General features: G+C 37.3%; 1 pseudogene; it reads left to right on the forward strand.

Annotated features, from left to right (window-relative positions):
• The first annotated feature begins 16,864 nt into the window (after positions 1 to 16,864).
• Positions 16,865 to 75,051, forward strand: LOC122437822 (annotated as a pseudogene).
• Positions 75,052 to 144,179: the final 69,128 nt, after the last annotated feature.

Genomic DNA, 144,179 nt, shown 5'->3' on the forward strand with positions numbered 1-144,179 from the left:
TACATGGGTCATATGGCAGTTCTATTTCCAGCTTTTTAAGGAATCTCCACATTGTTCTCCATAGTGGCTGTACCAGTTTGCATTCCCACCAACAGTATAAGAGGGTTCCAACACTCTCTGCATAATTTATTGTTTGTAGACTTTTTGATGTCATGAGATGATAACTTATTGTGGTTTTGATTTGTATTTCTCTAATAATGAGTGATGTTGAGCATCTTTTCATGTGTTTATTGGCCATCTGTATGTCTTTGGAGAAATGTTTGTTTAATTCTTTTGCCCACTTTTTGATTGGGTTGCTTTTTTTTTTCTTCTGGTATTGAGACGCATGAGCTGCTTATATATTTTGGAGATTAATACTTTGTAAGTTGTTTCATTTGCTGTTATTTTCTCCCATTCTGAAGGCTGCCTTTTCACCTTGCTTATAGTCTCCTTCATTGTGCAAAAACTTTTAAGTTTAATTAGGTCCCATTTATTTATTTTTGTTTTTATTTCCTTTAGTCTGGAAGGTGAGTCATAGAGGATCTTTCTGTGATTTATGTCAGAGAGTGTTCTGCCTATGTTTTTCTCTAAGAATTTTATAGTTTCTCGTTTTACATTTAGATCTTTAATCCGCTTTGAGGTTATTTTTGTGTATGGTGTTAGAAAGTGTTCTAGTTTCATTCTGCTACACATGGTTGACCAGTTTTTCAGGCACCATTCATTAAAGAGATTGTCTTTTCTCCATTGTATATTCTTGCCTCATTTGTCAAATATAAGGTGTCCATAGGTGTATTTGTCTCTGAACTTTCTACTTTGTTCCATTGATCTATATTTCTGTCTTTGTGCCAGTACCATACTGTCTTGATGGCTATAGCTTTGTAGTATAGTCTGAAGTCAGGAAGGTTGATTCCTCCAGTTCCATTCTTCTTTCTCAAGATTGCTCTGACTATTCAAAGCTTTTGTGTTTCCATACAAATGTGAAATTATTTGTTCTTGTTCTGTGAAAAATACCATTGGTAGCTTGATAGGGATTGCATTGAATCTATAGATTCCTTTGGGTAGTATACTTATTTTAACCATATTGATTCTTGCCATCCATGAACATGGTATATTTTTCTATCTATCTGTGTAATCTTTGATTTTTTTCCATCAATGTTTTATAGTTTTCTATATATAGGTCTTTTGTTTCTTTAGGTAAATTTTTTCCTAAGAATTTTTTTTTTTTTTTTGCTGCAATAGTGAATGGGATTGTTCCTTAATTTCTCTTTCTGTATTTTCATTGTTAGTGTATAGGAATGCAAGGGATTTCTATGCATTAATTTTATATCCTACAACTTAACTATATTCACTGATTAGCTCTAATAATTTTCTGGTGGTATCTTTAGGGTTTTCTATGTAGAGGATCATGTTGTCTGTGGACAGTGAGAGTTTTACTTCTTCTTTTCTAATCTAGATTCCTTTTATTTCTTTTTCTTCTCTCATTGCTGTGGCTAGGACTTCCAAAACTATGTTGAATAGTAGGGATGAGAGTGGTCACCCTTGTCTTGTTCCTGATTTTAGAGGAAATGCTTTCAATTTTTCACCATTGAGGATAATGTTTGCTGTGGCTTTGTTGTATATGGCTTTTATTATGTTGAGGTATGTTCTTTCTATGCCTACTTCCTGGAAAGTTTTTATCATAAATGGGTGTTGAATTTTGTCAAAGGCTTTCTCTGCATTTATTGAGATAATAATATGGTTTTTATCTTTCAATCTGTTAGTATGGTGTATCACATTGATTGATTTGTGAATATTGAAGAATCCTTGCATCCCTGGAATAAAGCCTACTTGGTCATGATGTACAATCTTTTTAATACATTGTTGGATTCTGTTTTCTAGAATTTTGTTGATGATTTTTGCATCTATCTTTATCAGTGATACTGGCATGTAGTTTTCCTTTTTTGTGGCATCCTTGTTCAGGAAGCTTTAGAGCTTTAACTTACGTTTAATTTTATGACTCACCCCCCAGTTGATTTTTCTATATGATGTGAAATAGTCATTGAGGCCCCCCTTTTTTTCTATATGAATATTCAATTATGCCAGAATCATTTTCTGAAAAGACATTCCTTTACCCAATTTAATTACTTTGGCACCTTTGTTGAAAATCAACTGAATGTTATTTCTGCTTCTGCCCAGCATATATAAAACTGAAAAGAGTCTTATCCATTCTAGCAACTATTCATGGCTAAATAAACTTTAAAATCATAACTTCTTGAGACTATTAAAGAACTGAAGCAGCAGAACAAATATGTAACATGGAATACAAAGCAGAAATGGCTCTTCTTGGGAGTAACAACATACACAGTGGCTTATTTGTGGCAGAGCATGGGAGAAATTGGTGCAACTACACAAGCACATAAGATGAATCAGTTAAAAATTTAACATATTGTTGGAGGCCAAGTGTTGGCTGGGATGTGAGATTATCATATTCCCCAGCAGCCATTTTCTACTAAACCTTATGGAGTTTTATCCTGGGAAAAAGTATACTAGCAAAGCTTAGTATAGTTTTAATAGTGATGGAGAGCTACAGAATTTCTGTAGCTCTTCTTCACCTGTAGTATTCTGTCTTACAGAGTCTAGCCAGCTTAGCAGCTTGGAACCCTGATCCTTACCTTCACAGTTCAGCAGGATCCCTGTGCTCTGTTTGGGTTCCAACTCTCTGCACCACAATCTGGAAAGTGTCCCCAGGAACAAAGCCAGGGTGATTGCTCAGCTTACCTATGTATTTCCCTACTTGTGTTTTATTCCCTGCCTGCTGTCCTCTGAAAACAGTTGCCATATATATTTTATAATTTTTTTCAGCTGTTTTTGACCACAGCTAATCTGGCACCAGTAATATTTTCATCTTCAGAGTATGTTATTTTCAAGACCCGTGCTTGTTAGTAAAAAAGAAAAAGGCCACAGATGTACAACTACAATATAAACACATAGAAAAGTTAACAAAAAGTTTAATAATTTCAATTTTTATTAATAAGTCACATAAAAGATGAATTTGGAATTTGTGAAGTTTATCTTCAAAATGTTCTTCTGTATGTTTCACTTTGTCCCTTTATTTCTTGTCTGTGGTCTCATTTTTAAGTATTTTAAATTACATAGTAATATCTGTCAAATTCCAGCAATAGAGATGGCTATTCTGGGGCATCCCCTAGGGTGTGTTGGGCCCCAGTCTACACAAACAACTAGAGTAAAAAAAAATGTTGCAAAATTCACAGGCCCTTGTGAGGTATAGTAATTTATTGATGATGAATTAGAATTATGGTTAGAGATGTCTTTAGGGATTTGTTGATTACTCATTATACAAGAACTTTCTTCATAGGTTCTAGGCACTGTCCCCTCCAGTTCAACTCCAGAACATTTTTTAAGTTTTTATTTTCCAAAGTAAATTCATGCACAGTTTCATATCTTCTGGCATAGCATAATAATAAAGCTAACAATGCTGTTAACTGTCCCTGTCTGGCAAAGCTTAAGACTGATCCAGGAGATTATAACATTACTACATTGATCAGAAAAAGACCAGTCAGACGGATAGGTCTTGTGAGCAAGTCTAAAGCTTCGTGGACTTTAATGCCTGTCAAGTGGCACAAAGCCTGCTTGGGGCGGGGGTAGGGGGTGGGCAGTGCTGACCTCTCCAGGTGTCAGCAGCAGGGGCATAAATGGTCAAAGTCACCTGCCATCAAGCTGGCACCATTGTGTGCCAAAGACTAGAAGTGGCACTACAGTTGAATTGAGAACAAGAGCTAATGCATAGGTCCACACATTCAACTCATGTCAGCAAGGGTTAGTGCTGGTCCATAGTAGCCTAGAACTCTGAATTCACTCTGTGTCCAACGTGAGTGAAAGTCACCCCAGTCAATGTGTCTTCATCATAATGGTAGCTTAATTTTGTGAAGTCCTACAAAATAAACAATAAGGAGTTCATGATCTGAGCCACTAGACAATTCAGGTATGACCTAAGTCAAAGCCCTTATGACTATACAGTGGAAGTGAGAAATAGATTTAAGGGACTAGATCTGATAGACAGAGTGCCTGATCAACTATGGACAGAGGTTTGTGACATTGTATGGGAGACAGGGATCAAGACCATCCCCATGGAAAAGAAATGCAAAAAGGCAAAATCACTGTCTGAGGCGGAATTACAAATATCTGTGAAAAGAAGAGAAACGAAAAGCAAAGGAGAAAAGGAAAGATATTCCCATTTGGATGCAGAGTTCCAAAGAATAGCCAGGAGAGATAAGAAAGCCTTCCTCAGTGATCAATGCAAAGAAATAGAGGAAAACAACAGAATGGGAAAGACTAGAGATCTCTTCAAGAAAATTAGAGATACCAAGGGAACATTTCATGCAAAGATGGGTTCAATAAAGGACAGAAATGGTATGGACCTAACAGAAGCAGAAGATATTAAGAAGAGTTGGCAAGAATACACAGAAGAACTGTACAAAAAAGATCTTCATGACCCAGATAATCACAATGGTGTGATCACTCACCTAGAGCCAGACATCCTGGAAAGTGAAATCAAGTGGGCCTTAGAAAGCATCTACGAACAAAGCTAGTGGAGGGGATGGAATTCCCATTGAGCTATTTCAAATCCTGAAAGATGATGCTGTGAAAGTGCTGCACTCAATATGCCAACAAATTTGGAAAACTCAGCAGTGGCCACAGGACTGGAAAAGGTCAGTTTTTATTCCATTCCCAAAGAAAGGCAATGCAAAAGAATGCTCAAACTACCACACAATTGGACTCATCTCACATGCTAGTAAAGTAATGCTCAAAATTCTCCAAGCCAGGCCTCAGCAATACGTGAACCATGAACTTTTAAACTAGTTTTAAACTTTGAACTTTTAAAGTAGTAGATTGGGATAATTTTGTTAAATGGAGATAATTCAAGCTGAGTTAATGAAGTATTAATAATAATTTTAAATGTTCAATGTTACTGTGTTTACATACTGATAATAATTTAAGAATTAACAAAGCTGCACATATATACATACACATTGACACATTTACTTGAAGCTTTGTAAATTAGTGACATCACCTGAAGGGAAGGCAAGAAAAAAACCCAAGTGATGTTATTTGCAAAGAAATTTTTTCCCAGCGTGTTAGCCACAAAAGTTGTATGGTATGAAGTAGTATATTCATTTATTTGCCCTAAATAAATCCCCTTAAGCTTGAGAGAATAGGAAAAAAATGCTAGTATTCTTGAATATGTTCAGGAAGTATGTGATTATACTCTCTATGAGTTCTATACTTTCAGAAGTTTTAAGGAGCTGCAATCATTTGGAACTGTATATAACTCTCTACACTGTACCTACATGTCTGTATATACTTGTATAACTATTTTTAATGTTAATGAAATAATTTTATAAAACTCTTAATTTTTTAAAGTATTTCCTTAATTGCTGCAGTGTAAGAGAAAATTTTCCCATAATTTTTATTCATGGCTAAAATATAATTTTCTAATCTAAAATTTTCAATTTTAGAAAGATGGAGGAATCTGAAATCTTTTTATTCTGAAGTAGAGGGTTTCTTGGGTTTGTAGTTTGTAGTTAGTATTTGTAGTTAGTTTCTTGGGTTTGTAGTTAGGGTTTATAGTTAGTTTGTAGTTAGTATATAATCTGAAATCACATTAATGAGGCATTTATATAATGCCTAAACAAACTGGCAAAAATGAAAATTTCAGCTCATCCAATGATATAGTGTCAACAGATCAAACCAACATAAGAGAAGCAAAAATATAGCTAGTCACCAATAGATATTGCAAAGAAGTTAAAATTCCTTACCCTACTTCTAAGCGAATAAATTGAATGAAATTGGTGGTGTATTTGGCCATAGATTAAGATGAACTGAAATTTTCAAGGTGACTAACTCCTCAGTCTAAATGCATTTGATGCTTGTCAGAAGTTGTTAAGAAAATCTGATTCATTCTGGTGGTCTCTTGAAACCTGAGAAGATATTGCAAATACTATCCAATATCCCTGAACCATGCAATATAAATTTCTATGGAGAATGCAAGCAAATAATTTATAGTGATTATGAATTAGAAAATGCAAAAAAACAAAAAACATTTCAAGAAAGGGAACTACCCCATTAAATAATTCCTGAGCTCAAGAAAGGAGCAGAATTCCTGGGTCTATACATATTAATTATGTATCCAGATAGCCGACTCATCAGGATATTTTCTTTTAAATATATCTTTATTAGAAGAATTTAAGTTTCCTAATAATTAGGTGATAACCCAAAAGATGGGAAAATATATCTGAATGAATTCATTTACCCTACTGCAATGATATATCAGTTTTAGTATGTAATTATTTATTTTACCTAGCTCAAACCTTTTGGAATAAATCTCCAACTCTTAGCTAAAGCACATGAAAATAAATAAAAACCAAAAAGTCTAAGTAAAGGAGAAATAAAATTACTATTAAAAGTCATTGAAAATGCAGGTGAACAAAAACTAAACAATAAAACTAATATTTATTGAGTATTTATTACATGTCACAAATATTCATAAATGTCTAAAATACTAGACTATTACTTGGGCTATTGGTATTAATAATAATAGTAAATTGAACATTTAAGTCCCCTGAAGGAGGAGTTGGCAACTCACTCCAGTATTCTTGCCTGGAGAATCCCATGACTGAGCAACTGAGCATGAATATTTAAATAGACTTGCTTGAGATCTAAACATGATGGAAGAATAAGACTTTAAAACAAACATCTAGGCTTAAGGTAGAGAAAAATAAATAGGAATGATTTTCCTTGTTTTGCTTTTAAATAAAATTTAAAATTAAGAACTCTATTTCAGGTTGTTCCACTAATTGAGAAATGGAATAAATTAAAACACTCGACAAAATGGGAACTATTCATTTCATATCCAACACCCTTTCAGTCCCTTCACACATTTTTATTCAGTTCTTTTCAATACCATTTCTCATACATTAAGCTTTCATAAAAATTTTAGGAAGCATTAAGAACTGGGGCGAGGGGGAAGATATTATAACCAGGATTTCTCAACCTTAGTACCAATGAAATTTAAGGCCAGATAAGTCATTGTTATGGGGCTGTCCTGTCCATTGTGGGATAATTAACAGGATCTGTAGATGCTTCTACTCATTAAATGCCAGTAGCATATCCATTCCCCTATTATGACAACCAAAAATGCCCAAAGATATTACCAAATGTCTCTGAGGGGGCAAAATGACTCTCATTGTGACCTGGAGCAATAAGGTAAAATTATACACATTTTAAAATTTCCTTGTTGATAAGAGGAAACTGTCGAGTTTCCCTGCTTCCCTGTAAAAAACAAACTTTTTAATAGGTGGGACAAGACAAAGAGTGATATAGTTGTATACATTCTGCTGGTTATGTCTGTATAAGCACAAAAGTAAGAAACAAGACTGAATATATCAACAAATGTATATTGTTTAATTCAACAAGTATGATCCTGTATACTGTATGTTGTTTGTTTCTTATTAAATTTGAATTGGTTGCCAGCATTTAAAATTGAAACATTTCATTGAATTACCTTCATTATGAGTTGTAAAAAATCAAGTTCTACCAAAACTATGTCTCACTTCCCAAAAGAATAATTCACTGGATGCTGCCTTCTCTAGATAGGATATGTGCTCTCTATTTTATCACAGTTGACCTATTTTTTTTTTTTTTTTTTTACTTACATTACATTACGTATCTAGTCTCAATAATCATTTTAATTTGAAAACCCAGTACATAAGTAAATTTTATGTTTAGTCCAAAGCTCAGTTAACTTTAAGGAATGAATTCAAAGCTCTAAATATTAGGAAGAAAGAGAATCATTAGTGGAGAAAGGCATTTGGTGAGAGGAAAAGAGAAAGAATGACTTATTATTTTCTTCAATGCAATGGACTTGGGTATTAGGTATTATTATAACTTATTATATTATTACTCTTTAGCATGTTAATTAGGAAGTCCTTTGAGTTTTTCAATAGCTCTTGTTTTTAAACTCATATAGGAGTAGCCAAGACAGTATCCAGGGATTATTTCTGGGCTGTAATCATAATATTGAAAAGATCTGATGAATTAAGATGTCGTCAAGAGACACATCTCAGAGGGTCTTCATCTTTATCAAATAAATGAAAACTATTAGTCAGCTTTTGTATATTACTCAAGGAAAATGTGTTTTTCCCTGAAAAACATGGCATTCCAAACTGTAAAGTACACTGAGAAATTATTTATATTTAGAAACCTTTACAGTTACAATCAAACAAGGAGGTTGGGAATACTGGCCACAATCTATGCCAAAATAATAAATTTAATTTGACCATGGAATTTTATGTCAATGGAATTGAAGAATCAAGATTTTAAAGAAGTAAAATTTCCCTAATAGACACTAGTGAACATTCCAACAGGTTTTTCTGGAGGAAAGTAACAGGCTATTTCTAATGTTTTTATGGAAAATCAAAAGCTGTGAATAAACAGGGTAATCTTGAACAAGAACAAAGCTGGGAGATGTGTTCTTCCAGATACAAACCTTATCTGGAAGTAAAGGTAAAGTTTATTTTATCAGATACAAACTTTATTACTTAACCATAGTAGCTAAGATCAAAATGTTAACAAAAGAATGCAAGAATAGAACCATGAAACAATGGTTTTCAGAAAACAATCACGCATATGATCTCCTGATTTATAACAGAGGTGACACAGCAGTGTGGAGGGAAAAGGATGGTCATTTAAACACAGAATGCTAGGTTAAAAAGCTAGCTATAAATGAAAATAAACTATAAGTCCTATCTTCTACTATACACAAAAATACCAGCTCAAAAGCTAAAACAATAAAGCTTTTGGAAACTTGTAGAATCAATCTCTCTCTCTCACCTTTAAGAAGTACCTAAATATTGAAGTCTCCACCCATTTTGTTAGGAGAACCTAAATTTTGTCTCTTGGGATTATAACATTAGTTGATTGTGTTATGAGAGTTGGATAGGTCTGAGAGAAATGAGTCTCTAAAATCAATATATTGATCACATGTAGAGAAGTTGCCTGCTACCTTTATACTTTTACTCCCATTTCATGTCCAGGGTATTACACAGAGGGTGATTTTATAGAAGTTTTGTGACCCTAGGTGGGACAGATGTCTGAAATTGGTCAGGTTTGTTTAAGTCATCTAAGAGTTTATAATTGGTTGCTTAATCTAAGAAATATGCTGAAAGAAAACATTCTCATTTATTTTGGGCCACTGCGTTTCATGATCAGGATACAAACGTATAGTTTGTTTTTTAGGTTCATGTTTTGCTAGAGCTTTTTAAAGCAAACATTAATGCATGATAATTTATCTGTGCAATAATATTTTCTGCTTCAGTTCAGTTCAGTCACTCAGTTGTGTCCGACTCTTTGTGACCCCATGAACCACAGCATACCAGGCCTCCCAGTCCATCATCAACTCCCAGAGGTCACCCAAACTCATGTCTATTGAGTCGGTGATGCCATCCAACCATCTCATCCTCTGTTGTCCCCTTCTCCTCCTGCCTTCAATCTTTCCCAACATCAGGGTCTTTTCAAATGAGTCAGCTCTTCACATCAGGTGGCCAAATTTTTGGAGTTTCAGCATCAACATCAGTCCTTCCAATGAACACCCAGGACTGATCTCCTTTAGGATGGACTTGTTGGATCTCCTTGCAGTCCAAGGGGCTCTCAAGAGTCTTCCCCAACACCACAGTTCAAAAGCATCAATTCTTCAGTGCTCAGCTTTCTTTATAGCCCAGCTCTCACATCCATACATGACTACTGGAAAAACCATAGCCTTGACTAGATGGACCTTTGTCGGCAAAGTAATGTCTCTGCTTTTTAATATGCTACCTAGGTTGGTCATAACTTTCCTTCCAAGGAGTAAGCGTCTTTTAATTTCATGGCTGCAATCACCATCTGCAGTGATTTTGGAGCCCCCCAAAATAAAGTCAGTCACTGTTCCCACTGTTTCCCCATCTATTTGCCATGAAGTGATGGGACCAGATATCATGATCTTAGTTTTCTGAATGTTGAGCTTTAAGCCAACTTTTTCACTCTCCTCTTTCACTTTCATCAAGAGGCTCTTTAGTTCCTCTTCACTTTCTGCCATAAGGGTGGTGTCATCTGCATATCTGAGGTTATTGCTATTTCTCCCAGCAATCTTGATTCCCACTTGTGCTTCATCCAGCCCAGCATTTCTCATGATGTACTCTGCATATAAGATAAATAAGCAGGGTGACAGTATACAGCTTTGACATACTCCTTTTCCTATTTGTAATCAGTCTGTTGTTCCATGTCCAGTTCTAACTGTTTCTTCCTGACCTGCATATAGGTTTCTCAAGAGGCAGGTCAGGTGGTCTGGTATGCTCATCTCTTTCAGAATTTTCCACAGTTTATTGTGATCCACACTAAATATAAAAATAACTGAGCCTTCTTCAGGGTTCCTGAGACAGACAAGTGACTATATATTATAGGATGGGAAGTCATGAGTACTGCCATTGCAGTGAAAGTGAAAGTCGCTCAGTTGTGTCCGACTCTTTGTGACCCCATGGACTATACAGTCCATGGAATTCTCCAGGCCAGAACACTGGAGTCGGTAGCCTGTCCCTTCTGGGGAACTTTCTGACCCAGGAATTGAACTGGGGTCTCCTGAATTGCATTTACTAACTGTGCTCTCAGGGAAGCCTGCCATTGCAGTGGTATGGCTAAAATGGGAGTTTAGGGACAGCAAAGGATTCCTTCCAGCTGAACCATCAGAGGTGATTTTGTAAGAAACTGACATTTTACTAAGGGGAAGGTAGTTGGGATTTGGAATCACAGAAATGTAGTATGAGGCGTTCCTGGCAATGGAAAGACCATGAACAGAGATGAGGCATGAAGTAGATATATGTTCCAATTGTGAGTTATAATTTAAATAATTCAGTAAAGTAATTAGAATTATTATATAGGAAGCCTATAGATTATAGTAACAAAATTAATTACAGAAACAAATGGGAAGGTTACTTTTTATAAAAGGGAAAGAATAAACTATCTACAACCAGACAGATGCTAATTTGGTATTTCTGTGATGAAACTGACAAAGAGAAATAAAGATTCACCTCATTCACAATTGTTAAAACATGACAAACTACTTAGAAATCATTCTTTCGCATTATGCCTTTTAAATATATCTCCAATGCAACAAAATGCGGCACTTAAATATCACAATAAAAATTATACACGTTCTTTTTATAGCATGTGTATTTAAATGAGTGTGACTGTATACTCTAGTTTCTCTAGTAAGAAATCATTCAGGGAAGCTTGAAGCAAAAGTAGGTTACATAGGATGAATAGTCATTTCATATTGCCTGACACTTCTCTCTTGCAGTAACTTGATTTTATTTTATATGAAGTAGGTCACTTTGTACAGATATAAACTTTCTGTTGGGCACTGTTCTCCCTTGACATCCATGTCATATTGGCTTTTTGTTGTAATATTTTTTCCTCTAATCCTAATAGCAGCTTGCCTATCATCTCAATTTGTAAAATCAAGGAGTTTTGCCTCTCTCATGTATTACAGATTGGTCCCAGCAATGATTACCTATTACCTCTAATTGTCTACTTTTTATACTCAAAGACATCAAAAGAAATTTTCCTTCCTATATTTCATTCAGAGCATATTAAAACCACACATTTATTTGTAGCATTATTTCAACCTCATTTTATGTGAAGCTTTATGAAGTAGGTCAAACAGGAAAGAAAAACAGCTTGATAAAGAGTATGAACATGATATTAGTTTAGCAAAGGATAAATTGTATGAAATTGACTTGAGTCTCATCTGTCTCATTGCTGACAGTGTTTTAAAAGATTTCCCCATCATTTTTAGATAAATATAATGAAGATAAAAGGATTCTGATATTGAATCTTATACACATGTCAGATAGGTGCAGTTTATTAGGCTATGTGGAAAAATAGAGTTTGTGAAAAGTTTATTTGAAGGCAGAGTCTAGCTTAGAATGAGATGCTGTTGGAGTTTAAGATTTTGTATGTTGTCTTTTAGTCCTCTTCTGTTGGAGAAGGGCTTCCTTGGTGGCTCAGATGGTAAAGAATCTGCCTGCAATTCAGGAGACCTGGGTTCAATCCCTGGGTCAGGAAGATCCCCTGGAGAAGGGAATGGCAACCCACTCCAGTATTCTTGCCTGAAGAATTCCATGGACAGAGGAATCTGGTGGACTACAATCCATGGGGTGGCAAAGAATCGGACATGACTGAGTGACTAACACTATTGGAGAAGCTATCCACATGTCAGAAGTAGAGGTCTAGTTAAGAAGTTGGATGAGGGCGGCAAGTAGGTAGAATTTATGTAGGTAGGAGTAAATCACATCAGAGCTCCTGAATTGTTGCATTCCTACATAGATTTTTGCTTTCCTTGAGTTCAATAATTGCCTTTTTTTTTTTTGAATAATTTGCAATGTGAGTATCACATAGTTATCTTTGAATTCTTTCCCAGAACTACAATTTCTCCTAAATGTTTAAATTTTTAGGTTATGTCCTTGAAGCTATCCTTTCTTATCATCCTGGGGTTTTGAGTTCTCTCTCATGTGGTGTACTGGATCTGTTTTTTTTTTTTTTTTGGTTTACTTAAGGAAAGTAAATCTGAAAGTATGAGAAATCCATGGTTAAAAATGTATATTTTCTACCTTCACACTAGATTGAGAGGATGTATCAGCATAGAATTCTTAGCTGAAAATTATTTTCTTTAAATGATTGAAAGCATCCTCCATTGTCTTGCTTCTGGTGTGACATTTCTCTCTTGAGCTTTCATAACAATATGCTTTGCCATGAATCGTTTTTCATCTCCTTTATTGGGCACTTGGTGAGTTTTCTAATAAAAAAAAGTTCATATCCTTCTAGAATCTTTCTGAAATTGTTTTCTTAATAATGTACTCCTCTATTTTTTCTATTCCCTCTTTCTGAAACTATACTTGCTCAGATGTCGCATGTCCTGAACTGACCCACTTGTCATTCTGTGTACCATCTTTCTTTCCCTCTAGTTTTTCAAAGGTTTCCTAACTGTATCTCAACTCTACTTTTTGAATATCATTTTTCTTTAATCATGACTTTTAAAATTATTTGGGGATACTATACTGTAAAAAAAACCTTTTTGTTTTAATTTGTTTGTTTAAGACTTTTGCTTTTGACCATTCCGACACCAAAAATAGGACCGATTATTAAATTGTGGTGTAGTCATACAGCTGAGCACTGTACAATAATAAAATGAGTGAAAAACAGCCACACAGCCATCATGTGACGATTTTGAGATTTTAACCTGGACCTATCCCGTATATTTCTTATATAAAAGCTATATTCACATAAGAATGCATGTAGTATAATTTAATGTATATAAACTTCAAGAAAGGACAAAGGTTAAGTAATGCGTTAGTTAAAAAATTATTCTAAAGTGTTTTAACCAAAAATGAATAGGAATCACAGGTACAAACGTAGAGGTGGCATGCTTCTGAGGCAATGTGTTGGGAACAGGTACACACTGGGCTTTAAATTTATGTTAACATGGAGGCTGAGTACATGGGTATTCATCATATTATTCTTAATGAACAGAAATGGTTTAGTTATTATTATTATTTTATATGTATTTTCTTCAAACTGAAATAAAACAGAGAAACTGATGGGCTCTGGATGTTGGATGTTTTATGTATAAGAGGTGAGATGTAAGGGAATGAGTCTGGGTTGTGGTAGAGGATCATAAATAAGGTAAAGAAATGAGAAGGAAACTTTCAGAAGGAATGAGCCATAAAGCAGTAAAGGCTTTATATGCATAGCCTGCACAGTTACATTGAAAGCAAGACCATTGACCCCATTATTTGATACAAAATGAAAAAGAATAGAGATCCATTTGGAAAGTTTCCTTTTATGATTGGCAGCTGAAACCTGACAAAAACCAACCAATTTTTGTTAACATTAGCTTGTTGAAAGAAAAATTTTATCTGGAACTGCTGAGAAGAAGAGGTGACAGGAGTCTATTTCCACTCTCTTAATATGTTATGAGAAAGCAAGTAGGATTTCTTCCACGCTAAGGCAGAAAGACTGAAGGCATAAGGAGAAGGGGACGACAGAGGATGAGATGGCTGGATGGCATCACTGACTCGATGGACATGAATTTGAGTAAACTGCAGGATTGGTGATGGACAGGGAAGCCTGGCGTGCTACAGTCCATGGGGTCACAGAGAGCTGGATAGGACTGAGCAACTGAACTGAAGGCAGTGCAACTAAAATACTGAACCTGTCAGTTTAAGCTAAGCAGGAACAGACTGGGTCAGTATTTGGTGATGTCTCTGAGGAACACATTCTATAGAATAGCTGTTTTAAGAAATAATTCAACAACAAGACTACCTTTGAGTCAATTCTGAATCAGCCTTCTGGCCAGATGTTCAGGGAGTGCTCTACCAGTGGAAATGCTGGCTTAGTGATGGTTCTTACTTTTGCTCAGTTATATTTGAAACCATCATTTATCATGGGAGACTTGGCTTTCCTGTGCAGGGTGATCATCACCTGCAGTCCTGGAATGAGTAATGTTCAAACTGAAACCTGTTGGGAGAATGCTGTTTACTATTCAGTTAGTAAGGCAGCATTTACACTTCATCCTCTTCCTCTGATCTTCCAGTGTGCAAGATGTTCTGAAAAAAGAAGGAAAGAAAGAATAGGCCACTTGCCTCATGCCAGAAGGGTAGGGATATCATATAAAAAACATAAACAAATGTGAAGCAAATGATGACAGGGAAAAAAAATTCCACTAAACTGAAATTTGATATCTCAAGGGAAAAAAAATAAAGTGAAAGAAAGCTTCATTATGAAAAGGGTGAATGGAACCATTTTCAAAGAGCCACACATTTAATAATACACTGTTAATGATCTTATACAAGTTGTATGAACTACTGTGAAAATATAAATAACTATTAGATTGAAGTGAAGGTGGCAAAATATATTAATAATATGTAAGTATTTAAAACTTTCATCCTCCTCACTCAGGAAGATTCTTCTGTATTTGCCAGTTTAGATAATAGCTAAGAGGAGATAACATTATATGTGGATCAGTACTGATGAGCAAATAAGGCAGGTGACCAAGTGATCCTTTCAAGGCGATGGGGGAGGGGGGAAGGCGAGGGGGTGGAGAAATGTTGACAAAAATTCCAAGCTGCAAAAGACTCCACTGATGGATACTAAGGAGAGATTCTCTGCAAGTTGATGCAGTGGACAGGAGTGGGGTGAGAATACATGCATGGATAGGGAAGAGTGAGAATACATGCATGGCCAGAAAGTTAGGGAGAGAGCAACATAAAGAAGTGGGAGCAGCTTGTCTTATGAGTAAATACTTTGAGAAATAGATGACTAGTAGCTCTGCTGTAGATTGAAGTTAAGATAACTTAAAAAAATTTCATTGGAGTATAGTTGCTTTGGGCTTCCCTGGTTGGTTAGATGGTAAAGAATCCACCTGCAATGCAGGCACCCGGTTTGATCCCTGGGTCAGGAAGATCCCCTGGAGAAGAAAATGGCTATCCACCCTAGTATTCTTACCTGGTGAATTCCATGGGATTGCAAAGAGACAGATTTCGACTGAGCTACTAACACACATAGTTGCTTTAGAGTGTTGTGTTAGTTTCCACTGTACAGCAAAGTAATTCAGCCATATGTATACATATATCCCCTCTTTTTTGAATTTCCTTCCCATTAGGTCACCACAGAACATTGTGTAGAGTTCCCTGTGCTGTACAGTAGGTTCCCATTAATTATCTATGAATTTTTAATGCATTTTGGTTGTCAGGCTGATGGTTTAAGCTTGTTTGTCTTTCTGTGTGTCTTTCTAAACCAACACTGTGCCCAGTTTAGCTTAGAGGAAGGACAGGTATATTCAGCAGTGATATTCAAAATAATGCACATTGGGCATAGGCCAATAATATGTTAACTGACCTGTAAGAATTGAGGCCGGCCATTATGCTGAACTGGTGTGTACCCTACAAGTCACCACCAGTCTTAGATTTTAAGTTACCATTAAGAACTATTAAGGTATCAGTATTTTGTTATTTGTTGCTTTAAACAGAGTCAAATAGAATAGTGAATATTTTAATTTTATAAATCACATCATAATATTATCATTTTTCATAATCATTAGGTATTTGAGGCTACAGAATTAAATGAAATGATAGTAAGCCTCAAGTGCTATAATGCTGCATTGTGCTCTTCATATAATTGAGAAAAAAGCTTGAAGAATCTGAGAACACAGATAATCAGGCTTGGATTTTTATAACCCTGATTATTTTTCCAAACATCAATGATGTAAAATATTGAAAAGGGAGTAATGTAACTAGAGACCGTTCAACAGCAAATGTAGATTTACTAACTTTTCTTTGCCATTTTAAATAAATTCTGGTAGTCTCTAAATAAGGAAAAAGTGTTTTTACTGGGCTTGATATAAAAGTTTATGAGAAAAGAATTTTCTGATTATCAATTAATAAATCAATCTAATAATTTTTAAAGCATGAATTATTCTGAATGAAAACTTCATGTGTGGTATTGCAATCGTTTTTCTTAATACTTAAAAATGCAGCATTAATAAAAGCATTTTTGAGAGGTAATGAGTAGCATTTTTCCTGGATGAGATCTGTGAAATTAATAGAATTGGAGTGACTAATAACTTAGTAAAAAACATTAAAAAATACACGATCATTCAGAACAAAAGTTTGTGTCTTTCTTAAAGACACTTAGTTTCCTGGATTTAAGTAAAGAACGTTTGGACTCAGCCTGCATGCCTGAGCAGCTGGTTGGCCGGCCTAAGCAGGTGGGAGGCGGATGTGAGTGGGGCTGGGCCAAAATGGCAGTGCCGGTGGTGCAGGCGGTGAGAGCAGGTCATCTGGAGGCTTTCGCAGTATGTCTCAATCACACTGTCAGCACAGAGAAGGAGGAGGTGATGGGGTTGTGCGTAGGGGCGTTGACTGGTGATTTAAATAGTGACTCCAAATTTACACATACTGGAACCGAAATCTGCACTGTTGCTGAAACCGTTGACATCAACATAAGTGATCGTGTTCATTTTGTCATCATCTAGCGATGTTCTGATAAGAAGAAGGATAGAGTGGAAACCTCCAAATAGGTGTCTGTGGCCTCAACAGAAGCAGAGAGGTTGGCTGAACTAACAGGTCATCCCATGAGAGTTGCAGGCTGGTATAATTCCCATCCCCATATAACTGTTTGGCCTTCACTTGTTGATTTTCACACCAAGCCATGTACCAGATGATGGATCAAGGCGTTGTCAGGCTTATATTTTCCTGTTTCACGGAAGATAAATGTACAAAGGCTGGACGGGTAATCTATACTTGCTTTCAATCCATACAGGCCTAAAAGAGCTCAGAATATGAGAGAATTGGAATCCCAATTTATATTGTACCTCATGTGACTACTGGAAAAAGGTCCATATGGACCTTTGTCAGCAAAGTAATGTCTCTATTTTTTAATATGCTAGGTTGGTCATAGCTTTTCTTCTAAGGAGCAAGCATCTTTTAATTTCATGGCTACAGTTACCATCTAAAGTGATTTTCTCAGCCAAGAAAATAAAATCTCTCACTGTTTCCATTGTTTTCCCATCTATTTGCCATGAAGTGATGGGACTGGATACCAAGATTTTCATGTTTTAAATGTTGAGTTTTAAGCCAGCGTTTTTTTTACTGTCCTCTTTCATCTAGAGGATCTTTAATTCCTCTTCACTTTCTTCCATAAGGGTGGTGTCATCTGCATATCTGAGGTTGTTGATATTTCTCCCAACAAACTTGACTCCAGCTTGTGCTTCATCTAGCCCAGCATTTTGCATGATGTACTCTGCATATAAGTTAAATAAGCAGGGTGGCAATATACAGCCTTGGTGTACTCCTTTCCCAATTTGGAACCACTCGATTTTCCCATGTTCAGTTCTAACTGTTGCTTCTTGACCTGCATACAGATATCTCAGGAGGCAGGTAAGGTGGTCTGCTATCCCCATCCCTTTAAGAATTTTCCACAGTTTGTTGTGATCCACAGAGTCAAAGGCTTTATCATAATCAATGAAGCAGAAGTAGATGTTTTTCTGGAACTCTCTTGCTTTTTTGATGATCAATGGATGTTGGAAATTTGATATCTGGTTCATCTGCCTTTTCTAAATCTAGCTTGAACATCTGAAATTTCTCAGTTCACATACTGCTGAAGCCTCACTTGGAGAATTTTGAGCATTACTTTGCTTGAGATGAGTACAACTGTGTGTTAGTTTGAACATTCTTTGGTATTGCCTTTCCTTTGGATTGGAATGAAAACTGACCTTTTCCAGTCCTGTGGCTACCGCTGAGTTTTTAAAATAGCTTGTATACTGAGAGAAGTTCTTTCACATCATCGTCTTTTTTAGAATTTGAAATATCTCAGCTGGAATTCCGTCAGCTCCACTAGCTTTGTTTAAAGTAATGTTTCTTATGGCCCACTTGACCTCCCACTCCAGGATGTCTAGCTTTAGGTGAGTGACCACACCATTGCGGTTATCTGGATCATTAAGACCTTTTTTGTATCGTTCTTGTATAGTTCTTCTGTGTATTCTTGCCACCTCTTCTTTATCTTCTGCTTCTGTTAGATCCATACCATTTCTGTGTGCCCATCTTTGCATGACATGTTCCCTTGGTGTCTCTAATATTCTTGAAGAGATCTCTAGTCTTTCCCATTCTATTGTTTTCCTCTATTTCTTTGCATTGATCACTTAGAAAGGTGTTCTTATTTCTCCTTGCTCTTCTTTGGAACTCTGCATTCAGATTGATTTATCTTTCCTTTTCTCCTTTGCTGTTTGCTTCTCTTCTTGTCTCAGCTACTTTTAAGGCCTCCTCAGACAAACATTTTGCCTTTCTGCATTTCCTTTTCTTGGGGGTGGTTTTGACTAGTGCCTCCTGTACAATTCTGTCTGTCAGATCTCATCCCTTGAATCTAGTTGTCACTTCTACTGTGTAATCAAACAGGATTTTATTTAGGTCATACCAGAATGGTCTAGTGGTTTTCCCTACTTTCTTCATTTTAAGTCTGAATCTTGCAATAAGGAGTTAATGATCTCAACTGCAGTCAGCTCCCAGTCTTGTTTGTGCTAACTGTATAGAGCTTCTCCATCTTTGGCTGCAAAGAATATAATCAATCTGATTTTGGTGTTGACCATCTGGTGATGTCCATGTGTAGAGTCTTCTTTTGTTTGTGGTAGAGGGAGTTTGCTATGACCAGTGCATTCTCTTGGCAAAACTCTGTTAGTCTTTGCCTTGCTTTATTTTGTGCTCCAAGGCCAAACTTGCCTGTTACTCCAGGTATCTCTTGACTTCCTACTTTTGCATTACAGTCCCTATGATGAAAAGGACATATTTTTTTTGGTGTTGTATATAGAAGGTCTTATAGGTCTTCATAGAACCATTCAACTTCAGCTTCTTCAGCATTAGTGTTTGGGGCATAGACTTGGATTACTGGGATATTGAGTGTGCTTTGGAAATAAACAGAGATTATTCTGTCCTTTTTGAGATTGCACACAAGTACTGCATTTTGGACTTTTGTTGACTATGAGGGCTACTTCATTTCTTCTAAGAGATTCTTGCCCAATGTAGTAGATGTAATGGGCATCTGAATTAAATTCTCCCATTCTGGTCCATTTTAGTTCCCTGATTCCTAAACTGTTGATGTTCACTCTTGCCATCTCCTGTTTGACCACTTCCAATTTACCTTAATTCAAGGATGTAACATTCCAGGTTCCTATGCAATATTATTCTTTACAGCATCTGACTTTGCTTCCATCACCAGTCATATCCACACTGGGTTTTGTTTTTGCTTTGACTCAGCCTCTTCATTCTTTCTCCACTCTTCTCCAGTAGCATACTGGGCATCTACTGACCTGGGGAGTTCATCTTTCATTGTCATATCTTTTTGTCTTTTCATACTGTTCATGGAGTTCTCAAAGCAAGAATACTGAAGTGGTTTGCCATCCACTTCTGCAGTGGGCTATGTTTTCTCAGAACTCTCCACCATGATCCGTCTGTCTTGGGTGGCCCTACATGGCATGATTCATTGTTTCACTGAGTTAGACAAGGCTCTGAGCCAAGTGATCAGTTTGGTTAGTTTTCTGTAATTGTGGTTTCCATTCTTTCTGAATGGAATGTAAAATGGTAAGCCACTCTAAAAAAAAGAGTTTAGAGAATTCTACCAAAGTTAAATATACACATAATTTATTACCCAGCAGTTATTTTCCTGTACATTTATCTCAAAGAAATGAAAACCTATTTTGGCACAAACATTTCTGTACAGAAGTTCTTAGCACTTTCACTTGTAATAGCCCCAAATGAAACAACCCAGGTCCTGCAGCTGAGTGTGTGGTTAAAGCAACTATGCACATGTGATACCAGCCTGCAGTGTAAGGGAACAGCCTATTGATACGCACAACTTGGATGGACTTCAAGCATATTAGGATGAGTGAAAAAGCCAGTCTTGAAAGGTCACCTATTGAAGAACAAGATGGTAGAGGAGTAGGTGGATGTGGAGTACATCTCTCTCTATGGATACATCAGAAATACACTTTCAGACACAGAAGTGCATGCACAACACCAGCTGAGAGCGGACAGGAGGACTTGACCAGTGGAAAAGAATATATAGAACCATGCAAAACTTGGTACGATGAAGGAACTAGGGGAAAAAATGAGTATTAATAGCACTGGACCCTCAGCGGGTGGGGGAAGTGAAACAGGGTTCCGATCCCCATAGCGGGGCAATTGTCTGAGTCAGAGGAGAAACATTTACGGCTGAGGGTGAAACAGCTGATCTGTGGCAGCCTAAATGGAATGAGAATCAGGCAGTCCTTCCCCCAACCTTACATATGCCAGGCAGAAATGCGGGTCTCTTGGAAGGTGCAATGACTGGGAGCTGGAGATTAGGGATTGTGGAGCAATCCCAATGTGAGGGCTGCTATTGATTGTGGAGAGATAGATAGAGGGGACGTGAGGGAGAAGATTGTGGTGGGAAATGCCTGTGGAGGAAAGTCAAGCAGCCATGGAAGCAAGGTGATACTGCTGGGTCATGCATAGAGGGTAGAGCCATCACCATAGCCTCTCTCTCTCCACATGCCAGCATCAGCAGCTGAACAGTAGAGAGGCTGGCCCATCAAAAGCCTGACTCACTGAACTACAGTGTAGGAGCCCACCTAGGGTGCCCCTTTAAGTGCCTGATGCACAGATCTACAGAGTAGGACCCCAGTCAGGGGGGCCGTCTATGTGCCTGATGCACCAAACAGCAGAGAAGGACCCCAGGCAAGGGATCCCTCTAAGTGCCTGAATGGGTGGAGCTACGGAGAAAGACTGGCCAAAGAGGCCTTCTGATCACCAACTACAAGAGGCTTGAAGAAAGACTGATAGGGCCGTAACTCTTGCCATAGAGGCAGTTTGTGTCCCTGAACACTTGGCGCTTCCAGGGTCCCTACAAGCCGAGCAGCTGCTCCACCTTCACACTAAACTCTCACTGGGGCAGAGCTGCCACAGGCAAAAAAAAAAAAAAAAAAAAAAAAAAAAGGTCTTGTGTTTATGGGCACAGTGTCACTTTGGTCCTCTCCGACTGTTTGCGACCCTGTAGACTGTGGCCTGCCAGGCTTCTCTGTCAGAGAGTGGGTTCTCCAGGCAAGAATATTGGAGCACATTGGATAATACTAGTTGTCATGCCCTTCTGACAGTGAAGTTGCTCACTTGTGTCCGACTCTTCACAACCCCATGGACTATAGACTACCAGGTTCCTCCATCCATGGGATTTTCCAGGCAAGCATACTGGAGTGGGTTGCCATTCCCTTCTCCAGGGGACCTTCCCAACCCAGGGATTGAACCCAGGTCTCCCACATTGCAGGCAGACGCTTTAACCTCTGAGCCACCAGAAGCCCATAAATCTTCTTTATCTACCTCTATTTATCTTTGCACATCAATTCTTTCTTTCTTTTCTTTCTCTCCTTTCCTCTCAACATATTTGTTAGTTTTATTTTCATTGTTTTATTCCCCAGTTGGAGCCTTGCTTTAGTTTTGTTTTCCAGTTTGCGCTTTAATTAGTTTTGTCCTGGTAAGTATAATTATTATCTGGTAGATATAATTATTGGTTTCCTTTGTTCACTGTGTCAATCTTTTGTACTGAGTTTTTGTTGGACTGTTTTGATTTTGCTTATGGGCGTATATGTATATGTATATATTCAGTCATACTTTCTATTGTTGTTATAAACCTCTGCCTCTACATTGGGCTTTTGCAGTTCTGTGGAGTTTTCCCTTTTTTGCCCCGTTTTTTCTTTCTGTGTCTCTCTTTTTTTCTCTTTTCTCTTTTTTTTAATAGTTTTAATTTTTACTTTTTAAAAACCTATTATTTTTTTTACATTTAATCCTTCGTTTGCCTTTCCTGCCCTTCTTTTCCCCTTGCAGTTAATCTTTAATGTATATAAATCTTCTTCATCTACCTCTCTTTAGCTTTGCGTATCTATTCTTTCTTTCCTTTCCTCTCAACATATTTGTTACTTTTGTTTTCAATGCTTTATTCCCCACTAGGCACCTTGCTTTAGTTTTGTTTTCCAGTTTGTGCTTAAGTTAGTTTTCTTCTTAACTGGTAAGTATAATTTTTGATTTCCTTTGTTTGCCAGATCAATCTACTGTACTATATTTTGGTTGAACTGTATTCAGTTTGCTCAGGGTATATGTATATATGTGTGTACACTTCATTAATTATTATTTGCCTAATTTTGTAACTGAACTTTATCTGGGGTTCATCTTTGGTTTCTCGTTTTTGGATATTTGTTTTACTCTCCCTTAATACCATAACAAACTGTTTGTGAAATCCTCATTACTGACCAGATATCAAACCCTGAGCCTTTGGAGTGGAAGCAGACTGCAAGACCCTAGACTACTGGAGAACTAACCCTCAGTTCAGTTCAGTTCAGTTCATTCGCTCAGTTGTGTCTGACTCTTTGCTACCCCATGATTCATAGCACGCCAGGCCTCCCTGTCCATTACCAACTCCCAGAGTTTATTCAAACTCATGTCCATTGAGTCAGTGATGCCATCCACCCATCGCATCCTATGTTATCCCCTTCTCCTCCTGCCCCCAATCCCTCCCAGCTTCAGGGTCTTTTCCAACGAGTCAACTCTTCTCATCAGGTGGCCAAAGTATTGGAGTTTCAGCTTCAGCATCAGTCCTTCCAATGAACAACCAGGACTGATCTCCTTTAGGATGGACTGGTTGGGTCTCCTTGCAGTCTAAGAGACTCTCAAGAGTCTTCTCCAACACCACAGTACAAAAGCATCAATTCTTTGGCGCTCAGCTTTCTTCACAGTCCAACTCTCACATCCATACATGACCACTGGAAAAACCATAGCCTGACTAGACTGACATTTGTTGGCAAAGTAATGTCTCTGCTTTTTAATATGCTATCTAGGTTGGTCATAATTTTCCTTCCAAGGAGTAAGCATCTTTTAATTTCATGGCTGCAATCACCATCTGCAGTGATTTTGGAACCCAAAAAAATAAAGTCAGCTACTGTTTCAACTGTTTCCCCATCTATTACCCATAATGTGATGGGGCTAGATGCCATGATCTTAGTTTTCTGAATGTTGAGCTTTAAGCCAACTTTTTCACTCTCCTCTTTCACTTTCATCAAGAGGCTCTTTAGTTCCTCTTCACTTTCTGCAGTAAGGGTGGTGTCATCTGCATATCTGAGGTTATTGGTACTTCTCCCGGCAATCATGATTCCAGCTTATGCTTCTTCCAGCCCAGCGTTTCTCATGATGTACTCTGCATATAAGTTAAATAAGCAGGGTGACAATATACAGCCTTGAAGTACTCCTTTTCCTATTTGGAACCAGTCTATTGTTCCATGTCCAGTTCTAACTGTTGCTTCCTGACCTGTATGCAGGTTTCTCAAGGGACAGGTCAGGTGATCTGGCATTCCCATCTCTTTAAGAATTTCCACAGTTTATTGTGATCCACACAGTCAAAGGCTTTGGCATAGTCAATAAAGCAGAAATAGATGTTTTTCTGGAACTCTCTTGCTTTTACAATGATCCAGCAGATGTTGGCAATTTGATCTCTGGTTCCTCTGCCTTTTCTAAAACAAGCTTGAATGTCTGGAAGTTCACCATTCACGTATAGCTGAAGTCTGGCTTGGAGAATTTTGGGCATTACTTTTCTGGTGTGTGAGATGAGTCCAATTGTGCGGTAGTTTAAGCATTCCAAGATGTCTGGCTCTAGGTGAGTGATCACACCATCGTGATCACCTGGGTCGTGAAGATCTTTTTTGTACAGTTCTTCTGTGTATTCTTGCCACCTCTTCTTAACATCTTCTGCTTCTGTTAGGTCCATACCATTTCTGTTCTTTATCGAACTCATCTTTGCATAAAATGTTCCCTTGGTATCTCTAATTTTCTTGAAGAGATCTCTAGTTTTTCCCATTCTCTTGTTTTCCTCTATTTCTTTGCATTGACCTCTGAGGAAGGTTTTCTTATCTCTCCTTGCTATTCTTTGGAACTCTGCATTCAAACGGGAATATCTTTCCTTTCCTCCTTTGCTTTTCGCTTCTCTTCTTTTCACAGCTATTTGTAAGGCCTCCTCAGACAGCCATTTTGCTTTTCTGCATTTCTTTTCCATGGGAATGGTCTTAATCCCTGTCTCCTATACAATGTCAGGAACCTCCGTCCATAGTTCATCAGGCTCTCTGGCTATCAGATCTAGTCCCTTAAATCTATTTCTCACTTCCACTGTATAATCATAAGGGGTTTGATTTAGGTCATACCTGAATTATCTAGTGGTTTTCCCTAGTTTCTTCAATTTAAGTCTGAATTTGGCAATAAGGAGTTCATGATCTGAGCCACAGTCAGCTCCCGATCTTGTTTTTGCTGACTGTATAGAGCTTCTCCATCTTTGGCTGCAAAGAATATAATCAATCTGATTTTGGCGTTGACCATCTGGTGATGTCCATGTGTAGAGTCTTCTCTTGTGTTGTTCGAAGAGGGTGTTTGCTATGACCAGTGCATTCTCTTGGCAAAACTCTATTAGCCTTTGCCCTGCTTCATTCCGTTCTCCAAGGCCAAATTTGCCTGTTACTCCACGTGTTTCTTGACTTCCTACTTTTGCATTCCAGTCCCCTATAATGAGAAGGGCATCCTTTTTGGGTGTTAATTCTAAAAGGTCTTGTAGGTCTTCATAAAACCATTCAACTTCAGCTTCTTCAGCATTACTGGTTGGGGCATAGGCTTGAATTAGCATGATATTGAATGGTTTGCCTTGGAAATGAACAGAGATCATTCTGTCATTTTTGAGATTGCATCCAAGTACAGCATTTTGGACTCTTTTGTTGACCATGATGGCTACTCCATTTCTTCTAAGGGATTCCTGCCCACAGTAGTAGATATAATAGTCATCTGAGTTAAATTCACCCATTCCAGTCCATCTTAGTTCGCTGATTCCTAGAATGTTGACGTTCACTCTTGCCATCTGCTGTTTGACCACCTCCAATGTGCCTTGATTCATGGACCTGACATTCCAGGTTCCTATGCAATATTGCTCTTTACAGCATCGGACCTTGCTTCTATCACCAGTCACATCCACAACCGGGTATTGTTTTTGTAGCATATTGGACACCTACCAACCTGGGGACTTCCTCTTTCAGCATCCTATCATTTTGTCTTTTGGCATTGTTTTTGCCTTGGCTCCATCCCTTCATTCTTTCTGGAGTTATTTCTCCACTCATCTCCAGTAGCATATTGGACACCTACCAACCTGGGGAGTTCCTCTTTCAGCATCCTATCATTTTGTCTTTTCATACTGTTCATGGGGTTCTCAAGGCAAGAATACTGAAGTGGTTTGCTATTCCCTTCTCCAGTGTACCACAGTCTGTCAGACCTTCCACCATGACCCATCTGTCTTGGGTGGCCCCACACGGCATGCCTTAATTTCATTGAGTTAGACAAGGCTGTGGTCTGTGTGATCAGACTGGCTAGTTTTCTGTGATTATGGTTTCAGTGTGCCTGCCCTTTGATGCCCTCTCGCAACACCTACCGTCTTACTTGGGTTTCTCTTACCTTGGACGTGAGGTATCTCTTCACAGCTGCTGCTGCAAAATGCAGCCACTGCTCCTTACCTTGGATGTGGGGTATCTGCTCATGGCCGCCCCTCCTAACTAACCCTCAGTTAGTTCAGTTCAGTTCATTCGCTCAGTCTAGGGAGTAACAAATAGTAAGAACTCATAGAAATGAAACCACTTGAATACAAGCCCGCGCATCACCCAACCACCAATAGCACCCTGTGCAGGATGCCATATCAAAACAACAAACAAAACAAAAATACCAACCCATCATCAGCAGATAGGAGTATCACCTCACTCATCCTTGCCCATCAGAGGAAAAACAAACAAAACTCAGCACAAATCTCACCCTATACAAAGATCACACAAACCACTGGACCAACCTTAGGAGGGCAGAAACCAAAAGGAAGAAAGAATTCAACCTTTTTCAAGGAAAGAATTCAACTTTCCTTGAAGCCTGGGAAAAGGAGACCTCAAACACAATAACTTTAAAAAATAAAGAAAAAGCAGAGAAATACTGCACAAATGAAGGAACAAACTAGAAACACAGAAGTCCAAATAAATGAAGAGGAAACAGGAAAGTTACCTGAAAGACAATTCAGGATAGTGATAGTAAAGATGATAAAAACCTTAAAAACAAAATGGAGAAAATGCAAGAATCAACTAACAGAGACCTAGAAGAATTAAAGAATAAGCATACAGAGACAAACAACACAATTACTGAAATTAAAAATACTTTAGAAGGACTCAATAGCAGAATATCTGAAACAGAAGAATGAATCAGTGAGCTGGAAGATAAAATGATGGAAATAACTTCTGAAGAGCAGAATAAAGTAAAAAGAATTAAAAGAGCTAAGGACAGTCTCAGAGACCTTTGGGATCATGTCAAGTGCACCAACATTTGAATTATAGGGGTCCCAGAAGAAGAAGAGAAAAAGAAATGGTATGATAAATTTTTTGAAGGATTATAGTTGAAAATTTCCCCAATGTGGTGAAGGAAATAGCCAATGAAGTCCAAGAGGCACAGAGAGTTCCATACAAGATAAACCCAAGCAGAAACATGCCAAAACACATACTAATCAAACTAACAAAGACCAACACAAAGAAAGAATATTAAAAGCAGCCAGGGAGGAGCAACAAGTAACATACAAGGGAAACCCCATATGCTTAACAGTTGATCTTTCAGCAGAGGCTCTGCAGACCAGAAGAGAATGACAGGATATATTTAAAGTACTGAAAGGGAATAATCTACAAGCAAGATGACTGTACTCAGCAAGGATCTCATTCAAAATTGATGAAGAAATAAAAAACTTTTCAGACAAGCAAAAGTTAAGCAAATTCAGTACCACCAAACCAGCTTTAAAACAAATGTTAAACAGACTTATATAGTTAAGAAATACAACCGAAGATAAAAGATCTACAAAATCAACCCCAAACAATTAGAAAATGACAATAGGAACAAATATATCAATAATTGTTTTAAGTGTAAATGGATTAAATGCTCCAAACAAAATACACAGACTGAATGGATACAAAAACAAGACCCATATATATATACTGTCTACAAGAAACCCACTTCAGACCTCAAGACACATACAGACTGCAAATGGGAGGATGGAAAAATATATTCCATGCAAATGAGAAGCAAAAGAGCTGGAGTAGCAACCCTTATAGCAGACAAAATAGACCTTAAAATAAAGAAGATTACAAGAGGTAAGGAAGGACAGTACGTAACGATCAAGGGATCAGTCCAAGAGGAAGACAAAACAATTGTAAATATCTACGCACCCAACATGGGGAGCGCCTCAATACATAAGACAAACACTAGCAGACATAAAAGAAGAAATTGACAGTAACACAATAATAGTAGGAGACTTTAACACTCCACTCACACCAATGGACAGATAATCAAAACAGAAAATTAAGAAGGAAACACAAGTCTTAAATGATATATTAGATGAGATGGATCTCATTGATATCTTCAGGACATTCCTTCCAAATGCAAAAGAATATACTTTCTCAAGTGCACATGGAACATTCTCCAGGATAGACCACATCTTGGGTTACAAATCAAACCTCAGTAAATTTAAGAAAATTGAAACTATATCAAGCATCTTCTTCATAACAATGCTATGAGACTAGATATCAATTACAAGAAAAAAACTGTAAGAAAAGCAAACACATAGAGATCAAAACACGTTTCTAAATAACCAGCAGATTACTGAAGAAATCAAAAGGGAAATCAAAAAATTTCTAAAAACAAATAACAAAGTAAACATGACAACTCAAAACCTATGGGATGCTGCAAAAGCAGTTCTAAGAGTGAAGTTTATAGCAATACAATCCTGCCTCAAGAAACAAGAAAAACATGAAATAGACAACCTAACCTTACACCTAACGCAACTGGAAAAAGAAGAAGAAAAAAACCCCCAAAATTTGTAGAAGGAAAGTAATCATAAAGATCCAAGCAGAAGTAAATGAAAAAGAAATGAAAGACATAATAGTAAAGATTAATAAAACTGAAAGCTGGTTCTTTGAGAAGATAAAATTGACAAGCCCTTAGCCAGACTGAGGAGAGAAAAATCAAATCAACAAAATTAGAAATGAAAAAGCAGAGTTTACAACAGACAATGCAGAAATACAAAGGATTATACGACACTATTATGAACAACTGTATGGCAATAAAATAGATAACCTGGAAGAAACGGACAGATTCTTAGAAAAGTTCAGTCTTCCAAGACTGAACCAGGAAGAAATAGAAATTATGAACAACCCAATTACAAGCACTGAAATTGAAGCTGTGATAAAATCTGCCCCCCACCCCCACCCCCACCCCCTCCCACAGAAAAAACCCAGGACCAGATGGCTCCAGATGGCTTCACAGTAGAATTGTATCAAAAATTTAGAGAAGAGCTAATGCCTATCCTTCCAAAACACTTTCAAAACATTGCAGAGGAAGGAACACTTCCAAACTCATTCTACGAGGCCTGATACCAAAACCAGAAAGACAACACAAAAAAAGAAAACTAGAGTCCAATATCACTGATGAACCTAGATGCAAAAATCCTCAACAAAATTTTAGCAAGCAGATTTCAGCAACACATCAAAAAGGTCACACACCATGATATAGTTGGGTTTATTACAGGGATGCAAAGATTCTTCGATATATGGAAATCAATCAATGTGATACACCATATTAACAAACTGAAACATAAAAATGACATGGTCATCTAATAGAAGAAGAAAAGTCTTTGACAAAATTCAGCACCTATTAAAACTCTTCAAAAAATGGGCATAGAAGGAACCTGAAGAGGCCAAATATGATAAGCCTACAGCAAACATTATTCTCAATGGAGAAAAACTGAAAGCATTCCCCCTAAGATCAGGAACAAGACAAGGGTGTCCACTTTCACCACTATTATTCAACAAGTTCTAGAAGTCCTAGCTACAGCACTCAGAGAAGGAAAAGAAATAAAAGGAATCCATATCAGAAAAGAAGCAAAGCTCTCACTGTTTGCAGATGACATGATACTGTACATAGAAAACCCCAAAGATAGTATGTGAAAATTACTAGAGCTAATCAGTGAATTTAGCAAAGTTGCAGGATACAAAATCAATACACAAAAGTTGCTTGCATTTCTATATACTAAAAATGAAAAATCAGAAAAAGCAATCAAGGAATCAATCCCATTCACCATTGCAACAAAAAGAATTAAATATCTAGGAATAAACTTACATAACGAGACAAAACAACTGTACACAGAAAATTATAGGACACTAATGAAAGAAATCAAAGATGACATAAACAGATGGTGAGATATTCCATGTTCCTGGGTAGGAAGAATCAGTATTGTGAAAATGACTATACTACCAAATGCAATCTACAGATTTAATGCAATCCCTATAAAATTATCAATGGCATTTTTCACAGAACTAGAACAAAAAATTAATTTCACAATTCATATGGAAACACAAAAGACCTTGAATAGCCAAAGCAGTCTTGAGAAAGAAGAATGGAGCTGGAGGAGTCAACCTTCCTGACTTCAGATTATCCTACAAAGCTACAGTCATCAAGACAGTATGGTACTGGCACAAAAACAGAAATACAGACCAATGGAACAGATAGAAAGCCCAGAAATAAACCCATGCACCTGTGGATACCTTATTTTTGACAAAGGAGGCAAGAATATACAATGGGGCAAAGACAACCTCTTTAATAAATGGTTCTGGGAAAACTGGACAGCTACATGTAAAAGAATGAAATTCCTAATACCATACACAAAGATAAATCAAAATGGATTAACAACCTAAATGTAAGACCATAAACTATTAAACTCTTAGAGGAACACATAGGCAGAACACTCAATGATATAAATCAAAGCCAGATACTCTATGACCCACCTTCTAGAGTAACTGAAATAAAAACAAAAGTAAACAAGTGGGACCTGATTAAAGTTAAAAGCTTTTGCACAGCAAAGGAAACTATAAGCAAAGTGAAAAAACAACCCTCAGATTGGGAGAAAATAATAGCAAATGAAACAAATGACAAAGGATTAATTTCTAAAATATACAAGCAGCTCATACAACTCAATGCGAGAAAAACAAACAACCCAATCAAAAAGTGGAAAAAATCCCTAAAGAGACATTTCTCCAAAGATGGCTAACAAATACATGAAAAGATGCTCAACATGGCTCATTATTAGAGAAATGCAAATCAAAACTGCAATGAGATATCACCTCACACTGGTCAGAATGGCCCTCATGAAAAAATCTACAAACAATAAATGCTGGAAAGGGTGTGGAGAAAAGGGAGCGATCTTGCACTGTTGGTAGGAATGTAGATTGATACAGCCACTATGGAGATTCCTTAAAAAACCAAGAATAAAACCACCATATGACCCAGCAATCCCACTCCTAGTCATATACCCTGAGGAAATCAAAATTGAAAGAGACACATGTATCCCATTGTTTATTGCTGCCCTATTTACAATAGCTAGAACATGGAAGTAACCTAGATGTCCATCAACAGATGAATGGATAAAGAAGCTGTGGTATATATGTATAATGGAATATTACTCAGCCATAAAAAGGAACACATTTGAGTCACTTCTAATGAGTTGGATGAACCTAGAATGTATTATACAGAGTGAAGTGAGTCAGAAAGAGAAAGATAAATACCATATTCCAACACATATATATGGAATCTAGAAAAATGGTAGTGAAGAATTTACTTACAGGGCAGCAGTGGAGAAACAGACATAGAGAATACACTTATGGACATGGGGAGAGGGGAGGAGAGGGTGAGATGTATGGAAAGAGTAACATGGAAACTTACATTACCATATGTAAAATAGGTAGCCAGTGGGAATTTGCTGTCTGGCTCAGGAAACTCAAACAGGGGCTGTGTATCAACCTAGAGGGGTAGGTGGGGAGGGAGACGGGAGGGAGCTTCAAAAGGGAGGGGATATGTGTATACCTGTGGCTGATTCATGTTGAGGCTTGACAGAAAACAGCAAAATTCTGTAAAGCAATTATCCTTCAATAAAAAATAAATTAGTTTTTAAAAAAGGTCGCCTACTGTATGTTATTTCTCAGTTCTTGAAATGACAAAATTATAGAGGTGAAGAAGATTAATGGTTGCCAAGGGTAGGGACTGGAGTGTTGGTCCTTCAGTTGTTTCCTGCTTTTTGCAACCCTGTGAACTGTAGCTCACCACTCTCCTCTGGTCATGACTTCTCCAGGGAAGAATGCTGGAGTGGGTTACCATTTCCTGCTCCAGGGGATCTTCCCTACCTGGATATCGAACCTTGATCACCTGCATTGCAGGCAATTCTGTACAGTCTTAGTCACGAGGGTATGAGTTTATGAAGGGTAGCACAAGGAGTTCCTTTGGGCTGATGGAACACTTCTGTATCTTGATTGTTTTGTTGATTACATGACTGTATATCTGCACTAAAACTATATGGAGCTACACACACAAATAAATGCAAGTAAAATCTGATGAAACCAAATAAGGTCTATAATCTATTTAGCATTTTTGTACCATTGTTAATATGTTGGTTTTGAAGTTGGACTAGAGTTACGTGCAAGATCTTACCACTGGGAAAAACTGAAACTCCTTGTACTATTTTTGCAACTTCATGTTAATCTGTAATTATTGCAAAATAAAAAGTTGTAAGTATTAAATAAAAATAAAAAGAACATTTGAGACTGTATATTTTACCTTAAATCTTGCTAAAGTTTAATTTAGTTAGTATAAAACAATAATGTTAAAATTTAAAACTTTTTATAGGATGGTGGAAAACATTGCTAAGGAATGTTTCATTACAAGTTACAAATGGGAATGGGGCAGTTTTTAAAAAGGAGAAATGGAATTTTGAGGTAAGTTACTTAGTATCTTGGGATCTCTACTTCACTGTCTGGGTTCTAAAATTCTGTGGATATACATAATAGTCCTAAGTGCTAATTGATTACTGTAAACAGTTGGTAAACCAGGATAGGAAAACAATTTTTGTCATTTGCTGACATTTACTTAATTTTAATTATTTCACCAAATTTCACAATTTGTCTAATTTCAAGGATTATGTAACTGGAGGTTTGAACAAGTCACCACAGGATGTGTGTACAGAGTAGTGAAGTGTTAGATACTGTAGAGAGAACAGTGTTTCCACCAGGTCTCTTTATTAGGTTAAGATAAATTCATTTGTTAAATTCATTTGTTAAACTCTGAAATTTACAAATGAAGTAGTTCTAAAAGCAGATTTCCTATAGCAAAAGAATAAAAGTCAACACAATTTGTTCATTTGATGTTTGAATTTACCTTCTCTTATTTCTATGTATATAAACAATAATGAAAGCCAGTACAAAATTCTGATTAAATTCTAGATTTTTCTAAGCCATAGTGAATTTATTACTCTGTTAAATACTCATAGTAACTCACTGACTGTAAGCTTTAGGCAATAAGTTAAAGCTCAGTGGTATTGTGCCCTTACATTTAATTGCTAATTGTTCATTTTTAAGATCAAGACCAGAAATTAGGGGTACCATAATGAAAATAAAAGATCATGAAGTCACATTTCCATGGAAGATGGGCAATTTTTAAGAATTACATTAATCTGGGCTGTAATCAAGATATTAATAAAATAGATGTCAGAAATTTCTAATGGGTGTGACTTGCTCCATAAAGTCAGATTTCCAGGAATAATAATAATAGATCTAAATTTTTAAACTCATTTCTCTTCCATCTCAAATTAAATCCTAATTTTAAACCAAACCCTATTCTTATGATTTTATGAAATGACCAAAGTAACAAGGAGATCCCTTGATCATTAGTTCAAACTTAGCTTTGTGGGGGTGTGACTTGGAGACTTTTAATGAGACAGGAGTTTGGTAAAATAGGGACAGGGTCTGGTCATCCTAGGTGGGTCATGCAGAGAGCTCTGCCTACCCTTCCTAGGATATTCTTCCAACCTGTTAAAAATTTTCTTCACTCCCTTGTTCCTCATTACATTCCATGGGAAAACTTGGTTTCACTTATCTTTGGTTATAAGCTGCATGGTTTTTGATCCCTAAATGAGACGACATGGGTCTTGTCACTCTGACTCTTTCCTGCCTCTTTCAGTAAGAAATAATCATTAGAGACAAGGGCTCTGTTCTTTCCACTACCTTTCACACCATTTCCATCTTCTGAATACAACCTATATTAGAGAAATCCATTCTCACCTAATTCTTACATGTGACTAGAAGCAATAGAAGATTATTGCAGGAGTTAATCACTGGCCTTTCTTTTATAATATAGCTTGCAGATAAAGTTTTCTTACCAGAAAATGAACTAAGCTCACTTCTTACTGAGAAAACATTTTCAGTTCTTTCTTATAACTGATACAAATATGAAAAAAAAAATCCCTACTCTACAGTAAGCTGTAATCTTGTATAGATGATTAGTAATATTGTCACTAAACATACAAACAATATGGGAGACATGTGCATACATCCAGTAGTTTCTAAAAATGTGAAGGAATAGTGGTTTCCATTGAAAATAGAAGGGAGATTGGGATTGACACATACACACTATTGATACTTTGTATAAAATAGATAACTAATGAGAAGATTCTGTATAGCACAGAGAACTCTACTTCATCCTCAGTGGTGTCCTGATGGGAAGGAAATACAAAAGAGAGAGGATATATGTATGTGTACGGCTGATTCGTTTTGCTGTACAGTAGAAACTAACACATTGTAAAGCAACTATACTCCAATAAAATCAAATTTTAAAAAAAAAGGAAAATAGAACTTAGTGCACTAGAATAATGCCAGCTATATCATAAGCTGTACATCAAGCATCTAGGGAACTTGGTTAGGACAAAACATTGTTGAATATGGTGGTGGCAGTAGGGGTAGTTAGGAGAAGAGTCCAGGTCAAAAGTGAAAGAGAACAGCATGCGTGAGGATTGTACGGAGGGTAAGTGTGAAAAGAGAATCTACTGAGACTTCTGGAGCTGGAGCAAAGTATACTGTGGGCCTTCAAATATGTGAAGATGCTGTTTCTGGAAATCCTTGGATCAGTCTTTAAGTAGTTGCCATTGGAAAGAAGTGTTTTTCATATAAATATTTTTGCCAGGGTTAGCCCTCATTATTAACATTTTCATTTAAATACACTCATTCAATATTCAAATATATTCACTTAAAATATGTAGAGAAGATAATTTCACCTTGACCAAAAGTATGTATGCAATCATTAACATCATCATTGAAACATTACTCACACCAAGCTCTTTTACTTAGTTATACAGAACTTAACCTATTATATGCATGGCTAAATTAACTTTAGAGGTTACTACTTTGGATATGTCTTAGGCGAATTTTTATTGACTAAATGGACAGTATTTCTTGAAGAACATAATATTTTAGACAACAACAATAAAAAAAGAGTATTTCTTTTTCAAAGTCCCTAAGACAACATTGGGGTTCCCTGGTGGCTCAGATGGTAAAGAATCTGCATTCAGTATGGGAGACCTAGGTTCAATCCCTGGGTTGGGACGATCCCCTGGAGAAGGGAATGGCTACCCACTCCAGTATTCTTGCCTGGAGAATTCCATGGACAGAGGAGCTGGTGGGCTACAGTCCATAGGGTTGCAAAGAGTCGGACACTACTGAGTGACTAACACACACACACACACACATACACGGCAACATTAAGAGTGAAGTGTAAGAAATAGCATGAATAAAATTGGGTATTTGGAGAAGCTGGAAGCCAGAAGTGGCCTATATGACCCTCTTAGCAGTGGTGAAACATGTAAAATTCCATAATGTTGCCTGTGAGATCCTGCAGCTTTGAGCAGGAGAGCCAGAATATGTTTGGGTAGGACTAAGGAAAAATTAAAGGTAAAAGGACGAATGAAATGACCAGGGCAGGGAATGAGGGGAAGTAGCTACACTCTGTATCTATACTGGCTAAGTAAGAATTCTGCGTGAATACTTGTCAGTTAACCCCTTTTTTCTTCCTTATTCATTGCTTACTTCGTAGTTACAGCCATAGTAACCTTGGTGATGAATAGCAATTGACACCTACTCAATACTTAGTAATGACTTATATGAGAATAGAATCTAAAAAAGAATGGATATAGGTCTGTGTATGACTGATTCACTTTGCTGTGCAGCAGAAGCTAACAGAGCATTGTAAATCAACTATAGCCCAATAAAATTAATTTTATAATATTTTCTATAATATGCACCAAAGTTATTTCAGTATTATTGACTATACCCCTGTGTTATACATTGCATCCCTGTGACTTATTTATTTTATAATTGGTATTAAATAGTTTTCTTTCTTAATCTCTTTTACTTGTTTTATCCATCTTTCATCCCGCTCCCCTTTGGAAACCACTACTTTTTTTCTTGTATCTGTGAATCTGTTTTCTATTTTGTTATACTTATTCTTTTGTTGTTGTTAGATTCCACACACAGGTGAAAACATACTTTATTTATCTTTCTTTGTCTGACTTATTTCACTTAGCTCAATACCCTCTAAGTTCATTTATGTTACAAATGGCAAGATTTCATTCTTTTTATGTCTGAGTGATATTCTGTTGTATTTGTATATCACATCCTCTTCATCTATTCATCAATGGACACTTAGATTGCTTTCATATCTTGGCTATTATAAGTAATGCTGAAATGAGCATGGGGTGTAGTATCTTGTTGAATTACTGTTTTTGTTGCCTTTGGATGAATATCCAGGAGTGAAATTGCTGGATTGTATAGTAGCTCTATTTTTAATTTTTTGAGAAGCCTCCATACTATTTTCCATAGTGGCTGATCCAGTTTACATTCCAGTAACAGTGCCTGAGAGTTACCTTTCCTCTACATTCTCACTGATACTTTTTGTTTGTTGTCTCTTTGGGGATAGTCATTCTCACAGGTGTAAGGTGAGATCTCATTGTTACTTATATTTGCATTTTCCCAATGATTAGTGACGTTGAGCATCTTTCCATATTCCTGTTGAATATCTGTATTTCTTCTTTGGAAAACAGCCTATTCAAGTCCTCTCCCTATTTTTTAATTGGATTTTTTGTTGTTGTTGAATTGCATGAGTTGTCTGTATATTTTGGATATTAATGGTTTACCAGATGTTATCATCTGCAGATATTTTCTCCCAGTAGGTTGCTTTTTCATTTCGTTTGATGGTGTCCTTCATTGTGTGAAAGCTTTTCAGTTTGAATTTGAATATTAGTTATTGAATTTGAGCCAACTCCAGGACATAGTGGAGGACAGAGGAGCTTGGCATGCTGCAGTCCATGGGGTTGCAAAGATTTAGACATGACTTAGTGACTCAATAACAACAACTGGTCATGTATGCATGGGCTTATTTCTGGGCTGTCTATTCTGTACCACTAATCTATATGTTTTTTGTGCCAGTACCATACTGGTGATATCCAATGTGTTGTAATTTGCCAATAGAAGCACTCTCACAAAATTTGGAAATTGGAAGAGAAGGAGCATAAATAGGGGAAAACGTACCAACATCCTGGTTTGTCCCTGTTATTTATTTTCCCTTTATTTTCAGAAGCGTGCTGGCTGCGATGGACTGTGCAGAAATGTGGCTGTGAGGAGCTACACTTTGCCCAAGGTCAGGGGCAGAGACCGAGAGCGCCAAGCTGCGAAGTTGCAGGAGCAGGTGAGAGGAGCTACCCCACACCCGAGGAGCGGTGGCTGGGCCCCACAGGAGGGCCGAGAGGAGCCTCCACGTTCAAGGTCAGGAGGGGCGGCCGTGAGGAGATACTCCTTGTCCAAGGTAAGGAGCAGTGGCTGCGTTTTGCTACAGCAGCTGTGAAGAGATACCTCATGTCCAAGGTAAGAGAAACCCAAGTAAGACTGTAGGTGTTGCGAGAGGGCATCAAAGGGCAGGCACACTGAAACCATAATCACAGAAAACTAGACAATCTGATCATAGGACCACAGCCTTGTCTAACTCAGTGAAACAAAGCCATGCCATGTGGGGCCACCCAAGATGGTAGGGTCATGGTGGAGAGGTCTGACAGAATGTGGTCCACTGGAGAAGGGAATAGCAAACCACTTCAGTATTCTTGCCTTGAGAACCCCATGAACAGTATGAAAAGGCAAAATGAAAGGATACCGAAAAAGGAACTTCCCAGGTCGGTAGGTGCCCAATATGCTACTGGAGATGAGTGGAGAAATAACTCCAGAAAGAATGAAGGGATGGAGACAAAGCAAAAACAATACCCATTTGTGGATGGGACTGGTGATAGAAGCAAGGTCTGATGCTGGAAAGAGCAATATTGCATAGGAACGTGGAATGTTAGGTCCATGAATCAAGGCAAATTGGAAGTGGTCAAACAGGAGATGGCAAGAATGAATGTTGACATTCTAGGAATCAGTTAACAAAAATGGACTGAAATGTGTGAATTTAACTCAGATGACCATTATATCTACTAATGTGGGCAGGAATCATTTAGAAGAAATGGAGTAGCCATCATGGTCAACAAAACAGTCCGAAATGCAATACTTGGATGCAATCTCAAAAATGACAGAATGATCTCTGTTCATTTCCAAGGCAAACCATTCAATATCACGGTAATTCAAGCCTATGCCCCAACCAGTAATGCTGAAGAAGCTGAAGTTGAATGGTTTTATGAAGACCTACAAGACCTTTTAGAATTAACACCCAAAAAGGATGCCCTTCTCATTATAGGGGACTGGAATGCAAAAGTAGGAAGTCAAGAAACACGTGGAGTAACAGGCAAATGTGGCCTTGGAGTACAGAATGAAGCAGGGCAAAGGCTAACAGAGTTTTGCCAAGAGAACGCACTGGTCATAGCAAACACCCTCTTCGAACAACACAAGAGAAGATTCTACACATGGACATCACCAGATGGTCAACACCGAAATTAGACTGATTATATTCTTTGCAGCCAAAGATGGAGAAGCTCTATACAGTCAGCAAAAACAAGATCGGGAGCTGACTGTGGCTCAGATCATGAACTCCTTATTGCCAAATTCAGACTTAAATTGAAGAAAGTAGGGAAAACAACTAGACCATTCAGATATTACCTAAATCAAATCCCTTATGACTATACAATGGACGTGAGAAATAATAAGGACTAGATCTGATAGCCAGAGAGCCTGATGAACTACGGACGGAGGTTCGTGACATTGTACAGGAGACAGGGATTAAGACCATTCCCATGGAAAAGAAATGCAAAAAGGCAAAATCACTGTCTGAGGAGGCCTTAGAAATAGCTGTGAACAGAAGAGAAGCGAAAAGCAAAGGAGAAAAGGAAAGGTATTCCCATTGGAATGCAGAGCTCCAAACAATAGCAAGGAGAGATAAGAAAGCCTTCCTCAGTGATCAGTGCAAAGAAATAGAGGAAAACAACAGAATGGGAAAGACTAGAGATCTCTTCAAGAAAATTAGAGATACCAAGGGAACATTTCATGAAAAGATGAGTTCGATAAAGGGCAGAAATGGTATGGACCTAACAGAAGCAGAAGATATTAAGAAGAGGTGGCAAGAATACACAGAAGCACTGCACAAACAGGATCTTCACAACCCAGATGATCACGATGGTGTGATCACTCACCTAGAGCCAGACATCCTGGAATGTGAAGTCAGGTGGGACCTGAAGAGCATCACTGTGAACAAAGCTAGTGGAGGTGACAGAATTCCAGTTGAACTATTTCAAATCCTGAAAGATGATGCTGTTAAAGTGCTGAACTCAATATGCCAACAAATTTGGAAAACTCAGCAGTGGCCACAGGACTGGAAAAGTTGTTTTCATTCCAATCCCAAAGAAAGGCAATGCCAAAGAATGCTCAAACTACCGCACAATTGCACTCGTCTCATGCCAGTAAAGTAATGCTCAAAATTCTCCAAGCCAGGCTTCAGGAATACGTGAACCGCGAACTTCCAGATGTTCAAGGTGGTTTTAGAAAAGGCAGAGGAACCAGAGATCAAATTGCCATTTGGATCATCGAAAAAGCAAGAGAGTTCCAGAAAAACATCTATTTCTGCTTCATTGACTACGCCAAAGCCTTCGATTGTGTGGATCACAATAAACTGCGGAAAATTCTGAAAGAGATGGGTATACCAGACCACCAGACCTGCCTCTTGAGAAATCTGTATTTAGATCAGGAAGCAACAGTTAGAACTGGACATGGAACAACAGACTGGTTCCAAATACGAAAAGGAATACGTCAAGGCTGTATATTGTCACCCTGCTTATATCAGAGTACATCATGAGAAACACTGGGCTGGAAGAAGCACAAGCTGAAATCAAGACTGCGAGGAGAAATATCAATAATCTCAGATATGCAGATGACACCACCCTTATGGCAGAAAGTGAAGAAGAACTAAAAAGCCTCTTGATGAAAGTGAAAGAGGAGAGTGAAAAAGTTGGCTTAAAGCTCAACATTCAGAAAACTAAGATCATGGCCATCTGGTCCCATCACTTCATGGCAGATAGATGGGGAAACAGTGGAAACAGTGTCAGACTTTATTTTTTTGGGCTCCAAAATCACTGCAGATGGTGATCGCAGCCATGAAATTAAAAGACGCTTACTCCTTGGAAGGAAAGTTATGACCAACCTAGACAGCATATTAAAAAGCAGAGACATTACTTTGCCAACAATGGTCTGTCTAGTCAAGGCTATGGTTTTTCCAGTGGTCATGTATGGATGTGAGAGTGGACTGTGAAGAAAGCTGAGTGCAGAAGAATTGATGCTTTTGAACTGTGGTGTTGGAGAAGACTCTTGAGAGTCCCTTGGACTTCAAGGAGATCCAACCAGTCCATTCTAAAGGAGATCAGTCCTGGTTGTTCATTGGAAGGACTGATGCTGAAGCTTAAACTCGAATACTTTGGCTACCTCATGCGAATAATTGACTCATTGGAGAAGACCCTGATCATGGGGGGTATTGGGGGCAGGAGGAGAAGGGGACGACAGAGGATGAGATGGCTGGATGGCATCACTGACTCGATGGACATGAGTTTGAGTAAACTCCAGGAGTTGGTGATGGAAAGGGAGGTCTGGCGTGCTGCGATTCATGGCATCGCAAAGAGTCAGACACGACTGAGCAACTGAACTGAACTTATTTTCACAGTCCAAATTTGAACTCCTTAGTCAGTAACAGTGAATCCATGTTGGGAAATTCTCTGAAATATATAGTGTAAATGACTGTTGTTGTTGTTCAGTTGCTAAGTCATGTCCAACCCCTTGTGATCCTGTGGACTGTAGCCCACCAGGCTCCTATGTCTATGGTATTTCCCAGGCTAGAACCCTGGCATGGTTTGCCATTTCCTTCTTTAGAGGATCTTCCTGATCTAGGGAACAGATTTCATCTTCTGCATGAGCAGGTGGGTTCTTTACCATATGAAAATATCATAAAGGAAAAAAAAAAGTCTTGCTCACTGTATTTGTTGCATTTAAAAACCTAAAAGGAAAGGTGAATATGTTTGAATACATAGGACATTCTTATGTTCAATGGGAAATATATGGTTTTACATGAGTGTTTGAAACAAGTTCAATTTTTATTAAATGAATATTGTGCTTCAACAACTAAAAGTAATGTTAATAAGGTGGGGAATGTTAACTGTTCATGAGGATACGGATTTTAATTAGGGAGAAAGTCCCAAGTAAGAATTTTCTGCAGACCATTTTTTTGTTGTTTTTATTCCATGACGTTCAGTCATCTCTTGGATCACCTGTAGATAAGGAATTGTGGAGAAAGTCAGTGACTGTGACTAAAAAGTAAGGACCCTATTTTCAGGAAGCAACATCAAAGACAACTTTGAAAGTGTTGTCTTTTTATTTTGTTCCTTGGTCTAAGATTTTGGAGTGACCATTGGATATTTACATCCAAAAATTATTCTTAAACACTCTTAGGAGACAACTCTGCCGTATACTGTCCTCTGTAGTTTATTTAATCTTTCCCCTCTCAACATCACAGGATGCAATTAAAAACAACAACAACAACAACAACAGAACTCCAGACATATATGAGAGGTGAAAGTGTGAGAGTGTTAGTTGCTCAATGGTGTGTCCAACTCTTTGACACGCCATGGACTGTAGCCCATCGGCTCCTCTGTCCATGGGATTTCCCAGGCAAGCACACTGGAGTGGGTAGCATTCCCTTCTCCAGGAGATCTTCCCGACCCAGGGGTCGTCTCCTGCATTGTAGGCAGATTCTGAGCCACCGCGGGAGCCCACATCTCATTATCTGTTGCTGTTCAGAGCCGCAAGATTTAGAAGGATTTTGAAAAGAATGGATTAGTACATAGGATTAGCCTATATAGTTTACTACCTACCACCCAAAAGTACATTGAAGTGTTCAGGAAAGAGTTGTTTTATTTAACTTCTTGTTAAGGATCGTTTCCCCAAAACAAAGATTGTTTTAACTTGTAAGATGATGATAAATTTTATCTTCTGGGCAACTTTATTTTTTTTAATTTAAATTTACTTATTTATTTTAATTGGAGGTTAACTACTTTACAATATTATAGTGGTTTTTGCCAGACATTGACATGAATCAGCCATGGGTGTACATGTGACCCCCATCCTGAACCCCCCTCCCACCCCCCTCCCCATCCCATCCCTCAGGGTTGTCCCAGGGCACCGGCTTTGAGTGCCCTGTTTCATGCATCGAACTTGGACTGGTGATCTGTTTCACATATAGTAATATACATGTCTCAATGCTATTCTCTGAGATCATCCCACCCTCACCTTCTCCTACAGAGTCCAAAAGTCTGTTCTTTACTTCTGTGTCTCTTTTGCTATCTCACATATAGGGTCATTGTTACCATCTTTCTAAATTCCATATATATGTGTTAATATACTGTATTGGTGTTTTTCTTTCTGACTTACTTCACTCTATATGATGGGCAACTTTGTTTATAAAGTAGATAAATAACAAGTTTAAGAATTTGTAAATATAGATTCTCTTCAAATGTGATGAAGTTAACAATGAACTGTGATTAAACGGTTATCACAGTACAGGTATGCTACTTTTTAGATATCTAGGCATAATATTTATTTTAAACATTTGACGATTAGTAATTTTTAGCCATAAAATACTTTATTTCAGAATAATTGGCATCCTAAGCATGCATGTATCATTTTTCTTTTTTTCTGCTGTTTCTTTTTTCCTGTCCCCTATGGACAGAAACACAAGACATGAGTTGATCTATGTTTAAAAGCTTAAAGTAATACCTAAATAGGTGCTAATAAGTAGATCTTGCTTTATAAACAAGAAAGTATTTGTTTTAACTCAACCTGAATATTTTCAGACTGTTGAGTTGTTCACTAGGCTAGATCTTCATGCTCTAGTTGATCTGACATTTCAGGTGAGCCCCTCAAGGGAAGCATGCTCTCCAGAAGAGCTAGATTTATGTAAGTGCACTGCAATATGAGATGTATAAATGAAGCTTAGAAGCCCACGTGTGAATGCCATTCATTTGAGTTAAACAGTTTTATGCCATAAAAATGTTTACTGTCTTTTGAATGCAAAACCAGACACGTTTGAGTCAAGTGGAATGTCATCCTTCTGCACACCATAAGCACAGTTTGAAGCCACATGGTATAACAAGTCTAAGTAAAACTGAATGGAGTTTCAGGGTGAAAGAAAGAAAGTGAAGTCGCTTAGTCTTGTACGACTCCTTGAGACCCAGTGGATTGTATAGTCCATGTAATTCTCTACACAGTCCATGGAATTCTCCAGGCCAGAATACTGGAGTGGGTAGCCTTTCCCTTCTCCAGGGGATCTTCCCAACACAGGGATCAAATCCAGGCCTCCCGCACTGCAGGCGAATTCTTTACCAGCTGAGCCACAAGGAAAGCCCAAGCATACTGGAGTGGGTAGCCTATCCCTTCTCCAGTGGATCTTCCCGACCCAGGAATCAAACTGGGGTCTCCTGCATTGCAGGCAGATTCTTTACCAACTAGAGGAGTCTAATTAACAAAACTGTTTATTTTTTAGTAAGCAATGAATATATTATTTAAAGGTAGCATTTAAGTTTATTCCATTGTTTGCTTAATAAAGTTTTAAATATTTTTACAATATAGTCTACCTCTTTCAAAGTAGTCAACTAAATTAATGCAACTGCTTCTGCTGCTAAGTCACTTCAATCATTTCTGCTTCTTTGCGACCCTGTGGACTGTAGACCATCAGGCTCCCCAGTCCATGGGATTCTCCAGGCAAGAAAACCGGAGTGGGTTGCCATGACCTCTCCCAAGGGATCTTTCCAAACCAGGAATTGAACCCACGTCTCCTGCATTGGCAGGCTTCTCTTATGTTTCTTACATTGGCAGTTGGGTTCTTTACCACTAATGCCACCTGGGAAGAAATATATTGCAGACATTGATTTAAATAAATTTTAAAACTTAAGAATGATTTATATGTATCAATATATGCTCAAACTTGGCAGTTTAATATATTCAAATAATTAGCTAATTCAGTTATCAATCAGTCAAAGAGACTAATTAATGCCAGACACAAACTTACTCATAAGTATACTTTTAAACATGTATAAAGTTGAAATTCATCAATGAATTATGTGACATTAAATTTTCCCAGAGTTCCCATATGAATTTCTAAACCCTAAACTGATGGGTAAGAGTGTTATACCATGTTTGGGATAATTAGCAATATAAAACAGAATAGATGTTATAGTTTGATTAAAAGAGCTTAGCTATAAAGGTTATGGAAACAAGAAATGTGTGACTGCTTTTTAGTATACACGTGTCTGAGGATTCTCAGCAGGGTTTATGCCTTGGTAAAACATCATTTAAAAGTATGTCAGCAGAATAACAGAAGAGTGAATGGAATCATAATCTATATTTTAGGAATAAAGTAGCTACACCATTTCATTGCATTGTTTTACTGTGCTGCTTATCATAGAAAAAAATTTGAATTTTGACTGGTTTCATGTCCATTCTTCCCTGAAACAAAGACTCTGTATTATTTAATGGATTCTTATTACACTGGACAAACAAGCACAGGATAATCTAGAATGGTATAAACTCTGGTCACATATCAAGTCCTCAGAAGACGGTAGCCATGAGTAATATCACTAAACAATGCAGTTTTCTTTAGCATAAGTGATCATGGAACAGCTTAGGAATAGAATGAAAGGATAAAAATTAAGAACTAGAAAAATGTATGTGTGCTGCTCTGAGATACAGAGTACAGGAAAGAGCTGAATTTATTTTCCAATATCTCAGCTTCTCCTGACAAAACCATCTAACCTGGGAAGGAGAAATAGAGGGAGGAAAGGATGATTCATTGTATTATTCTCTTCACCCAGGAGCAGTCAAAGTGAATATAGCGAATTTAGCCTCATAAGTTTGAATAGTGTACTGGTAGACTTTCTTTTCCTCTGTGTGATAAATATTCTCTGTGTGTACTAGAATTTGAATAGTTTCATTAGAAAAAACATTGAAGATAGACCATATAAATTACATACTGTTATTATTCCGTATTTATGCTAATAGTGTTGTCATTTATTGTGTTTTTTTTCCTTTTTTGGCCCTTGACTGTATTCGTAGATGATTTCTTTCTTTTTGACAGGAGGCCAAGGACAATTCGATGCCACCATTTCTTTTGGATCAGTTACCATTAGTGACCTATAAATATCGTGAAATAAGTTACTATTACCCTGAGGCAGGAAAGATTTTATGACTCAGACTCCTTCTTTCTGCCCTTCGTCCTATCTCACCTGAGTGGAACGGAATGCCTCAGTACATTTTGTGACAACTTATATAGCTTGATGGGTTAGTTTTCTCACTGAGTACTACAGTTGCAATAACTCATACTTCATATTGTCCTACAAACGTCCTGGCCCTGGGCTCCACTACACATATACTTTTTCACATGAACTTCCAAAAGCCAAATCTATCTTCAGGTATTCAAAAGCAATCCTGACCAAAAATGATTAAACAAATATACATTTGGGATAAGAGGGTACTCAGGAGTCTACCTTTTCAGAGAAAAACATTGTCTTAACTGTGATTACAGTCAAGTTGCTACCCAGTCAGTGCCAGCTGTCACAATGAAAAGATTTTGTTTTGGACCTGGATCATTTCCATTCAAATAAATAAATCAGCAAACACATTTTGGTGATTCCATTTTTTTTTTTAACTGATCATGCCATAATAGTACCAAGGTTGCTTAGCAACCATAGAATAGTGAGATAGCAGGATTGAAAAGCCCAATAGAATAAGCAGCTATATTTACAGTCTTAACAGTGAGAAGAATCATGCTGGTTTGGACAGCCTATAGACCTATGAAATTTATAGCATTCATTGTTAAAATTGTGGACAAGTTTTACAACAGTATCCTTAGTCATCATGTCCAGTTGTATTACAGCTCTGAGGAATACCATCTGCTGACTTCCTCCATAGTCATTCATTATATTACCTCTCAGGCTTTTTAAAGATTTCAATGAGCAGTTTAATGTTAAATAGATAGCACATAAGAAAGATTCAAGTAGATTTCCCATATCCTTTTCAGACAGTTACCATTCTATGACCAGAATTTGGTTTGTAATTTTTTTTTGGTTTTTGTTTGTTTCATGAATTCTTTCTCAGTGGATTTAAGTGGAAAACAATGCATATGTTTTAACAGATACAGTTGAAGTTTGTGTTTATGTAAAATCAAGAAATAAAATATCCAAGCTCAGTTGAAGTAACAACTGTTAAACTAAGTATTAAAATAATTTAATAGATAATATGTTTAATTATTTTTGATCAGAAAATGATCCCTTATTTACATTTAGGAATACACATTTGGGGCTTTATAAGAACAGAATCTAAATGCTCTATGTGGGTTTGCATTGTGGTTAGCTAATAAATTCACTAATTTGTTCATTCATTAAATAATTATTGTATGCTATTATATACTGAACTGGATACTAGTGGAAGAAAAATAAATTAGACCTTTGCCATCCAGAAACTCACAACATATTTAGAGTTCTAATTTTAATATATTAAAGGGATACTAATGTAGAGATATACCCAAGAGTTTGAAAATACAGAGAAAGTAATAGCCTTTGGAGACATCTGGATACACCTCTTGGAGAAGCTGTCATTTGTTCTGGATGTTAGACAGAAACCAGATTTCACAGGAAGAGAAAGAAGAAAGAATCTGTCACTGAGTGTGTTTGGATAGACAGTGTGGAGGTGTACACAGAAACAGGCATTTTTAGGGATAGCCAGTGTGACCTGTAAAGAGTAAATCCATTCCAGCTGGTCTTGTAAAGAAATTTATTCTGAAAAAAATTAAATAAAATGAAATAATCAATGTCAATAATAGGTCTAAAGGGTTTGACTTTTCCCAAAGCTTTTATACAACTGGTAGGCATTCCTGACAAACCTTATTTGTCCCTCACTAACTTCACCAAATACTCGAAACACACAAAATGATTCATACAATATGCAGTTTCTGAAATTTCATTAGCAAAATTGCAGCTCTCCAATAAGGAATATTCCTAAAATCTGTCAATATCCGCATCCCACATTTCTATCTTTATGCTTATTGTGAGTAGTTCAAGAAGTATATAGTAAACAGCATGGTAGAATATGGGAAGATTTGGAAATCTTATTAATGTCATCCATATTCTATGAAGTGATGCCAGAAAACAATGTGTTTAGTTTTTTTGGATGTCAGTTATGTCTCAGCAGGAAATGATAGCACAATCAAATTGGAGAAAGCTGAAGTGAATATTATAAAGGGCTACTACAAAATTGAACATTTTGTAGGGAAATACATGTCTGAAGAAACCTTACAAATAGCTGTGAAAAGAAGAGAAGTGAAAAGCAAAGGAGAAAAGGAAAGGTATTCCCATTTGAATGCAGAGTTCCAAAGAATAGCAAGGAGAGATAAGAAAGCCTTCCTCAGCAATCAATGCAAAGAAATAGAGGAAAACAACAGAATGGGAAAGACTAGAGATCTCTTCAAGAAAATTAGAGATACCAAGGGAATATTTCATGAAAAGATGGGTTCGATAAAGGACAGAAATGGTATGGACCTAACAGAAGCAGAAGATGTTAGGAAGAGGTGGCAAGAATACACAGAAGAACTGTACAAAAAAGATCTTCATGACCCAGATAATCACAATGGTGTGATCACTCACCTAGAGCCAGACATCCTGGAATGTGAAGCAAGTGGGCCTTAGAAAGCATCACTAAGAACAAAGCTAGTGGAGGTGATGGAATTCCAGTTGAACTATTTCAAACCCTGAAAGATGATGCTGTGAAAGTGCTGAACTCAATATGCCAGCAAATTTGGAAAACTCAGCAGTGGCCACAGGACTGGAAAAAGTCAGTTTTCATTCCAATACCAAAGAAAGGCAATGCCAAAGAATGCTCAAACTACCGCACAATTACACTCATCTCACATGCTAGTAAAATAATGCTCAAAATCCTCCAAGCCAGGCTTCAGCAATACATGAACCATGAACTTCCAGATGTTCAAGCTGGTTTTAGAAAAGGCAGAGGAACCAGAGATCAAATTGCCAACATCTGCTGGATCATTGTAAAAGCAAGAGAGTTCCAGAAAAACATCTATTTCTGCTTCATTGATTATGCCAAAGCCTTCGATTGTGTGGATCACAATAAACTGTGGAAGATTCTGAAAGAGATGGGAACACCAGACCACCTGACCTGCCTCTTGAGAACCTATATGCAGGTCAGGAAACAACAGTTAGAACTGGGCATGGAACAACAGACTGGTTCCAAATAGGGAAAGGAGTACTTCAAGGCTGTATATTGTCACCCTGCTTATTTAACTTATATGCAGAGTACATCATGAGAAACGCTGGGCTGGAAGAAACACAAGCTGAAATCAAGATTGGCGGGAGAAATATCAATGACCTCAGATATGCAGATGACACCACCCTTATGGCAGAAAGTGAAGAGGAACTAAAAAGCCTCTTGATGAAAGTGAAAGAGGAGAGTGAAAAAGTTGGCTTAAAGCTCAACATTCAGAAAAATAAGATCATGGCATCTGGTCCTGTCACTTCATGGCAAATAGATGGGGAAACAGTGGAAACAGTGTCAGACTTTATTTGGGCTCCAAAATCACTGCAGATGGTGATCGCAGCCATGAAATTAAAAGACGGTTACTCCTTGGAAGGAAAGTTATGACCAACCTAGACAGCATATTAAAAAGCAGAGACATTACTTTGCCGACAAAGGTCCATCTAGTCAAGGCTATGGTTTTTCCAGTGGTCATGTATGGATGTGAGAGTTGGACTTGAAGAAAGTTGAGCACTGAAGAATTGATGCTTTTGAACTGTGGTGTTGGAGAAGACTCTCAAGAGTCCCTTGGACTGCGAGCAGATCCAACCAGTCCATCCTAAAGGAGATCAGTCCTGGATGTTCATTGGAAGGACTGATGTTGAAACTGAAACTCATACTTAGGCCACCTCATGTGAATAATTGACTCATTGGAAAATACCCTGATCCTGGGAGGGATTGGGGACAGGAGGAGAAGGAGACAACAGAGGATGAGATGGCTAGATGGTATCACCGACTCGATGGACATGAGTTTGAGTAAACTCCAGGAGTTAGTGATGGACAGGGAGGCCTGGCATGCTGCAATTTATGGGGTCTCAAAGAGTCAGACACGACTGAGTGATGGAACTGACTGACATGAATAGTTTGGTTCTCTGGAATTGGAATAGAATGTCTGCCAACCCCTCTCTGAAGTGGAGAGGTGAGAGGAACTAATAAGAAGAGAAGTCCAGGTTGGATGCATGAGACAAGTGTTCAGGGCTGGTACGCTGGGATGACCCAGAGGGATGGGATGGGGAGGGAGGTGGGAGGGGCGTTCAGGATTGGGAACACATGTAAATCCATGGCTGATTCATGTCAGTGTATGGCAAAAACTACTACAATATTGTAAAGCAATTAGCCTCCAACTAATAAAAATGAATAAAAAAAAAAAAAAAGTTCCTGTCAGAAGAAGGAACACTGTTACCACTGGCCTACAGTGACCACAGTGAGGGGACTCAGGAAGTAAACTCCAGCTATATTTCCTCCTTTCTTCCCTTCTTCTGCCAACAAAAGACTAGCGTGCAAAGGAGTCAGGAATGTGGACCAGGGACAGCAGCCATCCAGGGCACAGAACGATGAAGGGAGAGTTGTTTATTTTCCCAGGAACAGATGGGAGATGTTCAGTAGAGTTTGTTTGTTTAATTAGTTTAGCTTCTATTAATTCAAATTATCATTGCAACACTAAAACGGCAATCGAAGACCATTGGAGGGGATGGGAGACGTAACTAATGACATGCTCCTCTACTGACTTCTGGAGAGCTGGACCTGAAATACTGCACAATTAAAAAAACCAAACAAACAAACAAAAAAAAACCCACAAAAACTAAAGGTGTGTGAAGTAGGAAACAAGTTAAGACAGAAGTGGTGATTAACTGCCCTAATGGTTTTGGATTTGGAGTTTTATGTGATGAGATCCTAGCCTGCCATCAGTTCAGTTCACCTCAGTCACTCAGACTCTTTGCGACCCCATGAACTGAAGCACACCAGGTCTCCCTGTCCATCACCGACTCCTGGGGCTTGCTCAAACTCATGTCCATTGAGTCAGTGATGACATCCAACAATCTCATCCTCTATTGTCCCCTTCTCCTCCTGCCTTCAATCTTTCCCAGCATCAGGGTGTTTCTCAATGAGTCAGTTCTTTGCATCAGGTGGCCAAAGTATTGGAGTTTCAGCTTCAGCATCAATCCTTCCAATGAATATTCAGGACTGATTCCCTTAGGATGGACTGGTTTGATCTCCTTGCAGTCCAAGGACTCTCAAGAGTCTCCTCCAACACCACAGTTCAAAATAGACCTCAAAATTTTACATTTCTGTAGTTATAGGCTTTAATCAAAATAGAAATCATAGAACTCTAGTCACTAAAGGAATTACCATTCTTACATAAATAGAGATTTAAAAAATTGCTTGTATTTTTTTTAAATTTTGTTTTTCACTAAGTCATATATAGTGATTTTATCACTCTTCATTCATACTTACTAGAATTATCTAATATCTATTATCTAGCCTCTTTTCCAGTCTGTTTAATTTTTCCTGTATAAGTGTCCAAACCTCTTTCATACTGACATTGCCAGGATTATTGTATGCATTAATTTCTTAAAACTTGTTCTGTTATAAAATGGCAACCCACTCCAGTATTCTTGCTTGGAAATCTCATGGAGAGAGGAGCCTGGCAGACTACAGTTCATAGAGTGGCCATGAGTCAGATGGAACTGAGCACTAAATGTTTGTGATGATTGTAAATATAATATAGCACATCTTGCACTGTGTACATCATTGTCACTTTGTATTGAACTCTGATACTTGTTATTCCATTAGCATGACTTACAATCACTTCCCTCCAAGATCTTTTTGCAATCCTAAATTAAACTCTAAATTTCACTATTTTTAGTGAGAATTTCATTCAGTATAATCCACCCTCATGAAACCCTTGTGTCCATTCTTTAGAAGAATAGATGGTCATTTCAAAAAAACAAAATAGTGAATAAATATGTCATTTTGACAGTGTGGGGAAACAGATCTGATTCAGTGGTTTAAATGGTCAATTATTTACAGTCATTGATGTATAGAACCTGATACCAAAATAATAGGAACTTGGAAGGCACACCGGGGTAGGGAACACACTTGAGGAGAATCCTGCCTGCAGATAATATAGTCGGGTGGGTACTATACAGTGTCAGTTGACAGATTCTATCCAGGCAAGAGATTCCTTTCAGCAAGTACCCAGGAAAGGGAGGTGGAGATCTCCCCTGGACGTTAGGTAAGCAGCCAAGCCTGAGAATGTTTAAGCATGGATAAAAAAGAGCAAGGGACTGAAGTTGTAGGGTAAGACTTTGCGTGGGGGAAATGGATGAAGACTTAACAGGAAGAAAGGAAGGTCCTGAGCTCAGAATGCTGTTCGCTGAGAAGATGCCTAAGGAAAGGGATCTAAGCTGTGGAAATATGGTTGGAAAAATAGAATCTTTGGAATTTAAACTTTCTTGGGACTATCTGCCAATTCCGTCAATACTCCAGTATTTTTTTTTTTCCCCAGTGGGTTTTGTCATACATTGATATGAATCAGCCATAGATTTACACGTATTCCCCATCCCGATCCCCCCTCCCACCTCCCTCTCCACCCGATTCCTCTGGGTCTCCCCAGTGCACCAGGCCCGAGCACTTGTCTCATGCATCCCACCTGGGCTGGTGATCTGTTTCACCATAGATAGTATACATGCTGTTCTTTTGAAATATCCCACCCTCACCTTCTCCCACAAAGTTCAAAAGTCTGTTCTGTATTTCTGTGTCTCTTTTTCTGTTTTGCATATAGGGTTATCGTTACCATCTTTCTAAATTCCATATATATGTGTTAGTATGCTGTAATGTTCTTTATCTTTCTGGCTTACTTCACTCTGTATAAGGGGCTCCAGTTTCATCCATCTCATTAGGACTGGTTCAAATGAATTCTTTTTAACGGCTGAGTAATATTCCATGGTGTATATGTACCACAGCTTCCTTATCCATTCATCTGCTGATGGGCATCTAGGTTGCTTCCATGTCCTGGCTATTATAAACAGTGCTGCGATGAACATTGGGTCCAGTATTTATTTATAAGTCCCATCTCTAGTCACACTCCTTCTTTAAAAATGTCTCTACTACATTTTGATATTTTTGGTTGCTGTTGTCTCAAGAGTGCTTTTCTTATTAAATATATTTTTATTTTCTCTTACATTGTTATGTGTGACTTACACATTTTCCCATGATGAGATGCATTTTTTCCAACCAAAACGCGAGCTGTTTAAAGTCAAGGGTCCCTGTCTTTGGTATTTCCAGTATCATACACATTCTGATGTTTAGAATAGCATTAGACTCATACAGTAAAGATTCCATGAAAATTTTAAAAATTATGTAAGTATGGTAATATTTGACATTTATCATTGAAAAGCTAGTTATTGATAAAATGTTTTCTAAAATTGTTAGATTAGAGATCATATTATGTATTTCTTTAATGCTAATTGATTTCCTACTTCTTGATGTCATGTGCCTCTGTCCCAATCAAGCTGGTGTCTTCCTACCAGAAGTTGCTTTGGGATTCTTTACAATGACATACATCAATGGGTACATATATAGCACTCTACAAATATTTGTTTGATTTTTATTTTTTAAAATGTGTTTGAGTGCCTTGAAAGAGCCACCATTTGGGGAGCCATTTCACCTATATATACAGTCCAGCTTGAAAAGTTATATTTAGTTATTTGAGTTTCTTGCTTGAGTATTTCACATGATCCAATAAAGTTTTGAAGCAGGATCACTGGGCACTGAAGCTGTATTCTGAGTGACTTAGCTCTACCAAGCTGAACATATGAAAAATCAAATAGAAAAGATTCCTGTAAGATAGAAGGGTTGTCTAAAAGCTACTGACATGGCAAAGTAAAGAAAGGCAACTGTAAGTAATTGAGCAGAATAAAATCATGAAATACGTCACTACCTGTTTCTGGGTGACATTGTGATATATTTCTTGGAAGTGACAAAAACAGTAGATCATGCGGTCCTCCAAACAAATACATTATGAAGTCAAAGAGTCAGAAAAAGAGTCCTAAACAGTAGAAGAGCAGGCCACACATGGGGTATTTTCACTTCACTCCTGTATCATGAAAGCTCTTTACCATCAGCAGTAATTCTGTAAATTTGAAAGCAAAGATCAGAAATATGAAATGGGAAGCTCCTGATGAGTTATTCTAAAAGAAGAAGTTTAGGAAGAAATCATGGATTCCCAGGTGGCTCAGTTCAGTTCAGTTCAGTCACTCAGTCATGTTTGACTCTTTGTGACCCCATGGACTGAAGCATGCCAGGCCACCCTGTCTATCACCAATTCCCAGAGTCTACTCAAACACATGTCCATTGAGTCAGTGATGCCATCCAACCATCTCATCCTCTGTCGTCCCCTTCTCCTCCTGCCTTCAATCTTTCCCAGCATCAGGGTCTTTTCAAATGAGTCAGTTCTTGACATCAGGTGGCCAAAGTATTGGAGTTTCAGCTTCAGCATCAGTCCTTCCAGGTGGCTCAGTGGTAAAGAATTTGCCTGCCAGTGCAGCAGATGTGGGTTTGATCCCTGCCTCAGGAAGATCCCCTAGAGAAGAAAATGGCAACCCACTCTAGTATTCTTGCCTGGATAATCCCATAGACAGAGGAGCCTGGCGAGCTGCAGTCATGAAGTCACAAAGAGTCGGGACACAGCTGAGAGACTGAGCATGCATGCATAGGAAGAAATCAGCTGGCTCTGTAAATGAGTCTGAGTATTCATATTTCTTAGTTTGACTCAAACTAAGGTGTCTATTCCCTCATATGTTTACTTTTTTATTAAACTCTTTTATTTGAAATAATCACTAATTAACATGCAGCAGTTAGAAATAATGAAAAGGTCCCCTTACTCTTTACCCTGTTTCCCCCAGTGGTATCCTCTTGCAGAGCTGTAGTACAGTATCACAGTCAGGACATTGACATCGATAAAGTCAAGACAGAGAACACTCTGTCACCACAGGAGTCCTTCAGTTGTCTTTTTATAGCCAGATCCATTTCCCTGCTGCTCCTCTCATCACCTTAACCCTTGATAACCACTACTCTGTTTTCTATTTTCATAATTTTACCATTTCATTAATGTTATATAATTAAAAGCATGGAGTATATGTGTAATTTCCACTCAGCATAATCATCTAGAGATTCATTTAGAGGTGGTTGCACATCTAAATTGTTTTGTGATATCAGTGTGCCATAATTTGTTTAAACATTCACTTATTGAAATACATCTGGGTTGTTTCAGGTTTTGAACCACTATGAATACAGTATAAACATTCATGTACAGTTTGGTGTCTTCATTTTAAGCCTCATTTCTCTGGGGTAAATCCTCAGGAGTGAAATTGCTGGGTCAGATGGTAGTTGAATGTTTAGTTTTATTAAGAAACTACCAAACGATTTTCCAGAGTGGCTGTACCATTTTACATTTTCAGCAGAAAAGTATTTGTAATGCATTTCCTCCACATTCTTATCAGCGTTTAGAGTTATCTTTATTTTTTTACTTCAGCCATTCTGACTGGCGTATAGTGATATTTTAGGAAAAGATTTTGAACATTTTTTTCATATATTTATTTGCACTTGTATATCTATCTTCTTTGGTGAAGTGTCTGTCTGTATCTTTGTGTCTATTCTCTAATGGATTATTGTTTTCTTTTTTATTTTCTTTCTTAATACTGAGTTTTGAGAGTTCTTTATCTTTCTAGATGCTAGTTGTAATTTGATGTTTTCTCTCACTGTAGCTTGTGTCTTTATCCTCTTAACATGGTCTTTCACAGAGTAAAATCTTATTTATTTTGGTGAAGTATAGTCTATCAATATCTCCTTTTATGGGTTGTAGTTTTGACGTCAAGTTTAAGAACTGTTTGCCTCATAGTTCTTGAAGATAATATGTTTTTCTATAAGGTTTTTGCTTGTTTGTTTTGTCTATGAGTGTCCAAAACCCCAATTGCTCTAGCAGCCTTATTTATAAGACTCCACTGAATTTTATATGAACTTTGTCCAAAATCACTTGGGCCTGTTTCTATGGGTTGATTCATGGGTTGTGAGTCTGATATCCATTGATCCATGTGTCTTATCTATCAATGAATTTCTTTTCTTTCATTTTATTAGAAGTTTGTCAATTTTATTTGCATTTTTGAAAAATCAGCACTTTGTCCCTGTGATTTTTATCTACTCTTCTGTTTTCAATTTCATTCATTTCTATTCTATATTATTTCCTTCCTTTCATTTGCTTGGGGTTATTTTGCTCTTCTTTTTCTAGATTCTTGAAGCAGGAAGTGAGATAACTCAGTTCAGACTTTATTTTTTCCCAATAAGTGCATTTAATGCTGTGAATTTCCTCTTGAATATGTAGTGTTAATCACTCAGTCATGTCTGACTCTGCGACCCCATGGACTGTAGCTTGCCAGCCTCCCCTAGCCGTGGGAATCTCCAGGCAAGAATATTGGACTGGGTTGCCATTCCCTTCTCCAGGGGATCTTCCAACCCAGGGATTGAACCCGGGTTTCCTGAGTTGCAGGCAGATTCTTTTCTGTCTGAGCCATCAGGGAAAAATTTCCTCTTAGAACTGCTTTAATTGTATCACACACATTATGATATGTTGTATTTTTATTTTAATTCAGTTTAGTGTATAGGTCTGTGTTTAGATTATTATTAACATTATTTTTTGGCATGTGGATGTCCACTTGTTCCTGCACCATTTGTTGCAAAAAAATATGCTCCACTGTATTGCCTTTGCTCATTTGTTGAAGATCAGTTGTTTATATTTGTGTGGGTCTATTTCTGACTCTCTGTTCTGTTCCTTTGATCTCTTCGTCTATTCTTTCACCAGTTCCACACTGTCACCAATACTATATTGTACATTTATAGTAAATCTTGTTAGTCTGTTTTCATTGTTTTTTTTTAATTATTTAACATTGTGTTGGCTGTTTTAGATGTTTTCCCTTTTAATACTTTAGAATTAGTTAGTCAATATCCACAAAGTTGCTAAACCTTCTTTTTTAGACTACTTTTTTCTGAACATAATTCTCTATCTTATTACATTCTGGTGGGTGTAGAAGTCCAGGCTTGTCATTAGGATTTTAACACCTGCAGTTTGTCCTCCTCATTATTGCTATTTGTGGGTGAGAGTTTTGCTCCCCAGTTGGTCTTACCAGCATCATTATGGTATGAGGCTTTGTTATTGCTGGGTGGTGCTGAACATCCTGCCTTTCAACTTGGCCTCCTCTTAACATCATTCTGGCAAGAATGCTGAGGTGCCTTATTATAGCTTCAAATTTTGCAGTCTAATTTCTTCATTCAGCCTTTGCTGGCATGGGGGCAAAGTGGGGTCACAACTTTCCCTCTGACATTTGGTGGGGGTAGTGCAGTTATTATCTAAACATTTTCTGCTTTCGTAGATTGATCTTTTGAATAAGGCTTTTCTTGGAGATATTTTTTGCTTATGATTATAGGTGCTTTCAGGTTTCTGGGTTCTTCAGTTCTAAATCTGGTTTACATGAGGCCAAAAGAAACCCAGAGGTCTCACCACCACATTGTTCCTGAGTCCTGAGGTTGCTAGCTATTCTACTTTCTTCTTTCAATCTTTAACAGTCTTATTATATTTGTTTTATACATCATTTCCAGAGCTTTTAGTCATACTTAAAGGGAAGAATAAGGAAGTGTATATCGATTCAATGATCTCCTGTGTTTAAAACCCTACCTGTTCATTGGTTGGGAGACAAAGATGACCTAGATTAGGAAGACTTTGTATGTCAATAACTTTCATCTAAATTAATAATCAATATAATTCCATTGTAGAATTGGGAAGGGAGAACTGATGTGATCAAGTAGTATTTTATAAGTTTTTTTGCTTGATTACAGTATACCGTGAATTCTTAGTTGCTCAGTCAGGTCCAGCTCTTTGCAACTCCATGGCCTATAACCCACCAAGCTCCACTGTTCATGGGATTCTCCAGGCAAGAATACTGGAGTGGGTAGCCATTCCCTTCTCCAGGGGGTCTATATGATACTTACAAGGAGACCTACTGGGAGCTAGGAGGTCAGTGACGGAGCTGTCATAGTAACTAGCTTATGAGACCTTAGATTTAGGTAGTAAATGTAGTAAAAATAGAAGAGTGAATTAAAGTTATGCCTTTTTATCATTAAAGGCATCAACAAACATGTATTGTGCACCTGTTATAAATAAGGTAATGGCAGAGATAATGGACATAAAAAGATGGAGAAGATATGGAGTCTTTTCTTCAAAGAGTTTTTTTAAACTAGCAGAGAAAATACATACATAAGAATAATGGATAACTTGGTGATAGATCAATAGACTGACTGAATTGTGAGGTGACAGGAGAAGTGATGCCATGGTAAAATGAGAATCTTGGGGAGAGAGTAGCTTTTAAAAGGGAAATCAAGTTTTGGGGGGGGGGTGTTGGGTTTGATGTCATGTGAAATATCAAAATGGAAGTATTCTAAAAGCAGCTCCTTGATAGAAGACTGAAATTTAAGTTAGAAGTAATTATTAGAATTAAAGTATAGTTTTAATAGAAGATTTTTTTTCTCAAAGGCCATTTTGTAGAAACTCTCGATCTTAGAATTTTAAAATAGAATAGATATGCACCCTGATTTATTGAACTTTGAACAGAAATCATCAAGGGTTAGAAAAAACATGGACTTTGGAATCAACTGATTTTAGACCCCAGCTATCTTGCTTACTAAAATTTCATCTTACAGCCTAAATTTCACGTTTCAAATAAGATCCTAATACTAATTAATGTTACTATGTGGTTTATATAACAATGTATTAATATGCCTAACACATAAAAAAAAACTTATAAATACTGATTCTCTCTCCATTATTCACTTTAGGTTCATAATGGAAGTAAGTACCTAACTCAAAATTTGTCATGTACTTTTGTTTTTTTTAGAACTTACCTGGCGGCTCAGATGGTAGAGCGTCTGCCTACAATGTGGGAGATCCTGGTTCAATCCCTGGGTCGGGAAGATCCTCTGGAGAAGGAAATGGCAACCACTCCAGTACTCTTGCCTGGGATATCCCATGGACAGAGGAGCGTGGTAGCCTACAGTCCATGGGGTCTCAAAGAGTTGGACACAACTGAGCAACTTCACTTTACTTCACTTCAGTTTGTTTTCTTTGATGCAGTTCCTATTTGTGTGTGTGTGTGGGGGGGGGGGTCCATTAATCATAAAAAGTTAGAAGGAAAAAAAAATTACTGTCCTTGTCCTATGAATGCTCATTATGTAACAGTTCCAAACTATATAATTGTATCAGGTATTTTTTGCCAGTTATTTTCAAAAATTTTATCATTGGCTCATGACAGAGCAAAAGTTTTATTAAGACTATTATTCAGATGTTGGTTGGTAATTCAAAGTGTTAAGTACAAACGAGAGCAGAGAAATGGACTGGTAGCTTGAGGAGGAGGTAGCGTCAAGGAAGGCTTTTATGAGATGGAGAGTATTTGTATTGTCCTTATTCTTTCTTTCTAATTTGTCATCTCTCATCCTGTCTTCAGTGCAGTAATTTAGGTTACTATCCCAAGTAGACACTGTGCTCACCAGATACTCATGTTCTCTTCTATATTTCCCAGTTTTCTTTGCCATGTAACTGGATTTTGGATAATGTGAATGGAAGTTATGTAAACATTTTTCAGGCCAGATTTTAAAAAAAATATACCATGCTGTCTTTCTTCTGCTGCTGTGACAAACGTAAAAGCCATTTGTTTAAAGTGGCATTATACAAGATGAATGAAGACCACGAACTGGAAAGGAGGTCAGTGATTGACCTCAGGACATCGCCTGTTTGGCAAGGAATACTTTATTGAGTTTAACCACTGATATTTGAGGGTTTGTTTGTTATAAAAAATATTCTAACCTTCTTTCATTAATATTAATACATATCCTCACAAATCCACCAGTGCAGCTCTTGTCAAAATCATTGCTGCTCTGTCCTTGTCTTTCTTGATTTCTCAGTATTCAGCACAGCTATCTACTCCCTTTTTCTTGAATCATTTCCTCTTGACTCTGATAACACCATCCTTCTCCAGTGTTTCTCCTATTTCACTGATATTCCTTCTCAGCTTGCTTTTCTCTGTCTTTTTTGTGTGTGAGTGATAGACTTGGGGATGTTGGAATATCCCTAGTCTGGTACAGCCAACTTCTTACATGTAATCTCTACTTAAATGTCTAAGAGACATCTTAAAGTTAATATTGACAAAGGAAATCTCTGACTTCTATTTCCAACACATTTTTTTTTTCTTCTTAGTTTTTTCCATGCCAGGCAATGGCTCACAGCCCATCCATTTACTCAGGCAAAAAACTTAGATATGGTTTATTGATTGATTTCTTTACTTCCCCACATGTCCATGTGCAGGTCTCTGTGAATTTCCATGCTTCTGACCATGTCTACTGCTATTACTCTATTATAGCAACTATCATTTCTACCTGTTTCTGTTGCTTGTCTATAATCCATTTTCCATTCTCTTGCCAAATATTCTTTTTTAAGTATAAATCAAATCAAGCCAATCCCCTGCTTTTGATTCTACAATTATGTCCCACTGGATTTAATATCTGGATTCCTTATGATCTTCAAGTCTCTGACCATTTTTATCCTACTTACCTCTCTAACCTTATCTCCTGTTTAATCTCTTTACCTTCTGAACTCCAATCATACAGACTCTGTTTTTCTCAAATACACTGACTACAGTTTCCTCTACTTGAATTTATTTCATTCACCATCTTCTTGTATCATGCTGCTTGTGAGTACTCATATTTCAGGCTCAGATATCACCTTCTCAGAAACTGCTCCTAGACTCTTCCATTCTCTCTCTCCCTCTTATTATTTTTTATAGTCGTCATAAGACTTACAACTATGTGAAATTCTCTTGCCCATTTAGTTATCAATACTTTTGTATTATCTATTTCATTATCCTTATACTCCAAGAATACAGAAGCTACTTTGGGGGTCGGAAGTTTTTTTCACTGATATATTCCAGTCCCTGGAATAATGCTGACTGCAGATAAACTACTCAGTAAATTGATGAACTAATGAATAAATTAATGAAAGTTTGAATGAATGAGTGAATGTCATTGTTCTTTGCTGAAAGGGGTTAGCATATTAGCCTTTATGGTTCTGTGGGCTATATTTGGAGACTTCAGTTTTTTGAAATGTCTCAAAAGTAATTGTTTCTCATTGATTCATGGAATATTAATTGTTGTGGCAGGAACACTATATCAGGTTCCAAATAGCCTGCTATCCTATGGACAAAAATAAGTACTTTGCTTCTTTATGCTTTCTTTAATTTTAGGACTGTGATATCACAAGTTTTCTGATATTAAAATCTCAGAAAATCTTTTCTCTTAGCTCCTTACCTAGCAGGAACTATCTGTCAATGTACCCCAAAGGCTGATGCTCTGTAAGAGCCATAAGAACTTAGCGTTCTCATCAGGAGACCAATTCCTGAATTAGGCATAAGAGAGTGTTAAATCATCCTAAAGTAGCATGGTTTACCTAGGAATATGTGTGCCCACAGTTACTGAAGCTTCTCTTTTAAAGGCTTCTCTATCTATGTGATTTTTATTCAGTGTTTACATATACTAAAATGAAAATCAAATGAAAACAAAAACAACTGTGCTTGGAAAGTGAAAACAAGAAATCTGAATGGTTTTCCCTTTTTCATTAAAAAAAAAAAAAAAAAAAAAAGGTCTTTATCATTTTGCCATGTCTTCACTGGGAACTTTTTTGCTTTGAAAATGAAATACTCAGTAAGAGATGAAAAAGCTTAATAAAAGTTGAAAAATGGAAGTAAAACATTTTCTGGGATTAGTGACTTTATAGCTTTAATGCATAACAATTTTTAGAAGAATTTATATATTCTACTTCTCTGGATGGAGAGTGCAAAAGTGTGACTCATCTTTTTTCTCTAACAAAATCTCTGTCTCTAACAAATGGCTTTGTTTGTTTGTTTGATGACCTTTGCTGAGAGCCTTTGATAATAAGGTTGCAAATTAAGACATCACCAGACACTGGTACACAGATGGGCTTCAGCTGATACTTTAGAAAAATAATATCTTCATCCTCCAGCGATTTCCCCGTAAATCCAGCCACCTTACCATTTCAGTGAAAAAGCTACTTTTAAAAACTACTATGTTTTGCCATGATTAAAAATTCCCTACCATTTCTTTCCTCCAAGTAATTGTATAAATAAAAAGCATAAAGTAGAAGTAACTGAAATCTCATAAAAAGGGCAGTACTTTTCCCACATCAAACATGCTGACTTTTTCAAGGGTCATGGTAAGTTTCTGGATGGCTTCTTTACACTCTACTGTTATAGGTCTGAAATGAATGAGTGCCTGCAGGAAATTAAGTTTCTGTGTTTATGCAATCTTTGGGATTTGAGCAATAGGTTTCATTTTAGTTAGAAGGAAACTATACTACCAAAAATGAGGTTCTCCCTCTCGTTTTTTTCCCAGAGGTATTTCAGGTGATAAAACATAAGTAATAAACCAGGAAAGAAAATACAACTACTTCAATTGCTCAAAGCTTAAAGAAATTAGAGGAATCTCAGAAAACTGGTCAGTGGGACTGAAAACAAATGTTTGAATCCTGTCCACTCCCAATTTTGTCTGTGTATGGACATGTGTGTGTGTGAGTGTGTGTGTGTGTGTGTGTGGTTGTATGCATGCGTGTGCCAATCAGGGAAGCACTATGAATAACCTGTATCATATACATAAATATGGTTTCCTGAAATGGCAGAATAAATGATGATCTTTATGATTGAATTTAGAAGTCCTAGGTAAGACACTCCTAAGGCCCTTTTCCAAATTTCCTCCACCTGCTTACATTCTGAGTTCTGACACATTTTTCACATGTGGCAAGGCTTTTAATTTTGCCCTTAAATTTCAAGATTAAAATGTAAAGTCATATTGACTTAGGTTCAGTAAAGGGGATAAAATAGCCAATATTCAAAGAGCACCAAAAGATAATGGATTTCACATATGTTTAATGATGATTTTATAACAGACATGTTCCCATTCATTATCTCCCTTAATATGTAAAATGATTGTAAATTATATATTTTTATCTTGTTTTGTTCTGTTGATATTATGATGAGAAGATAGGTAACTTTTCTAAGATCATAGAGAGTCAGAACTAGTAGAACAGGCACTCGAAGCTGGGTCTACCTGACTACAGTGGCCTGGACACTGGACCTATTGCACTGCTGAGCATGGTTAGAAAATGTGGACCAGCTACTGGAGGGGAAAGAAAAACGATTTCTGAATTAAAAGTAAGCTTGGTATGCTTCATAATGTTAAATACATTTTATAGTGAGTGAAGTTGTAGGCAATGTGGGGCTATTTTAAAATCTCAAAAACTGTGGGTATGTGTCATATTGAGAGATAAAGTTTATAAATTGTAATTCAACCCTCAGAATTATTGAAAAATTTTACACAAGTTGTTTGCAAACATATTTGAGTATTTATTTCTCTAAGGGTCTTTGTTGTTCAGTCACTCAATCAAGCCTGACATTTTGCAACCCCATGGACTGTAGCATGACAGACTTCCCTGTCCTTCACCATCTCCCTGAGTTTGCTTAAACTCATGTCCATATACTCCATGACACCATCCGACTATATCATCCTCTGTTACCCCTTCTTCTCTTGCCCTCAATTTTTAGTAGCATCAGGGTCTTTTCCAATGAGTTGGCTCTTTGTACCAGGAGCTTCAGCTTTAGCATTAGTCATTCCAATGAATTTTCAGGGTTGATTTCCTTTAGAATTGACTGATTTGATCTCCTTGCAATGCAAAGGGCTCTCAACAGTCTTCTCCAACATCATAATTCAAAAGCATCAATTCTTCAATGCTCAGCCTTCTTTATGGTCCAGCTCTCACAACCATACATGACTACTGCAAAAACCATAACTTTGACTATACAGACCTTTGTCAGCAAAGTAATGTCTCTCCTTTTAAATATGCTGTCTAGGTTTGGCATAACTTTTCTTCCAAGGAGCAAGCATCTGTAATTTCAGGACTGGAGTCACCTTAGAAGCCCAAGAAAATAAAATCTGTCACTGTTCCCATTCTTTCCTCATCAATTTGCCATGAAGTGATGGGACTGAATGCCATGATCTTAGCTTTTTGAATGTTGAGTTTTAAGCCAGCTTTTTCACTCTCCTCTCTCACTTTCATCAAGAGGCTCCTCAGTTCCTCTTCACTTTCTGGCAGAAGGGTGGTGTTATCTACATATCTGAGGTTATGGATATTTCTCCTAGCAGTCTCAATTCCAGCTTGTGGTTTGTCCAGCCTGGCATTTCACATGATGACCTCTGCATATATGTAAAATAAGCAGGATGACAGTGTACAGTCTTGACGTACTCCTTTCCCAATTTCGAACCAGTCCATTGTCCCATGTCTGGTTCTAACTGTTGCTTCTTGACCTGCATACAGTTTTTCAGGAGTCAGGTCACGTGGTCTGGTATTCTCATCCCTTTTAGAATTTTCCACAGCTTGTTGTGATCCACACAGTCAAAGGTTTAGCATAGTCAATGAAAAAGAAGTAGATGTTTTTCTGGAACTCTCTTACTTTTTCTATGATCCAATGTTGGCAATTTGATCTCTGGTTCCTCTGCCTTTTCTAAATCCAACTTGAACATCTGGAAGTTCTTGGTTCATGTGCTGGTGAAGCCTACTTTGGAGAATTTTGAGTGTTACTTTGCTAACGTGAGAAATGAGTGCAATTATGTGTTAGTTTGATCATTCTTTGGCATTGCCTTTCTTTGGGATTAGAATGAAAACTCACCTTTTCCAGTCCTGTGACCACTACTGAGTTTTTCAATTTTGCTGGCATATTAAGTGCAGCACTTTCACGGCATCACCTTTTAGGATTTGAAATAACTCAGCTGGAATTCCATCACCTCCACTAGTTCATAGTAATGCTTCCTAAGGCCCACTTGATCTCACACTCCAGGATGTCTGGCTCCAGGTGAGTGATCATACCATTGTGGTTATCTGGGTCATTGAGATTTTTAATTTTTTTTTGTACAGTTCTGTGTTTTCTTGCCACCTCTTCTTAATATATTCTGCTTCTGTTAGGTCTGTACCATTTCTGTCCTTAATTGTGTCCATCTTTGCATGAAATGTTCTATTGTTATCTCTAATTTTGCTGAAGAGATCTCTAGTTTATCCCATTCTATTGTTTGCCTCTGTTTCTCTGCATTGATCACTTAGGAAGGCTTTCTTATCTCTCCATGCTATTCTTTGGAACTTTGCATTCAGATGGATATAGATATATCTTTCCTTTTCTCCTTTGCCTTTAGCTTTTCTTCTTTTCTCAGCTATTATTAAGGCCTCCTCAGACCAACATTTTGCCTTTTTGCATTTCATTTTCTTGGGGATAGTTTTGATCACCACCTCCTGTACAATGTTACCAACCTCTGTCCATAGTTATACATATGCTTTATTAGATCTAATCTCTTGAATCTATTTGTCATTTCCACTGTATAGTCATAAGGGATTTGATTTAGGTCATACCTGAATGGTCTAGTGGTTTTCCCTACTTTCTTCAATTTAAGTCTGAATTTTGAAATACAGAATTTGTGATCTTAGCCACAGTCAGACTTTGGTCTTGGCTTTTCTGACTGTATAGAGCTTCTCCATCTTTGGCTGCAAAGAATATAATCAGTCTGATTTCAGTATTGACCATCTGGTGATGTCCATGTGTAGAGTCATCTCTTATGTTGTTAGAATAGGGTGTTTGATATGACCAGTATGTTCTCTTGGCAAAACTCTGTTAGCCTTTGCCTGGCTTCATTTTGTACTCCAAGGCCAAACTCGCCTATTACTCCAGGTATCTCTTGACTTCCTACTTCATACAGTCCTCTATGATGAAAAAGACATCTTTTTTTTTTTTTTTTTTTGGTGTTAGTTCTAGATCTTGTAGGTCTTCATAGAACCATTCAACTTCAGCTTCTGTGGCATTAGTGGTTGGGGCAGAGACCTGGATTACTGTGGTATTGAATGGTTTGCCTTGGAAATGAACAGAGATCATTCTGTTGTTTTTGATATTGCACCCAAGTACTACATTTCAGACTCTTCTGTTGACTCTGAGGACTACTCCATTTCTTCTAAGGGATTCTTGCCCACAATAGTAGATGTAATGGTCATCTGAATTAAATTCACCCATTCTGGTCCATTTTAGTTCACTGATTCCAAAAATGTCGATGTTCACTCTTGCCATCTCCTGTTTGACCACTTCCAATTTACTTTGATTCATGGACATAACATCCCAGGTTCCTATGCAATATTTTTCTTTACAGCATGGGACTTTACTTCCATCACCAGTCACATCCACAGCTTGGCATTGTTTTCACTTTGACTCAGCCTCTTCCTTCTTTATGGAGCTATTTCTCCACTCTTCTCCAGTAATACATTGGGCATGACTACTGGAAAAACCATAGCTTTGACTATCCAGATCTTTGTTAACAAAGCAATGTCTCTGCTTCTTAGTACTCTGTTTAGGTTTGTCATAGCTTTTCTTCCAAGGAGCAAGCATCTTTTAATTTCATGGCTGCAGTCACTGTCTTCAGTGATTTTGCAGCCCAGGAAAATAAATTCTGTCACTGTTTCCAATTTTTACCCATCTAGTTCCCATGAAGTTGAGAGAGTCATTTCCTAGGCAGGTTGATAAGAAGTCTAGGGGTCCCCAAGGAGAGAGAGGTCTGGGATATTCAAGGAGGAAGAAAGAACAAACTTTTTTATTTTCTTTCCTCTACATTCCTTAGGATTATAACAATAATGTATCCTGCCTGAGGACAGTCTTTGGATTAAACCCTCTGGCTAATTCTGTTATCTTAAAACATAAATTATGGGAGTAGGTCTGGTCTTTACAAGGATGTATCCTGCCTGAGGACAATCTTTGGATTAAACCTTTTGGCCAACTCTGTTATCTTAAAATGTAAATTATGGGAGTGGGTCTGGTGAGGTCTTTGCAGCCTCCAGACATTCTTTGGATTCATTGGAGAGTATATAACTCCATTGCTAATACTAGCAAAGGGGTACTCTTTTGCCCGCTTCTGATGCCTATGTCAGAAGCTTTCTCTATCTCCTCTATACTTTAATAAAACTTTATTACACAAAAGCTCTGAGTGATCCAGCCTCGTCTCTGGCCCCGGATTGAATTCATCTCCTCCGGAGGCCAAGAATCCCGCGTCTTATTTTTCAGCAACAACCTTTCAAAGTGATGGGACCAGTTGCCTTGATCTTCATTTTTTGAATGTTGAGTTTTAATCCAGCTTTTTCACTCTTCTCTTTCACCTTCCTCTTTGCTTTGTGCCATTAGGGTGGTGTCCTCTGCATATCTGAGGTTATTGGTATTTCTCCCAGCAATCTTGATTCTAGCTTGTGCTTCATCCAGTCTGGCATTTTGCATGACGTACTCTGCATAATAAGCAGGGTTACAGCATATTGCCTTTCCCAATTTGGAACCAGCTCATTGTTCCATGTCCGGTTCTAACTGTTGCTTCTTGACCTTCTTACAGGTTTCTCAGGAGGCAGGTAAGATGGTCTGGTATTCCCATCTCTCTGAGAATTCTCCACAGTTTGCCATGATCCACACAATCAAAGGCTTTAGTATAGTCAATAAAGCAGAAGTAGATGTTTTTCTTGAATTCTCTTGTTTTTTCTGTGATCTAACAGATGTTGGCAATATGATCTCTGGTTCCCCTGCCTTTTCTAAGTCCAGCTTGTACAGATGGAAGCTCTCAGTTCACTTACAGTTGAAGCCTAGATTGAAGGATTTTCAGTATTGCCTTGCTAGCATGTGAAATGATTGCAATTGTGTGTTAGTTCACGGTTTTGAACATTTTAAGTGCTCAATAGTTCACTTAAGTTTTGGAGGTATGAACCACCACCCTCACACACATACATTTGCATATATTATTTTCATAATTTATTTAAATATATATATGTATATTTCTATTCTTCGAGCAGTCAAATACAACTCTGCCGTTTCTCCACTGGCATGTCCATCTCTGGTCTCAGTGGCTGGGTTACACCCCTGCGCTCTGGGCCTCGATATTCACTTACATGTGCCCTTTGTGACCATTATCACACTTGTTATTACTGATTTAAATCCTCCCTCTCTGTAAAAATGCAATTTCCGTGAAAGCAAGTCCATGACTATCTTCACTGACATATCATCAACCCCTAACAAAATGTGTAGTATATAGGAATAGCTTAAGAAGCCTTCAATGAATTTAATCAAAATTGAAATTCAGTATTCTCTTTGCAAAAGGCAACTGTCCCTGAGATGAACAGCCCACTAAGCCATGTTAAACTAGACCTGTGTATTTCCAGATAGGAAATATCTTAGAAGCCATTGTTGATCAATAAATTTATATATAAATTGTATATGCTGCTGCTGCTAAGTCACTTAGGTCGTGTCTGACTCTGTGTGATCCCATAGACGGCAGCCCACCAGGCTTCCCTGACCCCGGGATTCTCCAGGCAAGAACACTGGAGTGGGTTGCCATTTCCTTCTCCAATGTGTGAAAATGAAAAGTGAAAGTGAAGTCGCTCAGTCGTGTCCGACTCTTAGTGACCCCATGGACCGCAGCCTACCAGGCTTCTTCTCCATGCATGGGATTTTCCAGGCAAGAGTACTGGAGTGGGGTGCCATTGCCTTTTCTGATAAATTGTATATATATGCTTCAAAAAAGTAATGTGCTAAAATCTCAATTTTGCTTAGGAGTATCTCATATTGGTTATATTATTCCTTCTATTGGAAATGTTTTGGTAGACATTCTATTGGATGTTAAGGATTAAAAGATCAATAAAGTAGATTAATTAAGTAAATTGCATCTTCAGAAAATCAGAAGGCCTTTATGAAATGCATATGCTTAGACTAGGGGTCTTCAAATTTTTGTTTATGTACTCCTAAGGATTATTTTGAAATTAAATATAGACTCCTTTGTACATTTGAAAATGAAAAAATTCATTATTTTTTTTGATTGAGGTATAGTTGATTTACAATATTATATTTGGCATACACAAAGTGATTCAGCTATATATATATATATTCTTTTAAAATATTATTTTTATTAAAAAATTCATGTGATTTTATTCATAAAATTATATAAATCTTACATAAAGTTTCCATAGAATTTAAGTACCATAACAGTTTAATGAGTTGGCTCTTTGCATCAAGTGGCCAAAGTACTGAAGCTTCAGCCTCAGCATCAATCCTTCCAATGAATATTCAGGGTTGATTTCCTTTAGGATTGACTTTAATATCCACAACCAGCTATTTAATAATTACATTAGAAAACTTTTCTTAATTATTAAAATTTTTATCATGTTTTTTAATCTTCGACCTGATTTACATTTTATTTGCTCTGGAGAATTTTATACTAAATTAATATATTTATAGACTCATGTCTCTTATTAGTTAAATATTAAATAAAGTACTCATACTTCTCTGTGAGCAAACTGTATTTATAAATTAAACATTTTTATTTTCCATTAATTTAAGATTCTAAATATTAAAAATTTTCTCCTGGACTAGATTATGATGTAATTAGTACAGGGTTGATCAAAGCAACATATGTATATAAGATATTTGACAAGTGATTGCTAAACATAAAGAAAAGATTTTATTGTAAATGTCCCTATTAATGAAAAAAGAGACTATTTTTCACATAGTTCACATGTCCAAAATTGCTGGGAGAAATAGAAATAAACTCAGATATGCAGGTGACACCACACTTATGGCAGAAAGCAAAGAACTAAAAAGCTTCTCGATGAAAGTCAAAGAGGAGAGTGAAAAAGTTGGCATAAAACTCAACATTCAGAAAACTAAGATCATGACATCTGGTCCCTTCACTTCATGGCAAAGAGATGGGGAAACAATGGAAAGAGTTGAGAGACTTTATTTTTTTGGGGGGGGGGGTGTCTAAAATCACTGCAAAAATGGCAACCCACTCCAGTGTTCTTGCCTGGAGAATCCCAGAGACGGGGGAGCCTGGTGGGCTGCCGTCTATGGGGGTCACACAGAGTTGGACAAGACTGAAGTGACTTAGCAGCAGCAGCAAAATCACTGCAGATGGTGACTGCAGCCATGAAATTAAAAGACACTTGCTCCTTGGAAGAAAAGTTATGACCATCCTAGATAGCATATTACAAAGCAGAGACATTACTTTGCCAACAAAGGTCCATGTAGTCAAAGCTGTGGTTTTTACAGAAGTTATGTATGGGTGTGAGAGTTGGCCTATAAAGAAATCTAGGCACTGAAGAATTGATGCTTTTGAACTGTGGTGTTGGAGTGCTGGGGTCCTTTAATGGACCGGAATCTGGAGGTACGGAGTCGACGATAAGAAAGTGAAAGAGAGAAAGAGGCCGATGTCCCTTGGTTTATGCAGAGGACCAATAAAGTCCTTGACACAGGACTTGCATCGCTCACGAAGGCACCAGGCGCCCTCTCGAGGGGGTCTTAGAAGCCCGGGCAGAAAAGTGAGCACGACGGGTCTCCACGCTCCAGAGAGTCAGCCAGAAAAGGAGAGAGAGAGAGAGAGAGAGAGAGACAAAGAAGACCCGGGGACCCAAGCTCTGATGGAGCAAAGGTGCTTTAATGATTTTTCTATGAGTATATATAGGCTGCAGTACAAGAAACTTCTTTCGGGAATGATAGAGATCAGAAAACCAAATGTACAGCAAACGTTACCAAGGAAACATGGGCTAAAGTTAGTCACAAGGTCAGAAGACAGTCCCTATCTCAAGAAAGGGGAAGGAGACTAAGCTGTTTTGTCCTAAGGAGAATGTTTACTAAAGGAGACTCATGCTTGCCTCACACAATGACCTCAGTCCCTGGGAGCAGCATGCTGTTCCGCTTGAAGAGGGACAAAGGACTCATGAGAGACAGCACGTAGGAATCCTCCCATCAAACATTCCCTGACATTGGAGAAGACTCTTGAGAGTCCCTTGGACTGCAAGGAGATCCAACCAGTCCATCCTAAAGGAGATCAGTCCTGGGTGTTCATTGGAAGGACTGATGCTGAAGCTGAAACTCCAATACTTTGGCCACCTGATGTGAAGAGCTGACTCATTTGAAAAATTCCTGATGCTGGGAAAGATTGAAGGCGGGCGGAGAAGGGGACTACAGAGGATGAGATGGTTGGATGGCATCACCGGCTCAATGGACATGAGTTTGGGTAAACTCTGGGAGTTGGTGATGGACAGGGAGGCCTGATGTGCTTTAGTCCATGCAGTTGCAAAGAGTCGTACATGACTGAGCAACTGAACTGAACTGATATGTCCAAAAATGATTCTCTTATTGTAACACAGGGTTTAAGATCACTTCTACTATTTCTTTTGATGATAATAGTGAAAATATTTTCTAATAATACATATTGGGAATTTTATTAATGTCATGTCACACATTTTCTTAAACTTTTAAATTTAAAGCTGAGGATTATTGTACTTTATCATTACTTTTGATGCTCTATCAGTTTCTGATTCATTTATATCTTATATATTTGAAGAAAACAAAGACTAGAAGACCATCTGACTTCCAAATGACAGTCTATTAAATAAAATCATCTATTTCTTCAGTTTCTGGAGAGTATCTCAAAATAATTCACTAACATGCATCAGTCCCTTAATTAAATTATTAATATTTTAAAAATTGAAGTATATTCAACTTACAACATTGTGTTAGTTTCTGGTATACAACAAAGTAATTCAGTTATATATATACACACACACACACATATATATATATACACATATTCTTTTTCATATTATTTTCAATTATGGTTTACTATAAGATATTAAATATATTTCCCTGTGCTGTACAGCAGCACCTTGTTGTTTATCTGTTTCACACATAGTATTTTGTATTTGCTGATCCCAAACTCCTAATTTATGCCACCCCATGCCTTTTTTCCTTTGATAACTGTAAGTTCGTTGTCTGTGTCTTGTGAGTCTGTTTCTGTTTTGTCAATAAGCTTCTTTGTGTCACATGTTAGATTTCACAGACAAATGATGCCATATTGTATTTGTCTTTTTTTTCTGACTTACTTCATTTAGTATGATAATCTCTAGGTGCATCCATGTTGCTGCAAACACCATTATTACATTACCTTTTGTGGCTGAACAGTATTGCTTTGTGTTTAAGTACCACATCTTCTTTATCCATGCATCTGTCAGTGGACATCTAGATCACTTTCTCATCTTGACTATTGCAAACAGTACTGCTGTAACCATCTTAATTTAAGTTTTACTCAGAGGCACCCTATTTAACCAGATATACTCAGAAAAGTTGCACTTGCTGATTTAACTCATTCAATTTATGGGAAATATCCATAATAAAGGGGAAAACAATCCTCATTGTCAAAATAATCAAACAAATTGTAATAGAATTATTTGTTACAGGAAAACATCTGACTTCACTTTTTAATAACTTTTAAATTCTTATTCTAAGACAAATGAATAGAAAAGACCCCAAATTTGTCTTGGGTAGAAGATAAAAGCCTCTGTTGCTGTTAACATTTCCTACCAACACTCCACTTATTTCTCATACACAGGGTTGTCCCTCCGGAGAAATGCATGTGAAAGGTTGTTGGTGGTGGTTTCATCGCTAAGTCAAGTCTGACTCTTGAGACCCCATGGACTGTATCCTGCTAGGCTCCTCTGTCCATGGGATTCTCCAGGCAAGAATACTGGAGTGGGTTGCCAATTCCTTCTCCAATGTAAAAGGTTAGATAGGAGAAATTGCATGATGTCCTATTTTCTCAGGCAGATCAGTTTTAGAAAAGAAAGCATGAACTGGGCAATCTGAAGATTAATTATCCTAAACCTATTATAACCTTTTACTCCTTGGAGATATTTCTCCTTATCAACAGACAAGTGTGATATTATTTGCACACTTCTACGTTGTGTGGCTTACATGCATGTTTGTGTGTTCAGTTGTTCTGTCATGTCCATTGTTTTTTACCCAGTGGACTGCAACCCACCAGGCTCCTCTGTCCATGAGATTTCCCAGGCAAGAATTTTGGAGTTGGTTGCCATTTCCTTCTCCAGGGGATCTTCCGACCCAGGGATCAAACCCACGTCTTCTGCATCTCCTGCATTGGCAGGTAGATTCTTTACCATTGAACCGCCTGGGAAGCTGTGTGACTTACATAAAGTCACCCAATTTATAAGTGAATAAGATTAGAATCTAGGTCTAACACAAAAGTTCAAGTACTTAACTGTTCTGGTATGTGTTATGTTTTGTGATATCATGGAAAGAAATGAATGGATATTTGTAGAAAAAGTTTGGATATAAGATAAGATGATACTCTCTCTCTCTCCCTGTGCTCTTTCTACCATTAGAAATGGAGGAAGGACCATTTAAAAGAGGAGTTAAAAAGTAGAAATGGCAGAAAGTCTAATTTCAGGGTTTTCTTTAGACATATTAATTTTAGGAAATATTTCTGTATTTTAATCACTTAAAATTTTTCATGGCTGTGTATAAGTCTTCATGCATTTCCAGGACTTTGCACAACTTAGATTAACTATCACTGACCTAAGACAAGAAATCATGCCTGAGACAAAGTAAGATGTCAGCCAAAGTCTTTCCTCTTTGGTTTAAGACATAATTATTTCTCAGAGAGTCCTGTTATCACTTTGGAGAGACTAATTCTGGGGCATAGTGGGGTAAATTTTGATAGAAGGAGAAGAAATAGTCATTGAGATGATGATGATTCAGTCACCTTGATGGTTGAAAGTATCAGGGGCACAGTCTGAAAAAGAAGGGATTAAATGGAATCCATAGAGGGTTTTGGAAACCAATACAGCTTTACTGAGCTAGGAAAATCTGTGCTACATCCTGCTAGGCAGTATGTGTGTAACACCAACCTCCAAATTGTCCAGCCTGTACAATACCCAGTGAAGTCTTCCTTAGTTACATTTTAATTGTAACTTTCTTGAAAATAACAAAAAGATGAAAAAAATGCAACTAAGGAAAAATGGAAATACAAGCATTATTAGTTTTACATCCGTTTTCTGCTCTTTGATCAATTTTCCACTCTTAATGCGGGCTGATTTCACCTCCCTGATTCTTGCTCATAGATTTATTCCAGGGCTCAACAGTCTGCTATAGTTACAAAGTATGTACCCTGTGTTATGTGCAGGCTACTATGCTTACTGCTGTTTGTCCTCTAAAGTATTGAAAAAAGAAAGAACGCCCTCTTATTTCTCAGCATGTGAGTGGACCAAGATGATCATCTTGCCTTCTTATTACATAAAACCTTAACTTCACCAGAAGCAATGAATTGAGACACTATACATATGCAACTTCTCAGACATATCACATAACCTATTATTTCAGGTCTTTGCCCAGAGTTGACCCTTTTCTGAATCACCTGTGAATGAAAATAACAATTGGTAACAAAAATTCTGTTACTTTCATTTATATGCTTTAACATTCTTAGGAAGTGAAAGTGTTAGTCGCTCAGTCATGTCTGGCTCTTTGCAACCCTATGAACGATAGCCCATCAGGTTCCTCTGCCCATGGACTTCTCCAGGCAAGAATACTGGAGTAGATCGCCATTTCCTTCTCCAGGGGCTCTTCCCCACCCAGGGACTGAACCTCTGACCTGTGGCTTCTGCATTCCAGGGGGATTCTTTACCATCTGAGCCACCAGGGAAGCCCTTAACATTGGTGGAGTTTTGATAAATATCTAAATGAAAAGATAGAGGCAGTGAAATTCACTCTGGTCAATATTCTGTAACAGTCTAACTGGGGAAATAATTTGAAAAAGTACAGATTCATGTACTAACTAACATGAAACTAACACAACATTGTTTATCAATTGTATGGTAATATATAATACAAATTTTTTAAAAAAGAAAATCTCATGCCCTTGGAACATGTGTCTTGGCCTGGCACTCTTATTTTACTTACAGATTTCTGAGCAAGGTGCAAGAATATCTTCTATTTCAGGTCTTCCTATTTGGGCAACTGGAAAAGAAGTTAACAAAAGAATCTGTCAGGACATGATTCTCAGTTTCACTTATTTAGAATTAAAGGTAAGTTGGGCAGTGGATTAGGAAAACAGCCTGTAATCAGATCAGTGACCCTGTGAGACCCTGTCATTAAAACTTTAGTGTTGAGCCTGCAAACCTCTGTTCCTCTGATTAGGCAATTTACTCTATTTCCACTCTTCTGTCTGCCAAAACATTCAGTTGCAGAATGTTTTCTAATTCTCTAGACTCATAAAATGTTGTTCTGAGGAAAAGGAAAGGAGAATGAATTACCTCATTTAGTGATCCATCATGATTCAATCAGAAAACAAGGAATTCATGGGTAATATTAAAAAGAGAAAAAGACAGCATAGTTTATCCAGATGAGCAGAAGGGCATGACCCCTACTGAGTCCGAAAAGCCCAGGTTACATGCCTTTTTTCCTCAGTGTGTGGATCCCAGTGATAGAGTATGTCAGTTAGCAACAAATGAGTTTTCACTAAGCTGAGCATTTTGAAGGTCACAAAATGACTCTGCAGTTCCTCAGTTTCCAGATCTGTGTGGTATGAATAATTACTCTGTCCACCTTGCAAGTTTGTTTTGATGCAGTAATTAATTGGTAGGTGTTTTGAAAATTCCTACATAAAATCAAAGGATGTTATTTAACTGATAAACTCTGACTTTGAATTTAATTCAAGTCTAGCCGTTTTAGTGCATTATTATTAAATATGGACATCATGTTTTTTACTGTTCTTCTTGTTTAAGGCTGATACCCATTAAGGAATTGCAGTACAACACTTCAGAGGACCATTGAGGTATTTATATTAAGATATTTTATGAAGATTCCTAGATTATTTATCCTGTTCCCATTAGAAATGATGGGAAACATCCAGTCATTGTATTTTCTAAACCAATATGGGAAATCACAAATAGAAACATCAAACTAGTATGTGCTACAGAATCTCAGATGTGTTTTCTTCTCATCTGATCTAGATGATCTAGAGGACTGACCAGAAGCTTGCTCATAGTTTGACCCCTAAGTGCAATAGATTTCCCATTCATTTGTCTTAATAATATGAGTGAAGCCCTCTAATATTGTGGTTATTAATCTGATTAGATGACAAGCCTTAGCTCTGCAGCGATGCCCCCTTGCCTGTGGAGCATGAGTAAAAGTAAAGGAGATGAGGTCAGCTTGTAGAACATACAAAACATAAGTAATGAGCAGGGGAGAAACACAGCTGAGAGATGACAAAGGTATTGTGTGAAACACAGCTTCCTTTCCTCACACTAAGGGCATTGTGAACTGTTTTATACAGGCCTTAACCTTTCCTGCAAGGGTGTCTGTAAAAATAAGTGTTTTGTGACCCTCATTCATGACAGTTCTATAAATCAAGAAAACACTTTCTGCAATAGAAATGTCACATCTGCTTATGAACCATGTTTAATGGAGTTTGTTTCCTGTGCTTTTTAAATCAAAGAATTTGTTCCTTCCTCACGTGGCTTTGGACACTATGAATATAACATTGCATTGTGAAATGTTAGGGAGATTATTAGGAGCAATTGTGTTATTTTTAGTAATATAATGAAATATTTAATGTTTCATGGCTGTCTCCTTCAGGTGAAATTTTAGCACAAAATAAAATGTAAACATATACTGTATTTTAAAACATATACTGTATTAGAACCGGCCCTTTAAAAGTGAAGTTTGTTTTAATAAAGTCATAAATTGTCCTGTCTGCCAACTGATTCACAAAAGCAATAAGGGTCAGTGGGGGTCAGAAGACACAAATGTATCCTTAACAGTTCACCTCGGGTGCTCTTGAATGCTGAGTAAGAAGAGCAGTTCCACCAGTGTCATTTTTTCTGTCTTTAAGGAGGAAACTACTTTATCTTTTGATGCATTATTTATACTATGGAAAAAGTGGTTAAGATGTGAATATAGATAACAAAATGATGACTTCCCTCTTTTATTTCCATTTACCTTTCTCAAATACTAATTAGCCTCTGCATTAACATGAGCTCAAATGTAGGTGAGAAGAAAATTATGAAAGATATTAAAGAAGAGTAAAAATGTGTCAGGAAGCATTTAACAAGAGGCGTCCTCTGTGCTGTTTTGGATCTGTCAGGAACCCTCTGGCCCTTATTGATTCCTGAATATTCAGGAATTAAGAGGAGAGGCACGCCTTTCCCAGGGCTGAGGAATCCAGGCATTTCTCATTACGGTGATAAGCACCCTCTTCCTTTTTATGAGTCATATGGTAAAAGGTGATTGTTTGCAACTCTCTCTTTGATAGCGATCATCTTATGTTTTGTAAGTCTGGAATTTTAATCTTTATCTTTGCTGAGAATAACTACAGTATGTATGCCCACACCATGTTGATTAAAACACCTTTGCTCCATCAGAGCTTTGGTCCCTGTGTCTTTCTTTCTTTCCTTCTTTCTTTCTATTCCTTCTGTCTTTCTCTCTCTCTATTTCTGGCTTATTCCTTGGAGCACAGAGTCCCGCTGAGCTCACTATCTTGCCCGGGCTTCTAAGACCCTCTCCAGAAGGCGCACTGCGCCTTCACCCACTCGAGAGGGCGCCTGGTGCCTACGTGCAGCAGATTGAGCCCTAAGAACAGGACTCTGTTGGCTTTCCGCATAAACCAGGGGATATCAGCCTCTTTCTCTCTCTTACTCTCCGGACCACCAGGTTCCGGTCCATTAAAGGACCAACAAAAATGAGATAGGGGTATGTTGATGTGGCAGCATTAAAATATATCCAGATAGATGAAGAAAAAACCAAGAGCTTTCTGAGTGAGATATATTAGCACTGGTATACATTTGACACACCCACGCCCAGTTAAGAAAAAAAAAAGCACAGGACTAGCCAAACAAAATTTTACAAACACATATTCAGTGTTCATGAAAATTATTTTATAATCCCAAGAGGCCTAAAAATTACCTGTCAGCCAACACCAAGTGCATTAAGTCACGTTTGGTGTTAATAACTGTGTGAGAGGAAGCAGTGGAAATGAAAGTAACTTTTGATGAACGTTATAGCAGGAAGACCTATGCATCTAACCAATAGCATGATATGCAGTCCAGAATCCCAGTTAGCATGGGAAGTTCAGAGGGCCAAATTCAGGAAGATAGACTGAGAAGGGAGTTCCAAGGTTACCATTCAGGAACAAACATAGAAGGACTACTAAAAAGTTTGTTATTATGGGTCACACTGGACAAGTGAATTCTCAGGCTGACCAGCTGATGCTCTTTCCCAGTACCAAGGCCTACAATGTGAAAATATTGCTGAGACTGGAAACTGACCTGAGAAGGAAGAGGAGAAAAGGAAGGAAAAAGTCAGGACCAGGTAACAAAGGAGTCAGATCCCCAAAATACTCAAAGACTATATTTTCTAATCTCCTACTGTGCCATTAGGAGAGTCCAAAATCACAAATATTAGAAAGCTATTCTGTCCCACTTATCTCTACTATTAATATAGAAAATCTATCTGGATAAAATATAAGTAATGTAAAGGGATTACAGAAAAATTGCAACAATAATTTTAAGAGATAACAACCATCAGAATAAAGATTTGTACAAATAATGACATGAATAATCTTTTAATATGAATGAAATATTTTAAGAAAATGAAATCTATAAAAGAATGAATCAGTCAGATTTAGATAAACACAGATGAGATAAAAGTGTTTAAAGAAAAGGAAGATTTCTAAAGTAACTTGAAATAAATCATAAAATACTTTAAAATAACATATAAAATCATTTGGGAAATAAGGTTGAAGTATAATTCAAAAAGTAGTATGTAAATACCTTGGATGATGTCTTAAGACAGATAACAATATGCAAACATTTAAAAATAACTGGGCATCTTTTCATGTGTTTATTAGCCATCTGTATGTCTTCTTTGGAGAAAGGTCTGTTTAGTTCTTTGGCCCATTCTTCGATTGGGTCATTTATTTTTCTGAAATTGAGCTGCAGGAGTTGCTTATATATTTTTGAGATTAATCCTTTGTCTGTTGCTTCATTTGCTATTATTTTCTCCCAATCTGAGGCCTGTCTTTTCACCTTGCTTATAGTTTCCTTTGTGGTGCAAAAGCTTTTAAGTTTAATTAGGTCCCATTTATTTATTTTTGCTTTTATTCCCAATATTCTGGGAGGTGGATCATAGAGGATCCTGCTGTGATTTATGTCGGAGAGTGTTTTGCCTATGTTCTCCTCTAGGAGTTTTATAGTTTCTGGTCTTACATTTAGATCTTTAATCCATTTTGAGTTTATTTTTGTGTATGGTGTTAGAAAGTGTTCTAGTTTCATTTTTTTACAAGTGGTTGGCCAGTTTTCCCAGCACCACTTGTTAAAGATGCTCAACATCACTCATTATCAGAGAAATGCAAATCAAAACCACAATGAGGTACCATTTCATGCCAGTCAGAATGACTGTTATCCAAAAGTCTACAAGCAATAAATGCTGGAGAGGGTGTGGAGAAAAGGGAACCCTCTTACACTGTTGGTGGGAATGCAAACTAGTACAGCCACAATGGAGAACAGTGTGGAGATTCCTTAAAAAACTGGAAATAGAACTGCCATATGACCCAGCAATCCCACTTCTGGGCATACACACCAAGGAAACCAGATCTGAAAGAGACACGTGCACCCCAATGTTCATCGCAGCACTGCTTATAATAGCCAGGACATGGAAGCAACCTAGATGCCCATCAGCAGAAGAATGGATAAGGAAGCTGTGGTACATATGGAATATTACTCAGCCATTAAAAAGAATTCATTTGAATCAGTTCTAATGAGATGGATGAAACTGGAGCCCATTATACAGAGTAAAGTAAGCCAGAAAGATAAAGACCATTACAGCATACTAACACATATATATGGAATTTAGAAAGATGGTAACGATAACCCTATATGCAAAACAGAAAAGAGACACAGATGTACAGAACAGACTTTTGGACTCTGTGGGAGAAGGTGAGGGTGGGATGTTTCGAGAGAACAGCATCAAAACGTGTATATTATCTATGGTGAAACAGATCACCAGCCCAGGTGGGATGCATGAGACAAGTGCTCAGACCTGGTGCACTGGGAAGACCCAGAGGGATTGGGTAGAGAGGGAGGTGGGAGGGGGGATCGGGATGGGGAATACATGTAAATCCATGGCTGATTCATGTCTATGTATGACAAAAACCACTACAATATTGTAAAGTAATTAGCCTCCAACTAATAAAAATAAATGGAAAAAATAAAAATAAAATAAACATAATTGGGCAAAAGATATTAATGAGTATAATCTATGGATAAAGAATAGAAGAACATAAGGCATATGTGTAAAATGATTCCTACTATATGAACCCAAGCAATAGGACAATACTAATCCTAAAACTTAAAATTCAATAAAAAATATTGGACTATCTTCAATTTCTTTCATCAGTGTTTTATATTTTTCAAAGTATAGGTCTTTCACCTCCTTGTAAGTTTATTCATAGGTATTTTGTTCTTTTTTGATGTGATTTTAAACAAGATTGGTTTTTTGCTTTCTCTTTCTGTTAGTTCATTATTAGTGCATAGAAAAACAACAGATTTTCATGTATTAATCTTGTATCCTGCAGCTTCATTGAATTCATTTATTAATTCTAATAATTTTTTCAGTGGATCCTTTTTGGTTTTATGCATATTGTATCATGTTATCTGCAAATAGTGACAGTTTTATTTCTTCCCATCCAATTTGGATGCCTCTCTATTTTGTTATCTGGTTGTTGTTACTAGGACTTCCAGTTCAGTTCAGCTCAGTTGCTCAGTCGTGCCTGACTCTTTGCAACCCCATGAACCACAGCACGCCAGGCCTCCCTGTCCATCACCAACTCCTGGAGTTTATCCAAACTCATGTCCATTGACTCAGTGATAGCATCCAACCATCTCATCCTCTGTCGTCCCCTTCTCCTCCTGCCCTCAATCTTTCCCAGCATCAGGGTCTTTTCAAATGAGTCACTTCTTCGCATCAGGTGGCCAAATATTGGAGTTTCAGCTTCAATATCAGCCCTTCCAATGAACACCCAGGACTGATCTCCTTTAGAATGGACTGGTTGGATCTCCTTGCTGTTCAAGGGACTCTCAAAAGTCTTCTCCAATAACCAGGACTTCAAGTACTACCTAAATAGCAGTGGTGAAAGTGAGCATCATTATCTTTTCCTGATTTTTAAAGGAAAAACTTTCAGCATTCACCATTGAGTATGATGTTAGCTATGGGTCTTTCATAAATGAACTTTATTGTTTGGGATGGCAGTGTACCCAGTAAATAACAACTGTAACTCACAGTTTCTCTTTCATAAATAGGGTCTGATGAGATGTAAGTAAAAGACCAATGACTTCCAGTTATAAGATAAACAAGTTTTAGTAATGTACTGTGAAGCTTGGTGACTAGTTAACAATACTGTATTGTATATTTCAAAATTGCTAAGGAGAGTAAATATTAAAAGGTTTTAACACAGGAAGAATGAACTTGTAACTATGTGAGGTGGTGGATATGGTAACTAAACATTGTGCTAGTCATTTCCCAATGTATATACATATATCAAATCATCATGCTGTATACCTAAACTTAACTCATCGCTATATGTTTATTATATCTGAAGAAAGCTGGGAAAAAAGCCTCATGGGTCATCTCAGAAATCTCCCTTTGTTTTTCTTCCTGCTTGGGCTGTGGATGTAATGGTTGAAGTTCCAAAACCATCTTGTTGCTATGAGGTAAACTTGAGGGTAGACACCAATGACAAAGAATGGAGACTTATTTTTTGCAAAAGAAAACTAGATACTATCATGTTTATGCCATTATATTGAGAGGCATATTTTACTGTCAGTTTATTATAGTTTTTGGCAAATACACACATCATATATTTAAAGATGTAACTCAGTAGTATATTTCTTTTCTTTCTTTTTTTTTTTTTGCATGTGCCCATGATCAGCAATAGTATATTTCTAAGAATCACTACTTTTAGTTCTTTAAATCTTAACTTTATCATAAATTTAATGACAGGCAGCATTACTAGGACTGTTCTCAGAACCTAGGCAAATTTCTTTTTTGAGAACTGCTATTTGTGGCATCTAGTCAAATCACTTTGTGGCAAATAGAGAGGAAAAAGTTGAAGCAGTGACAGATTTTAATTTCTTGGGCTCCAAAATCACTGCAGATGGTGACTGCAGCCGTGAAATAAAAAGATGCTTGCTCCTTGGAAGAAAAGCTATGACAAACCTAGACAGCATATTAAAAAGCAGAGACATCACTTTTCTAGCAAAGGTCCATATAGTCAAACCTATGGTTTTTTCAGTAGTCATGTGAGAGTTGGATGTGAGAGTTAGACCATAAAGAAGGCTGTGTGCCAAAGAATTGATGTTTTCGAATTGTGGTTCTGGAGAAGGCTCTTGAGAGTCCCTTGGATTGCAAGGAGATCAAACTAGTGAATCCTGAAGGAAATCAGCCCTGAATATTCATTGGAAGGACTGATGCTGAAGCTGAAGCTCCAATATTTTGGCTACCTGATGCAAAGAGCTGACTCACTGGAAAAGACCCTGATGCTGGGAAAGATTGAAGGCAAAAGGAGAAAGGGGCAGCAGAGTTTAAAATGGTTAGATAGCATGACTTGATTCAATGGACGTGAATTTAAGCAAACTGGGAGATAGTGAAGGACAGGAAGTCTGGCATGCTGCAGTTCATGGGGTCGCAAAGAGTCAGACACGACTTAGCAACTAGACAAAAACAACACTGTGTAGAAACATAAAAATACCAATAGTATCTAGTATAGGAAGAAATAAGTAAAACTGTGTGATGAGAATTTCTTTAATTATAATGATTGGAATAGAGATGTTATTTGCAATCCAGAAATATAAGAACATTGTGTAACCCTTAAAGACTGGGAGAAAAACTAATATGTTTTTAAGGTGGTGACATCAAAATTTCAGCAAACATATATTGAGTTTTGAGGACTGAATGGAAGCAGCATGAATTTGGCTAATGGTTATAAATATCTTTTTATTTCCTTTTAGTCTAAGAGATCAGAATTGTAGCCAAATGTTCCTTAATACCCCTTCTCACAGAGCATATAGAAAGATTTTTGCATGTGTAGATTTTATTATTGTTGTTGTAGTTTGAAATTAAACTAGTATAGATTTTTCTATACTGAAAAATGATAAAAGTGCACTCTGAAATTATATAATTTTGTTTTTCATTAAATGAGACTGACCAGCTCAGGGATTAGTTGGCATTTAAGAAATTTTATGAAATAATCTATTAGACTTTACACACAATATGAGAGAGAATATAAAACATAGAGAAGGGATATAGGGAAAGAAAAAAATTTTCTGTGCACTTGAGATAATAAATATACTTTCAGAAAAGAATAAAGTTTATCGGAGTAATACCTGTTCAAAATTAGATTTGGTTCTTTAGGTTCAAACTATTTTCATAGGGTCATTAAGGAGTCAATGAAATCTGCTAATTATTTTCATGTTTTTAGCAAGGATGACATGATTCTATTTCTATTAGTGGTCATGCCTTTGGATTTGTATGTTAAACATATTTTAATATCCCATTCGATGTAGGTCACTTTGGCTTCATTCTTTGAATTTGCAAGGCAGTTCTCAGAATAATCCTACTACACCTGCCCCAGCAAGTAGTTTTCTGAGAACTTTTGTTCTCCGATGGGCAATATTGATGACTTCAGCATTCCAATGAATGGAAATGTCTTTTATTTATCTGGAACTGTAGGTTTAAAATCTTTGGAAGGAAATAAAAAGAGTATAAAAATGAGATTTGAGGTCGACAAGTCGGCAGGGTTCAAGACTGCCTGCAAGCTACAAGGAGAGGGGTCTTCCTAAAGAACTCATATATATAGACTTGTTTGTTTTTTTGTTTTTTGGTTTTTTTTTTTTTGCAACTTTTGTTCCGTTTGCAACTGGAAATTTTTTGTTTTTTTTCAGTTGCAAAGAACTGTCGTATAAAGTCAAAGAATTATAGGTTGAAGTACACAGTTATAGTATTCAGTATTATTTTGAATGGTTTACATTTTGTAACACAGTTTATTTACTCCAAACTTGTTTACTTAAGTTTCCTTAAGTATTGTGTCATGAATGTTTACCACACGGAAGGGCATGGAGCAGAAGCTAACTTTCCTCAGATTTTTTGCACTCATTTTTCAATAGCTGTTATCAGCAATACAGCTTCTCAAATGCACATGAGTTTACAATTTGGGGTGAAAACAGGAAGAATTCTAAGATGTTTATCCTTAACATGATGGGTTAGTCATCCTTTGTATTCATGCTTAGTTGCTTAGTCTTGTCTGACTCTTTGTGAATGCTCCTCTGTCCATGGGATTTTTTCCAGACAAGAATACTGGAGTGGGTTGCCATTTCCTCCTCCAGGAGATCTTCCCAATGGAGGGATCAAACCCACGTCTTCTGGGTCTCCTGTACTGCAGGCAGATTCTTTACCACTGAGCCATCGGAGAAGACCTAGTTATGCTTACATAGAGTCAAATAAGGCTGAAAGTAATCACTAAGCATAAAATAATCCCTAGAATAGGCACAGTCCATCAAATAAGCTCAAATCATTTCTATCCATGTCTGTATCAATTAGTGGGAAAGTAGTGGGAAACTCTAGAAAGAATCTGTGTCATGGACTCAATTTCCAACTTTGCATCTTATTACCTCCCCAAACTTTTACTGTTGTTGTTCAGTCACTGAGTCGTGTCCAACTCTGTGACCCCATGGACTGCAGCATGCCAGGCTTCTTTGTCCTTCACTATCTCTCAGAGTTTGCTCAAACTCACATCCACTGAGTCAGTGATGTCATCCAACCATCTCATCCTGTCACCCCGTTATCCTCCTGCCCTCAATCTTTCCCAACATCAGGGTCTTTTCCAATGAATCTGCTCTCTATATCACGTGGCCAAAGTATTGGAGCTTCAGCTTCAGCATCAGCCCTAAACTTTAGAAAGCCATTTAAATTCTTCCTTGTTCATTTCTTCATTTGTGATAATTGTGAATGTGATAGCAACATCATTGAGCTGCAGTGAGAAAACTTACAATAACTTATTGCAGTTGTTGAATATTTTTTATGTGCAGGCGTTGTTTTAACTTTACATGCAGTATGTCAATTTGCTCAACAGCCCTTTGAAATACATACTGCAGTGATTTCCACTGCAAGGGAAGGAAGCTGTGACTAACAATTTAGATAACATTCCCAAGATCACAAAGATCACAAGTCCTAGAGTTGAAGTTTGTCCTTAGGAATTTGTCCATCTGTCTCCAGAACTCAGGCTTTTAACTTCAATGTCACACAGTAATCTGTCGGACTTTAAAGCCTACAGCAGGGTAAAATAGTAGCATTTTTATTATAAAACCTCGATCTGTGTAACTGCAAATCAGTTAGTTATTAAAACTGCTTGATAGAGGCAGGAATACCTTTGATTGGGAGGCCTTCTGGCTGTTCATCTCAGTTCCTGTTTTGCCCTTAGGAGGTCTGAGGCAAAAAGATTGGACTAGTACCTGTTCGACTTATTGATGATTTCACCCTAAAACATGTTCTTGAGAGTGTCTAGTGGAATGTGAAAGATATTTTTGATAAAGATGTTTGATCACAGTATGTGAGAAACTGCTTTTCTCAGCTTAGCTCCTGTCTGAAAGGGAAAGATAGAATAATTAGGTCAATAGCACACTTTCTATATCCTCCTTGTTCCAAAGACCATGAATATTTTGTCTGTATACCTCTATTAAGGATATTAAGTTGTGTAGAATACCAGCCTTAAAATTTCAAATTGCTTTCTGAGTTACACGTTAAGCTTAGGTTATGGATGCATTACCGTGGTCTGGTATCTATAAGCTAATTTTCTCATTAATTAGTATGCCCGTGGCATCTGGTACCATATGCTTCAGTGTTCCAAAAAAATTACCATAGCATAACTTTATTACTGCAAATCATAACATTGGTGACACATGATTTACTAAGCACAGTCATATTTGACAGAAGCTTCAAGCAGTTATTACAGCATATTTAGTATGCACTTCATCAAAACCTTAGAATAATCTCAGAGATGGTAACAAATACAGTTATACAAAAAACACATTAAACATAACAAATGGGATCAATCATTTCAGTGAATGAGTACTCTCTATGTGATTTTTTAAAATATTTGTCAGTGTTTTCACATAGTTTTGTCAAAATGATGCCCTCTGAAATATAAGATCATATATTTATATAAGATCACTCTCAGTCATAGAAATATTAATAAAGGACTTATACATTTCTCCAAATATTTAATTCCAATTTTGTACATATCCTTCAATTACTTAATATATATTTAAACATATTTTTTAAAACACTTTTGAATATTAAGTTCTTTTCTTCAAATACTTTTTAGACTTTTTCTACACATATGTGTTTCCATATGCCTCTAGGAGACTGCCACTTTTATCCTTATTTCTCAGGTGTGGATTTCTTCAGATTGATTGGATGTGGTTTCTATTTAGCAAGTTAAAAAGTTAAGAGGCAAGAGTAAATGGTGGCACTGTATTTCTAACCACCACCCACTGATAAATTGCTTCATTTTATTGTTTCAGTGACTTGAGCCTGTTCCCCAGCCAGAGTCACTTACCTCCTGACTGTCTGTATGTTGTAGCTTATGCACATCTTATTATTATTTTTTTTTTTTTGTTAGAATGGGAGCATTGTTCTTTGTATCTCTGTATCCTAGGGAAGAGTGAAACTACCTATTCAGCAGCTTCTACATGCAAAATAATTAAAACAAATTTTAAAATCCTTTTAAAAGAATAGAATTTTCTTTACAGAAGTAAGTCACCTTAGGAAATATGGAGCTGACCTTGTTATTTTATTGTTGAGAGAAATGAAATCCAGTGAGATTCAATGAGCTGTTGAGTTATATACCTCAGAATGACAAATTTGAGCCCCAAATCTGGACCTGGTGCATCGGATGTTGCTCTTTGGACTATGCTGAAGTTTTATTGTTCACTAAGGAAGGATTGGCAACAGATCAAGGTGATGAATATGAATATTTATCTTTTAACCAGAGAGTAAGGGAACCAAAGGGTCTGAGGTGATATCTCTTTTTGACACTTACTGCTTGTCATTGGGACTTGTCCTTTGAATAAGGTATGGGATGGCAATATAGAGTTTAAACTTTCTGCCTCTTTTTTCAGGCCGTTCAGATGTAGTCATCTGCCTTTCCTGCTGCACATTGGGTTTGATGGAAAAGCATGTAGGTTTAGTATGATATCAACCAAAATTCTACCAAAATGCTTATGAAAATTTACCATTGACTAAAATGTATATTAAAATTTTAAAAGAATAGCTAAGACCATCCTAAAATAGAATAGATTTGTGTTTCAATATTTATTTTTCAAACTAAATTGGTACAATGAGAGACAAGTAATCTAACAGAGTCAAGAGACGGGTATACACAGGTACAATGACTGTTGTTTTATGATAAAAAAGTATAACTAAAAAATAGTGAGGAAAAGATCATTTATCTCACTGAATAGTACTGGGTCAACTGTACATATAAAAAAGAGGGGGAAATTATTAATCACTGTTTGACACAATAGACAATACCCAATTCCTGATTATATGTCTAAGTATGAATGGTAAAGTTCTCGTATCATCCTTGAAGATCATAATGGAGATTTTTAATATTATAAATAGTATATAAATATCACTAAAATAAGCTATTAGTAATATTATTTCATTAAAATTAAGAAATTCTGTTTATCAAAAGACACTACTAAGAGAGTGAAAAGTCAAGCTATTGAGTAGGTGAATACATATTCAACATAAATAATGCTCAAAAGTATTTTGTCTAGTGTATATAAAAATCTTGCACATATTAATAAAAATGAGACAGATAATCCAACAGAAAAATTCATGAGATTGAGTAAGCTCTTCACAAAAGAAGATATCCAAATGGCCAATAAAAATAATGGAAGGTGCTCAACCTCATTATTCATCAGGAAATGCAACCTCAATATAACATCCTGTACATTGTAATAATGACCAAATATTAAAATAATGTTAATATCAAGATCTTACAATAATGTGGAACAATTCCAATTCTGATGTGACTATTAATTGTTAAATCATTTTTGAAAACTACTAAGTAGTGTCTTCTAAAGTTGGTATATATATATACTATAACCTATGAATTCCATTCCTGAGTGGGTTCTCAACAGAATTTTGTGTACATGTGTACCAAAGCGACAATTTTGTGTATGTGTGCACCAGGCATGTACAAAGCTGTTCAGAGCAACATTGTCTTTAATAGCCCCAAAGTGAAAATCTCCCAAATGCCCATTATTAGTAAAATGGATAAAGTGTGGTATATTCATATCTTAGGATACTATATATAAACATAAAATAATTATTGATGGAGTTATAGTGAATTCCACAAACCTAGTTTGAGTGAAAGAAACTAGCCAAAATATATGTATTGTATGCTTCAATTTATTTGAAGTTCAAAAATTAAAAAAATTCAGGGTCATAGTTATCTCTGGGAAAACATGAAGGGTAGCAATTGTAAAATAGTATGTGATGAACTTCTGATGTGGTATCAGTGGTATTTTTATTGGTTTTAGTGGTAATCATATTTGTATCTTGGTGATAGTTCTTTGAATTCTGTACATATGATGTAAATACAATTCTGCCTAGATGCTTTTAGTTTTAAAAATTATTTGAAAAATAAGGCTTATCAAGAAGAGGACTTGGTTACTATTTTCCTATACTGCTCATAAACTCTTAGGCTTAACATTTTCTCTTGTTTTATACAATTTTAAACCCAAACCTTGATTTCTCTGTACATTTGTTATAACTACACCTTAGATAAAATCAACTCTGTTGCTAATATCTTTTACTATCATCCAGTTCTTGGCATCTATTTGTAGCATACAGAAGAAAGTAGATTTTCAAGCATCCTTAGGAAAATTGTTGTTTAAATGCATTTGTGTTGCTTGGAGAAGAATATCATTTCTGTGCTGGATCATCTGCATGAGATAATTGAGATCCTAGAATGCAATTAAACCAGCTTGCTAGTTTTTTTTTAGTCACAAGAATCCAATATACTTGGAGATTTGAGAGCCTTATTTGTAGCCTTATTTCTAAAAGCTTTATTAATTATGAAGCTCATTCTTGTGGGGATGGCTGACTAAGTTGGTATTGGAAAAGTGGCTAAAGAAAATGGCTTTTATTTACTTCTGACCCATCTATCTCTGAAATGGAATTAAGATAATATTCTTTAGGGTATTTTATATCTCCAGGCCTCTGGAAATGATTTCTGAGAAGCAACACCCAGGCAAAAATCAAATAAATGGTCTTTAATTTTCCACCTCAAATAAATGATCCAAATGCACAAAGTTTATTGAGGGACTGTAAATACAGTATTTGTCATCAATTAATACACAGATAAATTTGAATACCTGAAGCAACTATTTCTAGGCAAAGTAAGAATATTGATATACATTTCCAATGATACAATAGAGATTTCTAATTTTACTTTGATGAATTCAGGGTAAGTGATAGTTTTAAATTTCTTTTAATACTTCTCATCTACTTCTAAGCCTGAATACAATTTTATATTTCCTATTTTGTGGCATGTATCAGAGGTAATTATGAACTCAGTATACAGTTTGTGTTGTCTCACTTTTTTGCTGCTTTATATTTCAGCCTTTAGGTCATTCCACCTGCTAATGCATAGTTTATCTTTTTCTTCACTTTCTATGTTTGTTTTTTGGCACAAAAATTGATATTTTTGAACATACAAAAACAATGACACAGTGAAATTTGTATATAGCAAACATATTTTTATAAAAGTGAGAAGCGATTTTTTTTTTAATTTAAGCAGTGAAAATTGTCTAGATACATACACTGGTACATGTCTATGCCTATCTGAGGATGTGGATTGACAAATTATTGAATGTATCATGTGGAGGTTTTATTAACTAACAAGTCAGTATTGGTATGTGATACACGTTGAAATGTACTAGACATAAATTGTTGTGGAATGACTTTTGATGAGGTTTTAGGAATGTAAATGCATTGAATGATACTATATTTTTACCACCTTTCTGAAATGTTGTTGTTGTGTTAGCCACTCAGTCATGTCTGACTCTGCAACCCCGTGGATTATACCTCCAGGCTCATTTTTCCATGGAATTCTCCAGACAAGAATACTGGAGTGGGTTGACATTTCCTTCTCCAGGGATTCTTCCCAACCCAGGGATCGAACCTGGGTCTCCTGCCTTACAGGCAGATTCTTTACCATCTGAGACACCAGAAGTTGATCTGACATATAATCAAACTGTAAACCACATGAAGAATAATGACTAAGGAAGAGTAAGATGCACATGGCAGGATTCAACCATGCCACTAATTCAACCAGGATCTTCCTGTTGTAATACTGTTAATAAAGTCTTACTCCAGTGTTTGAATTTCTTAGAAAAAATCTGAATAGGTTCTGGATCTTTAGCAGAATAAGTAATATTACTCATATTACTAGGAGGAATTTTGATCATTGCATAGATTAAAGCACAATTTAAAAAGCGAAATCATGATTCTCAGGCAAATAGAAATTTTGTTGTTCAGTCACTAAGTCATGTCTGACTCTTTGCAGCCCGACGGACTGCAGCATGCCACTCTTACCTGTCCTTCACTATCTCCCTGAGTTTGCTCAAGCTCATGTCCATTGAGTCAGTGGTGCTATCCAACCATCTCAGCCTCTGTTACCCTCTTCTCTTGCTCTCAAACTTTCCTAGCATCAGGGTCTTTTCCAATGAGTCAACGAGTCCCCTTTTCAAACAATGAGTCCCCTTTTCAAACAAGGGGAGAAGTCTCAGAATGTGGCCATATCAGATTTTTATTTAACCCATTAGTTTCTGAAGGGACCAGTAAGATGTAATGACTGGTTCAAAGAGCACATAACAAGTTGATGTATTTTTTTTTTATTATTTTTTTTTTCCAGTGGGTTTTGTCATACATTGATATGAATCAGCCATGGATTTACACGTATTCCCCATCCCGATCCCCCCTCCCACCTCCCTCTCCACCCGATTCATCTGGGTCTCCCCAGTGCACCAGGCCTGAGCACTTGTCTCATGCATCCCACCTGGGCTGGTGATCTGTTTCACCATAGATAGTATACATGCTGTTCTTTCAAAACATCCCACCCTCACCTTCTCCCACAAAGTTCAAAAGTCTGTTCTGTATTTCTGTGTCTCTTTTTCTGTTTTGCATATAGGGTTATCGTTATCACCTTTCTAAATTCCATATATATGTGTTAGTATGCTGTAATGTTCTTTCTTTCTGGCTTACTTCACTCTGTATAATGGGCTCCAGCTTCATCCATCTCATTAGGACTGGTTCAAATGAATTCTTTTTAATGGCTGAGTAATATTCCATGGTGTATATGTACCACAGCTTCCTTATCCATTCATCTGCTGATGGGCATCTAGGTTGCTTCCATGTCCTGGCTATTATAAACAGTGCTGCGATGAACATTGGGGTGCACGTGTCTCTTTCAGATCTGGTTTCCTCAGTGTGTATGCCCAGAAGTGGGATTGCTGGGTCATATGGCAGTTCTATTTCCAGTTTTTTAAGGAATCTCCACACTGTTTTCCATAGTGGCTGTACTAGTTTGCATTCCCACCAACAGTGTAAGAGGGTTCCCTTTTCTCCACACCCTCTCCAGCATTTATTGCTTGTAGACTTTTGGATAGCAGCCATCCTGACTGGCGTGTAATGGTACCACATTGTGGTTTTGATTTGCATTTCTCTGATAATGAGTGATGTTGAGCATCTTTTCATGTGTTTGTTAGCCATCTGTATGTCTTCTTTGGAGAAATGTCTGTTTAGTTCTCTGGCCCATTTTTTGATTGGGTCATTTATTTTTCTGGAATTGAGCTGCAGGAGTTGCTTGTATATTTTTGAGATTAATCCTTTGTCCGTTTCTTCATTTGCTATTATTTTCTCCCAATCTGAGGGCTGTCTTTTCACCTTTCTTATAGTTTCCTTTGTAGTGCAAAAGCTTTTAAGTTTCATTAGGTCCCATTTGTTTAGTTTTGCTTTTATTTCCAATATTCTGGGAGGTGGGTCATAGAGGATCCTGCTGTGATTTATGTCTGAGAGTGTTTTGCCTATGTTCTCCTCTAGGAGTTTTATAGTTTCTGGTCTTACATTTAGATCTTTAATCCATTTTGAGTTTATTTTTGTGTGTGGTGTTAGAAAGTGTTCTAGTTTCATTCTTTTACAAGTGGTTGCCCAGTTTTCCCAGCACCACTTGTTAAAGAGGTTGTCTTTTTTAAGTTGATGTATTTTTAGGAAACTTATCATAAAGACTTTAGGATAAGATTGCTAAGTTGAATCTAATACTTTTTAATATCCAATAGATCACACATCTTTGGAGTTATCTATCCTAGCAGACAAAAGTGACTTTCATCTTTATCAAACAAAATCTATATAAGTATTAGTAAATAACTTCATAAAATCTGGGGACTTTAATTAATAGTAAATAATACAATGAACTAAGCACATTCTCTTAGACAATGCTTCAATTCAGTTCAATTCAGTTCAGTTGCTCAGTCATGTCTGACTCTTTTGTGACACCATGGATTACAGCACTACAGTCTTCCCTGTCCATAACCAACTCCTGGAGTTTACTCAAACTTATGTCCATTTAATTGTTGATGCTATCCAACAATCCCTGATAGCTCAGTTGTTAAAGAATCTGCCTGCAATGCAGGAGACCCCGGTTTGATTCCTGGGTTAGGAAGATCCACTGGAGAAAGGGATAGCCTATCCAGTATTCTGGAAAGGGGTACCTGCTCCAGTATTCTTGGGCTTCCCTTGTGGCTCAGCTAGTAAAGAATCTGCCTGCAATGCAGGGGACCTAGGTTTGAACCCTGGATTGGGAAGATCACCTGGAGAAGGGAATGACAATCCTTAGGTAACTTTTTTCAGAGTATAATATTGAAAAGATGTATATCCCAATTACTTGCCTTAGTTCCAAGTTTGGGGGAGTTTTTCTGATACAAAAAATTATCAGATACAAATAAGACATGCAGCTTATCTTTATATAATATAGAATTTGAAATTGGGAAATAAGATTTTCCCCACTTAAAGCCATATTGCCAGAAGGGGTAAAATTACCCCTTAATTCAAATTCCAGCCTACAGTTTATTAAATACCAAAAAGGAAGAAATGTGCTTTCAAGAGGTGCAAAGAACTGTGGGTGTTTATACTGCTAGTAATGTGATGAAATTGCCTGTAACTAATAGAGTGTGAAATAGTTTCCCAAGGAACATAATGAAGTCCTAAAGAAAATATAGCTTAAAACAGGAGTAGAAGGAGGTCTTGAAAGTACAAGCAAGGAAAATCACTGCTACCTTGGAAGGTGATTTTTAAGTTGTTACAAAGTGTTACTGCCTCTAATATTATTTTCATTCAAGACTGGCCATATGTCATTTTAACATTGACTTATCTAATTTATATATACTCCAGAAAACAAAATGAAATCAAAGAATCCAATGCTTATTACTGTAAATATCATTCAGTTCAGTTCAATTCAGTTCAGTCGCTCAGTCGTGTCTGACTCTTTGCGACCCCATGAATCGCAGCACACCAGGTCTCCCTGTCCATCACCAACTCCCAGAGTTTACTCAAACTCATGCCCATCAAGTCAGTGATGCCATCCAGCCATCTCATCCTCTGTCGTCCCCTTCTCCTCCTGCCCCCAATCCCTCCCAGCATCAGGGTCTTTTCCAATGAGTCAACTCTTGGCATGAGGTGGCCAAAGTACTGGAGTTTCAGCTTCAGCATCTGTCCTTTCAGTGAATACCCAGGACTGATCTCCTTCAGGATGGACTGGTTAGATCTCCTTGCAGTCCAAGGGACTCTCAAGAGTCTTCTCCAACACCACAGTTTCAAAAGCATCAATTTTTTGGTGCTCAGCTTTCTTCACAGTCCAACTCTCACATCCATACATAACCACTGGAAAAACCATAGCCTTGACCAGACGGACCTTTGTTGGCAAAGTAATGCCTCTGCTTTTTAATATGCTATCTAGGTTGGTCATAACTTTCCTTCCAAGGAGTAAGAGTCTTTTTTAATTTCATGGCTGCAATCACCATCTGCAGTGATTTTGGAGCCCCCCAAAATAAAGTCTGACACTGTTTCCACTGTCTTCCCATCTATTTCCCATGAGGTGATGGGACCAGATGCCATGATCTTAGTTTTCTGAGTGTTGACCTTTAAGCCAACTTTTTCACTCTCCTCTTTCACTTTCATCAAGAGGCTTTTTAGTTCCTCTTCACTTTCTGCCATAACGGTGGTGTCATCTGCATATCTGAGGTTATTGATATTTCTCCTGGCAATCTTCATTCCAGCTTGTGCTTCTTCCAGCCCAGCATTTCTCATGATGTACTCTGCATGTAAGTTAAATAAGCAGGGTGACAATATACAGCCTTGAGGTACTCCTTTTCGTATTTGAAACCAGTCTGTTTTTCCATGTCCAGTTCTAACTGTTGCTTAAGATACAACAAATATTTGCTACTTAGTGTTGTCTGGAGACATGCACTATGGGAAATGTTGCTACTGGTTTTCCTAGATCTCAACAGTGAGTTTGTGCATGACTGATATTCTAGTCATGTGTTGTGTTAAATATACTAAATGGAATAATGGTTTTGTGATGTGGGTCATTACTCCTGAGGGTCTTCTCTAAGAACCTAAACTACTTCAGGACCCAGCAGAATTAGATATAAAGGAGTTTCTGTTGTAAACCAGATACATCGTATTGATGAAAATAGATAAACTTCAGTGCATTTTAGTATATATAGTGATAATTAATAGGAAGACATTCCTAGTGATTTAAATTAAAATGACAAAGTTTATATTTAGAAGTAGATTTTTTATACTTATTATCAGCACTTCACTAATATTTTCCTAAGTGATTTGTCATATATCAGTGTCTTTTAAAATTTAAGTGTTATCATCAGACCCTGCATTTCTTCATCCTAAAATCTAAGGGTTCTCTTTCATGATACTGGTATATCTCCCAAGCATGAGTTTGAATGACACTAGATATAATTTTTCTTACTTAGAACTATTTTAAACCTGAAAAAATTGAGTGCAAATGAACATCACTAATATCAGTGGTCTTATGGTCAATGAATTTCCTCACATTTGATTGTCTACAGTTGATTCTATTTCACCACTGACACTGCAGTTTTGTAGTAATTTCAAGTAAACTGGCTTTTGTTGTTTGATTTTCCATGTTTGATTTAGTAATTAGACCTATATTAGAATGATATTGATATAAATGTATAGTCATTAAAATTTTAATGGTATTTAAGCCCCCTAAATTTTAGAGACTCTATCATGTTAAGGAAACACTTGTGCTAGCACCCTTGTCCTACATTGGAGAAGGGAACCACTACCCACTCCAGTATTCTGGCCTGGAGAATTCCATAGACTGTATGGTCCATGGGGTCGCAAAGAGTCGGACACGACTGAGTGAATTTAGCTTCACTTATCCTGTATATTCTATTACTATTAAGGTTATTCTGCTGTGCAAGATTTTGTGTTCAACACTGATAAGCAGGTGTGTGCTTGCATGCTCAGTCATGTCCAGTTCTTTGAGACCCTATGGACTGTAGCCCCCCAGGCTCTCTGTCCATGGGATTCGCCAAGCAAGAATACTGGACTAGATTGCAATGCCCTCCTCTAGGGGTCTTCCTGACCCAGGAACTGAACTGCATTTCCTGTGTCTTCTGCATTGGCAGGTGGAGTCTTTACCACTGATATTTGCATATGCAAATATAGACATTCTATATAAGTTTATCTTTATTTTGTTTATTTGTTAAGTTATAAAATCCAATGTTGTAAGTTGTGAAACATATAGGCATTTTATTCATATTGACTAATTCTTCTATGTTCAGCATATTTATAGCTTACTATAGTTAATTAATCACAAAAATATTGCTAAGAAATTTCCAAAGTTTGTATTTATCACTAGATGAAATATGACTAATTTGAGGTGACTCACCAAAAAGCTGAATAAATTGAGCCTGTCATGATATTATGCATCTGTTAAAAATGTTTTGAAAAATTGGCTGCATACACATTTTAACCAATTTTCAATTACTAATAATAACCATTACAACTTTAAGAATTTCCCTAAATCCTTAAAGAACCTCATGTGCATTATAAACTAATTATCTGTGAAAGGTTATCATAAGGAATGAATAGAATGAAAGAAGGTTCTGAATTATACTACTTTAAATAAGCCATTGGAATTATTTTCATATCCATTTGCAAATTAAAAGTGATAGCAGATTCATGATGTTGCACAGCAGAAGCTAGCATAGCACTGTAAAGCAAGTATAATCCAATAAAAAAGAAAAGTGTAAAAAGTCTATAAAATACTTATCAAACAGTTTTTTAGAGTTGTGGAGACTCTTAAAACCAGAGCAAGGTATATAGCAAACAATCTTCCCTAGCAACAATAGCCTAACTATAGTACTTGATTGACTGAATTATGTGCTATTTCAACATGTGTTTTACATAGGTTTGGAATAATATTTTCTTGCTTAATTTTCCTGAAACTAACACATTATGACAGTTTTATCATGAGTGAAATAGTACAGAGATATTAAGAATGTATAATCTATGAAATGTTCTGTATGTAGGGTTTGGGATTAGAAATTAGCACAATTATTCCATAAGCATAGGGCTTTCCAGGTGGCGCTAGTGGGAGAAGAACCTGTCTGCCAATGTAGGATGTGAAAGACAGGGATTCAATCCCTGGGTTGGGAAGATCCCGTGGAGGAGGAAATGGCAACCCAGTCCAATGTTCTTGCCTGGAGAATTTCGTGGACAGCCGGACAGACTATAGTCCATGGGAACACAAAGAGTTGGACAGAGTGCGCACTGCATAGCACTATGTACCACAAGAACTTAAAAAGGTGACAAGTTCCTCTCTTTATATAAAATATGTTTTGCATATATGTAAATGAAACAGCTGGAAGTGCTATAACAAATGATAAAATAAGTAGATTCATGAATACATTATCAGGATGTAAAATGTGTGGGTACTTTGAGAATCAGTCAGTCAGTTCAGTTCAGTCGCTCAGTCATGTCTGACTCTTTGCAACCCCATGAATCGCAGCACACCAGGCCTCCCTGTCCATCACCAACTCCCAGAGTTTACTCAAACTCATGCCCATCCAGTCGGTGATGCCATCCAGCCATCTCATCCTCTGTCGTCCCCTTCTCCTCCTGCCCCCAATCCCTCCCAGCATCAGGGTCTTTTCCAATGAGTCAGTTCTTCGCATGAAGTGGCCAAAGTATTGGAATTTCAGCTTCAGCATCAATCTTTTCAATGAACACCCAGGACTGATCTCCTTCAGGATGGACTGGTTGGATCTCCTTGCAGTCCAAGGGACTCTCAAGAGTCTTCTCCAACACCACAGTTCGAGAATAAGCAAAGCTAAATTTAGATATATTTACTTCTCTATGTTTTTAAAAGATTCATATTTAAAATATCTTGTTATTGTTTCTAGAGTAAAACAGTCTATAGTATGCAAACATCAGTTCAGTTCAGTTCAGTCGCTCAGTCGTGTCTGACTCTTTGCGACCCCATGAATCGCAGCACACCAGGTCTCCCTGTCCATCACTAACTCCCAGAGTTTACCCAAACTCATGTCCACTGAGTCAGTGATGCCATCCAACCATCTCATCCTCTGTCATCTCCTTCTCCTCCTGCCCTCAATCTTTCCCAGAATCAGGGTCTTTTCAAATGAGTCAACTCTTCACATCAGGTGGCCAAATTATTGGTATTTCAGCTTCAGCATCAGTCCTTCCAATGAACACCCCAGACTGATCTCCTTTAGGATGGACTGGTTGGATCTCCTTGTAGTCCAAGGGACTCTCAAGATTCATCTCCAACACCACAGTTCAAAAGCATCAATTCTTTGGCACTCAGCTTTCTTTATAGTCCAACTCTCACATCCATACATGGCTACTGGAAAAACCATAGCCTTGCCTAGACGGACCTTTGTTGACAAAGTAATGTCTCTGTTTTTTAATATGCTGTCTAGGTTGGTCATAACTTTCCTTCTAAGGAGTAAGCATCTTTTAATTTCATGGCTGCAATCGCCATCTGCAGTGATTTATATTAAAAAAGGTTGGTGCTGTTATAATTTTTATTAGCCTAGAAACCATATTGATGCATTCAACCTCAGGATCGTAAAAGAGTAATTCTGGGAATTAGTAACACCAGTGAATGTGTCTGAAAGCATTTATTTTTCCTTGACTTGAGAGAAATGCAGTGTCTTTTGGTTACCAAAAAAATCATGTATGTATCGACAATGGTTTCTGGCATATAAGGGGAGAGGCAAAGATCTGTAACGAAGGGTACTCGGTGCTCAGTTGCTCAGTTGTATCTGACTCTTTACAACCCACGGACTGTAGCCCTCCATGTTCCTCTGTCCATGGAATTCTCCAGCCAAGAATACTGGAGTGGATTGCCATTTCCTCCTCCAGGGTTTCTTCCTAACCCAGGGATCTAATCCATATCACTTGCATCTCATCTCCTGCATTGGCAGGTGGATTCTTTACCACTGAGGCAACAGGGGAAAATGAAGGGAGAGCAACTTAAAATTGCCCCAGACCTTTTTACTTCCTATATTAGATTGTATTGATTATGTTTAATGTACATAATATCAAGCTAGATTATTGAGTTTTGCACCAAGTACTGTAGCAGCAAACCTCTGACCTTTAGAAGCTTTTGAACTACTTGCAGAACTAATAAATGGGTACATATTCTAATTTATTTGTAACCCACTTACATGATTCACTCACTAGAAGCACTGTTTAACTTCAAGAAATTGGGAATAGGTACCAAGAGGTAGCTCAGCTGGTAAAGAATCCACCTGCAATGCAAGAGACCCTGGTTCTCTTCCTGGGTTGGGAAGATCCCCTGGAGAAGGGATAGACTACCCACTCCAGTATTCTTGAGCTTTTCTGGTGATTCAGATCCCTGGGTTGGGAAGACTTCCTGGAGAAGAAATAGCTACCCACTCCAGCATTGTGGCCTGGAGAGTTCCATGGACAGAGGAACCTGGCAAAGAGTAAGACACAACTGAGTGACTTCACAAAGATGAGGTATAAAAATTGTGCCAGTCACTCCGTGAACTGTTCTCTGATCATTGATCCTGGAAAACCTTGCTCTTGGATCTTGGTGTTCTTCTCTTGGGGATGATATGGTTTCAGTGACTTCCTCTAGACTATGGCTCAGCTTCACAGGTACTTTCTTTTCCTATCCCAGGGTAAAGTGGAGTCTAGGGCAGAGGAGCAGATTGGGTCTCAAGAGAGAGTCCTCCCAGGGAGAGGCCTTGTCCCTTATACCTGTCATATGGCCCTATTTTAGTGATATGCCAGACTGGCTCACAGCAGCTCACATTGACTCATGGGATGCTTGTTATGTTTTCAGGAATGTTGTGAGCTTGCTCTTAAATAAAGCCATTCCTAAGATAGAAGTTAAATAAAGTTTAAATTAAAGTATACTAAAAGTGAAGGTAATAAATACTCAGATTTTATCACATTCTAATTATTTGTTGCCATGTGGCAGTATTATCTGTATGCTTGAAGTTATGTTTACTGAATCTGTGTAGTGGATATACTACATAACCGTGTGTTCTATATTCAGGGATATAATATTAATAGGTGGAAACTGTCCACATTGGGAGTATTTCAGATCAGTTCAGTGGTTCAGTCATGTCTGACTCCTTGTGAACCCATGGACTGAAGCACGCCAGGCCTCCCTGTCCATCACCAACTCCCAGAGTTTACTCAAACTCATGTCCATTGAGTTGGTGATGTCATCCAATCATCTCATCCTCTGTCGTCCCCTTCTCCTCCTGCCTTCAATCTTTCCCAGAATCAGAGTCTTTTCAGATGAGTCAGTTCTTCGCATCAGGTGTCCAAAGTATTGGAGTTTCAGCTTCAGCATCAGTCCTTCTAATGAATATTCAGGACTGATTTCCTTTAGAATGAACTGGATGGATCTCCTTGAAGTTCAAGGGACTCTCAAGAGTCTTCTCCAACACCACATTTCAAAAGCATCAATTCTTCAGCACCTAGCTTTTTTTAATACTTCAAATCTCACATCCATACATGATTACTGGAAAAACAATAACTTTGACAAGAGGGACCTTTGTTGGCAAAGCCATGTCTCTGCTTTTTAATATAATATCTAGGTTGTTCATAACTTTCCTTCCAAGGAGCAAGTGTCTTTTAATTTCATGGCTGCAGTCACCATCTGCAGTGATTTTGGAGCCCAAAAATAAAGTCTGTCACTGTTTCCCCATCTATTTGCCATGAAGTGATGGGACCAGATGCCATGATCTTAGCTTTATAAATGCTGAGTTTTAAGACAACTTTTTCACTCTCCTCTTTCACTTTCATTAAGAGGCTTTTTAGTTCTTTGCTTTCTGCCATAAGTGTGGTGTCATCTGTGTATCTGAGGTTACTGATATTTCTCCTGGCAATCTTGATCTCAGCTTGTGCTTCATCCAGCCTTTCATTTCACATGATATACTCTGCATATAAGTTAAATAAGCAGGGTGATGATATACAGCTTTGATGTACTCATTCCCTGTTTGGAACCAGTCTGTTGTTCCATGTCCAGTTCTAACTGTTGTTTCTTGACCTGCCTACAGATTTCTCAGGAGGCAGGTTAGGTGGTCTGGTATTCCCATCTCTTTAAGAATTTTCCACTCTAATATGTTCAATTCTCATATTAGATGTCCCTTTTACTTTTATAATCACCTCTAGCATCTCAATATTTTTAATTATAGTTTATTTATGAAATATATTTCTTGGAGGTTCTAAAGATTTCTGCCTTTGTAAATTTTTGGTGAAGGACTGTTTTAGCCTCTGGCTTCTATTTGAAAAAAATATCACTGGAGACCACTTTAACTGCACATTTTATATGAAGTCTCCAAAAGTATGTTTTTACTAAGATTTGATAGGCCAGTTACCAGTTAAAAATGCTTCACTGCAAAAGTTCTATATTTCTAAAAGTAAATAGCTTACAGATCAAATATAACTACCCAAAATTTTCAGAAGCAATTTCTGATATTGTATTAGAATAAAATCATTAGCTTTTTGACTTCTAAGTGTAATCCTTCAAGAAGTATTTAGGTTGGCCCTATTGAGAGTTGTTTATCCTAGGGTACAATAAAGTGTAATAAGCTCTGGATATAGTCTAGGTATAGTTAACTGAGAGGTACTTAACATGTTGACAACACTCTAATGGCCAAAAATGAAAAGGAACTATAGAGCCTCTTGATGAAGGTGAAAGAAGAGAGAGAAAAGGCTGGGTTAAAATGCAACATTAAAAAAACTTAGATCATGTATCCAGCCCCTCACTTCACGGCAAATAGATAGGGAAAAATTGAAACAGTGAGAGTTTATTTTCTTGGGCTCCAAAATCACTGCAGATGGTGACTGCAGCCATAAACTTAAAAGAAGCTTGCTCCTTGGAAGAAAAACTATGAACAAACCTTGACAGTGTATTAAAAAGCAGAGACTATATGCTACAAAAGCATATAGTTAAAACTATGGTTTTTCCAGTAGTCATGTATGGATGTGAGAGATGGACCATAAAGAAGGCTGCGTGCCAAATAATTTATGCTTTCAAACTGTGGTGCTGAAGAAGACTCTTGAGATTCCCTTGGATTGCAAGGAGATCCAACCAGTCAATCCTAAAGGAAATCAGTCCTGAATATTTATTGGAAGGACTGATGCTGAAGCTGAAGCTCCAATACTTTGGCCACCTGATGTGAAGCACCTACTTATTGGAAAAGAGCCTGATGCTGGGAAAGACTGAAGGTAGGAGGAGAAGGGGCAACAGAGAATGGGATGGTTGGATGACATCACTGACTCAATGGACATGAGTTTGAATAAACTCTGGGAGATAGTGAAGGACATGGAAGCCTGATGTGCTGCAGTCCATGGGATTGCAAAGAGTTGGACATGACTGAGCAACTGAACAATAACACATAGCATGTTGAAATGTTTTGTTTCGTTTGTGATCCAAATAGTTGCCTTAATTTAATAATTCAAGAACTGAAAGATAAATAAATTATATCATAGCCAGTACTGGGTCACGGATTGATTCAAAATCTGACTTTTTTGTTCTTAGTATGTTGAGAGAATTATTTCAGTCAAAGTCTAAAGAGAGCAACAAAGTAAAAATGATGGCGTGGTTCTTTTAAAATGCTGGAACAAAATTCTGACATTGGAAGATTCAACTTTAGGAAAAGAAGAATAAGCAGGGATAACCATCAAAATGTGTATGCTAATAACCAGAAGTTTGAGTAAGCTCTGGGAGTTGGTGATGGGCAGGAAAGCCTGGTGTGCTGCAGTCCAAGAGGTCACAAAGAGTCAGACATGACTGAGCGACTCAACTGAATAACAATTTATGTTGAGAGGCACAGTTACAGAATCAAAAGACTAAGCTGTTTTGAGTATAGGTTGGGAAAGACCAACCAGGATTCAGAATTTTGTGTGTGTAGACAAGATTACCAAAAATGTCTATAGGCTTTTCAGAGTTGGCAGGGATGGAGAATGACTGGATTGGTTTTACTTAGCTAGAACTAGTCTTAGGCTGGGGACCAATCTAGGATGGTCTCTGGAATTTCTGAACCAGAAAAGTCATAATGACCAAGATAAACAATGGCCCAGGAAAATAGTATCTTCCAGCACATCATCTTGTTTGACCCTGTATTCAACCAGTTACATTTGCAAGCGAGTTTTATTTGTTCAGCTTTGCAAAGACTCAAAGATGTTAAGAGACTTCCAAATTTATACAATAAAAGGGTTTCAGGCCTAAAATTCAGGCCCACAGCTTCTTAGCTCAAGTTCAGAACTCTTCCTACTACATCAGGAGGGAGAATTACCACCCCCAGGTATTTCACAGCATATGTTTTTCATTGTTTATTAGCCAGAATAGCAAATTTACTCAGAATAATTCACTCAGTAATAATGTTGTTTAATATTGATTCTTTCTTTGTAGCTATTCAATTTTCATTTGAGGATCATCTTATTAAGATATTATCTTTGACTATACTGAACTTTTTGATAGTGTTATATAAGTTTCCTTACAAGCCTGTCTTCTGAGGTACTGCTTACCATGTATGAAGGAGAAAGAAATTAAGAGGTGGTGGTCAAGTAGTTTAATTGTATTTAGGAAGCAGTCCTGGAAACTCTCTCTCCCCCTTTCCCTCTCATTCATATTCCCATTGCTTTAAATCTGGTCTGGTGTTTAATTAACCTAATGTGTGAGGACCTCTTGTGCATCACTCCACATCCTCTTGGATGCATCTCTTACTGCAGCTAGTGTTAGTGTGCAGTTCCTTGCAGATATCTCTCAGCCTCATACAGGGGCAATTTGATAATGTTTCACTTTCAAGAAAACCTTCCTTTGGCTTCCTATTCCATGCATTTTCGAGGACACAGCTTGAAATTATAGAAAGTATCTTATGGATGCTCATGGTTGGATTACTGGGGTTGGAGAGTCAATGTCTATGGGGGCAGAAGTTAATGGATAAACACTCCTCAATTGTCCTCTGGGCTTCAAGTTCCAATATGCATTTCATAAACCTTTTCAGAATGTCCTACAAGATCAAATACTGTCATTCCAGCCTGGTCGGTAATGAAATAATGCATCTTTTAATTTGCTTTCCTTGTTTTCCTGTTAAACTCTCCTTGCCCCCAATTTCCTGAGATCACTTTAATTGCCTTGCAAGTCTTTGTCTGTGGCTCTGCCTTTGAGGGAACTAGGCTAATGAAGCAAACATGTAGAAGTGTAGTTCAGTTTTCTCCAAACATAGTGCAGTATTTCAGCTGTTCTACTGAATAGAAACCCAAAGAACTGGGAGACTGCGACTAGTAATGAACCTTTAATGAGCCCTGGCACTCATTAGATGTGGAATTCCAAGAAGAGCTGGCTGAAGTTTCTGCCCAGTAGGATTGTAAGTTGGCATATTTCCTGGTCCAGCATTAAGCATCTAGTGGGGAATAAAATGTGGATCAGAACCCTGTATTCCCTCCTGTCCCCCAGGCACCTGCTCCCTCCCTTGCCCCAAGCCTCCTAAGATTGAATTGTCTGACTCTGGTTTTAATGGAAAACTCTGCTTTTGGAACCACATCTCAGAGCTAAAAGCAAAGCTAGTAATGAGCCCCGGGTGGTATGTCCATTTGCTATTCTGCTTCACAAGTTAACTGTGGTCAGAGAATTTATCTTGTGCTTGCATGATGCATTTTTTAAAACATGGTTTTATTATACAATCAAATTCTAAATTTATTTTTCTTCTATATATTTTCCTGTGGTGTATTTTGATGGGAAATGCCTTATTTTTCCTATAAAGAATCCTAGTACCATTCAAAACTTCCATTCTGGTGACCAAAATAATGTCCAGTTTCATTATAAGAAGCAATTACAGTACATACAATAAGGGATTATGCTCAATTAATTTTGCAGACTCACTTTAATTTTTACCTTTAAATGATGATTGTTCCCAGTGTTCAGATTGCTAGTAAAATATCGAGCAGCAAATATTTAAAATAGTATCTTCAAAAGTCTCATTTCCTATTTTTCAAATCTGTACTGTTAATGAGTGTAAATGTGTTTTAAGAAAAAAAAAAAAAACTGTTAACTGCAAATGGAGAAGTGCATTATCAAACTAGTGTCTAATGAATCAGATGATATAGCTTAAAAATATTTTAATATTAAAGGCTTTTTCTTTTGTTCAGATGGACTTGTGTGATATGTTAAGGCTTATTGCAGAGTAAAATTGCTGATGAATCTATTTTCCATTTTTTATGAGAACTAAAGCACCTTTCATATAGACTCTGATATACACACCATTTCTAGTTGAAAACTATTTTATAAGATGGCCTTCAAATGAGAGAAATTTGCTAACTAATTTATTGATAGCTGAATGACATTTTTAATGTCATAAACTTTAAAAATATGTTTCTCTGATAATATGTGCATACTTAAATTGCATATGGATTTGTTTATTGTCATTAAGGAAAAAGAGTAAATTGAAATATTTTAATATATAAGATTATATTGTAATTTTATTTTTGCACACTACATTTTTATAATCTGTCTTAGGCTAAGTCAGCACTTTATTATCTTATCACTTTTTGACTCACAGAGTCTTACTTATCTTAAATATTTTTGACTTTCAAAATAAAACTGGTTTTTTAATTTTATTTGTATATTTTCATAATAGTGCTTTTTAGTGTTCATGTTAATCATCCTTTGATCATTTTCTGTTAAGGTTCTTATTCACTAGATAGATTTTAAGCTTGAGAGTTACATAATATTAATCTAAACAATATTTAAATTCTTTTTTAAAAAATTTATCTCTTTTAATTGGAGGCTAATTACTTTACAATATTGTGGTGTTTTTTGCCATACATTGACATGAATCCGCCATGGGTGTACATGTGTTCCCCATCCTGAACCCCCCTCCCTCCTCCCTCCCCATCCCATCCCTCAGGGTCATCCCAGTGCACCAGCCCTGAGCACCCTGTCTCGTGCATCGAATCTGGACTGGTGATCTATTTCACATATGATAATATACATGCTTCAATGCTATTTTCTCAAATCATCCCACCCTCACCTTCTCCGACAGAGTCCAAAATTCTATTATTTACATCTGTGTCTCTTTAGCCGTCTCACATATAGGGTCATCGTTACCATCTTTCTAAATGCCATATATATGTGTTAATATGCTAATCTATACAGTATTTAAATTCTTATGCAAATTCTTTCTCTCAATTTTACTGAACACAACAGCCCTAGATTTCATGCTTATTTTCCTAATATAATTTCAATGACAGTAAAGCATATGCTTATGATACTAACCTCACATGTTCAGTTGTGGGAGATTTCTTTCCACACAAAGAAAAGCTTTAACCAAAGCAACAGACAGAGATTGCATTTTGTGATCTATTTAATTTATTGAGAAATCTAGAAAGTAATACTGACCAGAGGTGGTATGCTCATCAACCATTTCATTTATTCCTTTACATTGCCTCACCCCTGAAATTAGGCAGGCACACTGTCAGTGGTAATGGTCAATGGGCTATGAACAGAAGTGAGGAGAGTCCTCCACAATTCCGTATGGTATAACTCAAATAATGGAACTTCTGTTACTGGTGCACAGTTTTACTGTGGAGTTGCTTAGAGAGATGCCAAGTTTTGTATGAGAGGGAAATAAACTTTTGTTGCTGTAAGTCACTAACACTGGCGGTTGTACACTGGGCAGTTGTTGGTGTGGAATATTCAAGCCTATCCTGACACGTACTGTTAATGGAACCAAAGTTGTGGAACTTTTGAGTGTCAAAAGCCTGATGTATGGGGTAGCATTAAACTTATATCAAAGCTTAAAGAAGTTGGTGATCTGTACAGTAGTAAAATATCTGGCAAATTACATACCTGCAGGGTTTAAGGAGGTGGATCATATACCTCAAAATAAGACAAAATGAAAATATCACCAACCAGTGGGGTTCACAGTGATTAAAAAAAAAGGAAGTGTGGCTTTTAGGGAAAGAGAGGTTGAAAAATTTAGAATTTTGAATAGTTTTAAATGGTTGTGTTGGCAAGATATTACATGAAGGTGATGATTTCAGATAAAAGTTGGCTGGTTTCTAAGCAAAAATGCAGGAAAAGAAATATAATATACAAAATCTGGGTCTCTCAGGATTAGGAAAGTCCACTGTTTCTGGACTCCCAACCAGTAAAAATATGAAAGTCCAGCAAGATCTTTAAACTGATTTAATGCTTCAGGGGAGAAAAAAATCAGACCAAGAATATGAAGACAGTAAATACTTTAAACTGAAAAAAATAACTTGAGGCAAAAATCTGATTGGAGTATAGAAAATCATGTAGCCTCTAAACACATAGAGAGGGATGGGGACAAGAGAGCAAAAATTATAGTGAGTCTGAAACTTACGTTGGAAAGACTAAGATTGTACCTATGAACTAAGTGGAATCAAATATATAAGAAGCTTAGTTTGGGGAGATATTGCATCTTACAGCAAAAAGTTTGAGTCTAAGGCTCAATATCACTTTAAATCGCTCAAACCTTTTAAGTTAAGGAAATGAATTGAAGTATCTCCTTAGCCACCAAGAGTGCATGGTACCCAAGTGTCCACTTCAGACATGGACTATAGTGTTTTTAACCACTATGTACTACTGCCTCAAGTCGATGTTAATGCTCAGCTAATTGAAGTAGGTTAGTACAATTCTTCAAGATGGGTTAGCACACCTTTAAAAACCAATTATTTACAAATACACTTTAACAGACAAACCAAGTGGTGATTTTTTTCACATTAAAAGTATATTTTTAAAGAGAAATTTTCTTGGATCATTCAAAATGTGATTTTATTTTTAGAAATCCATGCCTGAGTTCAGAAATCCAGGTCCACCAGCTTACCTGTATGGAATATAGCGATACTACTTGTCATAGGGGGCTTCCCAGGTGGCTCAGTGGTAAAAAATCCACCTTCCAATGCAGGAGAGCCAGGAGACATAGGTTCAGTCTCTAGGGTGGGAAGATCCCCGGGAGAAGGGAATGGCAAACTACTCCAATAATCTTGCCTGGAGAATCCCAAGGACAGAGGAGTGTGGTGGGCTTCTGACCATGGGCCGCAGAGTTCAACATGATTGAGCACACACACACATTTGTCATAGGGGATCAGTGGGCTATGGTCAACAGGGGCAAGGATGAAAAGTATTATCACTGGATATCTCCTGTCCTTTTTATTGTACTGAGAATATGAGTGCAGTTGGTATATTTATGGCCCGGATGATAATTATTTGTAATGATTGGATTGTTTTGTTTTCGTCTATAAATTATTCAGCTGCTTCTGTGATCAACAGTTGTATTTAAAAATTGTGTTTTAAGGGCATTAGTTAGTTTATCACATTATTTCATTGTAGCTGTTTCTATTTATCTAATACTCTGGATTCTTTCCTTAATGTTTTTGACACATGCACCCAAGAAAAATTAGAGAAAATGTAGCTTGAGAAAACATTCTAAAAAATTGTTTGAGATAATAGTTCCTTGAGTAAATCTTTTGTTTTCAAGATAAATGTCAAAAAACAAAGCTGATTATAATAATTATAAAAAGCACTGTCAAACCAAAAATTGTTCCCAAGTTAAGCAAAGAAGACTGTTTTAAAGGCTAATACAGTGGGTTAGAGAAGCAAAGCTTAATGTAAGCTCAAATGGAGGTTCCATTGAGTTCAGTCACTCAGTTGTGTCCGACTCTTTTGTGACCCCATGGACTGCAGCACGCCAGGCCTCCCTGCCCATCACCAACTCCTGGAGTTTACTCAAACTCATATCAAACTCAGGACATCTAACCATTTCATCCTCTGTCAACCCCTTCTCCTCCCACCCTCAATCTTTCCCAGCATCAGGGTCTTTTCAAATGAGTCAGCTCTTTGAATCAGGTGGCCAAAGCATTGAAGTTTCAGCTTCAACATCAGTCTTTCCAATGAACACTCAGGACTGATCTCCTTTAGGATGGACTGGTTGGATTTCCTTGCTGTCCAAGGGACTCTCAAGAGTCTTCTCCAATATCACAGTTCGAAAGCATCAATTCTTTGATGCTCAGCTTCCTTTATAGCCCAACTCTCACATCCATACATGACCACTGGAAAAACCATAGCCTTGACTAGATGGACATTTGTTGGCAAAGTAATATCTCTGCATTTTAATATGCTGTCTAGGTTGGTCATAACTTTCCTTCCAAGGAGTAAGCGTCTTTTAATTTCATGGCTACAGTGAACATCTGCAGTGATTTTAGAGCCCCCAAAAGTAAAGTCTGCCACTGTATCCACTGTTTCCTCATCTATTTGCCATGAAGTGATGGGACTAGATGCCATGATCTTAGTTTTCTGAATGGTGAGCTTTAAGGCCAACTTTTTCACTCTCCTCTTTCACTTCCATCGAGAGGCTCTTTAGTTCTTTGCCTTTTGCCATAAGGGTGGTGTCATCTGCATATCTGAGGTCATTGATATTTCTCCTGGCAATCTTGATTCTAGCTTGTGCTTCATCCAGTCCAGCATTTCTCATGATGTACTCTGCATATAAGTTAAATAAGCAGGGTGATGATATACAGCCTTGACATACTCCTTTTCCTATTTGGAACCAGTCTGTTGTTCCATGTCCAGTTCTAACTGTTGCTTCCTGACCTGCATACAGGTTTCTCAAGAGGCAGTTCAGGTGGTCTGGTATTCCCATCTCTTTAAGAATTTTCCACAGTTTGTTGTGATCCACACAGTCAAAAGCTTTGGCATAGTCAATAAAGCAGAAATAGATATTTTTCTGGAATTCTCTTGCTTTTTTAATGATCCAGCGGATGTTGGCAATTTGATCTCTGGTTCCTCTGCCTTTTCTAAAACCAGGTTAAACATCTGGAAGTTCATGGTTCACATATTGTTGAAGCCTGTCTTGGAGAGTTTTGACCATTACTTTACTAGCGTGTGTCATGAGTCCAGTTGTGCAGTAGTTTGATCATTCTTTGGCATTGCCTTTCTTTGGGATTGAGATGAGAACTGACCTTTTCCAGTCAAGTAGCTACTGCTGAGTTTTCCATATTTGCTGACATATTGAGTGAAGCACTTTTGTAGCATCATCTTTTAGGATTTGAAATAGCTCAACTGGAATTCCATCACCTCCACTAGCTTTGTTCATAGTGATGCTTTCTAAGGGCCACTTGACTTCACATTCCAGGGTGTCTGGCTCTAGGTAAGTTACCACACCATGGTGATTATCTGGGTTGTGAAGAACTTTTTTATACAGTTCTTCTGAGTATTCTTGCCACCTCTTCTTAATGTCTTCTGCTTCTATTATGTCCATACCATTTCTGTCCTTTATTGAGTCCATCTTTGCTTGAAATATTCCCTTGGTATCTCAAGTTTCTTGAAGAGATCTCTAGTCTTTCCCATTCTATTGTTTTCCTCTATTTCTTTCACTGATGACTGAGGAAGGCTTTCTTATCTCTCCTTGCTTTTCTTTGGAACTCTGCATTCAAATGGGAATATCTTTCCTTTGCTCCTTTGTTTTTCACTTCTCTTCACAGCTATTTGTAACAATTCCTCAGACAACCATTTTGCTTTTTTCCATTTCTTTTCTTGGGGATTGTCTTGATCCTGTCTCCTGTACATTGTCACTAACCTCCGTCCATAGTTCATCAGGCACTCTATCAGATCTAGTGCCTTAATTCTATATCTCATTTCTACTGTATAATCGTAAGGGATTTGATTTAGCTCATAACTGAATTATCTAGTGGTTTTCTCTACTTTAGGATCTGGTATTGAGGGGAGGGGAAACCCAGATGTCACATGTATTTGTTTATTGGCCTCTGAGTTAGAGAATCATTTGTATTTCCAAGAATAGAATCTATACAGATCAATGACTTAATGATTGTTAGCTTTTAACATATTCTTGTGGTGGAATGAAAGTATCATAGAGGAGATGTGGATAGAGAGAATGAAATGTAAGACTGTGTAACGTAAACTTGATTTTGTCTTCTTCAAAGAGACAGTGCAAAGCTGAAATCATCATATATTCTTCTGTACTCCTATTGTGCACTCAGAACAAAAGAATGTTTGCATTGTACTCTAGCATTCTATGCTATAAGAAATAGTTTCTTTAGGGATGACAGATAATGTAGAAGTCAGATATAGATTGTTGGAGCTTGTGTAATAGAACTTTTATGATATTGATATTTAAAATCTCTTTTTATTCACTGAATAGAAATAGCTAATATGCCTAAAGTCTCCAAAATACTTAAACTATTATATGCTTTATAATGAAAATTTCATATAAAAATCTTGCTTTTTTCCTAGGAAGCCTTTCTGATTTTTAGAATGATCCCATCTAAGTCTGTTTGGGCAGTGATCTTTATAGGTTAGATTTAACAAAGTACCTGCAGTGTTAAAATATAGTCCCCCATGCCAAAAGAACTTTATAGCTTCTTTGCCTGCCTTAAGAATCATTCTTACCATTTATAAAGGAAGACTGGGTGCTTTTGCCTAAGATCAGGATCAAAACAATAATGTCTTCACTCTCCACTTTTATTTGACATTGTACTAGAGGTTCCAGCCAGAAAAATTAGGAAAAAAAAAAAATAAGAAAAAAGAAATAACATCCAGATTGAAAAGGAAAGGGTAAAACTGTATTCACAGATGACATGATCTTGAACACAGAAAATCCTAAGGAATCCACACCTTCCAAGATACTGTTAGAAATAATAAATGAGTTACTAAGCAAATTGTAAGATACAAGATCAATGTAAAAATCAGTTTTATTTCTATACAGAGGCAATGAACAATCAGAATATGAAATTAAGAAAATAATTCCATTTGCAAAAACTTTTTTAAAAACCTAGGAATAAATTTAAAAAAGTAGAAACTGACAACATGAAAATGTGGTTCAAAGAAATTTAAAAAGTTCTAAATAAACATAAACACATACAATGTTCATAAATCAGAAGACAATATTATCAAGAAGGAAAGAAAGTGAAGGTGAAAGTCATTCAGTCATGTCCGACTCTTTGCAACATCATGGACTACACAGTCCATGGAATTCTCAAGGCCTGAATACTGCATACTGAATACTGAATACTTTCCCTTCCCAACCCAGATATTGAGCCCAGGTCTCGTCTCCCACATTGCAGGTAGTTTCTTTACCTGCTGAACTACCAGTGAAGCCCCTTATCAAGATGGAGTTCTCCTTAATTTGATCTACTGATTGAACACATTCCCTTCCAGAATTCTAACCTACTTTTTTCAGTAACTGGTAAGTTGATGATCAGATTTGTGTGGAAATGCAAATGATCCAGAGTAGCCAAAGTAAACTTTAAATCTGGGTAAACTTTATAGTGTGTTAATTAAGTCTCAATAAAGCTTTTTTTTTTTTTTTTTTATGATGAGCAGATAGCTTTTGTTAACCATTTATTAGGCATTTTGATTTTTAGTACTTTTGAGTGACTTGACCAACTAAGTTAATTAAGCATGATATTTTTAAAAGATATATTAAGTGTGTGCTTTACTAGTAACATAGCAGTAAGAAAGGAAATGGAACCAATTAATGATTCATAGTATTATTATTTTATGTTATTCATTTTTTGGCTATTCTGGATCTTCGCGCATGGGCTTGCTGCACTAGCTTTTCTCTGGTTGCAGAGAGCAGGGACAAACCTCTGGTTGCCCGTGCACGGGCTTCTCATTGCGGTGATTTCTCTTGTGCAGCACGGACTGTAGGCACATGGGCTTCAGTAGCTGCAGCCCATGGGCTCAGTAGTTGTGCCTTGCAGGATCGAGAGCACAGGCTCAATAGCTGTGGCGCATGAGCTTAGTTGCTCTGTGGCTGGGATCTTCCGGGATCAGAAGTTGAACCCATGTATTCTACATTGCCAGGTGGATTCTTTACCACTGAGCCACCAGGGAAGCCACCAAAAGTATTATTTTAATTTCACTGTTTATTTTATTCCTTGTGCTTAGAGGTGAACAAAGCAAGGGGCTTCTAACTAATCGTGTCTGTAGTTTGAATTTTTTTTTTAATTTTAATTTTTTGAATAGTTATAAACCCTACCTGAGTTAGTAGTAATAAAACATACAGTTGCATACAAGATAAGGTATACCAGAAATCCATTTGATTATTAGAGTCTTTGGGGCAAAACTGGGACAAAGAGCACATGATTGACAAGTTTAGGAAGAGATCAAAGGGATATGGGTCTGTCCATCACTCAATGTTGTATTATGTGGGGCATTTAAGTGAACTTTAAGGGAAGATTATGTTCACAGCTTGATACCTAAACTGAGCAGTCATCTTACTGGGGCTTAGCACTGTTAATGCAGAGAGTGATCTGAGTACTAATGTTTTAGGGATAAGGAAGATTTTGAGTTTTTAGAGTTTCTTTGAGGTTTTTAATATTTTGGATTCTTTTTTCATCATGATCACATGAGAATTTTTAAATAGAAGAGATATCCAAACCCATGGGATTAATTTTTTATTTCACCTTTTTAAAATTTATATTTAAAAAAATATACAATTATATTCTACAACCCTTTTTATTTAAAAATATAAACTTATATTCTACAACTCTTCCTGTTTTCACTTTCCCAATGAACCTTCATTCTTGAATAAATGACTCTTCTCAAATGGAAAAGTTGTTTCTAAAGGACAGCTAGATAAACTTATCAAGTTATGCTTATTAAAAACATCAGTGAAAACAGCTGTCTAAATGAAATGAAGGGTAATTCAAGTATACTTGCTAGACAAAATGATTATTTTAGTAGTCTTCAAGACTGTCTCATCACAGTGCATTGGTCACTAAAGCTGATTTACCATCAAATTTTAATTTCTATACCCTTTGTATTAGTAAAAGGAAAGCTTGAATATACCCTTTTTGGTATATTCATATATTCACATATGATCAGATATCATTACAATAGATGTGTTTTTATGATTGTTTGTCATCATTCTAGCAAAATTCAGATTTTGCTGTTAAAATAGTTCTCTGAACTCTCCTTCCCTGAGGCAGAATTAATAGACTTGTGGTATTGAATTCATAAACATTAATGCATACCCTTTAGAGGGTTAGCTCATTTTATAATAGAAACCCATTATAGAAAACACTTCTAACTACCTTCAATTGTCTCATTTTTGTTAAGCAGAAGGATATAATTAAATGCAATATTTAAAAGTGTAAATGTGCTGATTAGAGTACTTACTTGTTCTTTATTTTCATAAAGTAAAAAGACAAATTAAATAAAATAGTCTCACTTTTTGAAGCATTAGCTTAAGTGTATACAGAGACACTGTAACTAAAATGTTTCTAATCCAGTTCTCAAAAAATTGAAAGAACTGGAAAACCAGAAATAAAGCTTTATGTAGAAGCAAAAGTTGTTATATAGTCATATGCATCATTGAATTAGACATGTGAAATAAAAGGGCGATAAAATAAGAATGTTAGATTTCTGAAGTATACCTGTTCTCTATTTAATCAGCAGCGATAATATAGAAATGTGCAGTGTTTATTTCTATAGCAAGTTACATTAATCTTCCAACTGATTATATCTAAGTATCATATATCATGAATACATACTTCAAGGCCATATTGCATGGTTTTAAAAACAATTGTGTTTAATAGCAGTCAGGCAGTGAATGGGTACGATAAAAAAAAAAAAATCAGGCTGAAATCCACATTTCTTTCCATTTTTTTTTTTCTGATGAAATTATTTTGTTTGAAAAAAGATAATTTTGAATAAGATATAAGGAAGTGAGTTATAGATGAAAGGTGGATTAGACTCATGGTCACTTTGTGGGTTTAAAGGAGGAGCTAGATGAGTATGCTTTCAGGAAGATTATCAGCATGGTTTTTTAATAGTCACAAATAAACCTGCTAAGAAATAGTTTTCTCATTGTAACTGAAGAAGCATGGATCTGAAAATACACAGATCAAAACATGTTCACATGTATTTATCATTGTTTTCTGCTTACTCTGACTGTTCTCACTATTTTAGGAAGATAACAATTTAGTATATCTTTTAATGTTGCTAATTACATCCTCCATACCACATAAAGCAGTAGTGCCCATTCTTTTGGGTTTTTGGATGTTACTGTAATTTCCCATTGATGGTCTTATATTTACAGCTTTTAAAAGTATATCCTTTTTCTAAGTTGATCATTTGGATATATTAACATAGTGGATATATATTCAAACACAGGGTTAACAGATCCCTGAGGTTTGTGTTTGTATTCTTGAAGATCTTCATATTCATAATCTTCATATTCAATAATTTGTATGTTTATAAATTGATTTTATAGATGAACTAAAAATACACCATGAACTTTTTTAGGATGTAGCAGTGACATCTTCAAGGAAATCACTGTTCCCACTGTCAGTGCCCACAGCTGATGCAGTTGATGGAGTTCATGTACATGTCTGACAGTACGGTCTCTCGTGTACTAATGGTGATCGAGCTACTTCTGCCTCTGAATAAACAATTTATAGTAATGGAACCCAACATGAATCCCCCAATATGATATTATTTCAGAGGGAGACTAACCAACCACTTATGGCAAGTTAACTCCAAAATCGCCTTCTATACTTGAAGAACCAGTGGTTTATCCTTTCAAGGACAGATACTTATTACAGTTATATGTTCAGCTTTCCTGCCAGAGCACTATCATTATCTGGAGGCATATGGAATACCTGTTATAGAGACCTGGAATGAAAACACAGTATCAGAGTAGGGGACCCATTTCTGACTAGATTAGTTAACTATTTCAAATACTTAAAATAATTCATTCTGCTAGGAATTATTTTTCCTCATTTTATAAGTGACTCCAGAGAGTTTCTGAAGTCATTTAACCAGTTGAACTGGATTTTAATCAAAGTCTATTTTATAACAAAGTTCATGATTTTATGCAATACCATTTATGAAGTTTTCTGAGAGTTACAAAACACACTCATGCTAATAAATTCTAATGTAAAGATATATACTTAAGCAGGTTGCAATATTCGGAACTTCATTTGCCATTTTAATAGGTATACTCATAGTCCTACATCCTTTGGTTATTGAGACTTTATGGTTGGTCTACTTTCCAAATAATCTACAGAGATTCCTCTGAAACAGTTCTTGCCCAGTTTTCCAAGTCTTGGTGTGTTTTCTGGGTGAAGAATGATTTATAGCATGACTTTGAATAGTGAGAACCAAGTGAAGGACATGTTTAGGAGTGAATAGTCCTAGCCCATAGCACTCAAGTGACAGGCAAGTTGAAACTAAATCTCACAGGGTTCCACAGCTAGGAGAAAAACACACAGAACATTTGAGTTTACACAGAAGTTTCTAGTACATGGTGGTTAATGAATGTATATGAACAGTTATGTAGCAGATGTCTAAGTAAATAAGTCTTGATGGTTAGAAGCTGCCATTGGAGAGAATTTATCAAAATTAAGCTCACAGACACTGCAAAAAGTTTAAATGATTTAAAGTCTTTTTTATTTGCCTATGAACAGTATCATAATTATACAAAATGAAGTCTGATATCCTGGAATTCTTCTCAGGTACAGATAAAGCTTTATTCGATATCTGAAGGTTACATCCTGCTGACAGGTTATCAGAAATATATTGTTCGGCTTGAAAAATTAAATTTTATTGGCTATAAGCAAGGTGAATATTCTCCAGTTTTCCACAGTTCTTACCGACTGCTATTGTATTAAATGGGACATGTTTCATTCATTCAGGAGCTGGTCCAAGAATTCACTTGAGTTTGCTTTAGTTCAGTAAACTCTAGCATTTCAATGTGACATTTGTTTCTCTGATTTCTTTACTCTTATTTAGAAACAAATGTGTGCCATTGGACTGCTGCTGCTGCTGCTAAGTCGCTTCAGTCGTGTCCGACTCTGTGCAACCCCATAGACGGCAGCCCACCAGGCTCCCCCGTCCCTGGGATTCTCCAGGCAAGAACACTGGAGTGGGTTGCCATTTCCTTCTCCAGCCATTAGACTAATATATAGTATAAGCAGACTCCACTCTCTCTTAATTTGTAGTCTTTTCAGTTAACACAGCTTTGAACTGGGTAAGACAATTGCAGTAACTGCTTAACATCCTCCCAACATGGCTCTAAAGACTTTGGTACATCTATTTAATGATATGTTTTTAAATTACATGCATATGGAAAATTCACACCAAAAAAATGTTAAGCAGAACAAAAAGTAGAATACAAAATTGAAGATTATAATTAGTTTCTTTTCAGAAAATATAAACATAAAATTATTGTTCGTAAATATATGTAAATGTCAACAATGATTACGTTATTTCTTCTGCAGTTTTCTGATTATTTTTGAGACCTTGTTAGAGTTAATAAACATCATTTTGCATATACAAATACAAAAATATGTATTCCAGAAAAATATAAAATGGAGGGAATATCAGCAGAAGAATTCTTTTTTTTTTTTTTTTTAGAAGAATTCTTTAAAATAATAATAAGTCAGAATGAAAAAGTTAGACTTCTGGTTAATTAAACAGAGTAGAGATAAGCCATAACATACATATTATTCCTATGGCTGTTCCACTTGCAAAGAGTAAAGGTTGTTTATGTCTGTTCTGGGGAAAAGATCAACTAATGAGCTGTGAAGATTTCTTACTTATACAGAGCATGGCTTTATGAAAACTTACTCTTCAGTGGCAACATTACTTCCGATTCTGTATCCTGCTTCATCAGGGTGGCTAGAAGGTAGGCAACAAGTAGTTTCTCTGTGATCTGGCAAGGGAGGAAAAATAATTTCCCTCTCTCTTTCTAGTTTCTTGGCTCAGAAACCCCCTGAAAGAAAAAGACAGGTTAGTAGGAGAAAAATAGGAGAGACCCAGGGAAACAGAGTAACTCCCCAAAATGGACCACACCACCATGTCAATACCAATTCTAGTTAAAGACAAAAGAAGAAGTTGAGGTGAGAAGGTAGAGGGATAGACAATGACTTATTAAGTCAAAAAGAAATTAGAATATTATAATATCTTGGAAAGAGCACAATTATCAATATTTTCAGTGCTTCTCTGGTGGCTCAGTAGTGAAGAATCAGCTGCTGCCAGTGCAACAGACACAGGTTCAATCCCTGATCTGGGAAGATGCCAAATGCTAGGAGCAGTTAAGCCCATGCATCACAACTGCTGAGCCTGTGCTCTAGAGCCTGGGAACCTCAACTGTTAAGCCCCTGTGCCGCAACTACTGAAGCCTGCCTGCCCTACAGCCCGTGCTCCACAACAGCAGAAGCCACGGCAATGAGAAGCCTGAGCACAACTATCGAGTAGCCCACAGTCTAGTACCTGCAACTAGAGAAAAGCCCATGTAGCAGTGAGGACCCAGTATAGCCAAAAGTAAATCAATACATAAAAATATACAAATGCTTTTTCTTTAAGCATATGTGGTGTATGTTATTGGAGAAGGAAATGGCAACCCACTCCAGTATTCTTGCCTGAAGAATCCCAAGGACAGAGGAGCCTGGTGGGCTGCCGTCTATGGGGTCGCACAGAGTCGGACACGACTGACGTGACTTAGCAGCAGCAGCATATATTATAAAGAAATAGAACCCTTATTATCTGATTCATTAAAATCTTTACACTTTTACTCTGAGATGCAAAAAGAAGGAAATTACTAATCTGATGACCAATTCATGCAAAGATGGGCACAATAAAGGATAGAAACTGTATGGACCTAACAGAAGCAGAAGATATTATAAAGAGGTGGAAAGAATACACAGAAGAACTATACAAAAAAGATCTTCATGACCCAGATAACCACGTGGTGTGATCACTCACCTAGAGCCAGACATCCTGGAGTGGAAAGTCAAGTGGGCCTTAGGAAGTGTTACTACAAACAAAGCTAGTGGAGGTGATGGAATTCCAGCTGAGCTATTTCAAATCCTAAAAGATGATGCTGTGAAAGTGGTGCACTCAATATGCCAGCAAATTTGGAAAACAGCTGTGGCCACGGGGCAGGAAAATGTCAATTTTCATTCCATTTCCAAAGAAGGGCAATGCCAAAGAATGTTCAAACTACTGCATGATTGTACTCATTTTACATGCTGGCAAATTGTTGCTCAAAATCTTTCAAGCCAGGCTTCAACAGTATGTGAATTGGGAACTTCCAGATGTACAAGCTGGATTTAGAAAAGACAGAAGAACCATAGATAAAATTGCCAACATCTGTTCAATCATAGAAAAAACAAGAGAATTTCAGAAAAATATCTACTTCTGCGTCATTGATGATAAAGCCTTTGACTGTGTGGATCACAACACACTGTGGTAAACTCTTAGAGAGACGGGTATACCACACCACCTTATCTGCCTCCTGAGAAACCTGTCTGAGGTCAAGAAGCCTGTATGAGGTAAGACCCAGACATGAAACAATGGACTGCTTCCAAATTAGGAAAAGAGGACGTCAAGGCTGTCCACTGTCACCCTGCTTTTTAACTCATACAGAGTACATCATGGGAAATGCCAGACTAGATGAAGGCCAAGCTGGAATCAAGACTGTGGGAGAAAGATCAATAACCTCAGATATGCAGATGACGCCACCTTTATGTCAGAAATTGAAGAGGAACTAAAGAGCCTCTTGATGAAAGTGAAAGAGGAGAGTGAAAAGGCAGCTTAAAACAACATTCAAAATACAGAGATACTGGCGTCTGGTCCCATCCCTTCATGGCAAATAGATGGGGAAACAATGGAAAGAGCAGCAGAATTTATTTTCTTGGTCTCACAAATCACTGCAGATGGTGACTGCAGCCATGAAATGAAATTAAAAAATGCTTGCTCCTTGGAAAAAAGCTATGGCAAACCTAGACAGCATATTAAAAAGCACAGACTTGCTTTGCTGGCATCGCTCCACCTAGTCAAAGCTATGGTTTTTCCAGTAGTCATGTACAGATGTGAGAGTTGAACTCTAAAGAAGGCTAGCATTGAAGAACTGATGCTTTCAAACTATGGTGCTAGGGAAGACTCTTGAGAGTCCCTTGGAAAATGAGATAAAACCAGTCAATCTTAAAGGAAATCAGCCCTGAATATTTATTGGAAGGACTGGTGGTCTAAGTTGAAGCTCCAATACTTTGTGATGCAAAGAATGATTGTGGGCAGGAGGAGAAGTGGGTGACAGAGAATGAGATGGTTGAATGGCATCATTGACTCAATGGATATGAATTTGAGCAAACTCAATGAGATAGTGAAGAACAGGGAAGCCTGGTGTGCAGCAGTCCATGGGGTCACAAAGAGTTGGACATGACTGAATAGCAACCAATATAAATTCCAACTGTTATTATTAATGTTTGAATGCTAATGAAACACATACATATCTTTTTTATTTCACAGTATAGAAGAGAAATGATATACTTCATCAAAAGAAATAAAATGTACCAAAAATTCCCAATTAAATGCCTTCTGAACCATTAGTGAAAATAATTACTGAACAGGAAAATATACCATCCTTCTCTTTGGACTGGCTTTCACATCCCCAGGAAAAGATTGAAGTCATCCCAGGGTGATCAGCTTCACAGTTTGAGAACTCTGTCCTAGTTACTTAGAAAATCAGATAATTGCAAGAACAATTTGCTGCCTCCAGATAATTTAGAAAACAGAAGTGACTGTAAGCTGTATTATTATGTAAAGTAACAAAATATAATTACTGCATGGGAGGTCTTTGTGTTTTGAAGCAGCAATCTTTAGAAATAGAAGGGTGAAGTGAATCATTTTCATTTTGTTTCCTATCTCTGCTCCTTATGTCTGGATTTAGCCTCCGATCAAACTAAAGTGGAAAATAATTTTTCTTTTTATAAAGTGTCAGGGGAGTTTGTAATTTCCTTGGTTCTGTCTCGTCACAATAAAAAATTTGTAGCGATAGATGGACCAGTGTTACAGCTCCATATTATAGCTCAGTTTTATTTTAAAAGCAAAGGAAAATACATCCTCTGAGCATGAGGGTGGGCTGACCCGAAAGACAGGAAGTGAAGAGAAGCCCCAGCTCAATTTTGTATGTTTTCTTTCCTCCTCCCCCTGGGCATGCCCTATGTAAATTGGGCTAGCCAGGAGGACTGTTTGTTTTACCTGAAGTCCTCACTCCAGTCCTCAGACCTTCCTTTGTTCTATTTTTGGGGGCTTTTCCCTTCTTTGTCCTTTAGCTACCGCCATTTTGGACTCCTTTTTCCTAGTCTAACTACCTAACATAAAGTAAAACCGGAATCACATTAAAAAACAAACAAAAGAACAAAATCAAGACACTGTGGCAGTAAATCTGTATCCTAGCAGGCATTTCCTATGTTACTTGTAATGTTGGTGAAAACCCATGATCATAAATGTAAAGTGATAACAGGAATTTTTAAAAAATAGTTTTTAGCTGTTCAGTAACAAACTTGTCAATTACAATGTTTAGTATTCTAACTTCAGAGTATTTTAGAACTGGAGACTTGCAACTTGGCTGTTCTGTTACTTACTTCACTATTCTTCTCATGTAGCTTTGGCCTAGGTATTTATATATGGCAGAAGCTTGTATGGTGTAAGGAATTATGCAGTGACTTCCAAGAGGAATCTAAGGGAAACACTACTGGCATTTTATTCTCACCGTTTATGTAATTACTATATAATTACGTGGGGTTGCAAAGAGTTGGACACCGCTTAGCGACTGAACAACAGCAATATTTTGATTTCAGTTTGGAACCCCACCATTGGTGTTTCGGAGAAGGCAATGGCACCCCACTCCAGTACTCTTGCCTGGAAAATCCCATGGACTGAGGAGCCTGGTAGGCTGCAGTCCATGGGGTCGCTGAGAGTCAGACGCAACTGAGCGACTTCACTTTTCACTTTCATACAAATGCTTTTTCTTTAAGCGTATGTGGCGTATGTTATTGGAGAAGGAAATGGCAACCCACTCCAGTGTTCTTGCCTGGAGAATCCCAGGGACGGCGGGGCCTGGTGGGCTGCCGTCTATGGGGCCGCACAGAGCGGGTCATGACTGATGCAACTCAGCAGCAGCAGCAGCGTTGATGTTACTTTGTAACAGTTCAAAATGGCATTGAAGGCTGTTGAAGTACATTGTTTAGGATTAGGTATGGTAATATTTTCTTCTCCTTCAACTTTTTATCTTCTTTTTCCTTTGTAGGGAAGCAGAATTTGCCACCCTAAAATTCGTCTCTTTGGCATTTTAATTATTTTTAACTGATTATTTTCTGAGAAATAGTAGACCGAGAAGGGTCCTGAAAACCAAGTAGGAGTTATCCATTTATAAGAAACATTTCTTACAGCTATTCATCCAGGACCTGGGGCTGACTGTGGCTCACATCATCAGTTTCTCATAAAAAAAAAAAAAAAAAAATCAGGCTTAAGCTAAAGAAAGTGGGGAAAACCACTAGGCCAGCCAGTTATGACTTAAATCAAATCCCCTATGAATATGCAGTTGAGGTAATGAATAGATTCAAGGATTAGATATAGTAAGCAGTGTGCCTGAGGAACTATGGACAGAGGTCCCTAATATTGTGCAGGAGGCAGAAAACAAAAGAAAAGCAAGAAGGCAAAGTGGTTATCTGAGGAGGCTTTACAAATAGCTGAAGAAAGAAGAGAAGCAAAAAGCAGGGAGAAAGGGAAAGGTACATCCAACTATACACAGAGTTTTAAAGAATAGCTAGGAGAGACAAGAAAGGCTTCTTCAATGAACAGTGTATAAAACTAGAGGAAAACAACAGAAAGGGAAAGACTAGAGATCTCTTCAGGAAAATTGGAGATATCAAGGGAACATTTTTTCCCAAAGATGGGCACAATAAAGGACAGAAATGGTAGTGACCTAGGAGACACTGAAGAGATCAAGAAGAGATGGAAAGGATACACTGAAAAACTGTATAAAAAATATCTTAATGAACCAGATTACTACAACAGTGTGGTCAGTCACCCTGAGCCAGACATTCTGTAGTTGTGAAGTCAAGTGGGCCTTAGGAAGCACTGCTGTTAATAAAGCTAGTGGATGTAATAGAATTCCAGTAGAGCTATTCAAAACCCTAAAGGATGATACCATCAAGGTGTTTCACTCAATATGTCAGCAAATCTGGAAGACCCAGTAGTGACCACAGGACTGGAAAAGGTCAATCCTCATCCCAATTTCCAAGAAGGGTAGTACTAAAGAATGTGCTAATCACTGGACAGTTGCACTCATCTCCCACGCTAGTAAGGTCGTGCTTAAACTCTTGCATGCTAGGCTTCAGTATTATACAAATCAAGAACTTCCAGATGGCCAAGATGAATTTAGAAAAGGCAGAGTAGCCAGAGACCAAATTGAACATCTGCTGGACCATAGAGAAAGCAAGGGAATTCCAGAAAACATCTATCTCTGTTTCTGAGAATTCCAGAAAACATCTATCTCGACTATGCTATAGTCTTTGATTGTGTGGATCTTAACAAACTATGTAAAGCTCTTACAGAGATGGGAAAACAGCACCATCTTATATGTTACCTGAGAACCTGTATGCAGGTCAAGAAGCAACGGTTAGAACCTGTATGGAACAACTGATTGGTTCAAGTTTGGGAAAGGAGCACCACAAGTCTGTCTGCTGCCATCCTGTTTGTTTAACCTATATGCTGAGCACATCATGAGAAATGCCAGGCTGGCTGAGTTACAAGCTGGAATCAAGAGGAGAAACATCAACAACCTCAAAAATGTGGATGATACCACTCTAATGGTACTAAAAGAGGAACTAAAGAACCTCTTGTTGAAGGTGAAGTAGAGTGAAAGACACCAGCTTAAAACTAAATGTTAAAAAAAAAAAAAATCATAGCATCTGGCCCCATTACTTCATGGCAAATAGAAGGAAGAACTCTGAAAGTTGTGACAGATATCCTCTTCTTGGGCTCTAAAATAACTTCAGGTGGTGACTGCAGCCATGAAATCAGAAGGTGATTGCTTCTTGGTAGGAAAGCTATAACAAACCTAGACAGTGTGTTGAAAAGAAGTGACATGACTCTGCTGACAAAGGTCCATATAGTCAAGGCTGTGGTCGTCCCAGTGGTCATGTATGCTTGTGAGAGCTAGAGTGTAAAGAAGGCAGAGCACCAAAGAATTGATGCCTTTGAACTGTGGTGCTGGAGAAGACTCCTGAGAGGTCCCTTGGACAGCAAGGAGGTCAAACCAGTCAATCTTAAGGGAAATCAATCCTGAATACTCTTTGGAAGGGCTGCTGCTGAAGCTGCAGTATTTTGATCTTCTGATGCTAACAGCCAACTCATTGGAAAAGTCCCTAATGCTGGGAAAGATTGAGGACAGAAGGAGAAGAGGGCATTAGAGGATGAAATTGCTGGATGGCATCACTGATGCAATGGACATGAACTTAGGTAAACTTCAGGAGATGGTGTGGGACAGGGAGGCCTGGCATGGTGAAGCCCATGGGGTCGCGAAGAGTCAGACATGAATGGGCAACTGAACAACAATAACAACAAGAGACAATTACATTTGTAAGAGAAGTCTTCATCTCCCTCTCTATACCTAGAGAGGAGGATGACCAAACTCAAGAAACATGCATCAGTGAGTGAAGCAGTCATCAGCTGTGTCTGACTCTTTGGGACCTCATGGTCTGTAGCCTGCCAGGTTCCTCTGTTCATGGAATTCTCCACTCAAGAATACTGGAGATTCTTGCCACAGTGGGTAGCCATTTCCTTCTCCAGGGGATCTTTTCAACCCAGGGATTGAACCTGGGTCTCCTGTATTGCAGGCTAATGCTTTACCATCTGAGGAACCAGGGAAGCCCATGGAGTAGGCACAGGCTTAAATCTCTATCACAGTCTGCTTTTTACTATGCTGTTCTTGGTACCCTCTCATAACAGCCTCTTCCCACCCTCAGCATATTCTTTTGTCTTTAGCTGAAGATGGGATTTAAGGTGAGGGCTTCACTTTGGCCATTTTGGCAAGTTACTCAATTTCCTGGATCTTTTTCATGTGTACATGTTATATTTTGTTTGATTTTCTTTTGTTAATCAATTTCATGTCATTGTATTCTCAGACCAACCAGAAAAACCTAGAAGAGTAGAGAAAAATTTCTTGTGCCTCAACACCTTTTCTAAGTCATAGTTGATTAACAAAAACAATTCCTTTATTTGAAATTTTGATTATTTAACTGGAAAATCAAATGCATTGATTTAGACTTAACCTCCGTATGCTTAGGGCTTCCCCTTGTGGCTCAGATGGTAAAGAATCTGCCTGCAATGCAGGAGGCCTGAGTTTGATCCCTGGGTTAGGAAGATCACCTGGAGAAGGGAAAGGCTACCCACTCCAGTATTCTGGCCTGGAGAATTCCATGGACTGTATAGTCCATGGGGTCGCAAAGAATCGGACACAACTGAGCGATTTTCACTTTCACTTCTGTATGCTTATGGTAAAATAATACCTTCAGTGGGATAAATGGTGGATCTTTATTTATTTGTCTGTGTTCAGCATGACGGTTTATATGCAAATTTAACATATAAGCATTCCAGCAAAACATAGATTCTCATCTTTAATTTGAGCAAATTGACAAAATTAATGATAGGTAGGATGGGGAGATAAAATGAAATTTTTGCAGAATTAACTAATTCAAATAAAGCATTATGCTCCTAGGTAGAGTTAAGGAAGGAAAAAATAAAATAACACATTTTTAAATTTTAATTTAACTTTTATTTTACTCATTTATGTGTGCATATAATTTAGGAGTTAAAATACCCCAAAAGCCTTAGAATGACAAAACCGTATTCACTTTGTGTCTCTCCTCACCCCAGATTTATGCTCTGAGGAAACTGTCTTCAATTGCTTAACTGTATCTTCTTGGTTTTACTTCCCTATACATAAATAAAATAAGTATACTGATATGTTTTGATTTTTAAAATGTAAACATATACTGTTTTGATTGGAAGATGAGGACTTCTCTGTCTTATATCCCCACTCTCCCTACTCTCTCTCTCTCCTATGTCTCCCAACATAATTATATTATTTGTCAAGCCATGTTTCCTGCTTATGTTATGTTGACTTTATATATATATTGGTCACACAAATTCTGTAATACATTCTGACTTTCTTTTTGTATAATTCTTTGCTTTTCCTGGTGTTAATAATGACTTTCCCCCCTTTCTATATGTCTGTTTGTCCTTTAGATGCTTTTGTCAGATACTTGGTGACATTTGCTGTCCATTCATATTTAAAAGTGGGGCACTGACATGGTAATTGGAAACTGTGTACAGAACTTGGCCTTACTGATTTGCTAAGCTTTGTTATCAAACTAAGTTTGTTTGCCTGCCCTGCAGCAAGTCTGATGCTGAGATGCCAGAGGTTTTCAGCAGACATAGATTTATTCACAAGGCAGCCAAGACAGGACACCTGAGAAAAAGGCTCAGATCCACCTCCTCAAAGGTGAGGGGGTTGAGATATTTACAGGATAAAGAAGCACCCTGGTCTTAGGCATGGGGTGTGTAAGGTGATTGGAGGTAAGGGAAAGGTGAGATAATTGGTGTGTTATGCAGGTACATCTGAGTTACATGCTTCTTCATAGGATGCATGTTAATAACTGGAGATGCTTAGTGTGATCAGAGGGAGTTTTTGGCCCTCTGACATCAAAGGGTCTTTCATCAGGCACCTGCCAAGGCCCAGTTTTGGGACTGGTGGTCTCAGCCAGTCTTAGCCAGCTTGAACTGAACAAGAGCTGACTCCAAGTTCCTGAAAAACAATTTCAGGCCCCATTATTTCTATAGTGACCCATACATCTGAGGTGTTATCTATAGGAGTGGTTAAGGAGTCTTGTAAATTACCTAGGCTACACAAGGCTCAGTGGGTATACATATAAAGAAAGGAAAAAAAAGTAATATCTAAAGTGAGCTTATTGAATGCAGCATTTTCACGGCATCATCTTTTAGGATTTGAAATAGCTCAGCTGAAATTCCATCACCTCCACTAGCTTTGTTCATAGTGATGCTTCCTAAGGTCCGCTTGACCTCCTACTCTAAGATGTCTGGCTCTAGGTAGTGGTCACACCATGATGGTTACCTGGGTTGTGAAGATCTTTTTTGTATAGTTCTTCTGTGTGTTCTTGCCACCTCTTCTTAATATCTCCTGCTTCTGTTAGGTCCCTACCATTTCTGTTCTTTATTGTGCCCATCTTTGCATGAAATGTTCCTTTGGTATCTCTAATTTCCTTGAAGAGATCTCTAGTCTTTCCTGTTCTATTGTTTTCCTCTATTTCTTTGCATTGATTACTGAGGAAGTCTTTCTTATCTTTCCTTGATAGTCTCTCTGCATTTATTTTATTTTATTTTTTAATTTTTTTATTAGTTGGAGGCTAATTACTTCACAACATTTCAGTGGGTTTTGTCATACATTGATATGAATCAGCCATAGATTTACACTTATTCCCCATCCCGATCCCCCCTCCCATCTCCCTCTCCACCCGATTCCTCTGGGTCTTCCCAGTGCACCAGGCCGGAGCACTTGTCTCATGCATCCCACCTGGGCTGGTGATCTGTTTCACCATAGATAGTATACATGCTGTTCTTTTGAAACATCCCACCCTCACCTTCTCCCACAGAGTTCAAAAGTCTGTTCTGTATTTCTGTGTCTCTTTTTCTGTTTTGCATATAGGGTTATCGTTACCATCTTTCTATCTCTCTGCATTTAAATGGATATATCTTTCCTTTGCCTTTCACTTCTCTTCTTTTCACAGCTATTTGTAAGGCCTCCTCAGACAACCATTTTGCCTTTTTCAATTTCCCCTTCTTGGGGATGGTTTTGATCACCACCTCCTGTACAATGTTACGAACCTCTGTCCGTAGTTCTTCAGGCACTCTGTCTATCAGATCTAATCCATTGAATCTATTTCTCACTTCCACTGTATAATCATAAGGGATTTGATTTAGGTCCTACCTGAATGGTCTAGAGATTTTCCCTAGTTTTTTCAATTTAAGTCTTAATTTTGCAATAAGGAGTTCATGATCTGAGCCACAGTCAGCCTCTGGTCTTGCTTTTGCTAAGGAAAATCAATCCTGAATATTCATTGGAAGGACTGATGCTGAAGTGGAAGCACCAATACTTTGGCCACCGGATGAGAAGAACTGACTTAGTGGAAAAGACCCTGATGCTGGTAAATATTGAAGGCAGCAGGAGAAGAGGATGACAGGGGATGGATGGCATCGGTGGATGGCATCACCAACTCAATAGACATGAGTTTGAGCATGCTCCTGAAGTTGGTGATAGACCGGGAAGCCTGGCATGCTACATTCCAATGGATGGCAAATAGTCGGACATGACTGAGCTACTGAACTGAACTGAAAAGTGAGCTCAATCAGTGAAGGCATTATACCAGTGAAAGGGCTTTTACAAGCTGTTCCCTTATCTCTTGTTTTGTAAAACAAGGTCAAGAATTTCCTCTAGTCATTCTCTGTTAATTCCAATGAGGTATAGTGTCATTATGATAAGCTGATCAGATGTACACCCAGATATTTCCTGGAGGAGGGCATGGCAACTCACTCCATTATTCTTTCCTGGAGAATCCCATGGATAACAGAGCCTAGCGGGCTACAGTCCATGGGGTCACAAAGAGTCAGACACAACTGAATCAACTTAGTATGTTCGCACACACACACCCAGATATTTGGTTGGGAATTTGTATTGGATAAATCATAGATAGCTTCTGTAACACATAGACACTAAAATAAAGACAATATAAAGGCTCAAACACAATGAAAAATTTTTGTTATTCACTTTTCGGGTTAATGGGTGATTTTACTCTCGAGAGATTTAGAAGTACAGACTCTTTTCCTTGTGATCCTTCTTGTCATAGGGTCTTATAGTACCCTCATGGCAGAAAGTGAAGATGAACTTTAGAGAGGACACATTTGCTTTTTAAATCTTTATCCTGTAAGTGACAGACATTAGAGTAGCCAGAACTAGTTCAATGAAAATTGGGCTGGGAAATGTCTCCAGCTAGGACACTGCTTCCCGGTGACAACGCTGAGCTATGGGAAAGCAAGTATTAATTTTGAAGACAACTTGCTATCTCTTCCTCTGAAAACCTCCCTCAAACATCATCATCTATAGATCTTTGCTGTGGGGCTTGCTTGGTGAGAATAAACTGGATTGCCACATTCTTTTTAGTTAACACAGTGGCATTGCTTCTTAAACTTCAATATGCCTATAAATACACAGTAAAATATGCACTGGGATTCCATAGTTCTAGTGTAGACTTTCAGTTTCTGAATTTCTAACAAGATCTCAGGTAACAAAAATTCTGCTGCTCTGTGGACCATTCTGTGAGCAACAAAGACCCAAGTTACAGCACTCTGCCTCCATCTGTTCCATTTATTTCTGAGTTCAGAGCCCTTTTGACTACACTTTTCCAGGGAATATGCATCCTCTCTAATGCTAGTGTGTGCAGGAGTAATTTCCTGGTGGAAAGAAATGGGGGAGTCCCTAGTAATCTCCCTGTTCTTTCTGCAGCTTTTCATGGCGGGTTTAACATCACTAAAAGTTAAAACGGGGTTTTTTATAAAGAGGCATAATGATTCACATATCAAATCTTTATGGAAGGGAAAAAAGTGACTTGAGTCATTTAGACTGAAGCCCTTTAGAGAGGAAGAAAAGAGGATATGCTGGAAGCGGTGATTAGTACAAGGAGAATCTCTACCACACCTCCAGGTCCAGCGGTTAGGGAGGTGAGGAGACTAACACCAGCTGAACGAGCTGTGGAAGCCTGGATGGAACGAGAAAGTGATGGGACAAATTAGAGAATCCAGTGATGAAGGAAGAAAGGTTGAAGGAGTTGTGGGAGAGGGAAAGATGGGTAGAGATGTGCTAGGATACATTCTGGGAACTGAAATCTGAGGGATAAGGTATAACCTGGAGAGCCAAGCTTCCTGTGGTGATTGATATAAAAAGATGAAGATGACCATTATTTTAGTCCTGATGATTCTGAACAGATAGCAGTAGAGCTCAGGGGAAGAGGGGATGGGATTAGAGGTTAGGGCATGTCAGAAGCAAGTTCCAGGTCTCCGGACTGACGCCCATTGGTGGAGGTCTCCAAAGGGAAGGTCTGACTCTTGTGTATGTCAAGGAAGTTTACCCAGGAAAATGAAAGAAGGTACTGGCAGAAGGAGAATTTAGGTAGTAGTACAATGTAGAACCCCTTCATATTATACTCTTATTGTATTAAGTACACATCTTTCAGTTTCTGTTTGATATATTCTCTACCCAAAGGCAGACATCATCATCACTACTTTTTTTTAAATCCAGTTTTCTCAATGTGGCTAATTGTTTTATATAACATTTGTGGATGGCTGAAAATAATGTGGAACTTCTAAGGGGTATGTAATTCTGTTTAAAATAAAGGCTGCAAATCTCCTGAAATCATTGCAGATCCATCACTGTATACTGTGTGATTTGGTTATTAAACAATAAATAAATCATAAGTTCTTTGAACAAAGTTAATAACAAACAGAAAAGCTGTGGCAGGAACCAGACGAGCTTCTCTTCTTCTGATTAACTGAAAGAGACTGATTTAAAATTTATACTATCAAGCAAAAGGCAATTTCTGTATTATCCCCAGGCAGTTACACATTGGTGAGAAACACAGCCACATACCAAATCCTCACAATTATACATACTTACTTTCAATTTGTTAGTTCATTTCATCATCAATCATCTACTCTTTCATTCAGGAAATGTAAGCTAGCAGTGCAGTTCTTTATGGAACACTATTTTCATACTTAGCAATGTGTGAAACTGAATTCTTCACTTTGTTAAATTCAGCCTTATTTAGTGCAAGGAAATTGTAGACACGAGTAGGGACAGACATCAAAGTGCTGAACAGGCAGAGGGAAAACATAGAAATTGCTCTTTGGAATCTTCTCTAAGCAGAAAGCTCTGAATGATGATTTTTAACTCTTAGATGTCTTTTTGTTTTCTCATAATGTAAAGGTGACTAAGATCAGCTTCCCTCAGCTTTTAAGATAATGAAGTCGAGATATTGCCAAAGAAGCAGCATCTTGCTTCCTCTTTTTATTTGTAACTGCTTCTATATTTGATTTTTCAAGAGGGATTTCCAAAGCACACTGATAAATAAGATGAGTTTATATAAATTCTGGAACACTTAGTGTCATGGGTAAAAGTAGAATATTTTAATTATGTAAGTAGTTCCTATTACCTTGAGACTCAACTGCTTCTAGGCAGCTTCTTCATCAAATGAACCTAGGCTTTTAAAACATTCCAAATAATTTGTTTATTTGTGAATTTAATCACCAGTTTGACAGAAGTTGACAAGGAATATAGTCAAGTCAAATTTGGATGTGTCGGGGGATGTTTCCAGAGAACCAATGAAAAGGATTTTTTTTTTTGTTTTTTCCTTTTTAACAGTTGCTTTGTCTGAAGTTCTTTCCTGTATTGTATTTTCGTTTCTTTGCACTGCTGATCTAATTGTCTGCTGACATAGCCATTATCTTTTATAGTCATTGCAAGTAGCAAAAGGATTAGTTACCTATGATTTTTACCACTTCTCTTGGACTTGCAACCGGTTCTCCCTGAATGCTTCATTTTAATAGCCTGCATAATGCAATTAAAAAGCTCTAACACCATTTGAGTGTAAGATGGCTATGACCAGTGAAGAAGGCAAGCTAAAGACCTTGACCATGATACTGTGTATACAAGGGAAACTACTTTCTTTGGGGTAAAAACTTGAACAAACAAAACTACAGCATCTAGGACATAGGAAGTCATTGTAAGAAAAAAAACAAAACAAAACCCAAAACAGATGATTTTTATTTGTTTCTACCGAGACCTATGCAATTATTGCAAATCTTCCAAATTTCCTTTGTCAAGTGAGATTGTGAAATTTTTCAAATGCAAGAGAATGTCTCTATTGGATTATTTTTCTATTTGAATAGAGCATTGTATCAATAGCCATTCCTCCCATGATTCTAAATTGTAGAGTCTAGAGACATAGGTCAGAATAATAATCACATTTACACAATCCTACATCACTGTTTAAAAATAGAGCACTCTCAATGAAATGTGTGTTCATGAAACCAAAGCAGATGCTTTTATTTTTTCAAGACTGAAAAGAAATAAGGTTATTTGATGTTGAACAGGTATCAATAAACTGCTGTTGTTTTAATGTTTTCATATTTCTTCCTCCTTCCTTCCTTCCTTCTTTCCCTTTCCTAAAACATCTGATCCACTCAAGAGGAATGGATTAAAGGTGTCCTTTCATTAGTGAGATGTTAAATCTTTTGGGATTTAAGAGTGTCTTATAATTTTTCCTTATATGACTTGGATAGTCTGTGGGATTTAGAAGCATACATTAGTTTTCTGAATTTGCAAAATGACTTAAAACGGTTTATTCCCACCAGAAATCAAAGGCTACATTGAAATGTACATGGGGTGTTTAATTTTATGTGCCAACTTGATGGGCCATGAGTGCCCAGATTAAACACTTCTGAATGTGTCTGTGAGGGTATTTCTGGATGAGATTAGCATTTGAATCTGTGGACTCAATAAAATAGAGGGGGTGGGGGGGGGGGGGCGTGATCCAATCCATTTAGAGGGCCTGACTAGAATGAAAAGTGTAGGAAGGGAGGATTTGCCTTATTTCTGTCTGCCTGCCCAACTGAGACATTGTCCTTGGACTGAGATTTACACACTGGCTCCCCTGACTCGCAAGACTTTGTACTTACATTGGAATTGTATCACTGGCTTATCTAGGTCTCCACCTTGCAGATAGCAGATCACGGGGACTTAGCCCCCATGATCATATGTACCAACTCAAAGATAGATAGATAAACAGACAGATGGATCCATTAGTTTTGTTTCTCTGGTGAATCCTGGTTAATACAGTACATTTTTCATTTATGAATATTTTTAGTGAAAACACAAAATCCTCTGTCTGATTACTCAAAATAAGAGGGTGGAGTATTTGATTGGGTGATCCATACTTAAGGGCTTCCCTTGTGGCTCAGCTGGTAAAGAATCCACCTGCGATGTGGGAGACCTGGGTTTGATCCCTAAGTTGGGAAAATCCCTTGAAGGAGAGAATGGCTACTCACTCCAGTATTCTGGCCTGGAGAATTCCATGGACTGTATGGTCCATATAGTAGCAAACAATCAGTCACGGCTGAGTGACTTTCACTTTCACTTTCTTTCTATACTTAAAGCCAGAGTAGAAACTTCTCAGCACTGATGGTGAGGGGAAACCCAATAATTAAATAAATAATATAAATAAAATATATAAATATAGTATAACCCAATATTATATTTTGAGGAGGAAGAGAAAAAGGAAATGGAAACAAAATCAGAGGAAAGAGTAGGAGAATAAGGAAAGGAGAAAGAGGAAATGACATTTTTAGTATCATGATGGATGGTTGACAAAAAGCATCATAATGGGACATGGAAGAGAGCCACTGACAAAACCTCATGAGTTTCTGTATGAAAGCAGCTCATTCACTCACAAACATTTATGGTAGAACCAGTATTTGGTAGACCTCTTTACATCAATGACAAGAGCTTGACTTTTAGGTTTTTCAACTACTGCTTAGGAAAACAAGTAACCATATAAACAACCAACCAAAAGTACCAAAGTAGGCAAAAACAGAGCTTAATACAGGTAAAAATACAACTGATATCAGTGCCTAAAGATCTAACTTAGGATGAGGTTTACTAGAGACACAACTAGGAGCTGTCAAAGTCAAAATTTGGAATGCAACCTGCAAATAAGATTGACTCTGAAAGTCCCAGGGAATGAGTAGGAATTCTTTAAACTATAAGACTTCTTTGAACAAAGCATACTTAGCATAGAAAGTCTGTTGTCAAAGTTGAAATTCATCATGTATGTTCCACCAGCTACTAATTCTCACAGGAAATTAGAGAACTTATATAATGGTAGGGAAGCAAAGCACTCACTGGACTCTCAGATAACATTCAGTGACCTAAGTAATGGGAAAAAGGGAACCTTCAGTTTTAAAACTGATAAAATGTTTTAATTAACACTTAAAAGGCATTTAAAATCAATTATTTAGAAATATATCTTAAAAGGACATGTAAGTCCTTTGTGGAGAAAGCTATGTAACTTTTTAAAGAGAGATTAAAGAAGATGTAAACAAATGAAGTGATAAAAAAAAAACACAAAAGAAAAACTGATAAACAATGAATTAACTGATATGTTTAGGGAGGAAAAAAAGGAAAATCTCTTTTAATCCCATTTAAGAAATGTTTTAATCCAAAGATTTTTAAATTACCATTAAGGATTTTTAATATGGCAGTAAACCTCTAGGCCATTCAGGTATAACCTAAATCAAATCCCTTATGATTATACAGTGGAGGTGACAAGTAGATTCAAGGGATTAGATCTGCTAGACAGAGTCCCTGAAGAGCTATGGACAGAGCTTCAAAACAGCTTATGGGAGGCAATCACCAAAACCATCCCAAAGTAAAAGAAACACAGGAAGGCAAAATGGTTGTGTGAGGGGGCCTTACAAATAGCTGAGGAAGGAAAGAAGCAAAAGGCAAAGGAGGAAGGGAAAGATATACCCATCTGAATGCAGAGTTCCAGAGAATAGCAAGAAGAGATAAGAAATCCTTCCTAAATGATCAGTGCAAAGAAAGAGAGGAAAACAATAGAATGGGAAAGACAAGAGATCTCTTCAAGAAAATTGGAGATACCAAGGGAACATTTCATGCAAAGATGGGCACAATAAAGGACAGAAAGAGCAAGGACATAACCAAAACAAAAGAGATTAAGAAGAGGTGGCAAGAACACAAAGAACTAAGGTCTTAATGACCTAGGTAACCATGATGGTGTGGTCACTCACCTAGAGCCAGACATCCTGGAGTGTGAAGTTAAGTGGGCCTTAGGAAGCATTACTACAAACAAAACTAGTAGAGGTGATGGAATTCCAGTTGAGCTATTTCAAATCCTAAAAGATGATGTTGTTAAAGTACTGCACTCTTTATGCCTGCAGATTTGGAAAAGTTAGCAATGGCAACAGGACTGGATTTTTCCAGTACAGTTTTCAGTTTTCATTCAAATCCCAAAGGAAAGCAATGCCAAAGGATGTTCATATTGCCTCACAATTTTGCTCATCTCACATTCTAGCAGGGTAATGCTCAAAATCTTTCAAGCTAGGCTTCAACATTATGTGAAATGAGAACTTTCAGGTACACAAGCTGGATTTAGAAGAGACAGAGGAACAGGAGATCAAATTGCCAACATCCATTAGATCATAGAAAAATCAAGGGAATTCCAGAAAAACATCTACTTTTGCTTCATTGGCTAAAGCCTTCGTGTGGATCACAACAAACTGTGGAAAATTCTTAAAGAGATGGTGATACCGGATGACCTTCCCTGACTCCTGAAAAATCTGTATGCAGGTCAAGAAGCGACAGTTAGACATGGAACAATGGGCTGGTTCAAAATTGGGAAAGGAGTCAAAGCTGTATATTGTCACCCTACTTATTTAACTTACATGCAGAGTGAAGTGAAAGTGAAAGTAGCTCAGTCATGTCTGACTCTTTGAGACCCCATGCACTATACAGTCCGCAGAATTCTCCAGGCCAGAATACTGGAGTACTCTTGAGTGGGTTGCTATTTCCTTCTCCAGGGGATCTTCCCAACCCAGGGATCAAACCCAGATGTTGCACATTGCAGGCGGATTCTTTACCAGCTGAGCTACAAGGAAGCCCAAGAATACTGGAGTGGGTAGCCTATCCCTTCTCCAGGAGACTTTCCCAAACCAGGAATCAAACTGGGATCTCCTGCAGCAGGAAGATTCTTTACCAACTGAGCTATCAGGAAAGCCCTGATATGCAGAGTGCATCATGTGAAATGCAGGGCTGGATAAAGCACAAGCTAGAATCAAGATTACCAGGAGAAATATCAACAACCTCTGTATGCAAATGATACTACTCTAATGGCAAAAAGTAAAGAGAAACTAAAGAGCCTTTTGATGAGGGTGAAAGAAGAGAGTGAAAACACTGGCTTAAAGCTCAATATTCAAAAAACTAAGATCATGGCATTCAGTTCCATCACTTCATGGCTAATAGACAAGGGGATGGGGGAAACAGTGGCAGATTTTATTTTCTTGGGTTCCAAAACCACTGTGGCTGGTGATTGCAGCCATGAAATTAAAAGATGCTTCCTCCTTGGAAGAAAAGCTATCACAAACCTAGACAGCATGTGAGAAAGCAAAGCTGACAAAAGTCTGTATTGTCAAAGCTATGGTTTTTCCAGTAGTCATGTACGGATGTAATAGTTGGACCATAAAAAAGACTGAGGGCTGAAGAATTTATGCTTTCAAACTGTGTTGCTGAAGAAGAGTCTTGAAAGTCCCTTGGACAGCAAGGAGATCAAACCAGTTAATCTTAAAGCAAACCAACCCTGAATATTTATTGAAAAGACTGCTGCTGAAGCTGAAGCTCTAATATTATAGCCCCTTGATGGGAAGAGCCGACTCATTGGAAAAGACCCTGATGCTGGCAAAGATTGAGGGCAGTAGAAGCGGGGTGACAGAGGATGTGATGGTTGGATGGCATCACTGACTCAACGGACAGGAGTTTGAGCAAACTCTGGGAGATAGTGGACAGGGAAGCCTGGCATGCTGCAGTCTGTGGGGTCACAAAGAGCTGGATAGGACTTAGCGACTGAACAGTAACAATAATAGCACAAATTACCAGGGGCAAAGCTTAGAAACAAGGTAAATCAATTTATCAATCCAATATTTATTAACTGTCTACTATATAACCAGCTCTTTGCTTGGAATTATGAAAATAATAGGACTATTTTTCCCAAATTCCAAGAAAGTTAATAAAAGATACATGTAAAAGTGAATCAAATATTCTGAAAGCTTATCTTTGAAGTTAAATTTTAAATCTCAAAACTTAAGATGTAACCTTAAATATTTATAAATATAAAAATCTTCATTTTAAAGAACTGATTCATATTGAGTCGTTCCAGATAAATGTTATTATAGTTAAAGCTCTTTCTTGTATTTGTAGTTTTATCGTGTGATTCGATGTTCTAAAGCACTGAGACATGATATATGTAAGAAACAAAAGTCCCCTATGTATCTTTTAAAAATGTATTATAATCAGTAAGCAATGTGATAATGCTGTCATTTAATGACAATATCAATTTTACATACCATACATTTAGGCAGTTGTCCTCCTGGAAGAATTTGAGCATGGCTCTATCCTACATTCAAAGTATCTCCCCTTTACAATACACATAAATCACAATTTACTAGGTAGAAAAGCATGGTGTTTAAATATGCAGCTGTGCTGTAATCATCTGAGGTGAGATCCTAGTTTTATTCTTTTTTTAATCTTCCCTTTTGCCTCAGCTATGGAATTGGAATCACTATAGAACTTTCCCCACAGGCTTACGGTGATGACTAAACAATTAAAGTTTATAGCTTCAATATGTGAGCCTAGAAAGTTCTCAATAAACACTTAAATAATATTATGTGAAGTAGGCATGCCAAGCCATGAGGTTTTAGGAAATTTTTCCCCCAAATTCCACCTGTCTACTATATCGCCACTTACAAATTCTATGTAACATGAAATTTAGTTTTGGACCTTCTCTGATTATCTGTCTTGAAATACCGAGACTTCTAGTGTAAATACCTTTTAGTCTTAAGGCACCCCATGACTAAAGATTATCTTTCTAATTGTCATCTGAGGTCTGAAGAATTATATTGTCATATCCTATTCTTTCTTGTTCATTTTATAATCCTGAGACAACAACGTGGTCACTCGAGAATAATTAAAATTTCAGGTTACTTAATCCCATGAGGATAAACATTTTTATCATCTTTATCTCTTAATTGCTAACAAATGTTCTTGAAAAAGCACAGTGTCACATTTAACTAATTTGCATATACTGAGAAAGTAGCGAGTTTTTCAAGAGGTCATTATTTTGAGCAAAAAAAAAAAAAGATTGGCATGGGTTGTACTCATGTTGTCTACACAAATACATAACAAAGTTGTTAAGTTTTGTCAGTGAGTGTGCTCATGCCTGTGATCAAAAGCTGTAGCAACTTGTCAGACTACTTCTCTACTTCCATTCCCAAACAGTAACTTTAATATCTCATTTGAAAAGGCTATAATTAATTAACCTCATAAGTTAACCAGGATCCTTATTGCTCCATTAAAAGTTTATATGAACCCTTTATCTTATGTTTGTAACTTTAAAAAAAAAGGGGGGGACTGTGAAGAAAAGGAGATTAATTACTAAATACAACAAAACTCAAAAAAGAAACTTGTAAAGAAAAAAAAACTATTAATAGAAACGCTTTGTCATGCATTGAGTAGTAGTTTTGATAAGGACTACCTATAATGATAAATTTCTACATAGTCCGAAATTTAAATTTATTTGCTGTTTGCTTGCAGCTGTATGAATTCCTCCAGACCCTGCAACCCCACACCCCGCCATCCACCCCCTGCTCAGAATGTCTGTGTTCCAGTCTGAAAGAGTGTCACCGAAATTTTCTACCTTCTACTGATAGGCAAACTTAGATTGGGAGTGCGTGATTTTTTAGCACAGAAAGTGACCCTGGAAATCTATTTTCTGATTTACACATAATTAATTTGCACCTTAATGATGAGTAACACAGCATGGCATCTGCTATTTCCAGCAGTATACTGGATTAGTCTCATGACTAGCATTAAATATTTAATAATGTTACATGTTTATGTCAATAAAACTTAAAAATTTAATCCTGATTCTTAATTTTTACTTTGCAGAGTGGCTACTCACAATACTTCTGTTCTCGAAAGTCTGTGTGGGTCAACTTACCTACAAAATTCAGTTAAGCAACGAGGGGTAGGGAAAAGAAAGGGCAGAGGTTTGTCTTTTTCTAGTAATTTGAAGACTTAACACGGTTTTTGTCAAAATGTATCCTGTGGTCCAATCAACTGGGAATGCTTGTTATAAATGAACCTTGCCATATTCTTACAGTGGGGTTTAGGAGTCTGCGTATTTATACGCACCCGTCTTTTGTGTAGGAGGTTCATGGTTAACACTGAAAATAGGATGATATGAAGGGTGATGTGAGCTGGGGAGGTACAAATGGTTTGTACCGTGTGCTGACAACCAAAAGCAGAAAATAGTTGTAGAGGCCTGAGACCAAGAGGGGACCGCAACTGTCCAAATTGGAGAGGATGGGAAGAGCCAGTATATACTGAACCAGAAGATGAAAACCCAGAGTAGTACCAGTAACTAACAGAAGAAGATAATGTAGGAACATGTTCCAAAAGAAGAGAGTAGATAAAAATAGCTTCTAACAAGGCAGGTATAAGAGTGATACAATAGCAGGAGCCAGCATTCCAGCACTTTTTTTTTCCCACTTCCTAGAGTGGCTGGCGATCATGAACATTCTAATGTTCATTGCCCCTTCTGTCCAAAAGTAATATTCTATGTAGAATTATATAGTTGATTTATCTATAAATCCTAACTGAATAAGACTATTTATTGTACATATTCTAACTCAGAACAAGGACAGTCTTTATCTTCATTTTATTCCACCTTCGTCTTTTACTTTTTTTCCCTCTGGATGATCTTTTCTAATGTCCCTTCCAAATGACCCCCTGTTAGAACGGTCTGCAGCCATGTCCTTCATTAGTCGAATTTAAAGAAATGGTCTTTCACCAAGTCTTCTGTCCAGCTTCCCTCACACTAGAGACGCCTTTGTACATGACATGGCATCAGACTGTCAGTGAAGATAGAGCCTGGCCCTGGAATGCTGTGATATTTTTTAAATTAATTTTTATTGAAGTAACAGAGTCATCACTTTGCTGACAGAGATTCATATATTTAAAGCTGTGGTTTTTGCAGCAGTCATGTACAGATGTGAGAACTGGTCCATAAAGAAGACTGAGTGCCGAAGAATTGATGCTTTCGAATTGTGGTGCTGGAGACGACTCTTCAGAGTCCTTTGGACAGCAAGGAGATCAAACCAGTCAATGCTAAAGGAACTTAAACTTGAAAATTTATTGGAAGGACTGATGTTGAAGCCGGAGTACTTTGGGCACTTGATGCAAAGAGCCGACTCATTGGAAAAGACACTGATGCCGGGCAAGCTTGAAGGCAAGAAAAGGGGGCAGCAGAGGATGAAATGGTTAGATATCATCACTACTCAATGTACATGAATCTGAGCAAACACTGGGAGACAGTGGAGGACCCAGGACCCTAGAGTGCTGTGTCCATGGGGTCACAAAGAGTCAGACATGACTGAGCGACTGAACAACAACAATAAAAATCGTTTGCAATATTGTGTTAGTTCCTGCTGTGCAGTAAAGTGAATCAGTTATATGTATACATGTATCCCCTCTTTTTTAGGTTTCCTTCTCATTTAGGCTACCACAGAGCGTTGAGTAGGGTTCCCTTTGCTATATGGTAGGGGCTCAATAGTTAACCCTTTTATACATAGCAGTGTGTATATGTCAATCCCAATCTTCCAATTCATTGCACGTGTTTCCTTCCTTGGGAACCGCAATTTTGCTCTATACATCTGTGACTCTATTTCTGCTTTGCAAGTGGATAAAGAAGATTAGTACATATATACACAATGGAATGTTACTCAGCCATAAAAAGGAACTAAATAGTACCATTTAGATGGACCTAGGGCCTGGCGTGCTGCGATTCATGCGTTCGTGAAGAGTCGGACATGACTGAGTGACTGGACTGAACTGAGAGATTGTCATTTAGAGTGAAGTAAGTCAGAAAGAGAAAAATAAATATCATATGATGTCACTTATATGTGGAATCTAGAAAAGTGGTGCAGATGAACTTATTTGCTATACTGTTTGGGTCATCTGCCCTCAGGGAACATGAATCTCTTGCTGACTCTCACTAGAATATCAACTTCTTGTTCTGTGTTCATGGAGTAGATGTTGGCCCAGTTCTAGCTCACCGGCAAGTACAGTACCATGTCCCCTATGACACAGTGTCTCTGAAACCAAACCTGAACAAGATAAAAAGACATTTCCTCCAGAGGCACATTACTTTCACATTAGTGATTTATTCTTTAGACTAGTCTGTATCACAGTCCCTGAAAGTACAATTACCAAATGATTTATTTCCCTTTGAGTTCTTCTGAAAGGTCCCATTCAGATACCTGAATACAATGAAAACATGTTTTGAAACCCATTCTAGGGTGCAATTCCGAGTTAAGTCAGATTGATCTAGACACAAAATGAATTTAATTACTGAAATGTCAGAATAATTCTCATTATGTCTTTCTCCCTATTGTCTTCAGAACAGATTACTCAGGGTACTAGGGTGTCCACTCTTCTGCTGTAGTACAAGTTTGCTGATTGCCCTGATGGTGAGGAGCCCCAAATTATCTGTACTCATGTTTTTTGTGAAGTGATGTGAATCCAGGATATAAGCAAAGTGAAACTCAAACCTGTAATGAGGTCAAAAAGGAAAAGAATTGTTCTCAGTTTGAGTAGCTATTGTTTTTTTTCTTTGTTGAATAACTAAATTATGAATATGAGTCACATTATGAAGCATTAGCAGTGAAAATCTGTAGTTGATCTACATACATTACAAATTGATTTAGATGAGCCAGGTCTAACTCTAATGACCAGCACACATGATATGCTGAAAGTGTGTAATGACCCATGCACAGATGCCGCAGAAGAGGAATTTAACAAAACGGGTATTGGCTTTTATTAGATCTCACGTGGTCAAATAGCATTTATCTGATGTGAAGAATGGACCCAGTGAATTATCAAACAAACAGATGCTTTTATTTCCCTTTGCATGTGGTAAGTCTCTTTGGATTTATAATAACTCTTTGGAGAACACAGCAATCTCTAAAATTTTGCTGCAAGGTGAGAAAATACCAAGCAGAGACAAGTTATTAAAAAGAGAGGCTATATCACATTGAACTCTAAACACTTATTCTTAACACATGATGCCTCATACAGCAGCAAATAAGATGACAGATGTGTATGATTTATAAAACACTTTCTTGTTTAGAAAAGCAAAGTGATAAAATTGAGTTGATGGATATAGTAGCTGTGAGACAAAATCATTCTTTGTCTATGTAAGCTGTATGTAATAAAATCTCTAAAGTAATGTTCTCCATTTCTTAAATTCAGTTGCTGGTGCTATTTATATTTTTTCAGTCACCTGGCAAGTAAATCTTCTCTCAGTACTCTGAAAATCTAAATCATTGCTGTTGATGTTCAGGAAATTGAGAAGTATGATTGCTAACTCAAAGAGTTCAACTGTTTTTTTGTTTGTTTTTTTGGATGTGAAGAAAAGGGGAGTGTTGTGGTGGGTAGAAAAATGTCCCTCCAAAGATGTTCATGTTCTAATCCTGGAATCTGTTAATAGGTTATTGCCTGGCAAGAGGGACTTTACAGATATGATTAAGTTAAGGATCTTGAGATGGACATATTTTTCTGGATGGGCTCAATATAATTGCATGGGACCTTACAAAAGGATGCAGGAGAGGCAGAATCATAGAAGGAGACATGATGACAGAAGCAGAGATCAGAGTGATTTGTTTGCTGATTTTTATTGAAGATAGAAGGGGGCCATGAATCAAGGAATGGAGGCAGCCTCCAGAAACTAGAAAAGACAGGAATACTTTTTCACCCCTAGAGCCCCCAGAAGGAATTCAGCCTTGCTAACACCTTGATTTTAGACCCACAAAACCTATTTCAGACTTTTAAAATGTCAAATCATGTTTGCACTGTTTTAAGTCACTAAACTGATGGTAATTTGTTTCAACAGCAATAAGGCTAGTGTAGTCTGTTGCCTTATGGCCACTGTTGGACACTGTCTAAAAATTATCCCTTATCTTTGTCATAATTTTCCTGAAATGCCTTCAAGTGTATGAAGAATTAAACATTATATTCCATTTTTTATGTATCAAGCAAGGCAAAGCTCAGGCAGTGTTTCCATGACCCATAATGTGATGCTCAGTGGCTGATCAACATTGCTGGAAGATGCCTGTTCTGTTGTTGGATATTTTTATTTCCACAGTAAAACCGCATCCTTTGTGGTCAACAATTAGCCTTAGCGACATACTGACAGCATTCCCCAAATTCAACAATCCAGAAGCAAAATAAAATCTTGTTTTAGATGGATTCATGTTCTCTGAAAAACAAGCAAGCAGTTTTTCCCTATATGAAAGACATTTCTACTTAAAAAGTATTTTTACAAACACAATGAAGTATTACTATGTGTATTTTCTGTGAGTTAGCTAAACAGTAGATTGTAATTAATGAGTGGAAATAAAATATTGTTTTTCTAAATGATTTTATAAGCTTTACAACATGTGACAATAGCAATAGGATTCTTTTAAAAAGAATTAGATGAGTGTTTCCCAAAAAATATGAGAAACTAGTCCTAGGGAGTTCACTTTAAAATAAAAGATGTGGCTTTATATTTCACAATGATGCTAGCTTTACCTCTTTGATTTTTATAGCAGCATATTATGAAAGCATGTCAAAAAGAATCATATTCAAATTTAACTAAGCTTTTCCACAGTTATCTATGAGACTTTTAGATTTATTAACTGTAAAGAAAGTTGAGCTAAATAAAGATCAAATCTATTTTATAAAGATTCACATTATTCAGCCACAAAGAAAAATTTTTACATTGTTGGTAAATAATGTATTGATAGACTTTGAATTCAGGAGACCCTCTTAAAATTATTGTGATAAGTCATAATAATTTCCATCAGTTCTCCCCTTGAGATAATCTCCTTATCCCTATTTTACAGGTAAAAAAACAGGCTAGGTGGCTTATGTTACCTTCCCTTGATTGCCTTATAGGTAGAAAGAGAATCAATGGGAATAAAATTAATCTATGCTTTGTGTGCTATGGTATCTCGCTTTTTATTTGTTTATTTATTTTTTGGCATTTTTGAAATATTTACTGTCTTCCTACAATTTGAATCATATGAATGTGGGACTTTCATTTTATCTTGACATAAAGAAAGTTTCAGGGAGACCAGGGAAGAAGCATTTTGTGCTTCTGGTGGTTTATTTCCCCCCACATTTTCCTAAAATAGTACTTCCCATGCTATAGAGAATGTGATGAATGTATGGTGACACAGAAAGTAAATAGCATATTGAGTAATAATAATTCATAGACTCTTAAAAATAGACAATCTGATAACGTTCTATGTGTACTGCAGAACTGAATTATCCCCCTCTTGATACAACTTCAATGACTTTTAATTCAGTCTTTTAGAATCAAAATCAGTTCTGTCATTGTTGTTGTCAGTTGCTAGTTCAGTTCAGTTGCTCACTCATGTCCAGCTCTTTGTGACCCCATGGACTGCAGCATGCCAGGCTACCCTGTCCATTACCAACTCCTGGAGCCTGTATATGGAGTCATATCCATTGAGTTAGTGATGCCATCCAACCATCTCATCCTCTGTTGTCCCCTTCTCCTCCCGCCTTTAAACTCTTCCAGAATCAGGGTATTTTCCAGTGATCAGTTCTTTGCATCAGGTGGCCAAATTATTGGAGCTTCATCTTCAGCATCAGTCCTTCCAATGAATAATTAGGACAGATTTCCTTTATAATTGATTGGTTTGATCTCCTTGTAGTCCAAGGGACTCTTAACAGTCTTCTCCTACACCATAATCCAAAAGTCTTCAGGTATCAGTTTTCTTTATAGTCCAATTCTCACATTCATAGATGACTACTGGAAAAACCAGAGTTTTGAATAGATGGACATTTGTTGGCAAAGTAATGTCTCTGATTGTTAGCATGCTGTCTAGGTTGGTCATAGCTTTTCTTCCAAGGAGCAAGTGTCTTAATTTCATGGCTTCAGTCACCATCTGCAGTGATTTTGGAGCCCAAGAAAATAAAGTCTGACACTGTTTCCATTGTTTCCCCATCTATTTGCCATAAAGGGATGGGACCGGATGATGCCACGATCTTAGTTATTTGAAGGTTGAATTCTAAGTCAGCTTTTTCACTCTCCTCTTTCACTTTCATCAAGAGGTTCTGCAGTTCCTCTTCACTTTCTGCCATAAGGGTGGTGTCATCTGCATAGCTGAGGTTATTGATATTTCTCCCTACAGTCTTGGTTCCAGCCTGTGCTTCATCCAGCCCAGCATTTCTCATGATGTACTCTGCATATAAGTTAAATAAGCAGGGTGAAAATATACAGCCTTGATGTACTCCTTTACCTATTTGGAACCAGTCTGTTGTTCCATCTCTGGTTTTAACTGTTGCTTCTTGACCTGCATACCGATTTCTCAGAAGTCAGGTCAGGGATCTGGTATTCCCATTCTT

Source organism: Cervus canadensis, chromosome 3, assembly GCF_019320065.1.
Source record: "Cervus canadensis isolate Bull #8, Minnesota chromosome 3, ASM1932006v1, whole genome shotgun sequence".
NCBI classification, from domain to species: domain Eukaryota; kingdom Metazoa; phylum Chordata; class Mammalia; order Artiodactyla; family Cervidae; genus Cervus; species Cervus canadensis.